Raw genomic sequence first — 144,179 nt, 5'->3', positions numbered from 1 at the left:
AAACAGGCTCCAGGCTCCGAGCCATCAGCCCAGAGCCTGACGCGGGGCTCGAACTCACGGACCGCGAGATCGTGACCTGGCTGAAGTCGGACGCTTAACCGACTGCGCCACCCAGGCGCCCCTGTCAGGATTTTTTGAATAGCTGCATATATACCTTTCACTCTGCCTTTGCTATCCCAAAGTTGGCCCTTCTGAATCCTCTCTCCCCTGTTCTGCTGCGGTCTGGTGAAAGAACTATTACATTAATAGTTAGGACTATAAATAGGAAATGAGTAAATAGGTTCAGAGAAAGGAACCAGAGACCTGTTCAGTTAGTAAATTGCATGATACAATCTATAATACATGGACTTTGGTACGTCCATTTGATTAGAGACTTCTCTCTCCCCCACTTCCAAAACTCTAGAGTATCTTGTATCTTTGTTCTGGGAAGCTTAAGGTGTGTGGACTTGTGGCCCCATATGTAAAATGCTTTTAAAGTTCGGCTTCCCATGTCAAGAGAAGGAACAATGGCCCGGCAGTGAGGCCGCCACCCCAGCACGCACCGGCCGGCTAAGCCATCGGAGCATCCCGTGGGGCCCCTGTGTGTTGGGGAAAACAGTGGCTGCCCAGGATAACGAGACCATGTCAGGCATTGTAGGCAAATATGCTTGGGCCAGCACTCCACAGTCTCACGCTGCAGTTGTGTGTTCCTAGGGAGCCCACACCATCTTAATCATGCCTGCCAGGGAAGAAATTCTCCTTTCTCTTTTTTTCCCCAAGACGTATTTCCCCTGTATCGTTTAAACATATTAAATCACTGTTAGTACGCAGAGTGGGCATCATGTTAGCATAAGATCTAATCAGAGCGAGTCTGCTGGTCTCCAAAGGCTTTATTCTTTTTGTCTCTTTCCTCTGTTTTCTTGTTAGACTGAAGAGCCTTTTCTGACATCCTCATTTGTTCTGCTGTGTAATAGCATGGGATCTTTCAGAGCTGTCGACATCTGCTGCACTCTAGAGAGCTGCAGAACCGAGCCAGCAAAGCAATAATAATTATGCCCAAATGGACTGCAAAGGATGTAAGAGATAAGAAGGAAGACCAGAAAAAAATACACTCGATGCAATGGTGTTCCAGCCTGAAGTGAGTGAATGTGTGTGCGTGTGTGTGCATGTAAATGTACAGTCGCTGAAGCCATACACCTGTATGTGCGTTGAGGACACAAATCCTTTTCCTGAGAGCAGTGGACTGGAAATCAATCTGGCTCAGGGTTCTCCAAATTCCCAATCCTTGCTCCTTCCCCCAGAAGGAAGGTGCGGCTTCCTACATTGCAGGGTAGTTTGTAGGACACTGTGGAGAGAGACCTTCTTCCTTCTGCCCCCCGCTCCACCCTTATGCGTAGCTGTGTCTTCGTCCCTGGAACTACTCTGAGGATAAATTCGGCTTGTTGGAAAGAGGCTGTACATCTTCCTGATTATCAACATGCTAGTTATTAAATACCTGGCCTGTTGGGCCTCCCCTAGGATTAAAACTAGCAAACTGGCATCTACTGGATGCTTAGTATTTGCCAGGCACTGTGTAAGCCCTTCATGTGCAGGATCATTCTTCCTTAAATAACTCTACCAGCTTGGTGTCACTGTATCCCCATCTGCAGGTGAAAAGATTAGGGCATGGAGGGTCCCCCAGCTGACAAAGAGGGGCTTCAAAAATGGACCCTGGGCCTCTCCTACCCCGGCATCGGCCTTCCTGGGTACAAAGCCATATGCCCAGAGGCCCCGCTTGTGCACCGACAGAGAGACTGGTTTTTAAGGCTGTGGTTACTCGAGAACAAAAGAACCGGTCATGCCGTTCATGTGTGACTCTTCACAAAGCAGCCAGGCCGCTCAGTGACACACTTGGTCACTTTCATGAACAACCAGTCAGTTGAACAAAGAGAACCGAAATAAAATAAACTCCCCAAACCAAGGGAGCCCAGGTTTTTTTTTTCCCTCCCCCATTGGGTTAGCTGATTATTTTGCAGAATCCGAGACTCCTACCAAGGCCAGTTGTCTTGAGGTCACTTAGGGCCCAGGAAGGGCAAGCAGGCCCCACACCTGGTCTCAGGACCCTGCTTCAGCCAGAAGCCAGCACACCTGGGATGGACCAGCCCTCAGCAACAGTGGGAGGCTCATCAGTCGAGAACATATGCTTCCTGCCTATGCCATCCGCCTCCCTCAACCCTATTCCAGCCCTGGCCCCACCATATAGCCCCACCGCTCCCACTCTGGAACTTATACCGTGATCTCCCGACATCCTTTACTTCTTCAGAAGCCTCCTTAGAAGGCCCAGGTGACTCATTTATGCTGGAGTGACCCCTCTTAGACAGATTCATTTTAACTAGAGGAAATGCTTGAATTAGACCAAAGGATTACATCTCCAGTAGTGGTATCATAGGCTTCCCCTTCTCCTAGTAAGGGAGCCAGTGGCTCTGGGGAAAGCCTCCATGGCATCTTTATCATCACGTTCTGTGAAAAAGGGAAGAGCCTTTTTCCATCTACTTCAGTGGCTCGATGAGGGTGGAGCAGAGACCAGGGTACAGAACTTCACACAGGTGTCCCACTCAAGACTTGGGAGTCGTGGGGGTCCTTCTGGGAATGCATTTCACAGACTTAACAGTGTGAAATGTGAAACTCAGCACCCAGTAACATTTTGGAGCGAAAAGAGAAAAAAACTGACCTAAACAGTTAAAAGCTTGGGCAGGAAAATGGGCAAACAGGGATTATTCTGGGGATGGACAGAAAAAAACCTCGAATGAGGGGGGAAAAAAAAAGTCACGTGCACCACAACATCTACCTGCAGCTGTGTTGCTGAAAATCCCCCAACAGGAAGCGTGAGCAGCCAGCGGGATGGAAGCTGCCAGTACAATGAAGCATCAAGGAGGGCCAGGGCTGGTTGGGGCCGTGGATGAAACTGGAGCCCATCTGGGACCAAGAAATAACCTGGCTCCTCTCTGCATGTGCCGGGCATCGGTACACATGTGGTCAGGCGCAACTGGGCCAGAATTAATACATTTTGTTAATGTTTTTATTTCTGAGAGCGAGAGAGAGAGAGAGAAAGCACGAGCATGGGAGAGGCGGGTGGGTGCAGAGGGCCCCAAAGAGGGCTCTGCGCTGATAGCAGCAAGCCAGACACAGGGCTTGAACTCAAAAACTGAGATCATGACCCTGACTGAAGTGGCACCTTCAGCCGACTGAGCCACCCAGACACCCCCAGAATTAGTATTCATAGCCCAGTGATAGTAATGGTCACACTATGTTCATCGATGGTAGCTACTAGAACCACAAGTAGCCAGCAGGTGAAATGTACTCAGCTAACCATGATTTGGGTTATAACACATCACATCGTCCTCTTGGCTTTTGGTTTTTGACGTGATGATTCTTTCACCTCCGTAAAGAGTTGTAAGCCATACAGGAACTCTAATGACAATTTAGGAATTCATAGGGTACGTGTATGATTCTGTATTGTCTTCCTGAGTCCCCGTGTTCAGTCATTTGGATCCGTAGCTGATCTTCCCTGGTGAATTGGAACAATGTGTGGAGAGCCCCCAAGGGAAGGAACTCTGAGATCTTAGGGAAGCCAGTGGACACAGGGCTCCTATAACCCTTTCTGGAAGGGGTACAGATGCGAGAGAGCTGGCCCCTGAGAGCATCTACGAAGCCAAAGGCCACTGCCTGGCTCAAGTCCATGCAGATCAGCATATCTGCATATTGTAGTTCAGTAGGGACTGCTGCTCTTGATTTAATTAATAGTTTGTTTGCATAATTTTCCTTAGGAAGGACTATTAGCACATCAAAAGGACGTTAAAAGTATCCTTGGTAATAATAAATACAAACCTAGTTTATCACTTTGTCAGTTTCAACAAACACCACTCTGATATGCTAACCTTTCCCATGGAGGCGCCCTAGTTAAGTCAACAGCCAGACAAGTGGGAGAAGGGAACATAGGCCCAGTCTGTGAACTGGTTGATGGGGAAAGCCAAAATAATTTCTGTGAGGATACATTTTTTGAATTCCCAAATACCTGAAAAACGCCAGAGGCATGTGTATGACTTTTCCTTCCTCCCTCCTCCCACTTAAAAGCTTTTGTAGAGAACCTGCTGAGCTGGTAGCATTTTTCTTTGCATCTCAAGGGAGCACTTTGTAAAAATGTTTTTAGAACACTAATTTTTATGCACCCCCCGCCCTGCCCTGCCCAGGGGAAGAAGGAAAGGTGGGTCATTTACATGAAATTAAAGATTTTTGTATAGCCCATCTCTGTCCCACCCCTGAAGAAGACAGAGGGAGAACAGCAAATGTCCTTGAAACGTCGGTAGCCATGCGAGGTTTGATTCAAGAAAGAAAATGCCTCTGAAGGCGGAAGGCAGGGAACCACAGAGAATGACCAAGCCCCTCAGTGGCTCAAGATATGCCAAAGTGCAGGTGAAACCAAACAACCTGATCATGTACACCTCTGGGTGGGACGGAGGAAGCTTCGCTCTGTGTGGCAGGTATATTCAGTAAAATCTTCCTAGCCTCTCCATGGAAACTTCGGCAGTTAAAGCCCATGGGCCACTTACAAAACCTAAAATTCAATTCTTTTAGCTAAAAAGAGAAGTTATTTATCTTAGTCATCTGTGTACTACATCCAGCCTCATTTTCTTCAACAAAAGATACTAAACATAGTCATCGCCTGGCATGTCTGAGCCTGGTCTTATTAACTGGAAACTGGAGAAAGAAGTTCAGAAATTGACAAAAGATCACCGAGGCAACTAGAATGACATCTGAAGTAGACGGGCGGTTTTGCCCTTTGCCAGCATCTGCTCCTGCTCCCCCAGGCCCTTCAGAACTCTGGCTCTGTGTGGCATTTCCATGGGCTTCCAGGAAAGAAGGTCCGAGGCCACCTCCCAACTCCACTCTCTCCAGGGGAGTCTGATCTGGTCGGGGGTGATCTCAACCTACTGCCAGCGGTTGGTTCAGAAATGAGTGTGTAATCATTTGGGCTGGTGAGGCAAAAAAAGATTTTTCTTGGAGCTTCTGGGGGAAAATATCTTTATTCTTCAGAGACTGCCTTGGGAAGCATTTCTCTGGCCATCACATGTCCCTGGATATGAGGCCATCTGCTACACATGCCCTGCTACCAGGCTGAGGCTGAAGGTGCAGGCAGAAGAGGGCAGAGCTTAAGAGAGCAGCACGAAAGAGGGCCAGGAGCCCCAAGACCCCGTCAACCCCAAAGCCTCAAGTTCCTCTAGACTTTGGTTTTGTGGCCGTACTTTATCTTAGTTTATAAGCCAGTTTGAGTTTTCTGTTGCTTGCAAGAAAGGAATCTTAACTAATACAAGTTGTCAAAAACTAGAAACTTCTAAGTAGTCCTCATGAGAAAGACAAAACCTGTTTGTTGCCTGCGTAAAAGGAAGAATGTAATATTGACTAATGGATGAAAAGAAGAGAAACTGCATCGTGATAGAACTAGGATGGCTTCCTCCACAGTGCAAAGGGTTCAACTATCAAATAATTTAGCGCCGAACCTAAGGCACTGTCATCACTCAGGATAGTTTGAATGTGACCAGGTAAAGTGGTCTAAAATCCTAGATATCTCCCAGGGCCGTACTCCACCCCAGCAGAAGACCTGTTGCAGAGCATGAAGCAGATACAACCTAGTATATAATCTAAAATCGCCCCGGTCAAGAGACTGTTCTGGAGGCTCTGACAATAATCATACAGTTCCCAGTGGAAGGGCATGGTCTGGAGGAAAGTCACTTGAACTTGGGGAAGCCAAGTCCGGTTTTGTGCAAAAATAAAAATGGAAGGCTTCACGAAATTGGAAAAGTATCCCTCCCCGTCTGAAATACACCCCCCGAGTCCCTGCTATTTGAAATTGTCAACTGGAGAATAAAGACAGAGATAAAGGATCTCAAATGCAAATTTCCATGAGAGCACTAACACAGTACTAACAGCTTGGCCACTCAAAAGTCTATCTCACTAGTTCAAGAAAGTAAGCTTTGTGACGCCACAGGTATTTTTGTCTTGTTCATTACTCTATCCCTTATAACTAAAAGGGTGTTTAACCCATAATACATGCAAAATCACCATTTGTGACTAAATGAATGACCGATAATCTGAGTCTTACCCAGAGCAAACTTTTATGGGAAAGAAGAAAATCTCCAGAGGTGGATTTATCATGAGGCTGAGGAATGTTAAGCATTAGTGCCCCTCTCTGTGCTAGGAGGAACCCTACCAATGCATTCACTTGTCATATGTTTTTGCAAAATTTGTAGAAGTCAGATATTTTAGTCTTGACAGGTCAGACTTCTGTCTCTTTCGACTCTATCTTGCTCTCCTATCAGGTGCCATCAGTCACTGCAGGCTTTTTGGGGGGGGGAGGGAAGCTAAGTCAAGTGGATTTGAAATACACTAATTTTTGTGTAGCAGGATGTATTTATGTGATTCATAGTCACTTCTGCATGTAGTATTTCTAGGCTTCCTCTTGTAAGAGTGGATTCCCACTGTAGAAACACATCTGATGTCCTAACATAAAGGCACATACAGATGTTGTATGACAATACGAGTGTGTTCTGTGACCTTAGTGGAGGCAAAGGAATGTTTGAAATGGAGCCGGAAGCTAGTCCATGGAAAATTTTTTCCAATCAATTGCAAACAAAGCGTTCCGTTTTCATTGACACCTAGTTAAAATGAGGTTTTTCTCCCATTGGGAATATACATGAGGACGCAGCGAATACTTTTGTGGTTTTGTGCCATATCATGAAATCATTTTTCAAATTTTTGCAAATGACATTAATAGAAATTATTCTGATATCTACAAATGAATTGAAACCAAACAGAATCAACCCAGATCATTCCAAAAGTAGTAAACCATTAAGAAGAAGAGATAAATTGCTAATAGAAATAATAAATAGGCTCTTAGATTATTTAATGATGCAATTAATGAAGAAAAGTGATTATGTGAACATATTTTTTTTTAATTTTTTTTTTCAACGTTTATTTATTTTTGGGATAGAGAGAGACAGAGCATGAACGGGGGAGGGGCAGAGAGAGAGGGAGACACAGAATTGGAAACAGGCTCCAGGCTCTGAGCCATCAGCCCAGAGCCTGACGCGGGGCTCGAACTCCCATTCCGCGAGATCGTGACCTGGCTGAAGTCGGACGCTTAACCGACTGCGCCACCCAGGCGCCCCTATGTGAACATATTTAAATTTCTTTATGATTTGACAAGGATAGTCATGTTGACAAAGATAACGCAACTCGTAATTACACCACTACAGTGAGGACATTGGCAACAGACTCGTTAACAGAGAGCACTGTCAATTCAAAACATCTAAGATAAGGCACAAAACAACAAAAACTAGAAATGCTCTGAAATCTTAAGACTCACATATGACAAGAAAAAGTTTCCCCAAATTGCCTATAATCCTAAACATTTATGTGATGATACCAATAATAAGACAAGAGGCTCACAAACTTTCCTAAATTATTAATAAAAGACAAATTTGATCAACCATGTACAGGAAAGATTTATACTTTCTAGATAAAAAATATAAAATCTTTGCCATACGAAGAGGTAATCCAGCATATGGAGTTCATAAAAAAATAATGAAAAATTATAAGGCGTTTTAGAAAATCAAGTAACAATATCATGGTAGAATAGTATATGTGTGTTGAGGATGGAATTCAGGAACTCTCTTAGAGTTTCTTTTCTTTAAGTTTATTTCTTTCTTTTGAGAGAGAGAGAGAGTATGTGTGTGCAAGTAGGGGAGGGGCTGAGAGAGAGAGAGAGGGAGAGAGAGAATCCCAAGCAGGCTGTACACTGTCAGCGCAGAGCCCATGCAGGGCTCAATCTCACGAACTGTGAGATCATGACCTGAGGCGAAATAAAGAGGCAGACACTTAGCCAAATGAGCCACCCAGGCACCCCTCTTAGAGTTTCTAAAGTGGAAAAAAAAACCCAAAAACAAATGAGGATCACTTCCCTGAACGATGGTATCTAGAGAAAAGAAAATTTACTTTGGACTTGAAGTGTCTTGAGTTTAAATCCCAGTCCCTCCACTTAAATAGTTGTGTGACTGTGAGACTTGATTTCTACATTTGTAAAAATAGGCAGAATATTAAGTGTCTTTTAGAGCTTTTGTGAAAATTAAATGCTACTACTAAAATTAAATGAAGCTATAAAAATTAAATGAATAGGGCTCTTCTAAAGTAAATGTGCTCAGTAGAAGGTGTTCTGTAAATGTTAGCTTCCTTCTGACTTATATAGAGCAGGATGTCAACTTATGCAAAGAATGTAAATTTGTTCTGGTCATAAATGTCAATGCATTTTCTGACAATGCCCATGAATTTGTATAGACTATATGGATTATGTTTCACCTTTTTGCCTTATCCTCAAGCTAATACCAAATAGGCATTGACATATATGGGCAATTTATGAAAGAAGAAATAAGAATGTCTGGTAATATAGCCAGAGTTGTTTAACGTACCTGGTCATCAGACATGGATGTAAACAACCAAATACCATTTAATCACTCAGATTGGCAAAAGAAGATTGATAAAAAGAACGGAAAAGGCTGCCTGCAGTTGGTAAGGGTCCAAGAGAGTGACACTCTCATAACAATGAGTGGCTGGAGTTCAAATTGGCACAGCTGTTCTGAGGCCAGTGTAAAAGTACAGTTGCCCCTGGGGGTGCCTGGGTGGCTCAGTCAGTCAAGCTTCCAACTCTTGATTTTGACTCAGATCATGATCTCACGGTTTCATGGGATCGAGCCCACATTGGGCTCTGCGCTGACAGCGTGGAGCCTGCTTGGGATTCTCTCTTTCTGTCTCTGTCTCCATCTGCCCCTCCGCCCACCAAATAAATAAACATTAACATTTTTTAAAGCCCCCTGTTTAAAAAAAGAAAAAGTACAGTTGACTGCAAAACAATTACAGGGTTTAAGGGCTCCAAGCCCCCACTTCCTGCACAGCTGAAAACTGTGTATGACTTTTGACCCCCAGAAACTAACTACTAGTAGCTAACAACTGACCAGAAGCCTTACCAATAAACTAAGGAATTGAATAACTCATCTTTTTTATGTTATTATGTGCTATATGCTGTGTTCTTACAATAAAGTAAGCTAGAGAAAATAAATGTTATTAAAATTATAAGGAAGAGAAAATTCACATTCACAGTACTCTGCAGCAAAAAATCTGTGTATAAGTTCAAACCTGTGTTGTCCAGAGTCAACTATAGACTAAAACAACAACAAACAAAACCCTTTAAAAAATGTTTATCCTGGGGGCTCCTGGGTGGCTCAGTCGGTTGAGCATCCGACTTTGACTCAGGTCATGTTCTCACAGTTTGTGAGTTCGAGCCCTGCGTCAGGCTCTATGCTAACAGCTCAGAGCCTCGAACCTGCTTTGGATTCTGTGTCTCCCTCTCTCTGTGCCCCTCCCCCACTTGTGCTCTGTCTCTCTCAAAAATAAATAAACATTAAAAAAAAATTTTTTTAATGTTTCTCCTGCATTTAAAGCTAAACATGGCCACCCAATGACCACTTCTAGTTTGCTTCCAAAAAATGTATACATACGTCCTCCAAAAGGCATGTACAGAACTGTTCATAGCAACTTTATTCATAGTAGTTTAAATGGCCATCTACAATAAACTGAATCAAATTGTGTATTCAAACAAAACACTACATAGTGATATAATGAGTGAATTACTGGGGCGCCTGGGTGACTCAGTCGGTTAAGCGTCCGACTTCGGCTCAGGTCATGATCTCGCAGTTCGTGGGTCCGAGCCCTGCTGTACTGACAGCTCAGAGCCTGGAGCCTGCTTCAGATTCTGTGTCTCCCTCTGTCTCTCTTCCTTTCCCCTGCTTGTATTTTCCCTTTCTCTCTCTCTCTCTCTCTCAGAAATAAATAAATTTTTAAAAAGTGAATTACTGCTATACCCTGTAGCATGGATGAAAATCACATACATCATGTTGAGTGGAAGAAGCCAGAAACAAAAGAAATACACACCCTGTCATTCCATTTCTGTGAAGTTCAAGAACCTGAGGTAGGTACTAATTAGGAAGGGGCATGAAGGAGCATTCTAGGGAGCCGTATATGTTTAATACATAGATCCTAGGTAGTGGGAATATAGCTGTACACACAGGTGTAAAATTCAAATAGGCATATGCTTAAGATTTATTCATTGGATGTGTATATGTTATGCTTCAACTAAAACATTTTATGAAAACAACCTTTGATTTAGCAATTAGGTTTTCATCCTAAAGGAAAACTCAGAGGAATACAAAAAAGGTTTACATGGAAGTACGATTTTTTATTTATAGTAGCAAAAATCTAGGAATCAGTTAATAAGGAAGTAGTTACATAAATTATGGTGCCTTTAAACAGTAGAATGCTGTGTCATCTTTAAATAAGATGAAACGGGGGCACCCGGGTGGTTCAATCGGTTGAGCATCTGAATTTCGGCTCAGGTCATGATCTCGCGGCCCGTGAGTTCGAGGCCCACATCGGGCTCTGTGCTGACAGCTTTAAGCCTGGAGCCTGCTTCGGAGTCTGTGTCTCCCTCTCTCTCTGCCCCTTCCCCACTTATGCTCTCTCTCTCTCTCTCTCTGTCAAAAATAAATAAACCTTAAAAAAATAAGATGAAATAGAAGAATAGCTAAAAATGTGGAAAGAAGGTCATAATATATTGTGGGAAAAGGATGGGTTAACCAAATGGTTTTTAAGGCTTAATACTATACTTGGTTAAAATATGTGAGATACATATATTTCTATGGAAATGTATATACCCATAGAGCATGCTGTTTCATATACAACCCACACACCTATCTCTAGTGAGATTATAGGTATATTTTCTTTCCTTTCTATTTTTTTAAACCATTTTCTACATTGAATTGTGTCTTTTTGTAATCTGCAAAAATTTAAAAATTTAGAAAGGGAAAGAAAAAAACCAAGAGCAAGCAAACTGTTACATACATTCTGCATTCTAGGTGTGCCTTAATGAAGGTGGTTAACCTCTCAAACCCAGTTCCTATCTGTAAAATGTGGATAACGGCACCTGTCTTACAGCATTGTTAACTGGATTGCATTAAATCATCTATATAACGTGATCTATATACAGTGGTTAGCAGTGTGTGTGATGGCCACACCGTGAGCACTTTATTATTATTTTTTTAATGTTTTTTAATTTATTTTTGACAGAGAGACAGAGCGTGAGCAGGAGAGGGGCAGAGAGACAGATGGAAACACAGAATCTGAAGCAGGCTCCAGGCTCTCAGCTGTCAGCACAGAGCCCGACGCGGGGCTCGAACTTACCAACAGTGAGATCATGACCTGAGTCGAAGCTGGCCACTTAACTGACTGAGCCACCCAGGCACCCCCACCGTAAGCACTTTATAAATACTAGCCACTGCATTCATCTGGGATGTTGGCTAAGACTCCCGAGTTACTAGCGCTGACTTCACTGTTCTTTTTACTGTGGGTCTCTATTCACATGGTTATCACGTGTTCCTTTAAAGGGTAAGCAGAACACTGCTGGCTATGGGGTGGAGGGTCCTGACGTGTCCTGTCATCTGAAAGGCCACAAGGAAACCCTGTCTGATTAGGGGCACGCATTCTGACAGCCAGGCCTCAGCACTCTTGGGTAGATGCATCACATCCCAACTGATACTGAGAGCCAGGAGCCCGAGTGGCGCCCAGGTTCCATAGCATCCTGAGCGCTACAAATCCAAGCAGAAAGTTAGGAACATGCCAATCGCTTTCTGTGGGGTTTTCTTCCTCCCGATCACTAGGGACGTGTATTGCACAGTCAGGTTTAATTTCAGTCTTTCATTGTGTGTCCTCTTTCCTTTACTCCTGCTTTCCCTGTTTTTGTTTCTATTTCCACTTTTTTTTTTTTTCCTAAACTGTTCATTTCCTGGGCTGCTTCTGTGCTTTCTTCTCCCCACACCAATTCGCCCCCACCTCGTCTCCTCTCTCCCCTCCTTCCTTTCCTTTCTCTCTCTTCCTTTGCGTCTCTCTTGAGACAGGTCTAGTGGCCTGGTTGCCATCTGCTGCCTTTTTTTTTTTTTATGAGGTTGAGATCAGATGGCATCTAATCGATCGTCATGGTCTCCATGGTTACCAGGGTGACAGAGCACTTGGGAGAGACACATTCTCCAGCCTGGGGCTGTCAGATCATTCCTGTGAGGGGGAAAGAAAATAAAACCTCTTCCATCATATTCACACATTTACATCTTTCCCAAATGCACCAAAACACAGACCCTGTTTATGTTTTACATAGCTACCTACCTAGTGGCTCCAGGCCAGGGAATGCAGAGTGAGTTTTTCTATTAAAAAAAAAAAAAAAAAAAAAACCCAGAAAACAAAAAATAAAAAAAAACAAAAAACCAAGAAGCACACAAGCACAAGGACTTCACTTCCAGTAAAGATCTTTTTTTGAACCCCAAAGTACCCCATGACCCCCATAGACCCAGAGCATCATCTTTTCTTTTTCTTTCCCCTTTTACTGTTTGGACATTAACTTAGTAATTCTAATGAGTTGTCATTCTTGCAGTAAATCGCGGAGTAGTTCTAAAATGAACAGGTGACAACTATTTGCTTTGGAGAAAGGAACAGCCACTCCCAGAACTATCTACCCACACTTGAACCTTTGATTACGATCAGTGGCGACATTTGTTGGGACTTCTTGTTTGGCCGCGAAATATTTGTAGTACAGGAAGCCATTTTCCCCAGGAAGAGCAGTCACATAGGATGAACTGTAAACAAAATAACTCTTCCTAATACAAAAAAGTGCCGGGCGTGACTGTGGTCTGAAGCGCTTTAATGCGCAAGGGCAGCCTATCCGGCAGAGATTTAGAGAGGCAGCCGGGCCTTATTATAATAGAATATGGTGGTGTTGACAGCCCAGGTCTGGTTGAAAAAGACAGGAGACACATCTTGGTACCAGGTAAGGCTATATATAACGAATGGAACACTTGCTAGATTTTTGGAGAAACTCTGAGAAAAGAAAGCAAGCAATCAGCATATCATTAAGCAATGGTAAAACACACCTTCAGCGTCAGGCACTGATGACTTGGGGCTATCGGCTATTTGACTTCCTCTCCTGGTAATATTTGATGCTTCATAGCGATTATTAGAAACTGTTTTGTTTTTAATCTTTGTCAGAAGAAAAGAAAATACCTTAAAATCATGGCACAGGTAGAGGGCCTCTGAGCAGTGATTTTTCATTTAAGGAAAAACGTCACCCCAAAGATGGGCCGTACCTCCTTCTCCTTCCTTTGTCTCTGACGTCTCCTCAGACCTCCTCCACCTCCTGTACAGTATCTTAGTAAGACTCAGATATATTCATCCGCGGTGCCTTCGGCTGTTAAGCAAATATCACACTGATATTTGAAATAGAAATGATGCCATCAATTGGAGAAGAGACTTTAATATGACGGGAAAATAATTTCTCATGAACATGAACCTTCTTATTCACTTTGCGCCTCTGCCTCTTTGCTAACGCCTGTCCCCACCCCCTTCTGGCCACTTCTTCCCGCCCTCCCCTCTTTCCTGGCCATCTCCATAGCATGGCCTCAGAACCGCTCTGACTTAAGTCCCGTCTCCTCAGAAGAGCTCCCCCCTCACCGCCTCCCCATGGCACGGAGGCCTGAACCCCTATTTTCTTATGGTCTACACCCACTCAGGACTTACCTGTGCTGCCTGTACCCTTGCTGATATGTTTGATACGTGTATCTTTTGCCTGTCATTTCAACGGTAAGCTCCAGAAGGGAGAGACCGTGTCTCCTCCTTTGGGGCTCTTCCCTGGCTTTCCAGGTAGTCAGCCCTGGCTAAATGTTTGAGAGGGGGTGGTAGCAGCCCGTTGTGCCTACGGTGGCCTAGCCGGCTTTCCTTTGTAAGGCGTTGGTTCTCAGCACGTCTTGACCTGCGCTGATGTTACTTTGCATCAGCCGGAGGCTTTCTCTACCTCCTTGTCTCCCTCGCCCATACTCTTGTGTACAGAGAAGGTGGGTTCCACCTTGGAATGAAATGAGTCATTTGTTCCCATCAGGACAACTGCCACAGCATGGTGTCAACTCACTCTTGCCTTTGGTAAATTGAGTTTGTCAGTGCTCAGCCACACAGCTGAGTGAAGTGTTGTGTGATGCGGGGCTGTCTCCTGGGAGAGAGAAACTGGCATAAACCACATCCTAATGGGATCCAGAAACAAAGAAGCGTGAATGAAGTGTTAATTGCATTCATAAAGACATTAACAAAGGAATTAAAATGGCAGAAGCTTCCGTTCCCCCACTCAAGATTCACAGAAAAACATGTTATCCAAAGAATGTTTTAACAATAATCATCAAAGTTTATTGCTTGGCCACCACAGAGATAACTCTCAATAAATATTAACTTTTCAAAGGACAAACATTTTTTGTTCATTATCTCGAGTGTATTAACTAGCAGACAGTTGATTCTATCCCACCTCCAGTTCTTTTCTTGCTCCTTGCTGCCTTTGTATGATTTAAGTTTCCAGAAAATCAAGAGGCATTTTCAATGCTGCTTCATTAGCCATAAGGAGGTCTGTTAACAGTTTGAACCTAATCAATCCTACAGTTCTTATTAGAGCAAAATGCTCATTATCTGGAAGCCTTTTTGCTTTTTGAAGTAAAATTGCAGGACTGGGGGTTTATTTTACAGTCCTTCTTGAATATCTCCAAGATCATCTGCAATGTGGGCAACCTGGGGCTCCCTCCCCCTGCCCTTTGGCAGGGCCCTCAGCTGCAGACAGCCAGGCTAAGCTGGCAAAAGGTCAGAAGGCTGCATTTGACTGAAGACGGGTCACATTGATGAAAATCATGCCTGCTTAATGAAGTCAAGGCCACGGATTTGGGGCGTTTATGGTTCTTCTCATTTCACTCAATTTCACCTTCACAGACCATACCACTAATCCCAGCCAATCATCCTGCATCTATGTGCAACCGGTGACTGAGGGATAAAAGTCAACGAATTTCATCTGGAAAACAGAGACTGTGGAAATCTCTGTCTATACAGAAGTGAAACTAAAAAGTGTGTTCACGTGATGTGCCTCATGTAATTCACACAGAAACTCTATAAGCCCCATGGAGCAGACACTCCTACCCTCATTCTGCAGGTAAGAAAAGGAAGACTCAGGTGTCTGCATGGCTCAGTTGGTTAAGCATTGGACTCTTGATTCTGGCTCCCGTCATGATCTCACGGCTCGTGGGTTTGAGCACCATGTAGGGCTCTGGGCTAAGCATGGAGCCTGCTTGGGATTCTCTCTCCGTGCTCTCTCTCCCTGCATCTCTCTCTCTCTCTCTCTCTCTCTCTCTCTCTCTCAAAATAAATAAATAAACTTAAAAAAAAATTTTTAATTAAAAAGAAAAGAAAAGGAAAACTCAAGTTCAGTCACATCCCAAGATTAGAACTCAGGTATTTCTGATCATTGACTGCTCTTTCTCTACTGCAGGAGTCTAACTGTCTCGGGATGTCATTGGATTCTCACAAGAATCCTGTGAAGTAAGACAGGCTGTATAAACAAGTAGGTTGATCTGCCAGGAGCCCTATTAATGCAGTCAGTGGAGCAGGTGGTCTCAAGCTCAAGTCCAGAATTGGGCTGAAGCCTCTGGTTACCTGAAAAGCTACAATTTTCAGTCTAGTCTAAACCATATTCATGGATAGGGGCAGATTTAAAAGTGACAAACACTAGTGTCTTGTGTGTGTAGGATCAACATGGGTCAGTCGGAGGAAGGGGGCCCAGAAGTACAGTCGGCACCTCAGGAGTGCTTACTTCCTGTCTTGAGGATCAGACCCACTGAGTCTCCGGTGCTTCTATTTCTGTTGCAGATATCGGTGGCATCTTTCACCCGACATGAGCTACGCATTACATTTCATAATATTGTAAAACCTAAAATAAAATTTTTTGGAGTCTGTGCTGTGCTGCTTTGTGTTAGCTGTGCTTAGTGTCATGTCTATCACCATATACAAAAGAGCTGGTTATCTTCAGTTCTCGTAAGAATACCTCACTACTTGATTCCATAATTTTTTTCTTCTTTTTTTCAAGTCTATTCATTTATTTTGAGGGAGAGAGGAGTTGGGAGGGGCAGAGAGAGAATCCCAAGCAGGTCGTGCGCTATCAGCACAGAGCCTGATGTGGGACTCGAACTCACAACACCAACCATGAGATCATGACCTGAGCCAAAATCAAGAGTTGGTTGCTTAACTGACTGAGCCACTCAGGTGCCCCTTGCCTCCATAATTTTCAAGTTATGACAGATTTAGCTCCAGTGTAGACATGTCACCATGTTGTTCAAGAATCTGATCCAAACAGCACTTAGAATGAATTATCTAGAGGTTATTACTATTACTTGTATTTACAATATTTATATTTTTATAATTGTTTGTACTGATTAGAGCATCTTCATGTCTCTTCTATGATGGGAGACTAGTAAATTGCAATCTCACTTATCCACGGCTAGGAGTGGGAGGCAAAGATGTATGATAAATGGGGGAAAAAAATCAAAGTAAGCAATTGGTCAGTTACATATTCAATGTAGACAGATGAGATTAAAGCTTTACTGTTTTTTTTTCATCAATAGGAGAAAGGCTGAATATTTCTCTTCTGAATTCCCTTGATCAGAATAACTTCTAGTTGCCTATACATACATGACTGAAGACATGAAGAAGTCTGATGCTGTAATTATCTACTGATATTCCAAACACCTAGGTAATCATGGGGTAAGAATCTAGTCTTCTAAGTTGTCTTCTTTTTATATTGATAGTTGGGTATTGATGAGACACAGCCTCAGATGCCACCTGAATACTGGGGACAAAAAAAATCTTTCGGATGTTTACTCATTCTGTTTATTGCAAAAATAAGACAATTAGTTCATGTCCCTAAGTTGAAATTATATCATTATCATACGGTGATCATTTATTCACCTCTAGTCATGAAAATCCAAATGGATGAAGCCATTTTATAGGGCTGTACTGTCCATTATGGTAGATGCTAGCCACATGTGGCTATTTCAATTAAAATTAATCAAAAGTAAATAAAATAAAGTCAGTTGCACATTCCAGGTGCTCCATAGCCACATGTGGCTAGTGGCTACTGTATCAGAGACTACAGATTTATAGACCATTTTTGTCACCGCAGAAAGTTCTATTGAACAGAGCTGTTCTAGAGCGGAAGGTTGGAATTCATACAGACCACAGAGTTACATCCCATATCCAATCACGTAGTCATTTGTAAAACAGTAAAGTTTCAGGGACAGTGACTTGTGGGACCAGGCTGCTGGGGCCTGGGCATCAGTGAGGGGGTAGCCTGCAGGCTTCTTTCTGAGTGTAAACAGGCCTTGTGTGTCATGGGAGAGGATGAGCCAAATCTCTGGAGGAAGGGCAGGTGCGGATGAACCATTTCCATTTTCCACTCCTGCACTCCCAGAACCTCGGGTCCAGACCTGCCGCCAAATCACACTTGCACAGAAGCCCAAACCAAAGCGCGTTTTGGATTAATTTTCTGGCGGTTATTTCTTTGCAAAATCTATCTTGTGCCTTTGATTAAGGACTTTCTTTTTGCCATGAATTTCAATGAATCTGAACGTAGCAGTATTTTCCACCAGCCATGACACTTAGCACAGGCACTGACCAAAAGAAATAAAGCTTCGGACGAGCAAGAATTATAATAGACCCTGAACAGTACAATCCAGAGCTCCTGGACTGGCCGTCTTTAAGTGAATGCCATTCACTGGCCACCATTGGCCAGTGATTCACTAGCATCACCATTGCTAGTCAGCAAGTAAACATATCCATAGACTGAAGAACGGTCTCTTCCTAAGATGGAGAAAGTGGGAACATTCTCCAGTGTTCACTGCATTAGCCCACGTTAAACTTACCAAACCTTAAAAGTACTGAAGCACCCATCACATCCTTGTCTCCATGCATCTCACTAAGACCATCTCTGCTATACGTATCAAGAGATCGAGTCGTAGTGTCTCCATAAGATTGTTCAGTCATTTGCAGCAAGCACATGGGAAATACAACATCATTATTTTATCACGTAATTCTTCAAAATGGGCTTATTGGGGGAATGTGTTCTCTTTTCTTAGTAGACTGTAAGCCCCTTGACACTGCTAATCATACATATTTGCGTCTCACAAGTACCTGATACAGTGTGAGGTGCTTAGCACCTGAATTCAGCTCCATCAATAAATAACTATTGAACAAACGAATGAATGAACGATAACAAATTGGTCCCACTGACAGCTATAGAAAAGGGGACAGGAGGCAGAGATGCAAAATTTGAGAGGAAACACAGATTGTGAGCTGATGAAAAGTGTATCACTTCAAAGCTTCCTTTGAATCTCCACAGGGATATGATGGGACAGAAAACATCTTTTTAAGGGCAACTGTGTGTTTCAGCTGTGCGTTTGCTCTATATTGTCTCTTTTACAGAATTTCTTTTCTGACATTCTGCCTAATAGTATCCTATTATCTTGTGTTGGATTGTTTTCTATTAATGGCTGAATGGCACAATAACGGAGCTGGGGGACACTGAAAATGATTGACGCAATTGAGCCCAAACCCATGCATTTCTACCCAAAACAAAGGAAAAGGAATCCTAAAACAAAAGTGACCACAGGAAAATCTTGCAATCCACCTCCTACTTCAAATCATGTCTGAAAATCAAGATCCAACCCAATCCTCAACATTTCCAAGAGAAGAGAGGCAGAGTAGTTAGTATGTGTAAGGCCATAAAGGGGAGTTTATAAAAATGTGTGTAATCTCTTTCAGGTTTTAATAATGCTGGTCACGAACAAATTTTGTGATGCAGCTTTTTAGGTCATGCATCTTTAAATCACCACGGTTCCTATTTGTCTCTTGTTCCAACTGTTTTCTGGTGTCTCTTCTTGCCGAAATGGTTTCAATTAGAGCCTGGAAAGGCTTGTTACCAAACTCTTGCACAGTGCTTGCCAACATGGGAATTGGTTTTAAATATTGCTGTTTTTCATCCAAAAAAAAATCCCCCCTTCCTGCTTTTGAGTTAGAAGAGATTATTCTCAGACAGGCGTTTAGCTGATTTTTAATGTCAAAGAAACTTAATTTGCAAACTCGTTAGAAACTCTTTAGTAAAAGCTGCCTAGTAAAACAGATGATTAATATTGGTAAGCTCCTCATTTGCATATTAATTAGTCTCCGTACTCAACTAATTAAAACTGCACTGCCTGTTTGAGGACTTTTTTCTAGACTGGTGGTCTTGTTTCTATGTACAAGCGTGTATTTTAACTAAAATCCAGGTTACTGATCATGTCTGTCCTTTTCTAATGTATTCTTTTGCCTATCTGTGACACTTAAGACTCCTTGAGAGGTCATAGAACCTTCCTAGCAGCAATTTCATTGGCCTGAAGGTCACTTTTGTCTCAGGATTTGTGTGCTTCTTCAGGTTTAGATGGGGAGAAAACAGTTGGATTATCCATGACTGGTAATAATTGAAGATTACTAAGAAAGGCACCAAATGGTGTCTCAATATATATATTTTTTTAACATTTATTATTGAGAGAGACAGAGACAGAGCATGAGCATGGGAGGGGCAGAGACAGGGGGAGACACAGAATCTGAAGCAGGCTCCAGGCTCCGAGCTGTCAGCACAGAGCCCGACGCGGGGCTCGAACCCACAAACCGTGAGATGACCTGAGCCGAAGTCGGACACCTAACCAACTGAGCCACCCAGGTGCCCCTCAATATTTGTTTTCTTAAATCTTGCTCTATAAAAGTATCTTTCCAATGTAACGTATTTTTTTTGACATTTAATCTTAACTCCTCTAATAATTTATTCTACTTTTTAATTTTTAATAAAGAATTATTAAAGTAGGGAGTGTAGGCTAATCTGTTTTAGAAAATTATGCCTGCAGAAAGCTCAGTTATTAGGACCACAAGACCTTAGTTCTTATTGGCAAGAATATTATTTCCACTGTAGACAAAACAAAACCAACAAACAAAATACTTGTGTAAATAAACAACCTTTGAGTACACTATCCTCAAATGAGAGGAGAAATTTTATTAGTCCCAATAATCAAGTGACATTGGTCAAATAGCTGAACTTCTCTCTCATCTACAACAACCAATATATATATACATATATATATATACATATATACATATATACATATATGTATATATATATGTATGCATCGAGTGTCTACATCAGGCATTTTCATATGACCCTCTGTCCTCAAACTGAGCTATATGCCACTGCTATGTTCTTCCATAGCACCCACAGTTTACTCTTCTGATAGTCTATATCTTGTAGTACTATAATCATATCTTTATTTTTTCCTGCCCCTTACTGGATGCTTCTCTATGGCAAGGCCTTTGTCTTGTTCATTGTTATATCTCCCAGTGCTTATCACAGCGTCTGTGATCTAGCCTAGGCTAATTAATAATTGCTGGATATACATAGACACAATAATAAATAAGCTATGTTTCAGTTACCTATTACTACATAACAAACAGCCCCAAAACTTAGAGACTAAAAACAATAATTTATTATTTCTTACGATTCGGTAAGTTGACAGGCTAGTTCTTCTGCTCTTTCATGCAGAGGTTGGAGGTCTCTAAGGGGTGGGCTCAGTTGGGATGGCAGGTGGCCTAGAATTCTCTCTCACCATCAAGTTGGTTCCTTGAACCACCTGACACAGTGGTAGCAGTGTCCCCATGCACAAGCCCTTATTGAATCAGGTGTGCTGACGTCTCATTGGCCAAAGCAAATCAGTGGCCAACCACAGAGTCAGTGTGGGAGGGGATTGCACAAAGGCATGAATATTTGGGAGACCCCCGAACGTAATAATCAACCACAACATGTCTCTACCTTAAGGGACTTCCTAATCAAGGGAAATGAGTGAGTATACAACTTACCGAATGTGGTAAATGATGTACCAGAGATACCAACATACTGCTAAGGACATAAGCACAGACAGTAATAGAGCCAGAAGATCTTAATTTGAATCTCTTCCCTTTTACGAACTGGTATGCAACCTTCCTTGGGTAAGCTATTTAACCTTTCAAAATATTGCCTTTATAAAAATGGATATTGGCCTGCTTGACATTTGTTGCAACCTCCTTCTCATATGGCTTCCTGATCTGCAAAGCCTTAAAAACCTAAAAACTATATGTGTTAGACTCCTTGCAGCTAAAGGTCTTAATGTGACTTGGCTGAACTAATCAGATGCACGCCATGCAAGCAGACTTGGGAATCACGGGAAAACAGCCTTGAAGGGCATCACCTGTTACTGCTGTGTATCTAGCAGCTACAGCACAACTCTGGAGCCAACGGTCCTTGTTGGAGTCATGTCCCGGATGCATGGCTTCGATGGAAGGATCTTAGAGTCTGCAGTAGGGGGAGCAGATTCTGGACTCCTGGTGCAGTGGAGGGAGCAGCTCCCATGGCAGGTTAGTTCTAGGGTGGTGTTTGGGGAAGCCATTATTCCTGGAGGTCTTATCTGAAGCTTGCTCCTTGAGATCTTTCAATACTCTTACAGGTACCGAATTCCCTTTCTGTTTCAAATAGCCAAAGGAAGTTCTGTTTTCTGCACTGAACCCTGATGGGTATAGCTCCTTCTGGGATTATTATGAAGTTTACATGAGATAGTTTATATAGTGACTGGCACTTGGTGAGTACTTAGTAAATACTAATTTTTCTTCTCTTATGATTTGTATGTACAAAAGCACGGATGAAACATCCAGATGTTTGAAACATTCTGATAACCCTCTTTCTCTGTCTCTTAGTTTTCAATTGACACGTCAACACAATCTTTAATCAAAACCCTAGAGTCATGCCATTACACAAACATAGAGATAGAGATGCAAACCAAATCCTTCTTTTACATATTCTTCTAACCAAGTCTGGTTGACTGTGTATTAAAATTAAGTACCTGGGGGTGCCGGGGTGGCTCAGCTGGTTAAGTATCCAACTCTTGATTTTGGCTCAGGTTGTGATCCCAGGGTCGTGGGATCAAGCCCTGCATGGGGCTCTATGCTGAGCACAGAGCCTGCTTAAGATTCTGTCTGTCTGTCTGTCTCTCTCTCTGTGCCTCTTTCCCTAACTTGTGCTCTCTCTCTCTCTCTCTCTCTCTCTCCGAACAACAAACAACAACAGAAAGATTTGTACTACATACTTTCTAAGGTTTCTTTCTTCCCTCAAAATCATGTGTTCTTTATGTCAATAAGCAATCAACTCCCAATTCTGATCTATACAGCAGTCCCAGTTTGTCTCAGGATGCTAGGCTTCTCTGGTGGTCTGGAATTGTGAGGGAAGAGTTGACATGTTTTGGTAGACTCACTATTTCTCAAATCTGCTAGGCCTGCCGTTCCCTTATCAATAATAATATATTTTCGTGAGCAAATGGATCATGGATCTGGGCTTCCTAAACACAAGTCCTGCCTCCCTTCCACTTTGAAGAAAGCACTACCATTGTTATCATCATTGAAAACGTTTATTGAACAATCACTATTTATCAGGCACTTTGTATTTTCTTGAACAGGTGATTTATAGCCCATTTAGCATCCACAGTGCTCTATCTACTTTTTTGATATCATGAAATGGGGCTAATAGAAGTTAAGCAAGTTGCCTAGACTCACAGAACTAGTAAGTGGCAGGGCTAGATCCTGACCAGGTTTGTTTGAACCAAAACGTTCTTTCTTAACCACTGTGTTAGATGGCCTCTCAGTTGTAATAACAACAACAACAACAATAATAATAATAGCAGTAGTAGTAGTTTTGAAAATAGCATTATTTTAGCTCACCTTTATTGAATATTTACCATATGCCAAGCACTCTACTCTTTTATTCACATTCTGAACTAATTCTCATAATTTAAAACTGAAATTTTTTATAACCTAAGTCATTTACAATCCTATTATAACCCTCATTTGATAGATGAAGAAATGGAGACTTATTAATCTTAATTGTCATGGCTAAAGTTATTCATCCTGTCACTGGTGTAGCTTGGCTGAGAGCTTAGGGAGTAGAATGTTCTTACATGTCATGCCTTATTGCCTCCTGTTTCCTGTAGCGATGGTATCGAGGGAGAAACCTTGACTCTGCCTTAATTTATACAAAGAGCAAATTGTCTACATATTTAAAGGCATATAAGTAACAAGTGCCTATGGTGCTGCCCACAACAGATTCAGCCCAAAAGGGCACCATGACTTCACGACAGCATCGCTGGGAAGCACAAACACAGAAGCTTGTGATGGCAACTATGGGAAACCACTTTGTATTTCTTTTTAAAAAATTTTTTTAATGTTTATTTATTTTTGAGACAGAGAGAGACAGAGCATGAATGGGGGAGGGGCAGAGAGAGAGGGAGACACAGAATCAGAAGCAGGCTCCAGGCTCTGAGCCATCAGCCCAGAGCCTGACGCGGGGCTCGAACTCACGAACCGTGAGATCGTGACCTGAGCTGAAGTCAGACGCTCAACCGACTGAGCCACCCAGGTGCCCCTGTATTTCTTTTTTAAACACAATTTCTAATGTTATGTAGACTGTGTGTATAAAGTTTATGTGTTTTGGGGAACGAGTATGGTCATTTAAAAATCTGAATCAATCTTATAAGTGAACTAGATGCCTACTAGAATTAATAAGGAGAGAAATTGTAAATCCAAGTAATTAATTATTAACCACCTGACAGCCAAATATAGTACCTGTGGGCAGAGAGGCCCTCTCCTTTGAGGTGGTAAAAACTAATTGCAGAAACAGAGTTGCTGAGAAGTCACACTGGGAAACATGGGGTGCACATAGCAGTTGTCGCTTTCTGTTTGTTGAGCCACATTAAAAGAAAGGTGGAGATCTAAGAAAAAAGTATTTAAAACCCATTGGGGACTTTATTCAGTAACTACACATGAAAAAGAAGAGGTGATAATGAGAGCCAAAGAGAAAGGCAGGGAGGGATGTCCACTCTGGGTTGCAGGGGGCTCTGTGATTCTTGAAGCTTTCAATCACTGAAAGATTGAAGGTCTGGCACTTAGTAGGTGCTTATTAAAATAACCAGCTAATCAATGAATGGATGGATGACTTTTTTCCCCCGAGGTTGAGAAAAGAGGAACAATGTTTGTGTTTTTAAACATTGAAAATAGTGCTTGTTATGTTTATGTCCCCCACCCCCAAATTCATATGTTGAAGCCCTAACCCCCAATGTGATGGTATTTGAAGATGTGGCCTTTGAGAGGTAATTAGGGTTAGAGGAGGTTATGAGCATGGGGCCCTGGTCTGATGGGATTAGTGCCCTTGTAAGAAGAGACACTGGAGAGCTCAGGCTTTCTCCCCAGCTGCACAAAGAAGGGGTCACATGATGACACAGCCAGAAGCAGGTGATCTGCAAGCCAGGACAAATGCTCTCATCAGGAGCTAGAAACACCATTGTCTTGATTTTTGACTTCCTAGCCTACAGAACTGTTAGAAAATGTTTAAGTACTCAGTCTGTGGTGTTTTGTTATGGCAGTCTGAACAGGCTCGGATAGTACCTAATACCCAAATCCTTATAGATCTTTAAATCTTGCCCTACTTGGGGCACCTGGGTGATTCAGCCAGTTAAGCGTCCAACTTCAGGGCAGGTCATGATTTGTTGTTCATGAGTTAGAGCCCCGCATCGGGCTCTGTGCTGACAGCTCGGAGCCTGGAGCCTGCTTCAGATTCTGTGTCTCACTCTCTCTCTGCCCCCTGCCCCCCACACTCATGCTCTGTCTCTCAAAAATAAATAAACATCAAAAAAAATTTTTTTTAAATCTTGCTCTCCTTGGGAACACATGTAATTATACCACAGTGTATATTTGGTATAGTGGTATATAACACTGGAAAACACACACACACACACACACACACACACACGTACATACACATATACATATATATATAGTATATATACACATATATAAATATTGGTCATTTTAATGTCTTATTTTTTAGCAAGTAGTTAACTTTGAATGTAAAATAACTTCCTAATTGAATGGAAATCACACCAGTCTCTGACTTGGAGGTCCACGTCTGAGGAGAAGTTGGTATTCAAATCATGCAGCCCTAACAGGGTTCTCCAGTCAATGTGACGGTACAATACCCAACATGTAGGCAGTATATCAAGTAAGAAATTCAGATTTCTGCAGGATGGGTAAGACACAAACCCACACATTGCAGCTCACTTTCTCTTTTTTTCTCTCTTTTTCTCTTCTCTTCGCATTGGGCCTTTGGGATACAAAATGGATAGAAAAGCAAACACAGGTCAGGTGGGCCCAAGATGGGAAGTGCCGAATGTGCCATGGGGCTGCCCTGATAAGAGCTTTCAGAGGAGGTTCAAAGCCCTCGGGGCCTGCTTCCTGAAGTCAAGTTTATGGGGGTTAGAGAGAATCAGGAGATATATTTCTGTCTCTCTCAGTCCTCTTCACAGTGACTACAAACCACTTGTGAACAAACCCCCAGTTATGAGAGCTCTCCCTTCACCTGTGGGAGCAGCCCGTTCCTTGGGTATACACGGTGGAGAGCTGATACCTTTTTCTAAAATGTGTTGTAAAGGTGAGTATCTACCTGGGAGCATGGTATATGAAAGAGAGCAGATTCTGGAGACTCGGGTCAGATCTAATCTGTACTACTTACTAACTGATTTAGTACATTGCTCGATCCTTCTGGGACTTTCTCCTTCTCTGTAAAATAGGGCAAGGAATTTTCTTCTCTAGCTGCTTCAGTGGGTTGATCTCAGAAACAAGTGAGGTACATTTGGGTATAAGAAATCCTTTTGTGCCATATACTATCCTACACCGGTGGGTGGCAGCCTCCGGCCCACAAGTCAGATCCACCCCACTGTTTGTTTCTGTATGACCCACAAACTAAGAGTGGTTTTTATGTTGTCAAATGGTTGAGAAGAAGAAGAATATTTTATGATGTGAAAATCATACACGATTCAAACTTCAGTGTCCATACAGATGAGCATAAGTGCGTATTATCATGGCTACTTTAACACTATGGTGTCAAAGTGGAGTATGGCCCCCCAAACCCAAATATCTACTATCTGGCCCTTTACAGGAAGAGTTTGCCAACTCCTGCTGTACACAATTCAAGGGATTATTCTCTTTTTATGAAATGGGTGCACCTTTATTTACAAGCAACCTGTCCCATCCATTGTTCAGTGGGGAGAGCTGACCCTCTCCTAGCCATAAAGTTGGGCGTGCCTGGTAGCTCCATATCATCAGGAGAAGTGATGTAATGTATAGGGCAGGCTGCAAGACCCTAAAGATACCATAGTCACGGGAGCAGATCCTCCATTGTAGGTCTTCTTCAATTCACTCCTATGGTCTTGGATGAGGAGAGGGGAAAAAGTCTTGCTTAGAGGTGACTCTACATGATACGATGACATCAGTGGGAGTGGATGGTGCAACATGACATCCCTACTCAGGAGGGCCCTGGAGGACAATCAGGAAAGAAAATCACGCCAGAAGGCAGAACTTCAAGAGGGACACTCCTCTTAAAAGGAGACATGGCTTGAGGTCAGGGTCTATTCTATTTCATAAGCAGTAGCCAGTAATATGGTTGGATGGTCAGGGACTTGGAAGGCACAAGATGGGAGGGTTGATATTGATAGCAAGAAGGTTTGGAGGAGTCCATGGTAAATCCCTGAGAATGGTCTAGAAGGGTGGCACTGTCAGTGTTCCATGTAAATGTTAATCCAAAAGTCCCTTCCAAAGAGGAAGATTTTAATCAGGTGGTCAAAATTACTTGCTCTGCAAGTTAGTCAACCTCCTCCCCCAGTTACCCGGGCTTATTCAACAGGCTCATGAATAACCAGTACTGGCTATGATGGTAGAATCAGCAATATTCCTAGGCTTAATATCGTGGACTGCCTGCCCTCCTGTCCTGCTGCTGGCTTTTGCCACTTCAGAGTGCCCAACTTGCTCTCAGTGTTCACCAATATGGGGTCCAAATATGGTACCGTATTCCCCAAAAGCCTAGCCAACACACCCCTGTTCCCCCCTGGTAACTTTGGACTCCCGTATTCAAGTGGGGAGGCAGAAATTTGTCCTCTCTAGAGTAGATATATGCTCTTGAGTTCAGAATTGTTTTCCCTGTCCACCATGATTCTGCCCCCCTTGTTATCTGTAGAAACAAAGATGCCAGACATTCTTCCATGGAATCCTACAGAGCACTGGTTCTGAGCAAGGAACTTGCTGTTCTTTGAAAAAGTAAAGCAGAGACTCACAGGATTTATTTCCCATTTCCCAGAAGCAGCTGGCCTTACAGAATAGTAATGACAACTAACATTTATAGATCTTCTTTGACTTATGTCCCAATAAACTCATTGTGAGTTGAAAATACCGGAAGTCAAAACTGCATTTAATACACCTAACCTACCAAACATCACAGCTTAGCCTAGCCTACCTTAAACGTGCTCAGAACACTTATACTAGTCTGCACTTGGGCAAAATCATCTAACACAGCTTATTTTATCGTAAAGTTTTACATCTCTCATGCAATTTATTGACTACTGTACGAAAGTGAGAAACAGAGGGCTGTATGGGACAGAATGGTGTCAGCGTATTGGTTGTTCACCCTCATGATCGCGTAGATGACTGGGAGCTGCCATGACTCAGCATCATGAGACAGGATCGTACCACATGTCCTTAGGCCAGGAAAAGATCAAAATTCACATTTCAAAATACGGTTTCTACTTTTGCACCATTGTAAAGTCAAAAAATTGTTAGGTTGAACCATCATAAATCAGGGACCACCTGGACATACCAGGCACTGTTCTAAGCACCTCACATATACCAACCCATTTAACTCTTACAACAGCCCTTTGAGGTAATCACATCATCATACTAGTGTCTAAGAATGGTGAGTAAATTGCTTCTGGTCACCTGGTTAGTAAGGGAGACACTGCGATTTGAATCCAAACAATGTAGCTGCAGAGCCTGTGCTTGTAAACACTGGTATACACAGCCTATAACAGAAGTGCGGAACAGTCCATCAAAGACTCAGTTATGGAGCCTCACTGGAAACTAAAGCAGGTGAGGTTACAGTGTGGCATTGGGAGTTAAAGTTTATTCCCTGAATTCGCAGCCAATATATGGTGCCATTTCAGCCATGGCGAGGATAAACCTATCTGGGAATCAAGAAGGTAGAAGCAGGAGTTATGCCTCACTACCATTTGTAAAATTCCGCTTATGTTCCCGATAACTTCAGGCTCCACTGATGTAGAGAACTTCGCATCCAAAGAAAGAACAGTCTGGGGGGGAAAGCAATAGTCCCACTGAATTAGAAGCTGAGACTGTCACCTAGCCATTTTAAGCTCCTCTTGCCAATGGTGAACAGGCAGGAAAGGGAGCTCTGCTGTACGTCAAGGTGCTTGAGCCCAGCTGTTTAAGGGGAACGTATCACTGTTCATTTGGCTTTAAATAGCAACTATAGCAATACTTAAAAGTGATCTAAATCATAACAACCTAAATCATGGGAAGGCTGGTGGAAGGCATCCCAGGGTGGATTCAGCTGCTCAACAATGTCATCTGAGCACCAGGCTCTTTCCAGCCTCCCACTTCTCCTTCCTCAGCTGCTTGGCAATGTCTCCCCACATGGCGCCAAGATGGCTGCCACGCAGCCTGGAGGGAGGAAATGAGTGAGGCAAAGGACCAAACAGGAGTAGGCCGAACACAGAGGATTTTTAGGGGCAGTGAAAATACTCTGTACGATTCTATCATGGTGGGTGCATGTCTTCTACATTTGCCCAAACCCATAGAATGTACAACCCTAGGAATGAGCCCTAAGGTAAACTACGGACTTTGGATGATAAGGGTGTGTCAGTGTAGGGTCATCCAGTGTGACAAATGCCCCACTCTAGTGGAGGTGTCCATAACTGGAGAAGCTATGCAGTTGTGGAGGTCCAGGGTGTATGGGGAATCTTTGTATCTTCCTCTTAATTTTTCTGTAAACGTAAAACTGCTCTTAAAAAAAAAAAAAAAAGTCTTAAAAAAAAAATCCCCAAACCAAGGGATATCAGAGAATGTATTTTTCATCTGGCCCAGCGGTTTCTAGGCCAGCAGTGCTGTGTGGCAGCGTCATGGTCCAGTGCTGTGTGGGGTACTGGCCCAGGCGCCCCCATTCAGCTGTGCAGGTGTTCCTGCTGGCTGTGGCTCCCACTTACCGCCTCCACTCGTTCCTGGTCATTTTCTGACCCCGATTCTCCAGCTTCCCCAGTGAGTCTGGGAGCCCCCAGTACCTCTTTAGTGCATCTGTTTGTTTGTTTTTTTTTTCTGCTTCTGTCTGCAAGAACTGATTTCTGTTGTGTGTAGCTAAGAAGTCTGAATGATAACACGGCTGTAAAAGGACTTCTTAAGAGTCCTTGTTACAGCCCTACGAAGGAGGTATTACTGTGCTCTCTACGCTTTGCAGATAAGAAAGCTGGTTTGGAGACAGGTCACACTTGGTACAAATGGTAAATGACCTGGGTCTGCCTGACTGAAAAGGCCTGGAGTCTCCCCGGTGTCCAAGACCATTATTTTCATTTCCTTTTGCGATGGGAGGGTCAACAACAGGTCTTACTCTACAAACCTTCATCACGCTGCTCAGCCATAATTGAGGTTAATATCAAAAGCATCTTATCCTGGAGTCTCTCCAAAGGATTTTGTTCTGGGAGGGCCATAAGGACATTGGTCACTGGCTAACGTGGAGCGAGGTCAGCGGCAGGCACTGAGTGTGGCCGCAGGCAACGTGCTCATTTTAATGGACTTCACCTGCCTAGCCCTGCACTCATTTATGAAGCTTATCCACCCACACGCCCTGTAAGAGAGACTTTCCACCTCCATCTGCCCCTGTCGCTAAAGCAGACACAGTGAATACTAATTGCCACGGCTGATGAACGATGGACAACTTGCCCAAAGGCCACCAATTTATAGACAGACCAGCCCGTGGCTTGTGCGGCCCGTCTTGAAAAGATGGGCCTTTCACATAGCTCTCCTAGGAATTAGGACTCGGGAAACTGGAAGGCTGAGTAGGTTAGCAGTCGAGCAGAAGGTGAAGGGTGCTTGATGTCCAACGGGTTAGAAAATCACACAAAAGCCGATATTCCGAGGAGGCAGAGCCTGTGCTCTAGACAACAGAGGACAGGGAAGTTGGTTGGTGGAGAGATGACAAGAGCAGACGGGCAGAGAGACCCACAGAAACTCTGAGAGAGGACAAGGAAGGGGAGAGGGGGGAAAGCAGAGATGCCAAGGGAGACCTGGCCCTGGGCTTCCGGGACTTTCTGAATTTGCCCGGAAACCTTGCTGGAGCTCTGTTGCTCACGATCACAGGATCCTGTTCGAAACGTCCATTCTCGTTCACTTTTAAAAAGGAAGCTTGCAAACCGATTTGTCTTTTGTCGTTTTGGTCTTACCCCGTTCTTCCTCCCGTGACGTAACTAATGGTTCCGAAGGCTGGAACCATGAGAGAAGGGAAATGGCAGCAAGATGTTGGGATACTCGACCGACCTCAGAACTGGACTCTGAAGGGAAGAACCTGATTATGTGGTGCTGAGACTGGGGCTTTTAAAACCCCTCTGCTCCCCTTTGTGCATAAAGGCAGAATTAATTGGGAGTATTTTTCATTTTATATGTTCTAGGAGAAGCGGAATGGAATTCTTTTCTCTCTTCCCATTTCATGACTGTCAATGAAACATATAGGTCCGTTTCCTTATAAAAGGTATCTTTTTTTTCTTCTGATTCAACAACCTGCTCTACTTAGCCTGGGGTGTTCTAAACACACACACCGGGATCCTATCTCTGTGATGCCAAGCAGGTGGTTTGATTGAGAAAAGGCAGAGTACACAGTCATTTTGCTATCAGTTACCTGAAAGACTAACATGTTCCTCTTTCACGTGAATTTGCTTCAGACCAAAAGTGTCAGCTAACAAAGACTGAGGGCCTCTCTCCTTTTCTGAGCCCACGATAATGATCCCCTGGGACAGCTCCGGAGGGGACAGAGACGCGGAGGGTAGTTTCATCTTGAGCTGTGTGGCTTTCAAAGCTTCTTCAACCAGTCTACAGACACGGGTCTCCTGGGCTCCTCCCTGTTTCCATCTCCACTTATATGCTATTGTCATACTTTGCCTCCCATAGCACAGAGTTAGCAAAGAAGGAAATGTGGTGCAGTGCTTAAGCCCATGGACTCTGGACACAGACTGCTAGGGTGAAAATCTTGCCTGTCTCAGGGAACTGGGGTGGCTCAGTCGGTTGAGCGTCCAACCTTGGCTCAGGTCATGATCTCACAGTTCATGAGTTTGAGCCCCGAGTCAGGCTCTGGGCTGACAGCTCAGAGCCTGGAGCCTGCTTCGGATCCTGTTGTCTCCCTCTCAACCTCTCTCTCTCTCTCTCTCTCTCTCTCTGCTCCTCCTCTCTGCTCTCAAAAATAAAACATTAAACAGATTAAAACAAAAAATCTTGCCTGAGCTAGCGTTTGGCTCAGACCTGTGACTTCTTCAGATGCAGCCCTACCAAACTCAGCCACTTACAAATAGATAGATCTCTCCGAACCTCAGTCTCTTCACCTGTAAGATGTGGATGATATTATTAGTTTCTATTGCTAGAGAAAGTTGACATTTGTAAAGGGTTCAGGATAGTGCCTAGTACATAGTGCACCATGTAAGTGTTTGCTAAATCAATACACAAACCTGCTCCAAGGAAAGGAGACTCCTCCCCAACAGAATAGCCAGGCTGGCAGAAACAGAGCTTGGCTTCAAAAGAACTGAATTGTGTTTCTTATTATAAAGGGATTTTTCCCCCTTGCAGGAAATTTCCATTTGCTAATTAATCTTCACTAAGCCAGTGACTATTCTAAAGTAAGAGAGTGTTTCAAATTATAGGTAACTTGTTTTTAGAAAAAAAAGGAAATTAAATACAGAAATGCACCATTTAGGTCAAGGGTAATTAATTGGCAATTTAGTGCATAGAAATCAGCAACAAGGCCAAAAAATGGAGCGCTTGAGAGAGTTGTGTCAAAACACCTGGGCAGAATCCCAGCTCTGCAACCTTTCAGCTGACCTTGGGCAAGGCCCTCTCTCTCCTAGAGCTTCAGTGTCTGCAAAATGGGGACAGTTTTTCCCAACCCACTGGGTGGTCCTGAGGATGAAGTAAGAAACACAGCACAGTGCAGGCCACAGTGGGTGGCACTTCGTGACTCAGTGGTGTTTGGGTTTAGATTTGAAAATAGTTTCTACCAAGCTGAGATGCACAACCCTTCAGGGTCCGGCCCAGGACCTATGACTTCTTTAGACACAGCCCTACCAAGCTGGGCCATCTCATTCCCCAGCCACAATCGACTGATGAGATGAGCAGCTCAAGAAGACTGTAAGGGGGAGACACGCTGACAAGTGATAAAAGAGACAGGGCTAAAAGATACAGTAAATACACAAAGAAGGAGGAGATGGCACATTTTATAAAAATGAGACAAAACAATTCCAAAGTGTAGTAGTCTGGGGTTTTTAGTGTAGGCAAAAATCGCTTTCTAGACCTGTGTCACCTCTGAGGGGCTCCACTGCACCACAGCCTGCTGTGATGACTGACAGTACATTGTCTCGAGCCTGTAGGTGTACCCAAAGATACAGAAAGGGGATCTCTGAAAGATCCCATGGGGGCTGAATGTGCCCGCACCCCAGGGCAAAGAACCCGGAGGAGGGAATCGCCATATTGTCTCAGGCTATTTGAAAATGAACCTCAAGAAGATTAGGAAAGAGGCTGTTTGACGTCCCGGCACCTCACTACAGGATCTTAAAGACTTGAAAGGCCTGATACACTTCCACTAATTGCAGAGAAGAAGAATCACTCGGAGCCTCATTAAGGTGTCCTCCTCTCTGCTGGACAGGAAATGATTTCCCCTTGAAGAGGAAAAGAAGGCCTGTAACAGAAAGGATGAGCTGAGAAGTTGGGAATCATCAGACCACGGGTCAGGTCGCTGGGTGAGACACATGGCTCGGGAGGCAGACAGCCCCTTATCACAGGTGGTTCAGTGCTCTGCTGCTGGAGCCAGATGCCTGGGTTGAATCCCAGCTCTGACTCTTACTGTTTACATGACCTCTGGCTTGATCTGACTGAACCTCTTCTGTGTAAAATAAACACCTTACTACATTGATGGGAAAACCATTGCATTAATACACATGAGGCACTGGAAAGACGCCTCACACACTGCAACCGCTTGGCCAGTGTTAGCTTTTGTCAAACACATCCCTCACATACGTTTTACTTTCCTGTACTTCTAGAAATGGATGATTGGGTTACCTCAACTCTGCTTATCAAAAACCATGTTTTGATGAACACCTTCAAACCTTCACTAAATATGCATTTATTGGGTGCCTAATATGCACCGAGCAATATTTCCTTTTGGTCACGTGCAAGAGTTTCCCAGAGACATACCCCCAGAAACGGGCTGCTTACCTGAACGTTGATCACCTGCTCACGAGTTTACATTATGCTCATAGCATACGAGGGCTTTAGTTTCCTCACACTTCTGTCAATACTCAACGTCACCAGACTTTTACTTTTTGCCAATCTGACAGGCGAAAAGTTGTATCTTGAATTTCATTTCTGTGTAAAGTGAGATTGAGTGTGTCTTCATACACTTGTTGGCTATTCCAGTGTCCTCTTCAGAAAATTGTCTATACATATATTTTGCCCATTTTCCTATTGGTTTTCCCGTTTTTAGTGTTGTTGCTGATTTGAAGTTGTTTCTGGTCTATTTTAGGTATGTAGCACTCGCCGCTATTGCACATTGGAAGTATCTTCTCCCAATTTATCACTTTTTAATTACCTTTGTTTAGATTTTCTTTATTGAACAGAAATCCTATGGTGCACTGAAGGTACCAAAGTCAGCTCAACTCCTGGCTCTATTGACCTAACCCTCCATATCTATGGCCAGTCAGAAAAAAAAAGCAGCAAACCTATTTCGGGACATAAATGCTATTTATCTCAGTCTTGACTGTGCTTTTCACACTCAATGACCAGCATTCAATCAAAAATTATAAGACATACAAATATCAAAAGATAAAAACATTATCAAGACAAAGCAACTTTGATCCTGACTCAGCGATGACCCAAATGTTCAAACTATCAGGCAGGGATCCTAAATGACTATTATTAGTATGCTTAAGGATCTAGTGGAAAAGGAAGACCAGAAGCAGGAGGGAATTTCAGCAGGGTATAAACCATAATAAAGAGTCAAAAGTCACACACATTGTCTTTCTTCTTTTGGTTATTTCCTTCAATTGTTAAGACCTTTTCTTATGTTTATTTTTCCCCTCTCTCAATATTTTTGCTCATTTTGGTTCTCTCTTGATTTGTGTTGGTAGCACGGCAAGTTGTCAACCTCTCTTCCACTTCCTTGGCATCCCTAGGGCTGAGATTGAGAGACGAAACAAAGTTTACCATCTTATCAGGAATTGGAAACCTCCCCCCAAGCCTCAGCTGTGATCTTCAAGCAGTGGGTGCTTAAAGAAAAGTAGTTTCAGTGAAAATATCAAGAAATTGCCCCAGAGGTTAGTTAAATGGAAGATCTCCTTAACTTTATGAAAAGGGTTAATTTGTTTTTTTGTGTAAGTAGAACATCTCATTCTCTGATAGGGCCGCAAAATGGAATATTGCCTACATTTAGAATAATGATACTAATAGGCAGTCAAATTAGAAAAACGAAACAAAATAAAAACAGCTCATCATCCAATGATTATTTGTCCTACAATTAGGTCCATTTTTTTCCCTCTCAGTAATATCAAAGTTGGACACTTATTATGTTCACAGCCATGTACCCTGAAATATACCCAGATTCAGATCAGATATTGTAATATTTACTGAGCTTTGGTTCTACTGCAGTTTTTACATAGCTCTTATTTCCCTTCATTCATTCACTCATGATTTTGATATCCTAGATTGACTCTTGATATATTGTAACTGCAAGATAGGCATTATTTGTCGCTAAAGAAAGACTGCCAAAGGAAATGAAGGGTTGTGCACACTGGCCAGTTTTGCTCCATCTTGTTTCATCACTGGAAATCAAGAAAATTGGATCCATGGAGACATCTTCCTCCAGGCTATTTATCCATCAGGTACTGAAGGCACAGTGCCATCAGCCTCTGAGTTTTTAAGGACTTTCAGAAATGCTTGAGACCTGAAAAAAAATGGTCTCTCCAATACCAAAAGAAAATTTTGTTTGATATGCTACAGGATGGGGTAATGGGACTCCAAAAGAAAAGTGCTCAGAACCTTTGCAAATCCTAAACCAGCCTTGAACCTTTGTAGGAATGATCTCCCACCTACTTTTTTGTTTGTCTACTTTGTTCTTTGTTTTGGTGAGTTGAGAGCCTTGGCTGATAGAGTACAATGGAGAATACCAGGGAATTCGAATGTTTAATGCTGAAAGCTATAGTGGAGACCATCTATCCAGAGTTTCAAACTGTGCCTCAGAAGCAAAGGGATGGTTGAGGCAGGGGGCTTTGGTCACCCTGCTCTTGTTTGTACCCCCATCTATTTCCATTCTTGGTTCTTACTGCTATCGGAGTAGCTCCCCCTTAGATGTGTTTAACATATTGAGATTCCCTGTAAAGCTTGTTTGGAAATGGAGTTCACTGCATATACTGTTAAAACTCATGGACCCATCAGACTTCATCATTTTACTAATGAATGCCCTGCAGCTCAGAGAATTTACATAAGTTCCCCAACTTTCCCAACCAGCTATTAAAGCCAGGTTTCCTGAATCCTGGTTCAGGACTGTTTCTTTAGGAAGAGCAAGTTTGTTCCCAGATCTGACCTGTTCTGAGAAGGTGTTACTGCTGTCTTGGGAGGCAGGTGGGGTTTGCTAGAGCCCTTGTGAGATGGTTCTGTCACCCTTCCAGTACTGTCTTTCAGGCCTAGTTACATCCTGGACATTTTATCTCATTTTTAGTACATGGGTTATTCTCCAGCTTCCACCCTTTAAGAGAAAATTCCCATTTCCCCATGGAAGAAAATCAAAACAAAGACTTACAACTCACCAGAAATCTAAGAAGCAAAAATACAACAAAAGCAGAAAACGTAAAAAAAGAGTAAAGGAGTGCATCTATAATGGTGAAGTACCACTAGAAGCCAAGTAAAGTTTTATTAGTCACCCCAAAGGCTAGTACGGTGGCCGCTAGGCACCTGTGGCTATGGAGCACTTGAACCAAGGCTGGGCCAACGTGAGATGCACTGGAGGTGTAACTCACACCCCAGAATCATGACTTACTATGAAAACATTCAAAACGAAGGTAAAAATCCCTCAATAATTATCTTATTGTTTCATGTTGAAATAATATTTTGGATGTATTAAACTATCATTAAATTTAATTTCACTTGTTCTTTTGCTTTTTTAAGGTGGCCACAGGAAAAATTGAAATTGCATATTTAAATATAACCCTTACGTCATATTTCCATCGCACCGCCCTGCTCTGAAAACACTGAACACCTGCCTATTGCGACTGAGCTGAGAAGGCTGGGGTTCTTTCTAGAAGCGCCTTCCTCCCTGCTGACCTGAGACTAGGGTCTCCTTCAAAGAGCAGCTCCAGGCTCCCGACTCAGGCTCTGAATGCAGAACAGCCTATAACCCCCAGCAGCGAATTTCTCCCTCACCGAGTTACGGGACACTGGGTCTGCTAAGATCAGAAACGTGAAAACATGTCGCTCAGCCCTTTGCTGACCAGAAATCTCTGGGTGTTTTATTTTCTGACATCTCTAAAACAAATCTTTAATCAGATAAATCTTTATTTCAGTTTAGCTTCCCTAGAGGGGCCTTTCAAAAGAGATGCCTGATGGGAAACAAAACTGCAGTTGTGTTTTTGGGTTATGATTCACTTGCTCTTCCTTATAAAAACAAAGTTTTTGTCTAAGTGGTTCTACCACTTAGAACCGAAGTTTGATTAGCATTGAAAATTGCTAGAGCCCTGAAGAATAAAAAATGTATAAAGAACCCGTTGAGTTCCCAAAACAAACCCCAAACCCAGCAAATAGAGCACCTGTTTTTTTTTTCTTAAAGAGGCAGTCCAATAGAAATTCAAAGTTGAAATGGACCCGTGGTAGGCTGAGTGATGGCCCTCAAAGACGCCATCCACACCCTAATCCCTGCAACCTGTGAATGCTGCCTTTTATCAAAAGAGAGACCTTGTAGATGTGATTAAATTAGGGATCCTGATAGAGAAAGATTATCTGTGATATAGGAAGAGGACCCTGGGTAATCCAGGTGGGCCGTAAACGTAATCACATGTGTCCTTACAAGAGGGAGGGAGAGGGAGACTTGACCACAGAAAAGGTAACATGAACAGGAAGCAGAGATTGGAATGATGTATCACAAGCCGAATATTGCGGCAGCCACTGGGAGCTGGAAGGGGCTGGGAACAGATTCTCCCCTGGAGCCTCCAAGGAGGCTGCCGACACCTTGAGTTTAGCCCCATAGATTCTTTCAGGCTTCTGGCTTCTAGGACTCAAGAGAGTAAATTGCTGTTGCCTTTCAGCCACTATACTTGTGACAGGTTGTTATAGCACCAATGGGAAATTAAAACAGGACTCCTGGGGCACCGGTGTGGCTCAGTCAGTTGAGCGTCTGACTTCAGCTCAAGTCATGAACTCATGGTTCATGAGTTCGAGCCCCATGTCAGGCTCTGTGCTGACAGCTCAGAGCCTGGAGCCTGCTTTGGATTCTGTGTCTCCCTCTCTCTCTTTGCACCTCCTCCGTTTGCTATCTCTCTCTCTCTAAAAAAAAATAAATAAACATTAACAAAAAATAAAACAGGGCTCCATGACTTCACAAAATTAACGTAGAGGTTGAATATTTTTTCCTTTCAATCACATTCAGTTTTATAGGCTTAACACCTGGAAAATAGAAATCTCTAAGGTAAAGGTTTTGGGAGAACGCAAATCAAAGGGCAAATGCTCCAAGGGGCATTTTGTCCCTCGTCTTCTCTCACCCCATTTCCCCAGCCTGGGGTTCCCCATCCCTTGCTCTCCCCCTCCCAATACCTTCCACCCCCCCCAAGTTCAGGGAACCATCCAAATGCAACCTCAGAGTTAACTTTTATGTCTGACTTGCCAAACCTCCATAGCCTTAACAAAAACATTCTGATTTTCCTTGTCAAGCCATGTATGGTATGATAGCTAATAAATATAACTAACTGTCAGCTCATGGTTTGTTATAGCTATCAGTTCTTTTATTCAAGAAATACTTACTGAGTGCCCACTTTGTCCGAGGCACTGTGCTAGACCCTTGTGGAACAACAGTGTACAAGGCACATGTACTCCCTGCCTTTACTTACAGATTAGTAAAGAACATGGGTTGAAGCAAGTAAATACAGAAATGCAATGGGGCGCCTGGGTGGCGCAGTCGGTTGGGCGTCCGACTTCAGCCAGGTCACGATCTCGCGGTCCGTGGGTTCGAGCCCCGCGTCGGGCTCTGGGCTGATGGCTCAGAGCCTGGAGCCTGTTTCCGGTTCTGTGTCTCCCTCTCTCTCTGCCCCTCCCCCGTTCATGCTCTGTCTCTCTCTGTCCCAAAAATAAATAAACGTTGAAAAAAAAAAATTAAAAAAAAAAAAAAAAGAAATGCATTAAATTACCAAATTATCAAATGCTGTGATGCAGACAGAGTGCAGCGGCAGGGAATAGCAGAGCCGGCCTCTCTTAGCCAGTGGTTCAGGACTTTACCTCACCTGGTTAAGAGCATCCCGCAGAGAGATGGCACTCGAGGATCCAGGTGGGGCAGGAGCTTAGTGTGTTCCAGAAACAGAAAGAAAACCCCTCTGGGCAGAGCACACAATGGGAGGAGAGGCGGGTTAGAGAGGCAGGGAGGGGGGTGATGACCTAGGGATTCATGGGTAATGGTAGAGTCCTTGTCGCCTTTTCTCCTAGTGAACAGCCTGGAAGTGAAAATGGCCTAGCTCAGAAATATGCCAACAGTCAAAGTTTTACCAGGAAGGACACGCTCTTTTAGATTTATCAGCATGTCCTTTACATAAGCATTTGAACACATTATCAGTTAACACTTTGGTGGGAATTAGCTTTCTGGACCACTTTCCTGCATCCAGCATTTCTTCCAGCCCCTCTGGTGCTGGAGGGTCCCCGTCTGGGGTGCAGTGTATGCCCTGGGTATCGAGGGTAGGAGACCCTGGCCCTGCCCTTGTGGAGCACAGTGGCAGTAAAGCACGACGAGGTGAAATGGCAGAGAGCAAATGAGAGTGGCTCCAGAAGTCCCCAGACCGACCTGGGAGAAGGAAGAAGGCTTCAGGGAGGAGTGGCTCTGGAGCCAGGAACTGAAGGATGAATGGGGGTTGGTCAAGTTGGGGTGTGTATGGGGGGGACCGAAGAGGCACATTCCAGGCAGAGGGAGGCCCCTGGAATTAGCACCCCAGAGGAGCTGGGAGAAGTCTAGTGTGCCAGAATGAAGGAAAGAGGCCTGGAGGGGTAACTATCAAGACAGCGCAGGGTCTGAAAGGCCCTGGTTAATGGATAGGGACTCCACATTAAGAACAAAAAGAAGCTATTAGCAGGGGAGTGAGAGTGCTACGGGGGACCTCATCAAGATAAAAAGCTTCTGCACTGCAAAGGAAACAATCAACAAAACTAAAGGCAACCGACAGAATGGGAGAAGATATTTGCAAATGACATACCGGATAAAGGGTTAGTATCCAAAGTCTATAAAGAACTTACCAAAGTCAACACCCAAAAAACAAATAATCCAGTGAAGAAATGGGCAGAGACATGAATAGACACTTTTCCAAAGAAGACATCCAGGTCACCAACAGACACATGAAAAGATGCTCAACGTCACTCATTATCAGGGAAATAGAAATCAAAACCACACTGAGATACCACCTCACACCAGTCAGAGTGGCTAAAATTAACAACTCTGGAAACAACAGATGCTGGCGAGAATGTGGAGAATGGGAACCCTCTTGCACTGTTGGTGGAAATGCAAACTGGTCCAGCCACTCTGGAAAACAGTATGGAGGTTCCTCAGTAAATTAAAAATAAAACTACCCTACGACCCAACAATAGCATTACTAGGAATTTATCCAAAGGATACAGGAGTGCTGACACATGGGGGCACATGTACCCCACTGTTTATAGCAGTGCTATCAACAATAGCCAAATTATGGAGACAGCCTAAATGTCTATCAACTGATGAATGGATAAAGAAGGTGTGGTTTATATACACAATGGAATACTACTTGACAATGGGAAAGAATGAAATCCTGCCATTTGCAACAACGTGGATGGAACTGGAGGGTATTATGCTAAGTGAAATAAGTCCATCAGAGAAAGACAGATATCATACGTTTCCACTCATATGAGGAGTTTGAGAAACTTAACAGAAGACCATGGGGGAAGGGAAGGGGAAAATATAGTTTCAAACAGAAAGGGAAGGAGGCAAACCATAAGAGACTCTTAAATACAGAGAACAAACTGAGGGTTGATGGTGGGGGGGTGGGGGGAGAGCAGACGAGAGGGGAAAATAGGTGATGGGCATTGAGGAGGGCACTTGTTGGGATGAGCACTGGGTGTTGTATTTAAGCAATGAATCATGGGAATCTACTCCCGAAGCCAAGAGCACACTGTATACACTGTATGTTAGCCAACTTGACAATAAATTATATTAAAAAGAAGAGGAAGAAGGGGAGTGATAGGATCAGGTTTGTATACCAAAAAGATCACTCCTGGTTTGGTGCAGAATAAGATTGGAGGGAAGCAAGAATTTGGGTGAGAGAATATGAAGGAGGTGATTATTGGTGTTCAGGCAAGAGATGACAGCGGCTTGGATGGTGATGATGAGGTGGTGATGAAGACTGGCTGATCACAGAGCCTGCTTAATCTTTGCATTTACACTTATTCACAATTTAGGTTAAACATCAAGTCTATATCAGTGATGTTGTCCATATGCTGGGTGTGAGTTTTGTTCCTTTGCCAAGAAGTAGAATATTATTTTGTATATACGTGAAGTTAATTTTAGTTCCAAGCTCCCATTCTTCTGGAAGCTGGAAATCTGATTTCAGGCCATTTGGGGGTCTTTCCACCTCCTTGATATTGATCTGAATTTGAGGAGGAAGGTATGCTGAGATCTTATACAAGGTGGGTGAACGGTCTGGTCTCCTTGTTCATGTTCTGCTGTGGAGTCTACTGATGTTTTTATGGTCCCATCACCCAGGCTTCTGCTGCACCCTCTTTGCTCCATCTTGAAATTTTCTCAGGTCTCCTCTTCCCTACACCATGTCTAATCTGTTCTCCAAGGGTACAGAAAATATTCTGCTTCTTCCAAAACAATCTGGCTGTGGACAACACTCTGAGGCCTGCTATATTAATATTCCACGTCTCTCTCTTCTGCTCTAGAACCACACATGGTGTGCAGGACCAACAGTTTCTTGTTGGATCTTGGGAGACAGATTCAACAGATCTCTAGTAGGAAAAAAAATGATTATATTTGATATTCATATACATCAAGGGTGAGGCTATAGGAATGACTCAGATTTTTTTTTTTTGCATGAGAAACTGGGTAGTGCCTTTTTAATGAGACAGAATGTTGGAAGAGAAGCAGGTGTGGGGCAGTGGGCTGGAATCATGGGGTCACTTTAGTACATGAGGTGTTTGTAATATTCAAGAAGAGATATTGAGGACAGGGTTGGTAATGGGGAGTCTGAAGCATGGGAAAAGTCCAGGATGAAGAAAACACACATACACATTGAGTTTCTTTCATTGTAAAATAGATGGGAGTGGAAGCCATGGCACAGCGTGAGATCCCCCGGAAAAAGAGAGAGTGCACCAAAGTCTCAAGAAGAGAGTGTCTCAAGAAGGTGGGAGTGGCTAACAGCATTAAATGCCACCACCAAGAGGTCAGGTAAGAGGAAAACTGGAAAGTATCCTTTGGATGTAAAAGTTATTAGTGTTCAGGGCACCTGGGTGGCTCGGTTGGTTGAGCATCTGACTCTTGATTTCGGCTCAGGTCTTGAGCCCAGGGTCATGGGATCAAGCCCTGTGTCAGGCTCTGTGCTGAGCGTGGAGCCCGCTTGAGATTCTCTCTCTTGGGGGAACGCCTGGGTGGCTCAGTCGGTTAAGCAGCCAACTCTTGGTTTTGGCTCAAGTCGTGATCTCACAGAGCCTGCTTGGGATTCTCTCTCTCTCCCTCTCTCTGCCCCCTTCTCTCTCTCTCTTTCTCAAAATAAATAAATAAGCATTAAAAAAAAAAAGATTCTCTCTCTTGGGGCACCTGGGTGGCACAGGGTCAAGTATCTGACTTCAGTTCAGGTCATGATCTCATGGTTCGTTCAAGTCCCGCACTGGTTTCTGTGCCAACAATGCAGAGCCTGCTTGGGATTCTCTCTCTCTCCCTCCCTCTGCTCCTCCCCTGCTCATTATCCCTCTCTCTCTCTCTCTCTCTCTCTCAAAATACATAAAAGCTTCAAAATGTCCAGCCGATGCACAAACAGATTAACGGCCCGCTAGAATAAAATCTAATACGCTTGAACTAAGACAAACTCCAGTGCTCAATAACAAACATTCACAATTTCTAGAATTCAATAAAAAACCACTATATAGGAGCAGCAGAAAATTGGGACCGATAATCAGGAAGAAGAAAAAAAAATCAAGCAATGCCAACAAACCCAGAACGGAAGAGACAACAGAACTGGCAGATTAGCAGACAAGGACTTCAAAAGTTATTATAAATATGCCCATGAGTCCAAAGGAAAACATACACGTAATGAGAAGTGGAAGATATAAAAAATGAACATATAAACAATCATATCAGGATTTCTTTTTCAGAAAACTTCCCAATCCCCCAAGCTGTAACTATCCCTGTGGCCCCTTTCTATAAAAGATGTTGTTTCATGTAAATTTCTACTTTCGTTTCCGGTATGGAAGAATTTTAGAACTGTCTTGGGGAACATACCGTATATAATGAAGGAAGTTTAAAGTGACCTTGCAGGTGCTGTGGAAGCCGGCAGACGGGCATGACTGTGACAGAGCTCCAGCGCACTTTTGCGCAGAGTTGACGTTGTTTGTGGAAAGTGTAGGACTTCCTGGTCCCTGAACACAGAGCGGGTGGCTAGGGCAGAAAGGACCACCAGGTTGCACGCATCTCAGGTGTACTTGCCTCATGGCCCATCTGAACCTGAGGTCTAACAGTTCTGAGCCTATTACCGCAGAGCTCTTGGTAATTGCTGGCCGTGTTATCTTTTTTCCTTGTTTGTTTTCCCTCCTTTTAACCATCCTTTGGGAGCTTTAAGGGCATTTTTTTTTTTTAAGGTATACCCTTAACATTAAAAGAGAGATTAACGGAAAGGAAAGCATCAATGTTCAAGAGCTCATTTGAAATACTTGTGAGTCTTTATTGTGGTTATGCTGATTCTAGGTCAAATCAGGCAATTTAGGGGAAAGGGAGAAGGGCTGAATCTTCTCTCCTAGCTCTGCATCCCCGTCAAGGAGATGTGGGCCTCTCAGGAAGATATTCATCCCGGGGCATGTGGGTGGCTCAGTCAGTGAAGTGTCCGACTCTTGGTTTCGCCCCAGGTGGTCATCTCATGGTTCATGGCATTGAGCCCTGCACTGGGCTCTGTGCTGACAGCGTGGAGCCTGCTTGGGATTCTCTCTCTCCCTCTCTCTCTGCCCCTCCCCTGCTCTCTCTCTCTGTGTCAAAAATAAGTAAACTTTAAAAAAAAAGATACTCATCCCATAAACATTGCCATCAAAGCTGAAATTTCAAATGTTCAATTTTCAATCTCTCATGTCGTCAGCCTTTTCAAGTCTGTTCTATGGTAGAGAATGGATGGGGCCCACATTACTTTGGTTCATAGATCGCTCAGTTCCTAAAACGCGAGTATCAAAGCTTCAACTTTAAAATTCTAACTGGTTGGCCATATTTTTATTTCAAATCTTTAACTGAAAACTCATTTATTTCTGTACTGCCCCATGCCGGTAAGGGAATTAGAGATCGTGTTTTTAGCTATTCCCTGGATGAGGGAAAATAGAAACCGGGGGCTCAGTTGAGTGCACCAAGCTGTCACGCTTATATCTGGTGCCAGCTGGTCACCTGTTGGCAGGGCCAGAAGAGAGCCCTGGGACTAAATCCATCCTGGCCTTCTACATCCAGCTTCAAATAGAACATTTCCATCAGAATGCCTCCTCCCTCTGCCAGCCACTCCACTGAAGAGGAAACCTCTCTGCTTAAGTGATGTCTAGTTATCAGCTTGTATTTTCATATCCCACAAATTAAAAACTAAATTAACTTTGAGGAAATATCTTTCCATTACGTGTTGTTCGAAGAGATACCCATCTCCTTGCAACAGAGCACGTTTTTATCTCACAAACATGCAGCAGGAAAAAACAGGGATAAAAATAAAAAATAAGGGGCGCCTGGGTGGCTCAGTCGGTTAAGCATTTAACTCTTGGTTTCAGCTCAGGTCATGATCTCAGTTTGTGGGATTGAGCCTTCGTCGGAAGCTTGCTTGGGATTCTCTCTCCCTCTCCCTTCCTCTCTCTGCCCTTCCCCCACTCTCTCGCATGCACACACTCTCTCTCAAAATAAATATAAACTAAAAAAATAAAAACATAAACTCAAAACAACTCAGGTATCTTTATGCAGGTATCTCTCTTATCATTTGTATCGGTTTATTTTATGCCATAGACATTTTGCTTCTAAAATCCTGCCTTCTTTCACTTATATTATTTCTTCATTTTACCCCCCATGGACAGGTCTGAGAGGAAGACAGAAGGAGAGGAAAGCTGGTCACCAGGACACTGTAATGACAATGACACATCAGTAGGGACATAGGCATTTAACAGACCAAGCTGAGAATACACCATTAACAACCCAGACAGAAGTCATCATCTTCCGTCATCAACTGAAATTAAAAAGTACCTCCAAGGGGCGCCTGGGTGGCTCAGTCGATTGTGTCCGACACTTGGTTTCAGCTCAGGTCACAATCTCACGGTTCGTGAGATCCAGCCCCGAGTTGGGCTCTGCACTGATAGCACTGTGCCTGCTTGGGTTCCCTCTCTCCCTTTCTCTCTCTGTCCTTTCCAGCTCTTACACGCGTGCGTGCACACACACACTCTCTCTCAAATAGTAAATACATGAAAACTTAAAAATAAATTACCTCCCAAAGAACCGTTTGCTGCTTTGTCTGCAAAAAGTGCCCCGAACAGTAAACCAAAGAGACACAACAGCCTTTAGTGGATTGTCAGAAGACTTCAGGAGGTGTAAATTGTAATTAGCCATATGCCAGACATTCACAGCCCAATAAGAAACATGCCTGATGGTGCAGGATCTCTGTGGCCCAGTTTTTCAGGTCAAAAGCAGAATGGCTGTTGAGGAAGGAATAATCCACAAAGGAAAACTACAACCCTATTCCATTCTTCAGCTTCCAACACAACAGATGAGAACTCTTCTGTGTGTGTGTGTGTGTGTGTGTGTGTGTGTGTGTGTGTGTGGCTGCAATCATGGGGCTGAGTTATCACATATGCCCGACTAGAGTCTCTGGCTTGGGAGACAGGCAGGGAAGGCCCTATTCAGCTAAAGCCCCAACCTTAAAATCATTGTGGGTCTAGGGGCACATTTACTCTTGTTTACAAAGGAATCAGAGTGCAAATATGTTACAAAGATAATGTTGTTCTATATTAATATTTCCACGCGAGAAAAACATTGTTTAGAGATGGGCCTATAATCCGAGAGGGGTCTCTGGTAGTTTTAAAAAACAAAAAGGCCCAAACTTTTGAGAACTTGGTTTTCATCCACTGCTCTACCAACTGTGGACTTCCGCTATGTTCCTTAATCATTTTAAACGTATTATCTAACCTCTGGTAGCCCTAATTCATCATATCTATCATGTCGGGGTTGGATTCAATGATTTGAAAAAAACAATGTTCAAAGTATGTGTATGAGTGCACCCTCATTTTCTTGAGAAAAACCATTCACTTCCATTAGATTTGCAAAAGGCCACATGACAAAAAAAAAATGGTGAAGGATGCATCTCAAGCCCTGGTAGGAGTGGAAAATGAAACCGAGAATATTCAAAATCTTGTGCTAGAATAGATAATTGACTGGAGGACCTGATTTGCTCTGTTTGGCTAAGGATTAGATACTCTTCTCAGGCAAATGAAGACTGAGGAAGAGGAGTTTATATTCTTTCAAATGCATTATGATCTTTTGGCTCAGAATAGCTGTGTGCCGGTAAACCGGGGATTCATTTCGTTCGGAAGATCATGCAGATTCTTTTTGTGAATTTGTGAATTATTGCAACTTTCCACTACGTGACTTCACTATTGGGAGATAACAAGATTTGGCTACGTTCTTTTTCTTTTTCTTTTTCTTTTTTTTAAGAGCCCGATGTGGGACTCGAACTCATGAACCATGAGATCATGACCTGAACCAACATCGGATGCTCAACTGAATGAGCCAACCAGGTGCCCTTGGCTACGTTCTTTTTAAAGCAGATAAACACAGGGACAAGAGCCCATAGGCTGAATGATAGACTGGAGAAGATGGGCTGGATTGTAAAGCTTTGTTTATGCTCTAATTGGTTCACATTGTTATGTTTGGATTTGGGGTTGATTTCACGTTCAGATAATGCAGCAAGTGTGCAACTTCCATAGTTGCCAACTCCTCCTCCACCCGTGCCATCCAGAACTGCAGCCAAGAAGGAAGTCTTCTCTGTAATGCAAGCATCCAGGGAGAGGGAGAGGCTCTGATGGTTTAATGCCTTATTCCTCACACCTACAACAATGCCCAGTAGGGAGGAGTTGCTCAAGCCAGCTTGCTGAATGAACCTAATACTTGCATTTTCAAATGGTTCAGGATTGATGACCTCTCCTGAGATTGAGTAGATCAAGTGTATCACACTTGGTTCTCTCTGAAGTCTACTTTGACTTCCTATTTTCTGAAAGCAATGTCAATTGCTGGTTTTAACTGGAAGGCCCAGTTACAGCTAGAATTCTCGATATGCAGGTTATCATCAGCTTTATGCAATACTCAACAGCAAAGATGGTTTAGACAGTTCCCATGGCCTCCAGATTTTAATCCTGGGCAACTTGGAAGCATCTGTCTGGTAGAGGGTAAATTTTCATCCATCCTACAGAATGCAGTCCCAGTGTATCCACCCCACGCATAAAGCAAATTCATCATTTTGGTCTGTATTCCCTTGATGAATAACTCCCATGGAAGGAATAGTAGCAACCACAGGCACAACAATATGGACATTTCCATTAAAATTGAGCACTCAAGAATGAATTTGTTGAATTCAATGAATGTCCTACTATCTAAACTTGATGCCTCTTGGGACAGCATGGAAACTTCGGCTCTTAGCAAGCAAAACACTCTACTACCTAAATTCAAACATACTTAATGGCTAATTTCCCTCATATTTCATATCCCTCTTCCATAACCTTCTTAATTTTAGACCTCACTCTATTCATCCTCTTTTGTTTTATTGCTAAGGTTTAAGACATGGGAATGGTCAATTTCTCCACATTAATTTAGATTTATTTTAGTATATGTTTGTCACTGACTCACGGATGGTTTTTGAACGAGAGTTGTTAGTTTGGGAGAGTTGTTAGTTTAGTCAACCGATGGAGACATGTCCTTTTCACTGCCAATTCCATTTTCTTTTTGCTTCTCTTCCCTCGGCCCTCGTGCTCCTTCCTCCCAGGAGGAAGGCTTCCTTGTGATCTGGTTATTCCCAACGTATTTGCTGTGTTTCTATCAACTTAATGTTGACAGAGGTAGTTGTACTTTGGCTATCTTTATTAAAGTTTGTTGCTGTGAAATACTAAAAATGAAGGGTTAGCACAGCATGAAGGTTTATGCAAAAGGAAAAATGTTCTTCAGATTTTTCAAAAAGATGGTAATTCTTGGTACATTTAGGTGGGTCTGCAACACTGATTGCCAAGGATCTGAAGCAACACTTGACATATGTGAAGTCTGTTATCTTGCACACCAAATTTCAGTAACCTTCTGGGACATCAGATTACCAATAAAGTAGAAGACATGATACAGTGGTTAGGTGTGCAGCTTTCAAAATAATAATGTTAAAAAAAAGGTTATAATGATCAAGTCTATTTGCTTCAAAGCTTTATCTAATTTACAGATAAAGTTTACCCTTTTTCTTCTCAGATCCCAAACAGTATGTATTTGATAGACACCGTATTCTAAACATTATTTTAATTTTTTATTATTTAAAAAACAACAACAACAACAACCCAAGATGCTCATTACTCCTGAGTGATAAAAGAAAGATCCAGGTTCTATAAAATTATGGGAGGAAAGGGCTTAAGAAAAAGAAAAATGAGAAAAGAATAGTCCGATGGGGAAAATATGCTCTCAAAATGGAACTCTTTGCTAAGAGCCACAGATGCAATACCTTGAGCCTCAGGAGAGCTTTAATTAGGCCAGCTCTTTCTTCAGCGCATGCTCAGAAGCTCTGGCGCTGACTGTAAATTAGGGCAAGAAAATCCAGCAGGGACCTGGGTGGGTTAAGGGGGAAGGGCAGGATCTTAAAGGGGCAACGACTATTTAAAAGAGCAATGCTGGTCAGCCCCACCATTCCTATTATAAGCCCTGCAACCCACCACTACCAACCTACTCCACCTTCTGTGTTCCCTATCTCAGTTAATAGCATCTCCATTTTTCCAGTCATCAAGGCCAGAACCATAGGAGTCATTCGTGACTTCTTTCTCTTTTGCCTGTGCAAAATGCAGTCGCTATCAATTTTTGAAATTTTACTTTAAATTTGACTTGACTTCTCCATCTATATTATTACTCTTCTGGTTTAAGCCCTCAGTCTTGCCTGGGCCCTTACAACTGGTGTTACATGCTTTTAATACTTCTACCAAATCATCTGTTAAAAATCACACTACTCCAGCTTAAAACACTTCAGTGGTTCCCATCACCCGTAGGAAAAAGTTCAAGCTGCTTAGCACTGCATACCTGGCCTTTATCAACCCATCAGATCTCATTTCTGACAACCCCCAGGTTGTACTTTCTTTTCTCATAATAGCCGACTGCTTTTAGCATAAATATCTAATAGAAGAAAAATTAATATATAAACTTTAAGGGAGTAAGATGAAATAACCCTCTTTCTACTTGACACATTATTTAGCTATCATATAAATATTAATTTATAATTTTTTCATTCTTATACATGATGATGTCAAAGAAAAACTTCCAAAAGTTAAAAATATAACCCTCTTACCAATAGAGAATGAACCTGTGTCAAAGATTTTATTTTAATTGGTGAAAGGACCAGTACTGTGGTAATAAAGCTCGTTCTAAGAGCAGTTGAGGAACTTGTAATTCCCAGAAAAAAAAAAAAAGAACATTAAAATAGAATTTCTAAATTTGATATAAAACAAGCTAATGTTTTATAGGATAATTAAATAATGGATTATCTTTTCTATTGAACATAATCATTTACACCTATCCCTAACAAAAATCTACAAATTTACATGTAAACACGTAGTCTCTGGACTCTAATTCATAGTAAATACAAAGTTAGACACAAGTCAGTTCTTTTACAGAATTAAATAATCCTAGGGTGGGCCTGTTAAACAACGCTTCATTACCACATTGAAAGGACACACACAGTTCTCTTCTTGCTTTCTTATTATTTCCAAGTGCAGGATAATTTTTCTTAACAATGGAATGTTTTTATTAAACTACTTCACATGAATCTTCCCCATCCATGTTTTAGCACCACAGCAATAACTTCTTGAGTCACCTAAAAAAGTTTTCCAGCATATGTAACATCTTTATGTTCTCCTATGTTTTCTCAGATAAAGCTTTCTTAGAATTATTGGAGAGAAAAAAAAAATTTCCTTTTACCATTCTAGATTCTCTGGCTGGTCTAATAATTAGAGAGATTAACAGGAGAAAAACATTTAATTTCACACCTACAGGGAATATGAATATGAGATCCAAGGACAAGCGAGGCAACTGGGGCTTATATGCTATCCTGAACTAAGGAATGGGATCGGGGCTGGGGCTTCAAAGGGGTGAAGGGTGATTCATAGGACAACATGAAGAGGAGTTGTTTGGTAATTAGATGTTTGTCCTACATTATAGATAAGTCTTTCAGATAAAAAATTATCTCTTGGGGCACCTGGGTGGCTCAGTCGGTTAAGCACCCGACTTTGGCTCAGGTCATGATCTCACAATCTGTGAGTTTGAGCCCTGTGTAGGTCTCTGTGCTGACAGCACAAAGTCTGGAGCCTGCTTTGAGTTCTGTGTCTCCCTCTCTCTGCTGCTCCCCTGCTCATGCTCTCTCTCTCTCTCTCAAAAATGAATAAACAGTAAAAAAAAAAAAAAAAAAAAAGAATGAATGAAAAAAATTATCTCTTAGTAACCAGGTCTCCTATCTAAATTCTTTTAGGTAGTTTAAAGGAGGGGAAAATTTTTCTTGAGTCTGCTGTGCCTTTATTGCCTTCAGCTAAAATAGTCAACATGTGGGGCGCCTGGGTGGCGCAGTCGGTTAAGCGTCCGACTTCAGCCAGGTCATGATCTCGCCGTCCGTGAGTTCGAGCCCCGCATCAGGCTCTGGGCTGATGGCTCAGAGCCTGGAGCCTGTTTCCGATTCTGTGTCTCCCTCTCTCTCTGCCCCTCCCCCGTTCATGCTCTGTCTCTCTCTGTCCCAAAAATAAATAAAAACGTTGAAAAAAATTAAAAAAAACAAAATAAAAAAATAAAATAAAATAAAATAGTCAACATGCCAGAGTGACACATTTTAGGGAGACTTGCTCTGAACTCCTTCAGAATCTTGTGTAGGTTCCTATGAGTTTGAAAAGAAAATAGGCATGTTAAATAACTATAAACATTGTAGAACAGTATATAGTTATGAGGATGTTAAAAAATGTAAGTGTAACTACCAAATTAATAATAATAATATAATAACGCAATCTGTAGGTCTCTAAAATAGCAAAAAGAGAGAAAGGCAGGATGAAAATGGCTTTCAGACTCCAACAGATGGCCAAGAAGAAAAAAAAAAAAAAAAAGAAGATGGTGAACAGAAAACACTAAATGAAATGGTAGAAAAAAATTCCAAATATATCACTCACAATAAATATAAATGGATTTAACTCACATGTTAAAAGACAAAGACTATCAAAGTGGATGGACACAAAATCCTCCCTCCATAAACATTTCTAAAACATAGTAAAAACAAAAGGATGAAGATAAAAAGACTACAAGGAAAATAATATTTAAAAACCCTGATGTTGCAATATTAATATCAAACAAAATAAAAATTAAGACAAAAGCATTAAAAAGAGGAAAGAGCTATTTTATCACAAGAGAAATGATTCAATTGGTCCTTTTATGTACCTACAGAAATAAAAAGAGAACTTGATAAAAACTCAAAAACAATAAACATTTTGGAAGATTTTGACATGTTTATTAAAAGTGGATATATCCAGTAGTAATACACATTACTTGAATACAATTAACATGATTGATCTAATATATAGAGAATCTTGCACCCAAGCAAATGGAGACTATTTTCAGTACATTCAGTCCATTTTTCTAAAATGACCACATTCCTGGTCACAAGAAACCTCAAACAATTTCCAAGATTTAATATCATCTTGGTTCACAAAGTATTTAAATTAGTAATCAACAATAAAAGGATGGTTTAAAAATAGCAATAACCTTTACTTGGAAACTGAAAAAAAAAGAAAAGAAGGGAGAAAGCATTAACAAATAACTTAGTGGTTTGAAGAGTATATTACAATATCATGGAATATTCAGAACTAAAGACAACAGAAACCACATCATGACAAAACTTATAGGACAGAGCAAAGAGAAATGCATAGCCTGAAATGTAATTATTCTTTAAAAAGTAACATTAGGGGAATCTGGGTTTCTCAGTCAGTTAAGCCACCTACTCTTGGTTTTGGCTCAGAACATTATCTCATGGTTCAGTTCGTGAGATCGAGCCCCCTGTCAGGCTCTGATTGCACAGGGCTTGCTTGGGATTCTCTCTCTCCCTCTGTCTCAAAATAAATAAATAAATATTAAAAAGAAAAGTAAAATTTAAAGCAAATAAGCTAAACTTTCAAGTCATGTAGCTAAAAAAGAAATACAGAGTAACAAAAGTAAGTAAGGGTGAAAAGAATTCACATAATCCACAAAATAGAAAACAAAGAAACACAGAAAGAAAAACCACAAAATAAAAACTGGTTCTTTAAAAAAAGAATAGAGAAAAATTTTTAAAAAGTAAAGAATAGAGAAACTCCAGCATGATGGATAAGAATGAGCAATAAAAATAAACAATATTAAGAATGAAAAACAGAGCATCAATACAACAAGAGCATGAGTTTATAAAACCCTATGAGAACAAGATGAACAAGTTAATTACAAAACAAACAAACAAAAATCTCGATTAAAATAGAAGCATTTTTTAAATAATACAAGTAATTTAAGAACACAAAGCCATAAAAATATATCTGATATTTCTATGTATCTCTGTAATACGGGGGTTCGCCCCGGCAAGACAAGCCAATCCAGATGGTTTAAAGGAGAGTTATACCAAACATTTCCAACTCATTTTTTTAAGCTGCTATGATCTTAATGCCAAATGCAAACAGGGACAGTAGGAAGAAAAGAAGACTTAGGCCTATCGCACTCTTTTAGATGTGAAAGCCTAGGTAAAACATTAGCTGGTCACCTCTTCTGTTCACAATGTATTGAGGGTCATGGCCTGGACCAGGGAATACTAGGCAGCTGTTAAAACCAACCTCAGGAGATGCAGGAATGAGGGGACTTAAGGTGGGCGACCCCTCTCTCCGCCCTGCCTCTTCTTCCTCCACCTTTCCCGCCTGGCAAGTGCTGCTTATTCTACAAACACGTTGGCATCCATCACCTCCAGTCTCACAGCTTAACCTTGGCTCTTTATTTCCTTTGTACCTTGTGCGTATTTCTATTTGCAAATGAGTCTCCCGGCTTTGCAAGAATGTGTTTACGTGTGACCCCCACAGCGCTAGCGCAGCGTTGGATCAGAAAGAAAGGCCGGCCAGCCCTCTTCTCCGAAGGCTCTGGCACGCCCCCAGCCCCCCGATTTATACAAAAGGACAAACAATGCCGAGCCGCCACCAGGTCGCCCGGTAATCGCGCCCCCGCCCCAAGCAGGGCCGGGGATCCGACTGGCAGCCGTTTCCGTGTTTCTCCATCGCCGCGGATGTCTCAGCCCGCGCCCACTTCCTCTTCCCTCGCCCCGCGAGCTGCGCGCACGCCAGCCCCTCTCCGACCCAGATCCCCGACGCGCAGCCCCGCGCCCCGCGCCCCCGCGTCCGCCCCCTCCCGGCCCCGCCCCGCCCGCGCACGCGCGCCGCCCCCGCGCCGGCTCTGGCTCTGCCCCCGCCCCCGCCCCACCCCTTCTCTCCCCTCCCCGGCCCCCGCTCCCGCTCCGCGCCACCGGGCCGAGCCGGGGCCGCCGGGCCGGGGCCGCCATGGAGGTGGAGGAGGCGTTTCAGGCTGTGGGGGAGATGGGCATCTACCAGATGTACTTGTGCTTCCTGCTGGCCGTGCTGCTGCAGGTGAGTCCCCCTCCACCCCCAGCGCCCCGCTGCCCCGCCTCCCGCGGATCCCCCGAGGGGCTCGGCCGGTCGCCCAGGCTCTGCAAACCCCGGGGGAGGGGGGGCACACGAGCCCCCTGCCCCCGTCCCGCGCGAGGGCCGGCCTGGGCCCCAGCACCAGGTCGCCGTCAGGCCTGGTCTTTGGTGCCCGCCCCAGCCTCAGAGCCTGCCCCCTGGGGCTGTTCCGCCAGGCCCACCCACCTGCCACCTCCAGTGGGAGAGGGAGTGGAGGGGGTGGTACTTTATCCGCCGATGAGCTGGTTAATCGTAGCGGATGCCGGGTTCTGCGGTTACCTGGGACAACGTCGTGAACCGTGAACGCGTGACGGAATTGTTACTCACCTGCGGCTCTGTCACCTTGGAATCTAGAACACGCAGTGAGCCCCGGTCGCCGCTGACGCTGACGAAGGTCCGACCTAGAGCGGCCTCCTTCAGTTCTGGGTGTCCACTTACCATCTTTTCCTGGATTCCAGGGGGCTTTCTGTTCCAGGTGCTTTCCGTGCATGGGGTTTATTTCTCCCCCGTTCAGGTTCTGCTGGGTCATTCTGCCCAGAGGCCAGCCTCGGGCTGAGACTACTATAAATTGAATAATGTCATCTACAATATGTATAAGATTCAGTTATAAAGTAGAATCATTACTTCACTGTACAAAATTCTCCCACACTGCTTGCTCACCCCAGCCCAAAAATGTGGGTTTAGTATGCTCAAGGTCGCTATAGATACACTTTGCCAGGCAAGAGTTACTCTTCCTTTGCCAGCCTAAATGGCCCATTTAATGACATCAGTTACCTCTCCCAATATTCTAAAGGCGTTTCATTCACAAATTCTTGATTAGTATCTACTGTGAGCCCTCATTTTACTACTCCTTCATTCAGCACATATTTAATGATGCCTACTATTTGCTTAGCAGGGGCTACCGTGGTGGGCAAATCAAAGCCCCTTTCCCCCCAAAAGACCCCATTCTAGTGGGAGGGGGGGTTGGGTGAGGCAGGCAGACAGTTCAATAAGTACAGTTAGTGTGCGATGATTATCCCGAGGAAAGTACAGGGAAGTCGTGAGTATAACCACCAGTTGCTTGAAACTGGCATAAGGCAACTGCTCAACAGGAAGGTAGGGGGTGGGGGAGGGTAAGAGTTGCCTTACTGATTCTGTTTTCCATTAAAATGTTTGCAAGTTCAGTTGTTTTTATCTCCAGCCAGAAGAGCTGTTCAAAGGATGGACTGATAGATGATGTCAGTCCTTTTTTTAGCAAAGCAAGTTTTCAGTTCACAAATATTCAGGATTCTGGAGTTCTTTAAGTTCGGTGTTTCAGCTTTAACTGTAATTTTCCTGTGGGGAAAAAGTACTTCCTAAATCACAAAACAGTATTTAATACAGAGAGTATTTCATTGTACCCATGATGCCTGATGTTCATTTATAATACTTTTTCTTTGAGAAAATTCTTTCCTCTTCTAACCAAGAATTCCAGGAATATAATTCCTTTTCTGAACAATCCCATCCCCCCATGCTTATACTCCACCTGCTGTCATTATCTTGTTACAGGCCTAGCTAGGTGTCTGCCTATTTAGAATAAGTTTGTCTTGAGGGAGTGCAGCACTAAAAAGGCCACTGTTCTGGGGCCCCTAGGTGGCTCAGTCAGTTAAGTGTCCCACTCTTGATTTTGGCTCAGGTCATGATCTCATGGTTCGTGGGTTCGAGCCCTTTGTCAGGCTCTGTGCTGATATGGAGGAATCTGCTTGGGATTCTCTCTCTCTCTCTCTCTCCTCTCTCTCTCTCTCTCTCTCTCTCCTCTCTCTCTGCCCCTCTCCTGCTTGCATGCTCTCTCTAAATAAATAAATAAATAAATAAATAAATAAATAAATAAAAACTTAAAAAAAAAAGGGCCACGGTTCTGGGTTCGAGACCTATTGTTTTTCTCATTTACTTTTCTTTATGGTTGGCCCAGTTGGTTTGCGTTTAGTACCAAAGAGCTCTAAGCCTGTGACCATGATTGTTCACTGATCCCTGCCTGACATGTGGTCAGTATTTGCCATTGAAGAACAGGGTCTTACGAGTATTGGGAGTGAGTGACTGTTTATCTTGTAGGTGTGGACTGGGAGGCACCCTGTAGCTGTGTCTGTCCCAACAATGCCTCAGTCCAGGCAGAAGTGAATCCTTCATAGTGGTACATATTCATGAGTATTCAACTGCCCCATTGATATACATGATAAAGGTGGTCTTAGGGTCACCCAAAGCTATCTTGGATATGAAAGTGGACATCACCAAAGACTTCTCTACCAAGTCACTTGTTGGAGATGGTTTTGGTTTGGGATGGCCTGTGGAGTGGGAATACTAGGAACCCCATTACACAATTATAATATGATGCTTTCATCATCTTGTGAAAGTTGCTTCTTCTAGTAGAGGAAGAAAGTAGGAAGCCCTTTTCAGAGATGGCTTAAATGGGAAGTTGATGTTTGCTTCAAAAATCAAAGCCCTGGGCACCTGGGTGACTCAGTCAGTTAAGTGTCTGACTCTTGATTTTGGCCCAGGCTCAGGTCAGGATCTCACAGTTCGTGGGTTCGAGCCCCACGTCAGGCTCCACACCAACAGTGCAGAGCCTGCTTGAGATTCTGTCTCTCTCCCTGCTCCTTCTCTCAAAAATAAACTCAAAAGAAAAAAAAAAAGAAAAGAAAAGAAACCAGAGCCCTGGGGTGCCAGGCTGTCTTAGTCAGTGGAGTGTATGACTTTTGATCTTGGTGTTGGGAGTTTGAGCCCATGTTGGGTATAGAGATTACTTTAAAAAATCTTAAAGAGCACTGGGTGTTGTATGGAAACCAATTTGACAATAAACTTCATATATTGAAAAAAAAAACAAAAAAAACAAAAAAATTTTAAAAAAATAAATAAAAAATCTTAAAAACAAAACCAAAAACAACAACAACAAAAACCCTCAAAAAAACCAAAGCCCTGGTCTACTGTTGCCCAAGGAACATGCAGACCCACCTGCAGAGCAGCGCTAGCAGAAAGAGAGCCCTGTACACAGTAGGTGGGACTCCCAGAGAGAGGGACAGCCAGACAGGGAGCCACTGCTGAAGCAAGAGCCTTTTCTGCATCTGCAGTGTGGCTAATGACCAACCCCAGTCGAGAAACACAGAACTAGAAGGGACAGAGATGGCAAATTCAGATCTTTTTGCATTTTCTTCTATCGGGGTTTTATTATTATTATTATTATTATTATTGTTAATGGTTTTAACCCCCTTTACTTCGAACATCCAAGTTCAAACTAAAAGGACAAAAGCACATCACAAAGCCAACTCAGAAGGTCTTTAGGTTAACCGTTTTTGTGGATTGTGGATACCATCAGGTAGCGTGTTGCAAGTTACCTCAATATCCGCTTGCCTTTAGCAAGGTGACTTCTGGCCACAAGCTTTGCAAACACAACCTTTAGAATCTCTACAGTGGTCACCTTTCAGGTACATAAAGGATTGATGCAGATTTTGTAGATCTCCCTTCTTATGCTGATGAAAATGCCCCTGACAAGAGTGATAGGCGGTTTGAAAGTAGATAAGCAGAAAGCTAGAGGAAAAGGGATTGCCACAGGTAAAAATCATTGTCTCGTGAACGCGCGGCAATGTTTACAATTTTGTAGTTAGAAAAACTCTTACTGTCCAAATATAGGTGCCCTCCCTTGGACAAGAGCTATCTGTGGTATTTAAATGTGAATAATTCTGTGTGCTTTATTTCTGTTTCTATTTTCTGGTAGTGATTCAGAGCCGATGCTGTCATTGTCATTTGTGTTTGCGTACGTGTGTGTTTGTTTGCCAGGCTGTCTGGAGGAAGAAGGTTGGAATACAGTTCTTTGTTTTGAGCCCTTTAGACACAAAGTGAAAATGGAACCCACTTCTTTGTGTTCTAAGCCGTCTAGTCCAGCTTCTTCATTTTCCCGGGGATCATGCGTCACAGATTGTAGTATAATTTGCACAGGATTTAAAACATCCATGAGCCAACAGGAACATGTAACCTGTAACAGGCATTAGTTTCGCCAGCAAAAGTGTGATGTCATCGTGGACCTCAGCTTGAGGTACAGTCTTCCGGTGTTCTGGAACGCATTATTTTAATGTAAACTCTTAATAACCCCAATCTTATTTATCAACCCTGGGGTTACCAGTGCCTTCAGATCATTCATGCAATAAACATCCTTTCATGGTGTTTTAGAAAGCAGAATGACTGACCAGGTATTGTGCAGAAGAGGAAACTGTGATAGTCAACACAGGAAAAGATGTTTACCTTCAGTGGTCACCTGGGACGGGCATATTAAAATGACTATGAAATATCATTTCACACTGAATAGATGAGCAGACATTAAATAGTCTAACAGTACAGGTGTGCTGAAAAAGAGGCGCGGGAACTGTGTCGTTCAGAGAATAATTTGGCACGGTCTAGTAAAATTGAAACCCAGCTTTAGATTCCTAGGTGTACGTCCTCCAACATTTCTTGAACACGTGCATGAAGATATGGCTCAGATGTTTACTGCAGCACTGTTTGTAATAATAAATATTAGTAACCACCTTAGTGACTCCCAAAAAGGGACCAGGTAATCAAAATGTGGCATAAATTTGATGGGCTATAACAGGTTGGCGTGAATGAACCAGATCGATAAACAACTACAGGAATGAATTTCTAAAACACGGTGTTACATGAAAAAAATAACAAGTGTGATATATACAATATGACACAAAAGTCTTACTAAAAATTGTAAAAATATCGGGGATCCTGGGTGACTCAGTCAGTGGGTTGAGCGCCTCACTCTTGATTTTGGCTCAGGTCATGGACCCAGGGTCGTGGGATCGAGCCCTTCGCTTAGTACAGAGCCTGCCTCAGATTCTCAGTCTCTCTCCCTCTGCCCCTTTCCCCTACTTGCATGCACGCTCTCTCTCTCTCTCTCTCTCTCTCTCTCTCTAAAATAAAATCTGAAAAAATTGTCAAAATATAGGAAACTGTACCGTATTTGGTTTATCAGTGTATATGGACAATGTAGCAGTATCAACATATGGGGTAGAAGGCTCCACACCCAATCCATCAGATTGGTTACCTCCAGGGAAGGAAGGAGGGGTGGGGGTGAGGGGGGTACAGAAGAGATTTGCTCTGTATTCATAATACCGTATTTTAAAAATCTGAAGCAAATATAATACAATGTAGCTTGTTAATTGGGATGGTGGGTTCCTGAACTTTATTTTGTTTTGCTTCTCTGTGTTAAATTAAAAAAAAAAAAAAAAAGAAGAGTGTGGCATAGAAAAGATCGGCATACTGAGAAGCAAAGGCTACATACAGTTCACTTCGTGAGAGTAACCGTCCACCCTTCCCTTTAACCAGTTAGCGCTGTCAACTGTGGTCTATGAATTTCACACTTAAGAGAATGAGGTAGAGAGAGTTTTGTTCAGGGTGCGCTCTTGAACTTTGTGTAGAACACTGTCACAGGGAATGTCTCCTACGTGCTTGCATTTGCCTCCCGGTCCTAATCTCCCCAGGAGATTCATGGAAAGCCTTCTTTTGATGAGGTATCGCTGAGGTGGTTCCGACCCCTCAACCTTAAGCAAGTAGTGAAGTTCGTAGGGTAGACATTAGTGAAGACCTCACTGTGTTGGCCATTGAGACCAGCCCTTGTGCCTCAGGAGAGTCTCACCACCACCAGGGGTTCAGCCGTGATGACAACACCCGGCATGAGAGCCACTCTATCATGACTCCAGAACACGTGAACATCTACCAGGTTCTCTGTTAGTTTGGGCAAGTTTTACGCCGCCCTTACCCTCAGATTTAGTTGTGTCTGCCCTCAGACGGTGGCCGCGAGTTTGGGTGATAATCCGGGGAACCTTTGCTGGTGGAATATTCCATCACTTTAGGTAAGTAGGGCGCTTCCTAAAGAGACCATTGCTACACTTGCCCCCTAGTATGTCCTCAGGAAAGCTGTTGTCTGTAGACAGACACTGCCCCCTGGCGTAAAGCAGGTGAAGTTGCAAATCAGCCAGACCAGATTTCCATCCGGGGAGGTTATGGAAATACAGGGAGTTTCTGGGAGGTTTAGGGAGCCCCTTTGAGCCTTGGGCATCTGAAGAATTGGGATGTGCCTTAGAAAGTAACTGGCTCAACACCCCCACAGCACCCACATCTCTAGCAGCATGCCTGCTGGGGCCACATACAGCACAGCTACTCAGCATGTGCCCTGACAGAGAAGGTATTACCTTAATAAGACACACACACACACACACACACACACACACACACACACACACACGTCATTAAAAATGTGAAGATAGACAATGTGTGGCAGAGAGAACGCTAGACTCTCTGAATGCCGTGTTGAATGCTGTGACCCTCTGCTCTGAGATGGCTGAGAGAGCTTCAGTAGGGGACCCCTCAGTCGTTTGTGTACTCTGGGAAGTGGCTGGATCACGAAAGTGTCATTCATTTGTTTTGCAAGTTCAGGATTTCTTCAAGTTGCCCAATGCCCAGCAGTTAGTTGGCGTTGTGTCAATGTCACCTTGAGGTTTTCGGAACACGAGCTTGGCCCTTCACCACGGTCAAAGCCTGCCTTATAAGGGAGAGCTGGCCAACCCCAAGATACGCACAACTCAGGAAGCTCATCTCTGACTCCCTTAACCAACTGTTCAGGCAGAAATTAACATCTGCATTTAGGGGAGTTGTATGAGGCTCAACAAGGAGTATATGGGGATTGTAGCAAAAAGAGAAAACGTAGAAAAGAGAAAAGGGAAAGAATCACCAGAACTTGGACCACTCAGACATGAAACACACTCACATGTTGGTGGATTGTCTTCCAGACTTTTAGTTATACAAACATGTACATTTGCCTTTTTTGCATAAGTTTGTATCTTAACCTCAATTTTTGTCTGTCAGCAATATCGTGCACGCCTTGCTGCAGTCATAAATGAACAACCACATATTTTATAATGGCTGTAGCAGTGTAGCAATGTGTGGCTGTACCAGAACTTGCTTATTCCATTATCTCTTGTTGCCAACATAGGCTGGTTGGTTCCTCTCTTTCGGAGTTCTGAAACCCATGCTTTGGGCCATTGTCCGGCTCTGGTCTGCACTTCTCCCGGTTGGCTGTTGACCACTCTTCCTAAGCTCAAATTTCTCCTGACTCCATTGCTCACACTCTCTCCAGATGTTCTTTGGTCCCACTTTATGGATGGAATAGAAGTACAAACTTCCTAAACATCTCCTTTCTTTTGCTTCGAAATTAACGTTTACCCTTACCTGTCGTTACATCTCTTCAGAGTGTCCAAGAGGAAGACAGCTCAACCTTCCTTCCAGGGACATCCTCTCACCTTTGTTCTTGATTCTTTGTTACTCTCTCAGTCGTTTCTAATCTTCCATCTTTCTGCATTCTCTCATGTCCCAAAGGGTACCCTGCATGGTAGATCTAAGTGGTCTGTGGAAATTATATTGAATAGCATTAGCTTATAAAGTGAGAGAGTTATTCCCTTTTCAGTTCTTCCTTAATCTTTCTTTAATTAGAATTTTTAAATGTTTATTTTTGAGAGAGAGAGAGACAGAGCACGAGCAGGGGAGAGGCAGAGAGAGAGAGGGAGACACAGAATCCGAAGCAGGCTCCAGGCTCCGAGCCGTCAGCACAGAACCCGACGCAGGGCTCGAACCCACGGACTGCGAGATCATGACCTGAGCCATAGTTGGACCCTCAACCGACTGAGCCACCCAGGCGCCCTGATCTTTCTTTCATCTAAGAAGACAATCTCATTTGGTGCTAGCACTTCTCAAAACTTTTGCAACTATTTCTGTTTTAGCAAAGGAAATGAACTAGAAGTAAGAATTAAAGAAGGCTCAGACTTCAGACTTGGGCAGAAAACCTTACCTAGTTGAAATTTAATAACATTATTCTTTTTTTATGGTGGTGGTCATTTTATTTTCAAAGAAACATTTCACATGAAAAACAGAGACTAATGTCACAAACATAGCTGTGCCTACTTCTAGATTTGACAAGTGCTAATATTGTGCCATATTTGCTGAAGGTGGTGTGAGTTGTAGTTCAACCCGAGAGGCAGAAAGCAGAACTCCTGGGATGGGGACACGTGTGTGTGTGTGTGTGTGTGTGTGTGTGTGTGTGTGTGTGGTATGTATTCATATGTGTATGATTATACACATAGTCAGTGAATAATTTGTCACAGAGATTTGACCACGCACAATTGCGAGAGTTGGTTAAGCCGTCCCTGTAAGGCTGTTGTCTTTGTGTCTGATGTTGGAGCTTGAAGTCTGCAGGGAAGGCAGTCTGGAAGGGAAAGTATGGTCTGGAAGCCATCCGAATTGACGGGAATCTGTGCTGTTCTCACTGCCTCCAACCTTGATGAAGCAACTGCCTTTCATCTTGGAAAACACATACTTGGCCCGGGAGTCAGAGATGCTGAGGGAGGGTCCAGGGGAACGTGGATCCATTGCAGGCCCAGCTGTTGTGCTCTACCAGCAGAGCGAGCCAGCAAAGAAGTGGCAAAGAAAGGCGAAAAACACCTTTCCCAGCCTTCTGAGCATAAAAAAACAAGATGGCCGCTCCTTTGCTTTCACCCTCTCTCCCCAAATCCTGCTTGAAAATATCTCTTGTGGCCCGTCTTAAGTAAAAACACACTAGCCAACACTTGGCATTATGACATGGTGTTTATTTTGATAGTTCCATCTGTCTGGTCATATCTCTATTGATACAAAATTTTATTTCTTTGCAAATTCACTTAAGTTAAAAATTTTGAACTGAATTTTCAAAGGACATATCTGATAAAGGGTTAGTATCCAAAATATATAAAGAACTTATAAAAGTTCAACACCCCCAAAATGAATAATCCAATTAAAAAATAGGCAGAAGACATGAATAGACATTTTTCCAAAGAAGACTATACAGATGGTCAACACACATATGAAAAGATGCTCAGCATCACTCATCATCAGGGAAATACAACTCAAAACTACATGAGATATCACCTTACACCTGTCAGAATGACTAAAGTCAGCAACATAAGAAACAACAGGTGTTGGCAAGGATGTGAAGAAAAAGGAACCCTCTTGCACTGTTGATGGGAATGCAGACTGGTGCAGCCACTGTGGAAAACAGTGTGGAGGTTCCTCGAGAAGTTAAAAATAGAACTAGCCTATGATCCAGCAATCGTACTACTAGGTATTTACTCAAAGAATACAAAAATACTAATTCGAAGGGATACATGCACCCCGATGTTTACAGCAGCATTATTGTGGGAACAGCCCAAGTGTCCATCAATGGATGAATGGATAAAGATGTGGCATATATATACAATGCAATATTATTCAGCCACAAAAAAGAATGAGATCTTGTCATCTGTGATGATGTGGTTGGAGCTAGAGAGCACAATGCTAAGTGAAATTAAGTCAGAGAAAGACAAATACCATGTAATTTCACTCATGTGAAATTTAAGAAACAAAACAAGCAAAGGGGAAAGAAAAGAGCGAGAGGCAAACCATAAAACAAACTCTTAACCCTAGAGAACACACTGACGGTTACCGGAGGGGAGGGGAGGGGGGTGAGTGAAATATACGGTGGGGACTAAGGAGCGCACTTGCTGTGGTGAGTACTGGCTGTTGGAAGGAAGTCTTGACTCACTATATTGTACACCCGAAATTAATATTACACTGTATGTTAACTGGAATTGAAATAAAAGCTTAAAGAAGCATCTTGAATCAATTTAAAAGAAGACCGTTAGGGGCTCCTGGGTGACTCAGTCCGTTCAGCATCTGACTCTTGATTTTGGCTCAGGTCATGATTCCAGGGTTGGGGAATCGAGCCCCGTGTCAGGCTCCATGCTGAGTGTGGAGCCTGCTTGGGATTCTCTCTCTCTCTCCCTCTCTCTGTCTCTCTAAAAGAAAAAAAAAAAAAAAAGAAGACTATTAAGTAAATAGAAAACAAAAAACGGCACATAAAATTCTTGCAGGGAGCACACAGGTGACCGAAGTTTGGGAAAAGCTGAGCTATCCTGTAATATTTCTTCAAAGAACACTAAAAATATGTGGTTTACCTTCTCGACTCTGATTGGCCTGTTTTTTTGCCCCAAAAGTTCCTTCCTCTGAATTTGGTTTTGATTAAACCCCTACTAGGTTTTCTCTACCTAGTTTCTGGTGTCATATTTGCAACTTTTTCCTTATTCCCCAGTTAGATTTCCCATCTACTTTCTCTGTGCTCTCATCACCTCATTTCCGCCGTGGCTAATACTGCATTTGTGGAAATCTGCCTTGTGTTTGTAGCTTTCGGTAGGTTTGTTGTCCTCACTTGAATGTATTTGCCTAGAAGGAAGTGATTATTTTTTAGCCATCCTTGTTATCATCTGAGGCCCATAATATAATGTGTTGCAAAGTGTTGGAGCTCACTAAAATTTTTTAAGAATTAAACTGAAGTCACAGAAGGAAGGTAGTCAGGTGGGGGTATTTCCATTTTATTTGGGAGGAAGGGAGGGAAACAGATGCAGGTTAAATCACTGTTTACCCAAATACTTAATTTATCCAAAGTCTTAATTAGTGGATGGAACAAAGATTAGGTCCTGGAATGACTGGTTTTTTATCTTGATCATCATCTTTTCTTTTTCTTTTCTTTTTCTACACCATTTTGCAAGGAATTAGTTAAAATGTATCCTAGGCTGTTAGTTATAGAGTGGTATGTTGGGTTTACTTGGAAGCATATAGAAATCGAAGTTAGCATTTCTTTCGTTCAGGAGAAGACAGATCATTAACAAATTAGAATTTCACGATATCTGCACTGTTAGATACAAAATAATATTTCCCCAGTAAATAGTGCAGCCATTGACTGCTTTGGAGATTAACAAAGGAGCCATCAGCGTGGTCTGCAGTGGTTTGTTGAAGACTTGAGAAGGGCTGAGCTTGTGCTGAACTTGGGAGCTTGGGTTTAGAGAGAAGTGGGAAGGTCATTTCAGATGGAAAACAGTAAAATTGGGGGAAAAAAAGTGTAGAAGACGGAACAACTTTTAGGCTTACTACACAGAGTGTGGCCCAGACTAGCAGCATTGAGATCAGGAGAGCTTGCTAGAAATGTGGAACTCAGGTCTTTCCCAGGCTACAGGACCAGACCCTGCACTTTAAAGTCTGGGAGGCACTGATAGATGCCGTTTGTATGGGGCTGTAGAGTTTACTGCTGGCTAAAGAAAACATCCCATTTGACCCTCAGAATAAGTTAGATATGAATGAATTAGATGAAGATGGTTACTACCAGTGTCCAGTCTCGCTGAAAAGAAAACCTGAAGTTTGGAGAGGTTTTGATTTGCTGAAAGGTTCCTAGAGTTGAGTTTCCAACTCAGGTATACAGATTCCTTCCTCTTTTCACACCACACCATGAGAAGTCATGCAATGGGGAGCTGAGCACGCCAGTACAGAAAGGGTGAATGTGGATTAGGTAGCAGGTGGCCCATACAGTGGGGATCTGGAACGTTAAGACATTTATCACTGATCCATTGATATGTTTTGGCCGGCAGAATGTCATGAGGAGTGTCTCAGGAAGACCGATCTGGTGGCATTATGTGGATGAATTAGAGTTGAAAGAAACAGGACTTCGAGACACCAGTTATTCAGGGCATGATATTAAATATTTTCAATTTTAAAAAAAACAGGTGGTATCTGTAAGTCACCCGACATTGATTGAAGATCCAGTTTGTGCTGGGCACTGGGCATCTGGGCGTGCTGTCATGATATGCTTGCCCACGTAATGCTTTGGTTGAGTCAGTCAGTAACGGAGTACGAAGTGCAGAAAAGACTACAGTAATGACAACAACAAAGTCATCTTCAATTTCTCCCATGAGGTGATCCTGTTCTCATCCTGGTTTTGCTATTAGTGTTATACGTGATCTTGAACGAGTCACTTAATTGCCCATTTTACCTACTTTAAGACCTAAACATCATACTTCCCATGACTTCACAGCACAAGATATTGTGATGAGATCATTTATGGGGGACGGTTTGGTTTCCGGAGTGGTATAAAAGCTTATAATGCTGTCGATATAAAATCACTTTTAAAACCTTCACTTTTTGCAACTTCAGAAATTTCAGTCCCCTGGTGCATTGTAGTCACCTAATTATAATGACACTGAAAGGGGAAGAAAAAGTGCAGCCATCTGTGACACTTGTTTTCCTTCCCTGGAGGGGGCGTTGGAGAAGGTAATGGCCTCTCTGCGGTGTTGTTGACCCCACTTGGAAGGAGCGTGGATGGTGGTTTCTGATTGTGGCTTTAAGACCCAGCCGCTGATGGGTGTGATCATTCGACAAGAATCCCTGGGCATGGCAGTTATAGGGTAATACAGACAAGATTGAGAGACTCTTTGGACTCTGGCGGAGAGAAGCAGGAGTTCTGGGCTGCACGTGTCTGACCCGTCTGGTGACATAACGCCATGGCTCTGTGTGTGCAGTTGAGGTCCCTGGGTGTACATGTGTGTGTGCACGCATGGCGTGCACACTGGAAACGCTGCGAGGGGTGGGAGGAGGGCAGAGGAGATGAGAAGGTGAAAGCGTTCATCGGGCTTCAGGTTGCTGGGAATAATACTGATTAACACAGATCATACTGATTAACTGGGTTTCACTGCTCCCCTCTGTGAATTAGCGTGTGTATGAGCACCACCTCTGTTTCTGAACTGTTTTCTTTTTAAAAATTTTTAATTGTTTAATTGTAATTCCAGGATAGTTAACATACAGTGTCTTTATCCATTCATCTGGACACTGGGGCCACCTCCATAGTTTGGCTATTGTAAATGAATGCTGCAGTAAACACTGGGGTGCATGTAGTTTCTGAACTGCTTTCCACACATCGTAGCTTCTGCTGAGAATGGGAGTGTCCACGAAAAAGCACACTTCAGAGTAGAGGATCCTTTGAGCATTTCCTCTCTTACCTAGAACATTGCTTACCTTAGAAGAGTCCAGATAAAAATATGATGTATTAACATATTTTCAACAAGCACCTAGAATAGGGCTTGGCACGTAATTAGAATTTAGAGAAGCATTTGCTGCTGTTATTAGCATTCTATCCCAGTCATTTATTCATTCATTCACTTGCTGAGTGTGGGCTTCATGTGTCCAGGCCCTGAGTTGTTTGGTGTGGAAGCCCAGGAGTGGATCACACAGAGATCCTGCCCTCAGGGACAGAATATTCTGGTAGGAAAAATAAGATGAGCAAGTACATAAATGGGATGGCGTGAAGAAAATGATCTGTCTCTTACTAAGAAAGGTCTAGATGGAGCTTTTGGGGGTGAACAGAAGCAGGAGAGGGCTTCCGGTGGGTTCGAAAGGAAGGTGAGGTGGGGGGGTGGGGCGGTGGGAAGTGGTACCTGAGTCGCATCCCAGAGGATGGAAAAGGTTCAGAGACGCTGCTGAACCAGGTGAAGTGCTTTCCATGTAAAGCAAGTGGGAGGCACAAAAGCAGAAAATAGCATATTTAAGAGAGAAAATAGGGGCGCCTGGGTGGCGCAGTCGGTTAAGCGTCCGACTTCAGCCAGGTCACGATCTCGCGGTCCGTGAGTTCGAGCCCCGCGTCGGGCTCTGGGCTGATGGCTCAGAGCCTGGAGCCTGTTTCCGGTTCTGTGTCTCCCTCTCTCTCTGCCCCTCCCCCATTCATGCTCTGTCTCTCTCTGTCTCAAAAATAAATAAACGTTGAAAAAAAAAAAAAGAGAGAAAATATAACTAGTTTGCTTTGCCCGATTGACGGCTCTGTTTTGAACATGTGTTTTGCTTCATCTCCAGAGTTCACGTGCCCCATATTTTTTCATTTCTTTGCCCTTCAATTAAGATCAGCAGATTATAATAAGGAGGGGCAGTTACTAACACGATGCAAGCGGCTTTGTAATTATAGCTGCTGCCAAATGTGTAATCTATCTGTTCTTGTAATTATTAAGGTTTTTATTTTTACAGACTGATTGCCTCCTGGTCTAAAACTTCCCTAATAGTATGCAAATAGGGGCCAGGAAGCAATATAAATCTAGAAACATGATATCTTCTGCCTTCTACAATAAATCACCCATGCAGACTGACCTGTGGTGGCTGGGTACCTCTCGGGAGGCCCACCGTCATTTGCCTCAAAACAGATTGGGGCTGCCTCATATCCTCGCAGCCTCACAGAGAGTGCAAAAATCACACCCTGCGTTTTACGTTAGCTTTCTCTTATGACACACACAATGTCATGACTTCCTTTCTCTTTCCTTGACGCTAATTCCATCATTTACTTGTGATAAATTACTCTGCCTTTGGCATTTTAGCTTATCCACTTAACAGCTGAATATGCCCCTACACCGTGGTGTGGAAGGAGCTCGGGGTTCACTGATGGATGGAGCCGAAGCTGTTGGCAAATCTCCTCCTTTTCGTGCCTCAGTCAGCACATCCGTCCAGTGGGGGTGTTACTATATGCTGTAGCGAAATCACAGCTTCGTACTTTGTAAAATGCTTATTGTGTTTAAAGGTATTTTAAGATACCAGGTTCTAAATTAATGGGGATCAGTTCTTAAAATAAGATTTCTTTCTTAGTGAGACAGTTCTCACTGGAACAGACTGATTCTGTGTTTTCCGAATTCATTTGAAGCTTGAAATAATCAACCGGCAATGAGAACTAATATAAATGGAAATTCATAGCATATAAAGGCTGCATAGGGCTCAACAGCTTGTAAACCCGATTGTGAATAGCTGTAAGGCCCAGAACAATCAGAGACAAATGGCATATGTGCTCAATAATTATTTCTTGAATGAATGAGGGAATTTTTTTTTTAGGGGAACAACTATGTTTAGATTAAATAATGATTAAGTAGAGCTAAGGGTTATAAAGTGAGTATTTATTATGGGATTTTGAATTTCTTTACAGCTTATGAAAGTTGTCTATTATGTTATAATATAGTATCTACTTGGGAGCCTGGGTGGGTCAGTTGGTTAAGTATCTGACTTTGGCTCTGGTCATGATCTCACGGTCTGGGAGTTCAAGGCCCCTTGGAATGAGCTCCACTTCCCTCTCTCTCTCTCTCTCTCTCTCTCTCTGCCCCTCGCTTACTTGTGCCTCTCTCTCTCTTAAAATAAAATAAAATAAAATAAAATAAAATAAAATAAAATAAAATAAAATAAAATAAAATAAAATAAAATAAAATAAAATGAAGTAAAATAAAATAAAATAGTGCCTACTCATGTACATATTTTGCTTACCTGCTTTAATAAAGTATTTTCATTTGTGTTCTCTGTATATATGTGTTATCTATCTATACTACTCTCTATATATATTCTCTTCCTATATATACTTTTTATATATACTCTCTATATGCACTCTATAAATGTTCTCTCTGTATATACACACTATATAGATTCTTTGTCTCTGTGTGTATATATATATATACACTCTATATGAATATGCTCTCTCTATATTCTTTTACTATGTATGTATATTCTCTCTCTGAGAGAGAGAGAATATATGTGTGCTGTTTTCTGAGACATTTAACTGTGCCACAAAAGGTTTTGTTTAGATGGTGAATCCAAGGCCAAGATACTCTTGGAGCCTGGTGCCTGCTTATCTGAACTGAGAGTGTAGTGTTTCAGAGCCGTAATGTCCCCTGCCCATCCCCACCTTCACCAGTGTCATACTGTCATCTGTGTGCAGGGTCCTGAGCATCAGATGTGTCTCAAATGTAGAGGAGACCCCCTCCCCCCCCCCCCCAGAAAAAGCCTAAGGTGCTTTACAAGTGGGATTGCTGATGATCCTGTTGGTAGTAGATCGGGAAGCTTCCTTTCCAAGTTTCTCTCCTTTGCTTCTGATGTGTCTGGTTTTGTGTAGCTCACGAAAACACAAAAGCAAGAAACTGATCTTGCGGGGCTTGTGAGCCTACTGATCGCGAGCTCAACACTGATGGGTTTGTATGTTTGCTCCTTCAGCTCTACGTGGCCACGGAGGCCATCCTCATCGCACTGGTGGGGGCCACGCCGTCCTACCACTGGGACCTGGCAGAGCTCCTGCCCAACCAGAGCCACGGCAACCGGTCGGCGGGTGACGACCACGCCTTGGGGGACTGGCTGCTGACTGCCAATGGCAGCGAGGTCCGGAAGCACGTGCACTTCAGCAGCACTTTCACCTCCATCGCCTCGGAGGTAACACCAGCGGTGGCCGTCGGGAAAACAAGATCACGATCGCTGGGTGAACGTTTCTCCTGGTCCAGATGGAACCATTTTTCTGTCTTGTTTTTTTAAATGTCAGCCACCTCTTCAAATAGCTGTTGGGTACATTGGAGAGTTTAAAGGAGAATGTCGTATGGAAACACATTCTCTTTCCTTCTTGCTACAAACAGGAAAAGCATGAGCCTTACCAGACTGGTTAGATGAAGTACGATGTGCACTCCGGAAGAGCCACATTCCAATTACAGTGTCCTTTTATTTTTATTTATTTATTTATTTATTTTTTAAAGTTTATTTACATTTGAGAGAGACAGAGACAGAATGCGAGTGGGTTAGGGGCAGAGAGAAAGGGAGGCACAGAATCCGAAGCAGGCTCCAGGGCTCCGAGCTGTTGGCACAGAGCCCGACGCGGGGCTCGAACCCACGAGCTGTGAGATCATGACCTGAGCTGAAGTCGGACTACAGTGTCCTTTTAAAAAGTGAATTAAAACTCTCATTTCTTTTTCTTATGTACACAAAAATTAGCCGAGTCAAGAGACAGAAATGTGGTGACTGTCTACAACACCCACAGTTCGTGTGGATTCAGTCCAGTCCTGTGTGTAGACCACATGGGGCCCCTTGACTGTACAATATAGAATACAGGTGGGACTGCCTCGTGTGTGCAGGAAGCCTTACTTTGAAGGGGGCTTTGTGGCCAAGATAGTTCTGGTAAGGATGGCACCTTCTGGGCCAGCCCCAGGTAAATAAACCAAGGATGGATAGTCTGGTGAAGGAAACCCTGGCGTAAGAGGGGCACGGCTCGCGCTCAGCCGGAAAGCACGTGTACTGGTTGTTAAAAAGTTGACATACTCAGTCCTTTGCCTGCTCCCCACAAGCTATCCATTTGCCCACCACCACCCTGGCCTAGCCCTTGTCCCGGTGATCTCGTAACCATAGGGTTAATGCCTGGTGGGCATTGCCAGCTCCCGGTGCTGACTGTCATGCCAGTTAGCTGCCCCCAGATCCATTTGGCTGCCCCCCTGCAGGGCTACCAGAGTGCTTGCCAGCTGCCCTGCCTGCATCCCCTGCCCAACCTCCCGTGTGTGTGTGTGTGTGTGTGTGTGTGCGCGCGCACCATGGCATCAGCCAGTCTTACCTGTTGCTGACTGTTTTGATTATCACCCTTTGGGCAGGACGTGCCAAAAACAGAAGAGACACGAAGGGGCTATTTGCTTGGCCTTCCCTTAAGAGTTTCCATTTGAAGTCATGATTACTGGATTAACATTCCGAGCTCCTGCCAGGTAGTATATTTTCTATGACAACAATCCAGTCACGTCACCCCTCACTCAAAACCTCCCGTGATTCTCCCACTGCACACAGGAAACAGTGAAACCCACTTAGGGCGTTACATTCAAGGCCCTTTACCCTCCGCAGCTGTGGCCCGGATGTACTTTTCCAGCCCCACCTGCACTTCCCTCTGCCTCCATTCTTTCCCACCCAAGCCCTGAGTGCCTGAGGCCTACCTGTTACCTCGGTAGGTAACTGACCTCGGAATGCCCTAACCTCACCCTTGTATCCACCTGGTGAAATCCTAACCTTACCCTCTACTGCTCACCTTGACTGTTGCCTTCCCTGCGATGTCCTTTCCAGTCCACCCCCCAGAAGAAGCAAATACGCTTGTTTCCGCTGCGGTAACATTTTGTGTGCACTTACGTCACCCACGGTAGCTTGCGGTTCAACTCTGTTTCTTTAGAAGTCATTTGAGGTCAGAAACCATATTTTGGTCATCTTTGTACCTCTGTGGCCTACTAGCAACAATGACCGTCAGCACAAGTGCTAACTGAGTACCACGACTGCTAACCTATTGAAATAGCAAGTAGCACTGTGGAATGATGACTAACTATATGCTAGGTGTTGTGATATGCGCCCTGAACTCATTAACCTTCAGAATAATTTATGAGGTCAACGTTATTTTCCCCATTTTACAGGTGAAGAAATCGAGGCATCTTGAGGTCAGGTCAGCTTAGAGGGTCAGAGCTAGATTTGAAGCCAAGTTTGTCTTAACTGAGAGGCCTATGCTCTTAATTACTCTACTTTTTGGAAGCCTATCCCGTACAAATTGGTATGCACATCTCTTAGTTCTTTGATAGGTAACGGTAGCCAAAGAACTTAAAAACATTTTTTTTAATTTGGAAATAATTTCAAACTGGCAAATTTCAAGACTCATACAGAGAATAAATACCCTTATATCCTTTAATTTCACCTATCATTACTATCTCCGTTTTTTTCCAAGCCTTTTGAAAGTTCCATATACCACACTGTTGTTCTTTTATGCCCAAATACTTCTGCGTGTACTTCCTAAAAAGTAAAGGAATTTTCTTACATAACCACAGGACAATTACTAACTTCAAGACATTTATCATTGGGGCACCCGGGTGGCCCAGTCCGTTAAGCATCCGACTTTGGCTCAGGTCATGGTCTCAAAGTTCATGAGTTAGAGCCTGCATCAGACTCTGTGCTGACAGAATTCTGTTCTGCTTCAGATTCTGTGTCTCCCTCTCTCTCTGCCCTCCCCCGCTCATGCTCTGTCTCTCTGGCTCTCTTCTCTCTCTCTCAAAAATAAATAAACATTAAAATATTTAAAAAAAAAAGAAGTTTAACATTGATTCTATATTTTAATCTACCATCCATACCCAATTTTGTCACTTGACCCAGTACTGTTCTTGCTAGCACTGGTTTCCCCCTCTTGTACTCAGTTCCGTTTTAGGGTCACATGTTAATACTTAGTTGTCATGGCTCTTAGGGTCTTTTCACCTTCAGCCTTTTCCTTTTATGACATTGATAGTTTTGAAGAAGACATACCTCCCCTCTTTTTAAAAATAAGAATGTTCTCCATTTTGAGTCTGTCTGATGATTTCTCATTAAGGTTACGCATCCAAAGTCAGAATAGTAATAAGTAATAAGTAATATGCCCTTCTGGGTCACATACGCTATCCATCTGTCCCTTTTTGGTGATAATTTTGATCAGCCACTCCAGGTATTGCTTGACTTTTCCCCTGTCCAGTGAACATTCTTTTCATTTCCAGGAATTTGTAGTCTATGGAGAATCACTTCAAGATTATGCAAATGTACTCTTATCAGAACCCCCCACTCCAAATTAAGCATCTTTTCATGATGCTTTTGTAAACCAAGCTAAGACTATGATGGTTGCAAAATGATGATTTCTTTACTCTAGCACTTCCTCCATATTTACCAGTTGGCATTCTGCCCCCCCCCCTGTTTTTTTGAAGTATAGTTGACCTATAACATTATATTACTTTTAGGAGTACAACATAATGATTCAATGTTTGTATGCATTGCAAAATGATCACCACGGTAGGTCTGGTTAACATCCATCACCATCCATAGTTACAAAATTTGTTCTTGTGAGGAGAACTTTTAAGATGTATTCTTTTAGCATCTGTACATTATTATTATCTGTTGTCACCAGGCTGCTCATTACATCCCCAGGACTTACGTATTTTATAACCTGAAGTTTGTACCTTTTGAACCCCTTTACCTATTTTACCCACCCCCTCTACCCCCTCCCTCTGGCAATCACCAGTCTGTTCTCTATATCTATAAGCTTTTTTTTTTTTTTAAGATTTCCATGGCATTCCATTTTTAGCTGGAAGCAAAACCCTTTCTTTTCCCTTGTCCATCTGTATGCCTGCCTGTCTGTCCCTATCTCTCTATCTCTCTATCTCTCTATCTCTTTTTCTTTCTCTATCTCTATCTCTATCTCTATCTATGTATCTACCTATATATCTATCATTAGTATGTACCTATTGGTCCCTATTCTTAATTATTTATAATTTTTTACCATCTTTAATTATTTTGGTGCTCAAATTATCCCCAGTTTACCAGTAGGAATCTCTTCAAGCTGGCTCTTGTGTCCTTTTTAAAATATTTATTTATTCATTTATTTACTCATTCATTCATTCATTCATTCAATTATTTGTTTTAAAGAGTGTGCAAGTGGGAGAGAGGGGCAGAGGGGGAGAGAGAGAATCTCAAGCAGGCTCCACGCTCAGCACGGAGCCCAACACAGGGCTCTATCCCACAACCGTGAGATCATGACCTGAGCCGAAATGAAGAGTCAGACGCTTAACTGACTAAGCCACCCAGGCACCCCTCTAATTTTTCTTAGTTTTTATTTTGAATATGTATTGAATTTTGTCAAATAGAGCAATTTGCAATGTTTGACATCAATTGCAGTGATTATGTGGGTTTTTTTTTCACCTTCTACTATGGTGGGTTGTCCTGATTGACTTTCAAATATTGAACCAGCTTTGCATCTCTTGATGGCATATTCTCTGTATATATTGCTGAATTCTGTTTGCTGATATTTTGTTAAGAATTTTTGCTTCTGTATTTATGAGAGATATTGATCTGTTGTTTTCTTTTTTTGGACCTTTGTCTGGTTTTGGTATCAGGGTGCCTTCATAAAATGAATTGGGAAGTATTCCATTCTTTTCTGTTTTCTGGAAGTGATTGGGTAGAATTGGTATTAGTTCTTTAAATATTTGGTAGAACTTTCCAGTAATATCATCTGGGCTTTTTTTTTTTTTTTTAGATTTCTTTTTTGGGAGTTTTAAAATTATGAATTCAATTTTCTTAAAGGTTATGTAGCTGTTTAAATGATTTATTTTGTATTGTGAGTTGTGGCAATTTGTGCTTTTCAAGGACTTGGTCCATTTCATCGAAGTTGTCAGATTTACGTGTGTAGAGTCGTTCATTGTATAACTTTATTATTCTTTTGATGTTTGCAGAGTCTGAAATGAAATCCCCTCTTCTATTACCCGATCTTGGTAATTTGTGTCTTCTGTCCTATTTAATTACTTGTCAGTCATACAAGCTTGTCAGTTTTACTGATTGTTTTAAAGAACCAGCATTTTGTTCATTGATTTTTCCCTGTTATTTTTCTATTTTTAATTGTATTGATTTCTGTTCTTACCTTTATTATTTCCTTTCTTGTGCTTGCTTTGAGTTTCTTTTTCTCTTTTTCTTTTTAAGGTTATAGAGTTGGTAGCCTAGATTTTTAATGAGTCTTCTTCTTTACAAATATAAGTATTTTAGTGCTATAAATTTTCCTCTCATGACTGTTTTAGCTGTGTCCCACAAATTTTGGTATGTTGTATTTTTATTTTCATTTAGCTCACTGTATTTTTTTTCCTCCTTAAGACTTCCTCTTTGACGCAATGGTTACTTAGAAGTCTCTTGTTTAGTTACCTAGTGTTTGGAGATTTTCCTGTTAGCTTTCTGTTTTTGCTTTCTAGTTTGATTCCATTATGGTCAGAGGCAGTGTGATTTCAACTTTTTAAACATTTGTTACAGTTTCCTTTATGATTCAGCATGTGGTCTCTTTTGGTATATGTTCCACTGGCACTTGAACAAACTGCTGCTGTTATGTGGAGTGTTTTATAAATATTGTTTAGATCCTGTTGGTCAATGGTATTGTTGATTTCTTCTATATCCTTGCTGATTTTCCGCCCAGTTGTTCTATATTGTTGAGAGAAGAGTATTTATGTCTTCAATTATTATTGTAGATTTGTTGAATTCTCCTTTCACTGCTCCTAGTTTTTCCTTCATATATTTTTTTAGCTCTGTTGAGTCTATACATATGGATGATTGCTATGTCTTCTTGATGGACTTTTTCTTTTTATCATTTTATAATGTACCTTTATGTCCCTGGTAATTTTCTGTGTTCTGAAATGTGGTTTGATACTAATCTAGCCACTCTTGCTTTCTTCGATTAGTTTTATTAGCATGATATGTATTTTTCCACTTTACTTTCAACTTGTCTGTATGTATGAAATTAGTTTCTTGTAGACAGCACATAATTGGGTCAGGTTTTTAAACCCACAGTGTCAATCTCTGTCTTTATTTATATTTTTTATATAATTTACATTTAATATAATTATTTATACGATAGAACTTACCTCTTCTAACTTATTATTTTTTATTGTTTTCTGTTGTTGGCTTTTTTTCTTTGATTTTTCCAGTCTTTCTGTAGGTTATTTGAACACTTTTAGAATTTATTTTGACTTATCTATGGTATTTTTTATAGCTTTTTTAGTGATTGCTCTTGACATTGCCTTATATTTACATAACTTATCACAGTCTATTGATGTCATGTCACCAGTTTGAGTGACATACAGAAATTCTACTTCACTGTACATTCCTTTGCCCTCTCCGGTTTATTTATATAATTGTTCTAAATATTTTTCCCACATACTTTTAGAACCACATTACATAGTGTTATCATTTTTGCTTCAACCATCAAACGTAATTTAGAAAACTCAAGAGAAGGAAAGTCTAACATATTTACCCCAGTTTTTTCTTACAGTGCTCTTTTTTACTTCTTGATGTTCCACGATCCCCTTTTTATGTTTTCTTCCTTTTTAGAGAACTTCCATTAGCCATTGTCTTAGGGTAATTGTGATGCTGGCACATTCTCTTAGTTTTCCTTCATCACTTATTTTCACTGGTAATAAAATTCTTGGTGGACAGTTGATTTCCTTCAGCATTAGAAACTCCTGTGCCACTTCCTTCAGGCTTCATGGTTTCTGATGAGAAATATGGTGGTATTTGAATTGCTTTTTCTTTTTTTTTTTTTTTTCCCTACAGGGAATTTCCCTCTTGCTACTTTCAAGATTTTTTTTAGTGTTTTAGTTGCTAGTGTTTAGAAGTCAGATTATGATGTTTCTTGGTGTGAATTTCTTCAGGTTTATCCTGTTGGGGATTTACTGAGCTTCTTGGATCTGTAGGTGTATGGCTCTTGACAAATTGGGAAATTATAAGCTGTTATTTATTCAAGTACTCTGTTTTAACACTTTTTTCAGTGATAATTCATTTTTGAGAGAATGAGAGAGCATGAGCGAGCATGAGCGGGGGAGGGGCAGATAGAGAGGGAGACACAGAATCGGAAGTAGGCTTCAGGCTCTGAGCTGTCAGCACAGAGTCGGACACGGGGCTCGAACCCACGGACCGTGAGATCATGACCAGGGCCTAAGTCAGACGCTTAACTGACTGAGCCAGCCAGGTGCCCCTCTTTATTTATTTATTTATGTATGTATGTATGTATGTATGTATGTATGTATGTATTTATGTATTTATGTATTTATGTATTTATGTATTTATATTTATTTTTAATTTTAAGCTTATCCTCTTCCCCTTTTCCTTCCAGAACTCCAATGACAGAAATATTAGGGGTTTTTTTTGCTCTAGCCCCATAGGTCTCTGAAGCCTTGTTCATTTTCTTCTGTCTAGTTTATCTTTGTTTTCATATTGGAGATTTTCCTTTACTCCATTTTTACCTGTATTGATTCTTCCCTCTGTCTCTTTCATTCTGCTGTTAAACCCACTCATTGCGGTTTTTTAGTTCTAAGCTTTCCATTTTGTTCTTTTTTAGTATATTCTCTTTATTCGGTGAGACTTTCTGTATTTCCGCTGGGTCTATTTTGTCATCTGTTTCAAGCATGTTTGTAAGTGCTCCTGGAAGCATTGTTCTGATGGCCGCTTTCACATCTTTGTCAGATAGTTCTAACATCTCTGCCATCTCAGTAGTTGGGTTTTTTGTTTGTTTGTTTGTTTTCATTCTACTTTGAGATTTTCCTGGTTGCTGGTATCACAAATTATTTTTGTTTGAAACCAGCAGTTAGGGGGATTATGTTAAGAGATTCTGGGCCTTAAGTAAATCTTCCGTTTTAGCAGACTTTCTCGGACACAGCTCTGGCCCAGGAAGAGGGGAGAGGGGCCTCATTACTGTCACATAGTGGTGGAAATCCCATCTCCCCGTGAGGTCGCACCGCCACCAGTGGTGGTGGCGGTGGTATGGAGGGTTCCTACTGCAGGTGGCAGGAATGATCGTGCTGGCTCACCTGTTTGTCTTTTTCTGACACACCCAAGTGGAGTAAGGTGGGGTCACTTATTACTACCCAGCCTGGGGGAAGGGTTAGTTTCCCCACTTAGCCTTCGCTGTGGATGGGGTTGGGGCCATAGTTGGTTTTTGTTTCTCATGGTGGTGATTGGCCAGAATAAAACGGTTATAAACTAACAATGTTCTGTCTTTCTGGGCTGCCCCTTTCCCAGGCCTTTGGCTGGAGAAAGTAGGTTTTGTTTGGGGCTTCTTTTGTAATTTTCTTGGCATTTCTAAGTTGCTGTCTTCTTCAGTCCCCAGTCTTGGGCATGTGAGGCAAAGAGAAACCCAGGGAACTCACCACTGGCTCATTCCTTGGGTCCCAGGGTCTTGGCTGGTCTTCCCTCCGTCTTTCAGAGTTCTTTTATGTTTGCGTTATACCCGATGCCCAGGGGTCTTAGTGGTATCTACTGGGAGAAACAAGGAAAAGTACATTTATCCCATTTTTCTGGAGCTGAAAATCCTCCTGTGTCCTTCTGATGTGCCCATCATTTGGGGGGGGGGTGGGGGAGTTGAAAAAATTTTGGCATAACAAGATATTTCAGGTTCATCTTTTATCCCCACCCCCACCCCAACTGTGGAATTAGTCATTTCTCCAAAAAGCCCTTGTTCTGTTTATAAACAGAACAGTCCTCATAGGATTTTGCGGTGGGTGAGAGCCATAAGTCTGCCCTCCAACAAATCCATTACCATATTACACTGAAAGTGGATCTCGGACCAGATTCTGCCCCATATAGAAGCATTTATCAACTTAATTCTTATTATCAGAGAAGCACAAAATAAAATATGTTACAGGCTTGAGAAGTCATAGCTTTGTGGTTCTGTCGGTACTCTACAGTTTGCATATCAGGTCACTACAGAAAAACTCCAGTTTTCCATAGTGAGAGTACTGACACTTCCCCTCCCTGTCAGCATCAAGCAAGCAGAACCATCCAGAATTCATATTGTCTCAGGACCAAGGAGGGAGTTGAGCCGAGGGCATCACCCCTTTATAAAGAATACAGAACACACTGGATTATCCCACAAATTCAGGGAAGGGTAGTGAATGTCTCTAAAATATATTGACCTAATTTATATAACTTGGGTGTCTCTAATTTCACCAGAGGTAACCTGTTTTTTGGGATCATATCATTGCTAGTCAACAGGCCACTGCTTTAATCAAGAAGAAGCAAAGGAACCATTGCTGATAGAGACAGTGATTAAAGTCCTTGCAGGACCTCGCTCTGGAGAATGGGCCCACTGACCACCACTGGCCAGTACAGCCTCCACTAGAATAATCTTGGTACCAAATGGGAGCTTGGCCTAAGTATGTACTTCATACTTTAAAGTAAATTAAATACCATAGCAACACCGTGCTTCAGCACAGACACTCAGCACATTTCAATGGAATTGAATTAAATTAATACTAATGAAATCTATAATTAGGAGCCCTTTCAGATATTATCAGAGGGACCCCATTATTAGCAAATATTCCTTGGGCAACTACTACTCACCTGATGCTAGATAAGGCCTTGATATGGGCCAAGGAAGGAGAGTGCCGTCAGAAACTACGCTCCAGGCCAGCAGGATTGGGCGCCCTGGTCACCAGCGTACCTCCCGTGCTGGTGCCCAGTGGCTCACCCCCTTCACAGTGCTCGACTGGAGGCTGAATAGGGAAAGAAGGGAGTCCCAGGGGCTACTACTCCCAAGATAAAGAGTTGGTAGATGCAGGAGAAATGGGATTAAATAGCTTTCCCAGCAAGTGCTGATGATGTTTAAAGCAGCTCTGAAAAAAAAAAGGATGATGGGCTAAGATGGCTTCACCTTACCTGCCTGTCATGTCCCCTTCTAACGACCACTGGGGCACATCTGTGAATCACTGTCTCTCTTGTCATCTGGCTTCATCAGACCGGAACTGTGTGCCTGTCTCCCTCCCCCCCAACACCCCTCTCTCTTGCTCTCTCTTTTCTCTCCTTATTTTTTCCCAGTCTCTGTCATTTTGTCTCTCTGTACCTGTTTCTCTCTATCCCCACCTCTCTCCATCTCTGCCTTTCTCGTTATTTACCTCCCATTTCTTCCTCTCTGCCTTTTTCTGTGTCTCTATCTCACTGTCTCTGTCTTGCCTTTCTCTTTCTGTGACGTTTCTCTCATTCTCTCTGCATGTATTTCCCTGTTTTTCTCTTTGTCTTTCACTCCTCCTTCCCCACCCAGTCTCCCTCCTTCCTGTTACTCACCTGTCCTTTCTCATTCCTGAGATGCATGTATTTGGCTGTATATGCTGCTATCCATCTTGATTATTATGTCTTCTCATTATAGATTTATAGATGCCTGCTACTTTCCTCCCGTCATAGAGAGGCACACATGAGGTTCCCGTCCCATCAGGAGGTCAGTTATCTACCTCAGAGGTATTCTGCACAAATATTCTCTGCACAGACAGTGATCCTTGGTCTCCAGCAGGTGCCCCAAGATGTGTCCAGAATGGCGGGTGGCGGTGGGGCTGTCCAGCTGCACAGTTGGAGATATTGCTGCACTGCTGCTCTGTGGGCACCTCCAGGGGGTGGACGGGTTATCCCGCATGGGGACGGGTTATCTTTGGGGCATCCCAGATGCTAAACCGGCTGCTTCCGGCCTGAGTGGGTTCATGATGCTTTGCAAGGACGGCCGTGGCCTGCCCACTCTGCTGATGGAGGAGTGCAGGTGGCATTGCTGGCCGCATAACGAGACAGAGGTCCTCCACGGTCCTCACGGAATCCTCTGCTGCAGTGAGACCATTCCACGCAAAGAGTTTGTGGGTGCAGATGAGTTTTATAAGGTTCGGTGGGTAGAGGAGAGTGAAGAGGAAGGTAACTGTGACTACTTTATTTTGCTCTTATGGGAGAGGCTCTCTCTCTCAGAGACCTTCCCCATGTGCTGCTTTGTTAGTCCTGGCCGTAGCGCTACCCTATAGACGAAACAACTGGTGGGCAGAAAGTTGAAGGAATTTGCCCTAAATCACGTATTTAATAAGTCACCGGTCTGGGTTCGATGAGCCCATATTCTTTCCACTACTCCAGTGATTTTCAGGCTTGTTTTTTCTCAACAGACAGAAGCCTTTAGGTTTAACGTCTTCTCAGTTGGCATTTCAGGATTTAAAATAGCTAGGTACTTTGCTGCTGTCAGTGAAGAGAAGCGAGATCAAGGGCTTCCATACCCCCATGGCCCCCAGCCGCCCTCCACAGCCCCAGAAGCACTTCCATGCGGAACAGAGGGAGGAGCTTGGCTCTGCCTGGGAAGAGTGGCTGGAGGTATGGGGTCGGTGGGTTGGTGGGAATGAAGGTCAGCCAGGTGACTGTGGGACGATGGCGCATGGTGGATACATGTTGGGTGGAAAGCTAAGCAAAATAAATCCTCACCGAGCCCGGGCTGCCCGTCACCTGCTTGGATTTGCCTCTGAGAGAGTGAATTCTAAGGAAGAAGGGCAGACAGTCATAGCGTTTACATTGTGGCTCGCAAATTAAAAATATCAGAATTCGTGAGCTCAGAGTAGCTGGTGACTCACTCAGTGTCACACTGTAAATGGAGGAGCCGGGCCACAGATTCCTGTGGCCCTTCCACTGTGGCATATGACTGAGGTAGAAGGTAAGAGGGAGGGGGCGCCTGGCTGGCTCAGTCAGTTAAGCTTCCGACTTTAGCTCAGGGCATGATCTCACGGTTTGTGAGTTCGAGCCCCATGTCAGGCTTTGTGCTGACAGCTCAGAGCCTGCATCCTGCTTCAGACTCTGTGTCTCCCTCTTTCTGCCCCTCCCCTGCTCATGCTCTGTCTCTCTCTGTCTCTCAAAAATAAATAAAATGTTAAAAAAAAAAAAGGGAGGAGGGGGTCAGCCCACCTGCAAATCTTTCATGAGTTTGCTGTCCCCAAGGTGATCATACAACTCTCAGGATGTTTGTAAACATCTCATGAGGAACCTGGCCAGCGGTTCCCCCCCTCCACCAAAAAACATAAAACAATAAATCACACAAGTACTGTCAAAGTAGTAACGATTCAGTTAAGCCTCAGTAATTGTCAAGCCCAAATAAACTTACTCGTTTCCTGATATAACAAAAAATAGCGAAGGAGAATTAAGTCAAACGAGCGACAGTCTCCCTGCTCCTCGGGGGTCCACCTGCATCTAGACTCAGCGGCCGGCTGCCCTCGTGTGGATGGTACCACACACCTCTCTCCTCCGGCTATATTCAGGCGGACCTGAGAGGACACTCTCTGCTTTGCATTTTTAGTGCAGATCTCATGTTTTCCCTTTTATTTTGAGGTGCAAATAGAGTGTGCAGGCTGCATGCCCTCCTGCCCACCGCTTGGGCCGTGGGCGTCTCGTGTGAATTCCCACACTCTCCTTCCGCCCCGGACATCGGAGCCCTGTGTGGGTGGCGTTCCAAGTCCCGGGGGTGGTTCGAAGAGGGTGCTATGGGCAGCTTCCAGGTTTCTTGCCGCTGCTACCAAAATGACAAGAGTCAGCAGAGAAGCAGCAGCAGAGGGAAGAACAGAGAGAACTAGGCTGATGGAGCAGCCGGGGCCACTAGTGGAGGGCAGGATGGCGACCGCAGCCGCACCCTCGCCAGCACCCCTTTAGGAGCTGCTGGTCTCTGCGCCCCCAGATGAGGTCATCTTTATTTCAGTGGATGCGGTCCCCAAGCACACCTTGCACTGACTGTCAGCATGCAGTCCATTTTAATGGCCTCTGTAGGCTTTCCTACAGTTGCTCCTCCAAATCTCCAGGGGGGTAGCATTGAAACTGGCACCTGAACTTACCCAGTAGTGACTTACCCAGTAAGTGACTTACCCAGTAGTTGGTAAATACCCTTAAGATGCAGGTTTGTGGTATATAGATGCTGTATGGTTCTGATGGAAATTATTTGGTGTAAAATAACCAAATTTGGTATTTGGTTAAAAAAAAACAAGCATAAAGCCTGTTCACCTCTCACCTAATCCCCCTGAAAATAAATACCAGGATGGAGCCTGTAGAGCTCTATCGTTTCAGGAGACGGTATTCAAAATACGTACTTTAAAACTCCCACCCGGTACCTTATTCCATTCAGGTCAGGGCTTACAGAAGTTATTCATGGAAGGTTTGGGGAAGGGTGAATAAAAGGTTACGTAGATGTGATTAACTTGGTATTAATGCAGAAAAGAACCCCTCTAATCTAGGAGCTTTGACTATTTCACAATGAGCTAATAGGCATTGGGGTGAATTTATGTAGCAAATTGCTGTCTGCTGTATTCAAATTATTCCCTGAGCTCTGACTCATTCAGAAAGTACCAAATATCACAGAGACACACAATTATCATGCTTAATTAATGTTTGCAACCGAAAAGAGTAAGGTTGAAATCTTTAATATCATTGTAGATATCGAAGAACTGAAATTGACTGATTATTATCTTGAGATTAATATATTTTCCCCAAGCCATACCCTCGGGTCAAAGGACCGAGTATTAAAACTATTTGAAAAATTCACTACAATAATTGCTTTAGGGGCTAATTTTTTTTTTTTAATGTCTTGTTTCCTTATGCCTGCACTACTGATTGTTATAGCCTGCACACTTCACCCATTAAGTGGTAATTCAGAGTGACAACTACATTGAAATGAAGCAAGTTAGTTAATCACCATGAAACTGTTCCTGAAATACCCTGGCCAAGTACTCCCAAATCACTGGAGGCCTCTGTTACCGCATTTTCTACTGAAGTGAGATTTTCCTGCACGAGGCTGTAAATATTTTTATGGGACATACAGGACGGCGGAGGGCTGAAATTTGGTTGGACTTGGTAGCAGAGAATCCAGAATCTTCTACGGAGCCACCGTAACCAGCACTGTGCAGAGCCCTGAGGGATGTCCTGCAGGCGTGTCAGGGAAGCTGCTGACAAGCCGAGAGTCTGGGTAGGGCTACGGCACTTCTAATATGACTTGATTTTCCCTAAAGCGGGACTTCCAGTGACAAACAGCTCTGTCAGAAAACAGAAAACACATGCCCAGTCTTGTCTGCCCATTCTGGCTAGCCTGCCAGGACTGCTGGGAGTAGAAGGTAGGCTGTGCCACGGTTGGGGGGGGGGGTCTGTTCCCCCTCTGGGGAAGTCCGAGTCGGGGCTCGTGGTGGACACCAAGCTTGTGAACAAGTTCACCTTTCCAAGAGACACAGAAGCCAGGCAAGGGGCTTGGACGTGACTCTGAGACCTGCCACGGCCCCTGCCTGGCTTGCGGGTTCACTGATGGTCTGTGGGTTGTTCATGGCAGCATTCTTCCCCCCCCGCAGACCCTCCACGCTTCTCTCAGTGCAGGTATTTGTGGACCGCTCACAGTGCTCACCCAAAGCAGGCTTTGGGAAGCGTGTTTCAATGGAACAGACTTTGCCTTTCTAGGCAGAAAACTGCCATCATTTGGGAATTTTTTTTTCCTCCATAGTTTTCTTTCTCATTAATGTAGAGGCTAACGATAAAGCCAAAGTATTCTCTGTGTCCTATAGGAGACCCCTCTGATTCCAGATCTCCCTCTCCCTTCCTGTCACGAGAGCGCCACTCAGTGGCCCCTGGGTGACTGGTAAGGCCGTTCCTGCCCTGCCTGTCCATAAAGGCACAACTCAATCCTTGAAGTCGTGACATCGAGATATTGTATATGAAGATGCCTGTAACCCACATCATTCACTCTTGTTGCATGAATAATTCAGCATATATTTAATTAGTGCTGGTCCTGACAGGTAAGCACTTAGACGCAAATAGGGCTGTAAGAAGCTCACGGCATCCTACGCGAGAGACAAGGAAATGTGTAATTCACCAAACATCATACTTGAAGCCAAAGTAGGGAGGGAGATGGACCCACTCGGTGGACCAGGCAGGGCCGTGAAGGGTGAACAGGAGCCCACCAGGGACGAGGGGGGCTGGGGTGAGCGGGGGAGGGCTGTACTGGGAGGGGGCAATCAGTTCCTGGAGGTGCCAGGCTTCACGCAAAGTCGAGTGATGAACGTTTGTTTCCCTGTGGGGAGCCGTGCCCTCCATGGGCCCTGCAGGGCAGTGGCTCTGTATTATTCACATGTGAGTGAGGGATTATTCGTTTTCACCGCTGAGGGCCAAGACGAGGACAGGCACGCACAGCCTCCTTAGGGAAGGGAAATGACCCCCTGCTTGGAAGAGCTTAGGCTAAAGGATTTTTGTTTACATAATGTGTTGTCCCTTCCATTAGAGTTGTCTATGGCTACAGCATGTTTCTCAACCCTCATTCCGTGGAATGTCACCCTACAATAGAAGGGGGAGGAGCGGGCAGTTCAGATCATAGGAAAAAAAACCAAAGCAGAGACAAGACAAATTTGTGCATTGACAGAGCCGGTGAGAAGTTGCCCAGGGCCGAGGCTGGGTGTGTGACTCAGTTCTCAGAGTTAAGAGGGTCTCTTCTTGCTTATTCGTCTCCTGATAGCCCTGACCGATTTTTGGAAGCATCTTATAATGTGTTCTAGTGCTGTACGGAGGGGTGAGGTAGCATGGGGCTGTTCAGCAGAGGGAAAAAGCAAGCTAGCGAAAAAGCTCCTTTGTGTCATGTGGGTATATGAGGATGTCAAAGAGTACATGATAAAAGTTCATTTAAAAATACAGAAATTGGGGGGCACCTGGGTGGCTCTGTCGGTTGAGCGTCTGACTCTTGGTTTTGGCTCAGGTCATGAATCTCACAGTTCATGAGTTTGAGCACCGCATCAGGCTCTAGGCTGCCAGCGTGGAGCCTGCTTGGGAGTCTCTCTCTCCCTCTCTCTCTGCCCCTCCCCTGCTTGCGCATGCGCTCTCTCCTCTCTCTCTCACCCAAAATAAATAAAAAATAAACTTAAAAAATGTATAGAAATTTGGGGGCACCTGGCTGGCTTGATCAGTGGTGCATGCAACTTTTGATCTTGGAGTTTGGGGTTCGAGCCCCACATTGGGTATAGAGATTACTTAAAAAGTGTAAAATATTTTAAAAATATACAGACATTTTAAGTATTTGTATTTAAAACATGCACCATGGAATGAGATAAATCCCTCCCCTGCCCACCCTCAAAAACACTTTGGAAGTTGATTGATTTATTTTTTTTAAGATTTATTTATTTTTGAGAGAGAGCCCAAGCAGTGTAAGGGTAGAGAGAGAGGGTGGGGGGACAGAAGATCTGAAGCAGCCTCTGTGCTTACAGCAGTGAGCTCAACATGGGGCTCGAACTCACAAGCCTTGAGATCATGACCTGAGCTGAAGTCAGACGCTTAACCGGCTGAGCCACCCAGGTGCCCCTGGAGGTTGATTTTTAAGTATGTTATTCTGTTCTCCTCACTCTGAGCCTTCTCATGTTCCTCACACCCGTGGGTCGTGTGACCTTAACTTCATATCTGACACAGGACCTTCCTTTTCTCCCTTTGCCCTCTCCTTTCCAGGAGCCCCTGATTCTGTTACCCTGAGCCACAAAAACCTACATGTTTCTAGTGTTGGTTCTAATATCGTTGATTTTTTTTTCATAGCTTCCTGGATGGAACACATGCTAAGGGTTAAGAAATAGAAACTCTTTCCCTGGTATATGGGAATTTCTGTGCTTGGGATTTAACACACTTAAATATAGTGTTATTTCATTGATTTAGCCCCACAGTTGTCCTAGTTAACTAATTCGAGTATAGAGTACTCAAAGAAGGAGGTTTTGAGACCGATGTCAGCATCAGGTACAGTCCCCAAGGCTTACTCTAGTGTGATCATGTTTGAGCTGCAGCTGCATCATCTGTCAAATGGGAATAATTAAGAATAATAATAATAAATACGTAATTCTAAAAGGTGGTTGTTGGGATAAGGGGAGAGTATTATGCAAAAGTTGGTTAGTTGTTAATTATCTGGTTATAAGGTGCTGTGCCTTTCCATTTGATATATCTTTGATACGCAGTTGTCATTACTTGGACATTAATTTTACTTTTAGGATTGTATAAGCATGCAGTCCATTTCGAAGCAATAATTAATTTTTTTAGATTATCCTATTTCTGCCATGTCAGAAAAAAGGACTGAATTGACTTGTGACATTTCCAGAAAGCTTAAGGTCTGATGATTTCAAGGGAGATGCTAAAAATACATTTTGTTACTTCTTTTAAAACTCATCTTCTCTCTAGGCATGCCTGGGTGGCTCAGTTGGTTGAGTGTCCAGCTCTTGATTTCGGCTCAGGTCATGATCTCACCGTTCGTGAGTTTGAGCCCCACGTCGGGCTCCACGCTGGGCATGGAGGCTGCTTGGGATTCTCTCTCTCCCTTTTCCTTTCCCCCTCCTCACTATGTAAAGTAAAAAAATTTTTAAAAAGTCATCTTCCAGCTTCACTCAATCTGTGATTGATCTCCTGGTGTCATATAATAGCTGTTTATGGATGGCTCAACCCAAATCTCTGTTTCCATCTTGAATCCATTTTCTTCTCTGAGGCCCCCACCCCATCCTGGCTGGCTTGGATCACCATAATGACCTTTGATGGGTCTATTCCAATCTCTGTGTTACAGCTAAAACACCTTTTCTTGACACACATAATACTTACCCTTTACAGGAAGTGACATCTTATTCTAAGCCTCTAAGCAATAAGAATCCAGATATTAAAAATCTTCCTGGATCTTTCCCTGCTACCCAGTCAATAGTCAACACTCTTCACTTCTATTTTCTTGCCTTTTTTTCATTCTTAAGAGCTGGATGGCTCTGCATGGCACCTGGCTCTGTACCACGCCAGTATTCACCATATTTATGTTCCTTTCGCCTTTTATGTCTGAGGCACCTGCTGCTGGTGTCTGATTTTCCCTCCGGGCTACTTTCTTTAGATGGGTGAATGATTTTGCCCACATTTTTAGTGCTAGCCCCCTCAAATCCTTTTTGAAAATACAGTATAATAAATGCCCAGCTGATGAACTCAATGATTTTGGTAAGCATATGAACAAAAATACAGATGTTGGTTATAAGACGGAAATGGATTTATCTAGGTCATCCTGAAAGACTGAAAATATCTTGTCTTTCTCTTCTTTCAGAAGATTTCCAGGTTTTTCAACTTGTGAGTGGTTTTTCAGTTTGAAATGAATTGTACAAAAAAGAACATTCTAGCTTTGGAATTTGACTTGTCGCTTAAAATAATGAGAGTCATCCCTCCAGTACTCTCTAGCCAGTTAAGGATTTGAGTGACTTATACATTTATACATGTATGCCTCATAAAAAACACACTCTTTGAGAATATAATGGTTACCATATTTAGGTTTATTATAGTTTAGTTTGCAATGACCTGGTGATATCCTGGTTTGGATTTTACCTTGGTTTAAGTATTGGCCAAAGGGATAAGAAAACATGCTAGCAATTGAGTCGAGTCTGGTGAGTGACCTCTTTCCAAAACCTTACACCAGTACAATCTTCTTGAATACTATAGGGATCACGGTCCTAGTGTGTCTTGTCTGAGCTTTGACAAAACAGAACTCTTTAGATCACATAGTAGGTATGTGATAAATAAAGTATATTTGAAAAGTTTTAAAAGTTGGAAACAAAACAAACCAAAATCTCATGTGTTAGGGAGTGGTGCATATGGAAAGCTGGTTGTAAACACATTGTCCTAAGTCCCTGAATTGACATTTCTAAATCAACCATGCCCAGTTTACCTAGATCTGTCAAGGAGTTTTCCTGGGTTTCAGTTTTGTATGCTTTAATTTGCTTTTTTTTTTTTTTAATTTTTTAATTTTTTTTTTTTACATTGGTTTATTTTGAGAGAGAGAGACAGAGCACAAGCATGGGAGGGGCAGAAAAAGAAACAGAGAGAGACACAGAAAAAAACCCAAGCAGGCTCCATGGTGTCGGCGCAGAGCCCAATGTGGGGCTCGATCCCACAAACCGTGAGATCATGACCTGAGCTGAAACCAACAGCTGGATGCTCAGCCGACTAGGCCACCCAGGCACCCATAATTTGCTTTTTTTTTTTTTTATATAATTTGACAATGCCTTTAGGTTTTTTTTTTTATCCATTCCTGAACGTATTACAGGAGAACTAAGGAAGTGCATTACCCCAGCCAGCATTGACATGAAGAAGAATTACTGGAAATTACTTTCACACATGAAACTGAGAATCAGAATTTGGAATTTGCTGGTCACGCATCTTGTGGGCTACTTCATCCTAAAACTGTCATCCAAGCTGACAGCTTTCCAGTTGTTGGAAGAATGGTTATTATGGCCTTCTTGGTGGATTTGAGTTCTACAAATGTGATCAACAGAACAGTTGATTATTGAGAAGGCAGATTAGCCACTTCTTAATTAAGCACAAAACAGATCAGTATGAGCTTGAACACCTTGGTCAAAGAAACAGACTAGTAAAAATCGAAGTATGGGATAATCAGGACCAAAGGTGAAGACCACATTTTAAAGGCATAAAAACACCAAAGCAAATACCAACAACTTAAAAAATATAAAAAGAAGTTGTTTGAACTTCAGGATATTAAAAATCAATACAATGAGGTCTTGTTTATTGGCCATTGTAGAAGGGATATCCCTGTGACAAATATGGTCCTTTCTTTTCTAGGCCAACAGGGTATGTAATATTGGATTTCTTTTTCAACCTAGAAAAATGCCACCATAGACATTCCTCATGAATTGAAAATTCTACAGTAGAACTATCTGTAATCCAAAATAACTAATTTGTTTTACAAAATAGAGCTTATCCTTCAGCTTCCAGAACTCTTTCATGTGAACTTTACAATATATTTTACCCTTTACAGATCTTTAAATCAGAGCTTCTTACTATGATTGAATCTCTTTTGCTGACTCAGGCCATACTGAGTCACTCTACAGTTACTGTAGAGTGTGGTGACTGGGGTCTTAAAGAGCTTCAAGAATGTTTGGAGCAGGGTACTGGGGGAAGTGAGTTGGAAGAGAAGGGGGTAGAAGGAGAGTGAGTAAGATGTTCAAAGTCAAGGTTTTAGAGGTGATACAGCTATTAAAGATGACTAGGTCTAGGATGGGGGTTCTTAACCTGATTGCCTAGGAGAATCATCTGGAGAACTTAAAAAATATGCCAATGCCTGGGCCCTACCCCAGTGTTCTCAGGGACCTAGGCTCCTTCAGCTTTTGACTTCACCATCCTTAATTTGTGGCCCTCTTCATCATGGCCTCAGATAGAGCCCCAGCTTCCCTATGGACATTCTGAGTAGTGGGATAGAAAGGAAGAAGGGGCAAAGGGTAAATCACCCATCTCCTAAGACAAAGTCCTGGAAGTTGCCACATGGTGCTTCTGTTTGCATTCATTGTGCAGAACTTGATAACGTGTCATACCTAATTGTGAGAGAGGTTGGGACATTAGTCTTCAATCTGGGTAGCCATATGCCCAGTAAACATGCTATTACTATGGAACAGAGGGAAAGTGGCTACTGTTCAAAACAAGCTAGCATCTCTGTCAGCTCTAGAAGGGTAGTGGATTACGCCATCTGGTAATGTGATCTTCAGGTGAGTTGATGATTTTGAAGTTTGGTCATCTTCTCCCATCCCAGGCTCTCAGGTCCATGGGTGGAAAAGGAAAAGCAGGCTCCAGTTGAGAGGGATCCGGTTCACTGAGTGATTTCTGCAGGGGACCACCAAGCTTCAGTCAGGGCAAGAATGGGAAGTACAGGGAGGTTAATGACGTAGGGGATTTTTCTGGTCAGGGCATTTATTTCTCTACCCACAATCCCCTATGCCTGCTTTTCTCCTTAAACAGCATATATTCCAGTATTATACTAATCACTCTTTTGTGAATCCCCACAGCGCCCTGGTGCCTCTCTCTCTTTGTAATTCTCCTGAGAAGTCCCCGACTCTGTGTAAGCTTAACTCCCAACATCCTCCTCACAAAATTGGTAACTACACAGCTCAAGTGTATATTCACCATGGCGTGGCAGTCTCCTGCAACATTTCCCTTGAAAGGGTCACGTCCCTTTCCTCAGAGGAGCCCGTCATAGTCCTCCTGAAACTTGAAATGCCCCCTTCCCCCACTTCTACTCTCCTTCGGCTAGTGGCCTCACTTGATATTTCACTGAAAAAGAAATGAAGCAATCAGGCAGGGGTTTCTTCACTGCCTGCTTCTGAGTCCACATTCTGCCTTTCCTCTCTGGCTCCCTTTACCGCGACATCTCCCGGCTTCTGTGAACGGTTAACCTCTCCGCTCTGTACCCTCAAGCCCATCCCTTCCTGCTTTTCCAGATATTTTTCTTCTGCAGGGATATCTTCTCTGCTGACTCACTGTCATCAGGATGCACCCATGTTAAAAGAAAACAAGCCAATAATCTGTCCCACATACCTGTCCCCACACTGTCCCATTTCTTGCTTCCTCTTCACAGCCAAAACTTCTGGAAACCATTCTGTACAGAACTGCTGCCAGCAATTCCTCGTCCTTCTCCAGTGTGGCTTCCATTCACTCTTCACCGCAATTGCTATTTTGAAGTGTCCATTTGTTTCTAAATATAACTGCATGTCCCTGTGCTTATCTCACCTGACCTCTAAAGCAGCATTCCACGCGCTTGACCACCCCTTCCTCCCCACATCCAATTTCCTCTTGTAGCGTTTCCGACACCACATTCCACCCTGTTTTCTTGCTACGTCTCTGAGTCCTACTTGTGAGTTTGCTATAATGGGCATTCTTCTCCTCGGCCTCTGAACATGGGGGTGTCCTGGGCCCCAGTCCTGAGCCTCTTCCCTCTCTATAGGTTCTCAAACCCTCATAACCTCTCCCTGGAGCTCCAGACTCATGTCCAGATTTCTGCTCGGCATCGCCACTTGGATGTTTTATGGGCATCCCAACCTCAGCAAGCCAAACAGAGTTCTTTCTTTCCCGCCACATACCTGGTCCCCGCTTGCCACCTTCTCCACCTCCATAAAGGTCATCCACAGAGTGGCCAAAGGTAACGACTTAGGTGAAGCCCTTGATTCTCCGTCCCCCACCCTGTGTCATCCATCAGGAAGGCCTGCCACTTCTGCCTTCGGAATCCGTCACGAGTCCTTGTAATTCTCCATCCCCATCGCTTCTGCCCTCATCCAGGCCACCATGGTCTCCTGAGCTAATGCACTAGCCTCCCCACTCCCACTTTGCTCTGTTGTAATGCATTCTCTAAGAGTGATCCTTGGAAACAGAATTCCAGTAATCCAACACCTTCCCTTTGCACTAGAGTAATCCGGCTCCTTCCGTGGCCCAGGGCCCTGTGTGGTCTGACACCCATGCACCTGTCTGGCCTCATCATAGCACTTGCTGGAGGCGCACTGCTGGACCTTCACCTTAGGGTAGGGGCACTTCTTCTCATGTTCCCTGAACGGCTTTCCAGAGTGGTCACTTCTCATCATTCAGGTCCAAACATCACCACCCTAGAGAAGCCTTCCCTGATTACCTGATTTGAAGAGCTGCCCTCCTAGTCTGTCCCTGTGTGTTTATTCCACTGGCACTGACCGTCCATTTGGGAAGGGACCATGTCCAGCGTACTCACATCTGTGTTCCCAGTGTTTAGTGTAGTTGTCAACCTTCAGTAGAAACTAATCAAATATTTGTTGAATACCCGAGTGGAAACCTGTCTAGAACATATCACAGATATTTGTCACACTGCTTCCTTCCCTCTTATTTGAATCATGACTGCCACCAGGAGCAGTAATTCCTGATTGCTTTTTCTAAAAGCAGTGACACCCTAGTCTGCGATTTCTCATCCACAAGAGCCTGGGAAAACCAGTTCACTAACCTCGTTAAGAACTGCATCTGAAGAACCGGGGAATTCAGAAGTCGAGTCCAGCATTAGTGAGGAGGAGTTACCCTTGTTTATTTTCCAGGGAATATTATTGTCATCACTGCTATGAATTTTGTTATTGTTGCTGCACAGAGATGATGTCCAGAAGCTGTGTGGTCAAGAACTTCACCATCGCCATACAAGAAGAGAGAAGTCAGATGTGCTCTGAGCCTTGAGGACTGCTTGTCAGAGCGTGGGAAGGGAGGTCCAAGAGGCAAAGGGACAGCCGAGGGGGGCTGCTTCTTGCGTGTTGGGGCTCTTCCTAAGCCTGTCTTCGGGGACTCCAGGAGAGGGGGCGGCGAAGGGGAGAGAGAAGCATTTCCTGCTTCTCTGTCTCTGTGATGCAGGTTCACTTTTACCTCTATAACCAAACATCACCTTACACAGCAGCCGACAGGGTTTCATATAATAGCATTTTAAGCAGGGGTGATTGCCTTCTCTTTAAGTTCATAAGTTTCCCTAGACCACAAGATAATAGTACTCAAGGTTTGTTTTTTTTTTATTGTGGTAAAATAACATAAAATGTTAACACTTCAGCCGTTTTGAGGGTGCAGTGGTGTTAAGTATACACATGTCATGCAACCGTCACCACCGTCCATCTCGAGAACTTTTCTATCATTCCAAACTGAAAACCTGTTCCCATTAAACAGTAACTCCCCATTCGCCCGGCCCCTGGCAACCCTTATTTGACTTTCCGTCTCTGGCTTTGACTACTCCAGGTGAAGGAAAAACCTTCCCCCTGTGCCTCCTTTACTGTCAACTACTTCACCATGGACCCTTCTGGCCGCCAGATGCGTGAGGTAGGGTTTGTGGGGGCAGGTGAGGCAGGTTCCCACGTCACACAGCTCCGCCTCACCGGCTGGATGTCCTACAACTCGACTCAGGTCTGACACCATCCACCTGGAGGTAGCATCAGATTCCACTGATTCCCACTGATTCCACAAGGCTCACCCTGCCGCCACCTTCAGACGCCAGATGCGAGTCTGCTTCGTTTCCTGGGCTTCTGGTCCACCGGAAATCAGAGGTCCCTGCAATGTCCTCCTCGGGAGAGATTAATTGGCCAGAGCGGCTCACGGAACTCAGGAAGACATCTTACCAGATCACTGGTTTATTCCAAGGGATATAACTCGGGAACAGCCTGATGGAAGAGATGCCCGGGACAAGGTAGTGGGAAGGGGCGCAGGCTCCTGTGCCCTCCCAGGGCACCACTCTCCCAGCTCCTCCACGTGTTCACCAGCTGAGAAGCTTTTCGAACCCCTGTCCCTTTGGGTTTTTGGGGAGGTGTCATTATGTAGGCGTAACTGATTAAATTATTGGCCATCGGCAATTCCAGTCCCTCACCCCCTCCCGGAGGCGGGGGTGGGAGATAGGGGAGGGTTCCCCTGGCTACGAGCCCCCAACCAGGAGCTTTCCAAAAGTGATCTTATTAAACTCAGGTGTGGTTGAAAGAGGCTGTTAAAACAACAAAGGACACCCATTTCTCCTTTATTGCTCTGAAATTATTTCAGGAACTGGGAACAAAACTACTAAATATTTCTGTAGGAAATTACAAGGGTTTTTAGGAACTGTGTGCTAGGAATAGGGGACGAAGACCAAATATATGTTTCTTACTATAAATCACAATATTACAGGCATAAATAAGTTCTTACAATATTTGTCTTTTTTTTTTTTTTTTTTTTTTTTTTTTTTTTTTTTTTTGCTTATTTCACTTAGCATAAGGTTAAGGTTCATCTCTGTCGTAGCTTGTCAAAATCTCCTTCCCTTTTAAGGTTGCATAATGTTCTATTGTATGGGGGCACCTGGGTGGCTCAGTAGGTTAAGCATCCAACTCCTGATTTCAGCTCAGGTCAAGATCTCTCAGTTCTTGAGTTTGAGCCCCAAATTGGGCTCCATGCTGGCAGTGCGGAACCTGCTTAAGATTCTCTCTTCCTCTCTCTCTGCCCCTCCCACATGCACATGTTCTGTCTCTCAAAATAAACAAATAAACTTAAAAAAAAAAAAGGGCTTAAGAAGAGGGACGTAGCCACCAAATGCATATATAAAAGTAGCCCTCATACCGTATTCAGTGTTGTGATAAGATGTGTATACAGTATTGTGGCAGCACATTATAATAATGAATTCTAGCGTTTCTGATGACAAAATCTTGGATATTATCCAAGGTAGATGACCTACCAAATCCTGGCTAGTAATGAGTCATGCAGTAGACAATTTCCAGTGTTCAAGTTTTGGTTGTACGTCTGTTGTGTTTTTTTTTCTTCTTTTTTTTAATAGCTAACTCCGTCCATCCGTCTTTTCTGTGATCTCAGTGTCCCTTTTGTTTTTTCTTCCCCTAGTGGTTTTTAATTGCCAACAGATCGTACAAAGTCAGCGCAGCAAGCTCTTTCTTCTTCAGTGGTGTGTTCGTGGGAGTTATCTCTTTTGGTCAGCTTTCAGATCGCTTCGGGAGGAAAAAAGTCTATCTCACAGGTAACGTGTTAGACTGTTCATGAACTGACTAGGAGGACTTATTTCCTGAAGGTTCTCAGGGAAATAACAAGGGGACTCTTTCCTTAAGGTTCTCAGGAAATTGCCATGTGGATACAGAACTGATTTTTATTACACTGGCAGGAGGCCACACCGCAGCCAGAGTTGCTTCTGGCAAAGCGTGTTAAAAGGACCAGCAGCATACCTGAGGAAGGCCATGTATTTGCAGTTAAGCTTTTCAGAGATGATGGTGCTTTCGGCACCTCCTGAATTCTAATTTATACCATGGTTCTAAGGAGAACAGAGATGGAACCAGCGTGCTGGATCCATTTCCTTATATCTTGTGTGTCGGTTCAGTTCAACTGTGTTGTGTAAGACTCGGTGGAGTTCTCTTGACAAGCTGAGTCTGAGGTGGGATTTTTCCATTTCCAGCGTTATTGTGAATAACAATGGTGCGTGATGGACAGATATCCACTTGTAACGAAGAAAGAAAAACTTCGGTTTTTCTTTACAGTTTCCTTTTACAGTTTTAAAAGAGCACGGCTCAGAAAATTTAAGCTTACAAAGATTTATCTTTCCAAATGTAATGAGTATAATTTGTTACTTTGCTCAAATGCTGTCTTGTGTCTGGATTGTTGACCGCTGTTCCTCTTATTCTAGGTTTTGCTCTTGACATCTTATTTGCCGTTGCAAATGGGTTTTCCCCCTCCTATGAGTTCTTTGCAATAACTCGCTTCCTGGTGGGTGTGATGAACGGAGGAATGTCACTGGTGGCCTTTGTCCTGCTGAACGAATGTGTGGGCACCGCCTACTGGGCGCTCGCAGGTACTGCTTCACTCCGTGTACATAACGCAGATAGTGAGCTGCCCCAGAAAACCCTGTTGGGTACCAGTTTAACCCCAGAGTCCAAAAATGCACTTGGACTTGGGACTATCTAACCATTAGATTTGTGTTCCAGAGTTTGTTCTGTATGACCTTGAATGAGTCATTGTATTCATATTGCTCTGTAGAAAGTCTCCCCTGGGGCCGGAGCTTGCCTCCTATCCTCACAGATTGTCTCCAGATAGTTCTGAGAGGGTCTGTTTCCTCAGAAGGGCGTTAACTGTTTTCACCTTAAACTGAAAAATGGCGCAGACATAGATCCTAGACACGCCTCCCCCGGCACCTTCTTACTGTATTTTATTAAATACTGATTCCGTGGGCCGGGGAGAGACACGCTGGAGGGACCAGATGACATAGGCCCCGCGCTAGGCCAAATGAGAAATTTGTTTGTATTCAAAGTGCAGTGAGAAGTCAGCGGGCGAATGAAATAGTGGAGCGGTAGGATCACATAGGATACAGGAAGACGCCTCTGGCAGAGGTGTGGAGAATGGACTGTTGAGGGACAAGAGGAGGAATTGAGGGGTCATTCGGGAGGTGGTTGTGGTTGGCCCGCGAAACGTGATGCAGGCATAGACAGGTGCGGGGAGAGGAGCAGCGAGGAGGTCCATTTGAGCTGGATTTTGGTGGGACAATGACTTGCTGAAGGATCGGAGTGGGGAAAGAAAGGAATCGGGGGGACCTCGTGGCTTTGCTTGAAAACTGGGTGGTTCGCTGGCACCCTTTACAAAAAAATGAAGTCTCACCTGCCAAAATTTGGCTTTTACTGGTTCAAACGGAGCAAAAATAGCAGGCTTGAAAATTACTTAAACAGAAAAGAAATCTGAAAACTGGGATAAATATTTAACGGCCCACAAACAGTTATAAAACCACCAGTATGGTACTCCAGAATTACAAGATGCAAAAATGGTGATTGGAAGTGTTCATTTTTTTTCATTAATTTTTTTAACCAAATACCTAGAGCCTTACCACACCTACATCTCCACACCTTATCTCCATTGTCATTTCCAGGCATACACGTGCAGCTTCTTGCTGGACATTAGATATGAATGTCAGTTGGACCCTCAAATAAAAATACTGCTTTCTTTCGCCTGCATTTTCCATCTTCCAGCACCTCTGTGCATGGTCATCACAGTCTTTAAGGCCATTAAACTAGACCCCTTGGAATCATTTCCTCTTGTCCATCATACCCAATTGATACCAACTCTTACCGATCGTAAGTAATGGAGACTCAACTCTGCTGAACATCTGCATATAAAGGGAAATTATTTGGATAATATACCCAAGCCAGGCCTCAGAGATGCCTGGAACCAGGAAGTCAGATGCTCCTCGTCTCTGCCCCCCATCCTCCCTGAGAAGCTTCTGCTGTACAGTCACGGATGGGACCCTATAGCTCTCAGGTTTCACCACCAAGTACAGTATTTAAAATCCTGGGTAAGACCCTATAGCTCTCAGGTTTCACCACCAAGTACAGTATTTAAAATCAGTGAAGCATGCGACTCCAGGTCTTGAGGTTGTGAGTTCAAGCCCCACGTCGGGTGTAGAGCCTACTTAAAAAATAATCCTGGGTAAGAGCTCGACTGGCCCAGCAGGGGTCACTGCAGTGAGGGGGACCAGGATGGTCAGCCCCCACTTGAACCACAGGGATGAAGTAAAGAGAGGTCCGCTCTCCAGAAGAGGGAAGGAATATTCTTGGAATTAGACACAGTGCTAGGTAGACAATATTTTGTAGCAGATACTCCCCACAGGAGGCTTCCAGATGGCTTTGTTTGGGGCGGGGGGGGGGGTGTTAATAGATGTCAAGGGCTATACCTGTGTCACAGCAGGATAGTATAGCTAACATTTGCATAGCGTGCATTATTCCATCTGAAGCTAACAACTACTCTTTGAGGTAGGTAGTATTATTTCTGTTTTACCGATGAGGAAAGTGAGGCTCAGAGACGTTTAGTGATTTGCCCAAGGTCGCACAACAGCAAGTGGCAGAACTGGGGTCTGAACTCAGCCCCTCTAAAACAGTCCCATTTTGTGGGCTGTCTTCCTTTCACCTACCTTGTTGTCCGTGGATACCAAGTGCTCGGAGCTGTTCTGAGCAAGGACAGAAAGTCTTACTCTTGCAAGCCAGGTGCTGTCTGATACACTGTAATGAACCTGTAATAGCTATTGATTATCTTAAGTTTCCAGGGAAATCATGGCGTCCCCACTCCCTTACTTATCTGACCACATGCTCAGAACACGCTGAAGGTGCTGTGTCGGCTCTCCCTTCTTCCCCCCTTTCCTCACCAGGGCACAGAGCCTACAAGTCATCATTGCTAGAAAATGAAAGCCTGTGGGCAAGAATCCAAGTAAACATTTCTTTTATGGGATCGTCGTAGAGAAGTCTTGTAACAAGATCGCTCCATTGCTGTGGATTGCCCCCAGAAGCCTGCTTCTCCCCAGAAGGGCGGAGAGAGAGGATTGGTATAGCATCACAGGCTCTGTAGTCAGGCAGATCGGGGTATGGTCTCAGGCATGCTGTGCACAGCTCCGTGCCCTAGCAGTGGCATCCAACCTCTCTGTGCTGCTTCCTCTTTGTGCATGGTCCACAATGCCACCTGCTTTGTAGGACAATGTATGTAATACATTTATTAATACACGATAAATAGTAGCTATTACCGCTACCGATGGTGATGGTAGTAATTATAAAAAGTGTGTCCGAGGTATAAATTCACAAGTATATTGAGCAAAGCTAGTGGGCCTACTTCCCGTCTCAGCATTTATTTCAAAAAACGTAGGATTTTTTTTTTTTTAATAATCCCATGGTTGATTTTTTTCCATCAGGGTGCTGGCGAAAATCCATGTGTCATGGAGACAGACAAGAAACAAATAGAAAATGTCATATATCTGGTGATAATAAATGAAGTAGGGAAGGGCAGTTGGGAGAGCTGAGGAGTAGCCTGTGATTTAAAATAAGGATTTGAGGCACAGCCCTGTGATAAGATGAAGTCCCACTGCTGCAATCATCTCATGACCTAAAAACCTTACCACCATCCAGGAAAACATCGTCTAAGCTTCAGCACATGCTCAGGCAGATGTCAACACAGCCTTCAATGCAGAAGGCATTTGGACAAACCCTTACAAGTCATCTTGACCACATGTCATTCATATTTTTCACCTGTCCTTCCTCTTTTTCCACTAACTTGCTGGCCTCTCTTCCACTTTTATCATCTGATACTCAATATTTGCGTAGGATTTTCTTTCCTGTTGATGTCTCCCAAGGAAGGCATTGGCTTGTGACTTGGGTTGGAGAAGGTGACGGGGAGGGTGCCGTCTCCAGTAACAGGCGTCTCTTCCCTGAATTAGGATCGATCGGTGGCCTCTTCTTCGCGGTTGGCATCGCCCAGTATGCCCTGTTGGGATACTTCATCCGCTCCTGGAGGACCCTCGCCGTTCTGGTTAACCTGCAGGGAACAGTGGTCTTCCTCCTATCTTTGTAAGTAGTTTTTCCTCTAAGAGGTTTAATACGCAGAAGGAATGTCTTAAGAGGATGCGGGTCAATGAGTGGCGTTATTCCCTTTCAGGAGTTTACCTGAACTGACTTTGGTGAAGAGCTAAATTCCACAAGTGCTCCAAAGCTTGGCAGATGCTGGGAGGAGAGATGCTTAATTAATTCAGAATGCAGGTATCCCTTATTTGAAGTAACCTCTCCGTAGACCATATTTGAACCTTCGAGTTGTTGACCCAGGGTACCCATTTCTTTTTTAACCTAATGCCTCAAGCGTAAAGATCTTCAGGCTGGATCAGATCACGTGCTAGGTGTATGGCCCAGGTACGATACCACAGGACACTCCATCCGTATCCAATGCGTAGTGGCACCTCTTTATCCTGCGCGTGACTGTTATCTCAGGGCCTCTAAACGTGGGCGCGGGCAGATTCTCACATATGGCAGAAACCCGTAGGGTGGATGGGCTCAATGCCTGGTCAGGGCAGGGCGCTCCAAACAACTTGCCCAAATGCTCCACTGTGGTGCTCTAAATGCAGGAGGTGAGCCACCAACGTAGAGCTATCTTATCAGTGCTTTTTCCCCACAGCAGACACTTTATTGTTTATTATATAATGTATATCACATAATATAGAATACAGGAATGTTATTTATTAACATTTTTCCCCAAATAGAGTCCGGTAACAATAAAACAGATATTTCAGAGACATTTACAGAGTTCTCCGTAAAATTAACATTAAATGCTGACCATCTTGCTGGCGCTAAGGAACCCAGTTTTGCCTGTAAATACCGTCCTGCATTCGGATCTTTAGTCGCAAAGTAATACTTGGTTCATCTCTTATTTCATCAGTTTAATGATGTGCTTAAGAAGTTCGAGTTTTTAATTTTACTTCACTAGAAGTTGCAATGTGCTTGTGAAAAGCTGTCTCCTGAGGTTTCAGACCTCTGATTTGAACCATTAAAATCTTTGGAATAAATGAAACTTTCAGCCGGCGGTCCCAGCTTCTATGCCGTAAAATGAGGGATAACTGTAGTAGAATTTTCCTTCAGATACATCTTTAACGTAGTAGTTCTTTCTTCAAGTTCTACTAATTGAGATTTGGTGAGGGTTGAGCTGCAATCTGTTTCTGTATTCCCTTTGAAATAAGAGAATTAAGCGCAAAAATGAATATAACAGTGGGGCGTCTGGCTGGCTCAGTCGGAAGAGTGTTTATGGCCCAGCGCTAGGTGGGGACATCTACTCACTGGGAAATGAATTCAGGTCAGGAAAAAATAGGAAACGGAGAGAAAAGAGCATGTAAAACTGAAATAGGCCTGGAATGCGAGCCTTCCCACAGTCGGCCTCCAGCTGATCTGCCCTGATTTTCTCCCACCCTGTTTCCCATACCCTGTGTTCCAGACACAGCCGGCTGCATGGAGTTTCCAGCACTCACCTGGCGCTGGCCTGCTTCCCTACCTCCTACTCACTGCTGCACCTGCCCCTTCAACACCCTTCTCTCCATTTCTTCCTGTTTAACTCCTAGCCTTCTGGAGTGCTCAAATTGCCACCCCCTCCAAACTTCTGATCACACCTCTAGCTGCAAGTCATTTGCTTCTGAATTCTGCAGCACTAAACCCATGCCCTTCGAGTGGGGTTCTTATTTCCACCTCGTGCTGGTGTGGAGCCCGTCTCTCTGTACCAGGAGCTCCCTGACGGTTGCAGGCTCTCGGCTTGGCTACATGTCCCCCAGCAGCAAAGCCCAGGGCCTTCCCCACAGAAGATCCCTCGTATCCGTTGGGCAGGTGTTGGCACAAAAACATCTGGAATCAGCCTTCAGAATTAGCTGTCAGCCACATACAAAAATGTCACATTATTTTAGGGTCATGCCTTGTGTTTTTTCCTAGAAACATTATCGCTTAGTTTAAAAAATTCCTCGTTTTCACAGTACTTGGATTTGAGCAGCTTTACTTAAAAAAATCACACTCCCATAATTTACAAAGATTTTCCATCTTCTAAGAGATTCACAGGACATGTTTCCAGCAGAGGCAACATTGTTAAATTAGCACCGTGGCTTCTGAAGTTGGCCCCAGCACTACTGAGAGGGCAGTGTGTTCAAAGACTGCTTTTTCTTTCAAAACACCTCTTGCTGTTTGATATGAAAAATCTGCATGTGTCAGAATTTACATTCCCAAGTCCATCCATTAGCAGATAGGTGAGCCTCTGTATAAGAAAGCTCATTGCCTTCCCCAAATGTGGGAACATGTCTGGTCCTCAGTTTGTGCCCGAGATACGTGCTTTCCCAAGTAGAAATACTTGATTAACTCAAATTTCCAAAGCCTCAATATCTCTCACGTCTCATCTTTAACCATGATTTATAAACATTTTTTTAATTTTTAATGTTTATTTATTTTTTATTTATTTATTTATTATAATTATTTTATTTATTTATTATAAATATTTTATTTATTTATTATAATTATTATTATATATTCTTATTTATGTATTTATTTCTTGAAAGAGAGAGACAGAAACAGAGCATGAGCAGGGGAGGGGCAAAGAGAGAGGGAGACACAGAATCTGAAGCAGGCTCCAGGCTGTCAGCACAGAGCCCGACATGGGGCTTGAACCCACAGACCGTGAGATCGTGACCTGAGCCAGAGTCAGATGGTTAACCAACTGAGCCACTCAGGCGCCCCGATTTATAAACATTTTAACGATAATTAACGCTTATCAACAATTCTGGAAACAATGGAATTTAAGGAGAAGGGAAACATGACCTAAATTACCCAAAGATAATGACTGTTAGTATTTTGGCTATTTCCTTGTCTTTTTTTTTTTTTTTTCTTACCTCCCAGTTCTCCTCATTTTTGATTTTTATTGTGATAGACTTCTGGTAGCTCACTTATCTCTCCCAGGTGTACTGTCTACATTAATCACAATAGGCTTCATTTATGCTCTTTTTTATTTGCATTTAGACTCAGCTGGCGTTTATGTGGTACCTTGTAAGCGGCCTTGTGGATAGGGTCAGTCGGTCCACTTGATGATCGGCAGACCTAACTTCCAAGAGAACGATATTTTACTCGATCATCCACCTTGTGTATTAGTAATAATAACCAGAGGGCAATAAAGAAGGAAATAAAGGATGGCCTACGTTCCTGCTTTTGTTGACAGTCAGATCTGCATGGATATTCTCTGTCCAGCAGCAAAGCTCTGGGAGAATTCGTGCCTTTCTGTTTCCTCTGAGCACCTACTACACAGCTCAATACAAAATCGAAAGTGCTCGGGGCGCCTGGGTGGCGCAGTCGGTTAAGCGTCCGACTTCAGCCAGGTCACGATCTCGCGGTCAGGGAGTTCGAGCCCCGCGTCAGGCTCTGGGCTGATGGCTCAGAGCCTGGAGCCTGTTTCCGATTCTGTGTCTCCCTCTCTCTCTGCCCCTCCCCCGTTCATGCTCTGTCTCTCTCTGTCCCAAGAATAAATAAAAACGTTGAAAAAAAAAAATTAAAAAAACAAAATCGAAAGTGCTCAACAAATGGTTATCGACCGACTGGCTGTCCGTGAAGTTCCAAATTCTGTGGGTTTTGTTGCCACTTCACTGCCCTTACAGAAGGGCATGAAGAATTCCAAAAGGCACCTTGAATAGCCACGTTTCCTTAGAGAAGTTTCATTTTAGGCAAATAATGTCACATTAGGTCAAAAGGCACTGGCTGCTATATTTATTAAATGCGTGTCTGTGTTCCTATCACAGTTTGGCCTTTCACAAGTCCTCGGTCCTCTAGAAGTGTGCACACGGCTGTGAGAGGAGACACATCATAGTTAAGTCTTGGAACTATTGGAAAATACCAGTGGTGACATCACTGACATTCAGTATTCAATAGAAAAGAATTGTTGTTATGTAACTGAAAGTTAACCAGGAGATGACTTTTATTCTTTAAGATCTTGTGGGGGGGGGGCAGGAAATATCCTGAGGACATATTAAAGCAAGTGTATCAGCTAATTCGAGTATTTTGAAGGTGGAAATGCTCAAAAGTAGCTGAGATGGGATAAACCCTGTTTAATTTTCATGTAGAATCTTAAAATAATCTCTGCCTTCTTAATAACATATCACTATGTTAAAAACACTTTTTAAAAATTTATTTTTTTCTGATAAGACGAGAAATATTTTTATCTTGTGAAGCTTTGTCAGAACTTAAACACCTGTTCACTCTGTGGTACTGTTCTAACTCATGGCTATGATTTAGAGCTCTCTCTCCGACCTGTGCTTTATGAAAAATTTGAATTTTTCAGTATTCTAGGCTTAACTTGCCATTTATCTATTAAAATTTATTCAAAAGGAAATGCATACTGCTTACTTTTTTTTTTTTCTGCTGTTTTGGAAGTGTGTTCTTGGTTTCCATTCGTAAAGCAGACCACTGTTTAACACTGGCACACTGTTGAAGGGGACCCCCCCCCCATGTCATTGGGAGAGTTGGTTTTAAACCTCATGTGGAATCCGGTTGTGGTGAGGAAATCTACATGCTCCTTCCTGTGCCCGTGTACCTATATGAATATACAGCCTTTAATGACGTCTCTTTCAGATTCATTCCTGAATCACCTCGTTGGTTATACTCCCAGGGTCGGCTGAGTGAGGCTGAAGCGGCTCTGTACCTCATTGCCAAGAGGAACCACAAGCTCAAGTGTACGTTCTCACTAACACATCCGGCCAGCAGGAGCTACAGGGAGACCGGAAGTTTCCTGGATCTCTTCCGTTACCGGATCCTCTTGGGGCACACGCTGACCCTGATGTTCATCTGGTAATTATATCTAGGGGGTGTTGTCTTGATCTTCAACTCAGGGTGCTAGAGGTCTGTTGATGACGTCCTTCTACAGGGCGACAGAAAACGTAATCTGATTTGTCAGCCTGACGTTTTCATGAAAACAAGTTTTGTGTCTTGATGCCTGCGTCGTGCTCACCTCTGCTTTTGCAGCACCCTCCCTGTCCAGGAGGAACCGATGGGGCCTGACAGCAGGTCCATTGAACTTGAATAAACAGACAGCAGAAACACATCTGTGCTTCTGAGCTATTTAATGTAAATATTTAAGAACCGCCCTCCCCCACCTCTAAAAAAAAGGAAAGTAAGAAAGCATATTAGAAACAGAAGAGTTTCTAAATAGGAGTTTAAAATACCAACTTTGGTTTGGCATCGAGTGGTCAGATAGCACATTCTGTGGCATTCCCGCTCACTCACTCACTCACGGGGGTGGGCGGTGTTGTTCCTTGCCCTGATGGGATCCTGGGAGTGTGAAATGACGGACCTGAAGCCACTTGAATAGCTCATTCCTACCTGCCTCTCAGAATGCTCTCGGCATCCATGTAAATTGCATCGAACGACTGAAGATGGTCCCATTTGCAGAATGACGTGGGAAGGGGTCAAGTGGATGGCAGTACTTGCGTACTGTATAGACATACCACGTTTTACTATGCTTCTCAGATGCCGCGTTTTTTACGGTGGAAGGCGTGTGCCAGCGCTGCGGCAAGCGACTCTGTTGGTACCGTTTTCCAACGGTATTTGTTTGCTTCACGGCTCTGTGTCGAACTTTGTCATTATTGTTACATTTGCCATGGTGATCTGTGATCAGTGCTCTTCAGTGTTACTACTGTGATGTTTTGGGGCACCACGAACCATACCCATAGAAGAGAGTAAACCTAATAAATGTTGTGTGTGTTCCGACTCCACTGACTGGCCGTTCCCCCATCTCTCTTCTTTGGGACCCCTCTCCTCCTGGAAACATGACAATACTGGGATTAGGCCAGTTAATAACCCTACAGTGGTCTCCAGGTGTCCAAATGAAAAGAAGAATCACACACCTCTCACTTTAAGTCAAAAGCTAGAAATGACGCAGCTTTGAGGAAGGCAGGTTGAAAGCCAAGGTAAGCCAAAAGCTAGGCTTCTCGTGCTGACCAGTTAGCCACACTGTGAACGAAGGAAAAGTTCTGGAAGGAAGTGAGAAGAGCCACTCCAGTGAACACATGAATGATAAAGCAAAACAGCCTGATTGCTGATACGGAGAAAGTTTGAGTGGTCTGGAGAGATGATCAGAGCAGCCACAACGTTCCCTTAAGCCAAAGCCTGGTACAGAGCAACACCCTCTCTCCCATTCTATGAAGGCTGGGAGGTGAGGAAGCTGCAGAAGGAAAGTCTGAAGCTAGCAGAGGTTAGATCATGAGGTTTAAGGAAAGAAGCCATCTCCACAGTATAAAAGTGCACAGTGAAGCAGCCAGCAGGTGCTGGTGTAGAAGCTCCAGCAAGTTCTCCAGAAGATCCAGCTAAGACCATTCATGAAGGTGGCTACACTACCCACTAGATTTCCACGTAGATGAAACAGGCTTTGTTTGGAAGAAGATGCCATGTAGGACTTTTATGGCTAGAGAGGAGAAGTCAATGCCTGGCTTCAAAGGGCAGGCTGACTCTTGCTAGAGGCTAATGCAGTTGGTGACTTTAAGTGGAAGCCAGTGCTCAGTGACCATTCTGAAAATTCTAGGGCCCTGAAGAACTATGCTAAATCTGGGGGTGCCTGGGTGGCTCCGTCGGTTAAGTGTCTGACTCTTGATTTCAGCTCAGGCCATGAACTTGCGGTTTGTGAGTTCGAGCCCTGCATCGGGCTCCTCACTGACAGGGTGGAGCCTGCTTGGAATTCTCTCTCTCTCCCTCTCTCTTTGCCCCTCCTCTGCTCACACACTCTCTCTCTCTTGCTCTCAAAATAAATAAATAAACTAAAAAAAAAAAGAATTATGCTAAATCTATTCTGCCTGTGCTCTGTAAATGTAATAACCAAGCATGGATGATAGCACATCTGTTTGCAGTATGGTTTACTAAATTTTTAAGCCCGCCATTGAGACCTACTGCTCAGAAAAAAAGATTCTGGGGTGCCTGGGTGGCCCAGTTGGTTGGGAGTTGAGCTCTTGATTTCGGCTTGGGTCATGAACTCATGGTTCGTGAGATCGAGCCCCATGTGGGGCTCTTAGCTGACAGTATGGAGCCTGCTTGAGATTCTCTCTCCCCCCCCCCTCTCTGCCCCTCCCCCACTGTCACACACATGCTCGCTCTCTCTTTCTCTCTCTCAATATAAATAAGTAAACCTTAAAAATGATTTTAAAAAAGATTCTTTTCAAAATATTACTGCTAATTGATAACACACCTCGTCCACCCAAGAGCTCAGATGGAGATGTGCAATGAGATTGATGTTGGTTTCATGCCTGCTAATACAACCTTCTCCAGCCCATGGATCCAGGAGTAATTTCAACTTTCAGTAATTTCGATCTTATTTAAGACATACATTTCGTAAGGATATCGGTGCCATCGATAGTGATGCCTCTGATGGATCTGGGCAAAATAAATGGAAAACCTCCTGGAAAGGATTCACTATTCCTAGATGCCATTGTGAACATATGTGATTCATGGGAAGAGGTCACGATATCAACATTAACAGGAATTTGGAATATATTGAGTCCAGTCCTCATGGATGATTTTGAGGGGTTCCAGATTTCGGTGGAGGAAGTAGCTGTGGATGTGGCGGAAACAGCAAGTGAACTAGAATTTGAAGTGGAGCCTGAAGATGGGACTGAATGGCTGCAATCTCATGATCAAACCTGAACGGATGAGGAGCTGCTTGTGATGGATGAGCAAAGACAGTGGTTTCTTGAGATGGAATCTGCTCCTGGTGAAGATGCTGTGCGGACTGTCAAAATGACGACAAAGGATTTAGAATGCTCCAGAAACTTAGTTGATAAAGCAGCAGCAGGGTTTGAGAAGTTAGATTCCAATTTTGACAGAAGTTCTACCGTGGGCAAAATGCTGTCAAATTGCATCACATGCTGTAGAGAAATTGTTTGTGAAAGAAAGAGTCAATCAAGGTGGCAGACTTCACTGCTGTCTTAAGAAATGGCCACAGCCACCCAACCTTCGGCAGCCACCACCTCGATCAGTCAGCAGCCATCCACATCGAGGCAGGACCCTCTGCCGGCAGAAACATGATGATCTGCTAAAAGTTCAGATGATGGTTAGCATTTTTTAGCAACAAAATATTTTTAATTAGGTAGGTGCATTGCTTTTTAAGGCATAATGCTTTTGCACACGTAGTGGACTACATTATAGTGTCAACATAACTTTTACACGCACTGGGAAACAAAAAAGTTTATTTGACTTGCTTTACTGCGATCATCGCTTTATGGCTATTACAGTGTTCTGGAACGTAACCCGCAATATCTCCTCGGTATGCCTGCAGCCTCTGCTAGGGTGCCATCGATGTTATTTGGTCCAGTATTGGGTGTGAGCATCATATTTACTGGCCTAAAAGGACTGCTGTGCTGTGGTTGGTACGTATTTGCCTTGAAGGCTGTGCGGAGACCTACATTTTCATGTGGGGATTCAGGAGAATTGTTTTATTTTATTTTCTATTCTTTTTTTAAATCTTTATTTTTGAGAGAGAGCGCACCAACTGGGGATGGGCAGAGAGAGAGAGGGGAGGGGCAGAGAGAGCGGGAGACAGAGGATCCAAGCAGGAGCTGCGCTGACAGCAGAGAGCCTGATGTGGGGCTCGAACCCACCAACCATGAGATCATGACCTGAGCTGAAGTCCGCCGCTAAACCGACTGAGCCACCCAGCCTCCCCAAGGAGAATAATTTTATATGAAAGTGATCTTAGGTACACAGCTGTAAAGAACAGCAGATTGAGAACAAGAAGGTGTGAATATATTTTTCCATATCGTGATTCTCCCTGGCTGCCACCTGTGTGATCAGGTCACACCCACTGCCACCTTCCCCACAGACCCAGCACAGTGCTGGAATATCGCAGATGCATAATAAGTGTTCACCAGGGGACCCAAGCTTGGAGGCGTGGAGATTAAGGGAACCATTAAAAGCCAAACCTGACAACCCAGCACAGGAGCAACTAATTTGAGGCTCTGCCGAGTGCAAACACTTAGAAAATATGTGCTGGCGCTTAGGGCTCCGTAAAACTCAGCATTTGCATGTCATATAGACAGTCAAACCCTCTGCCTTCTTCTTGAGGATAATTTACTTCTTGTTTTAAGGTTGTTTGTTCTTTCGAGGCATGTTAACTTCTGGAGTCTGGCCTTCAGGGGATAAAAAACAGATGAACAAACCAACAAAGTAGACATGGAGCCAGGGAGAGCGTCCCTGTTTATTTTATACATTTTTTTAATGTTTATTTATTTTTGACAGAGAGAGAGAGATTGTGAGTGGGGGAGGGGCAGAGAGAGAGAGAGACAGAATCCAAAGCAGGCTCCAGGCTCTGAGCCGTCAGCACAGAGCCCGTCGCGGGGCTCGAACTCACAGACCGTGAGATCATGAACTGAGCCGAAGTCGGACGCTCAACCGACTGAGCCACCCAGGCACCCCGTCCCCGTTTATTTTGTATCTTACACAGCCACAGGAGTTCTTCTCAAATAAACCTCTTCCCCTTGGGCTCCGAATGCTAAAATATGCCATAACAGAAGCAGAGTCATTCCACATACTGCTGTTCTTTCTGAAGATGCCATAAAATTCCGAATTCTTTTCTGTGGATCTGTCATTGAAGAAAGCCCTTCCCCGGGAGTAAAATCACACCTCTGTGTTTCACATCTGTTCTTCTGGTTACTCCCCACAGTGGTTCCTTTTTCAACAGTTCTTTGATGCCCTAAATATACCGTTAAATATTATGCAAGCATTTTAAAGTTTCCTTGGGCCCATAAAAAGGGTCAAGATGATTTTAATAGCTGTAATTGTGCATCCCAATGACCAACTTGCCATTAAGGAAGCTCCCAAGCATAGTGCCCGCCTTGGGACCATAGGCCCTCCTTGCCCGTGCTCTCCCCATTCTCCCTCCCCACGAGAGGGCACCAGATGCCTCGTGAGTCCTGAACTGGGCTTTATTTGAGCCTGACTTGCTGCCATCACAACTGGGTTTAAACACGTATGTGTGTTTCCATGGTGGGAATTGCTTCACTGGGATATCTATTTTATTTATTTATTATTATTAGTTTCTAATGTTTATTTTTGAGAGGGAGGGAGACAGAGAGAGAGAGAGAGAATACAAGTGGGGAGGGGCAGAGAGCCCAGGGTGGGGGGCACAGACCCTGAAGCAGGCTCCAGGCTCTGAGCTGTCAGCACGGAGCCTGACGCGGGGCTCGAACCCACCAACCTCGAGATCATGACCGAAGCCGGATGCTTAACTGACTGAGCCGCCCAGGCGCCCCTGGGATTTCTATTTTAAGTGCAGAGTAAACACACTGATAGATACACCTGTCAGAGGAGCGTTTCTACCGCAGGTACAAAGGATTTTAAAAATACTTTAGAAAACTGCCTGGGTTTAAGTTTGTTTAGCTTACTGCTTACAGACAGGGTTCTGGGGGGCAGGGAACACAGACAACTCAGTGACCCCTTGCATCCTCACTCATGATGTCCTGGCTCCGACACTGCTCATCATCCTTAGAACACGAGTGACAGCTCTCCCAGTGAGAGGTAATGGGAAGTAGCTGGCACCCCTGGCTCATTTGACAGGAAGGGATGACCCACCAAGCAGTCGAGCTCCAGGGTCCCCTCTTCCCATCCCCCACACGTCTCCTGTCCACTGCAGCCCCTTCTTAATAGCCCAGGGCGCTTGGCCCACTTTGCTGTTTTGGCAGAGATGGAAAGAAGGCTTTCCCTTTCCTTTTTGATCTCATCATGCCACAGCTCATCGGATTTGTTCTAAGGAAAATTAAAGGGAAGCAAATGGAAACGTCCTCGGAATAAACACCTGTCAAAGTGAATTGCAAAATGTAAAAACTGATGTGCTCCCAAAACCTGTAGTACATTTAATAGAAACGTATGGTTAGGAAACATATTCATCAACTACTAAGCCTAGTTTCAGGGTTTTGTTTTTGTATGTTCTGTTCTGTTTTATTTTTAATAATGCAGTTTCCTAGGCACACAAGTTTGTATTATTTCCTTCACTCTGTCTGAGAAATCCTCAACCTGGGGCTTCAGGATGGTACTTTGCTTTGCTTATTTAAAGCCTCTAGGCTTGGGGCGCCTCAGTGGCTCAGTCGGGCGTCCGGCTTCGGCACAGGTCATGATCTTGTGGTTCCTGAGTTCGAGCCCAGCATCAGCGCTCTGCTGTCAGCATGGAGCCCGCTTTGGACCCTCTGTCTCCCTCTCTCTGCCCCTTCCCTGCTTGTGCATGCTCTGACTCAAAAATAAATAAACACTAAAGCTCCTGGGTTCCTCGGTTCCCAGACCTTGAGAGGTTGTTTCAGTGCCTGCCACCCAAGAGGCTCTCCCTATGTATTGCAGTAACGGCATGCAGAAATAAACTAGTGGCTTTTTAAAGCGTCCTTCCTCTGCTGTCCCCTGGTCTTCCCTTTCCTGTCTGGGTGTCTACAGCACATACGCCTGCTGAATGTCGGGCGGGGTCAAGAACCTGGTCAGGGGGGTGCAGTGCCAGTCATTTCTGGCCTATACAGGTCACCACCACCGACTCCATTCGCTTCTCAGTACATGTTCTCAACACCATCCTCTCTTGGCTTTCCCCCCGGGAGTTCTTCTCTAGAGTCATTTTGACCCAGCAGTCACCTACGGCAAGGGTTCCGGTAACTGCTGGATTAAAGTAAGAATCGTCCTTGTCTTCTATTAAATGCAGATATGCTTGATGAAAGGTCAGCGTGTTTGCTCTTTCAGCAGCTGACCACTCATTTGCTTTAGAGAGCATCCAAGTGCAGCGCAGATAATTTCCAAGGCCCCTTACATTTGTATTTTTTCCTAGTAAAAATTTCGACCGGGATAGGAAGGTCAGTGGGAATGTCAGGCTCACTGCTTACGACACGTGGCATTACACTGAACCAGTGATCGAATCTTCCCCGGCAGATTCTTAATGTACTTGTTCTGTTGTCCTTCTTGTCTTTTACCCCCAACTGCAGGTTCGTGTGCAGCTTGGTGTATTATGGCCTCACTCTGAGTGCAGGTGATCTCGGCGGAAATATTTATGCCAACCTGGCCCTGTCTGGCCTCATAGAGATTCCTTCTTACCCTATCTGCATCTACTTGATTAACCAAAAATGGTGAGTATAGACGAGTATGAAGCGGACTACGTAGAATACGTACATACACATGCTCTTGTATCCATAAATACTTAAAGATTTTTGTCTTTGTCCACAGCTAGTATCTGTTAAGCACGCGATGGTGATTTATTCTCAGACCAAATGCAGTTAGAATTCATTTTTTAGGGTGGCATTTCTTGGGTTTCACGTTTGTGAGTTTTTACGTAGGTGTTCAATCCAAATGCACTACCGCCAGAAGGTTTTTAAGTAGCCTGTGTGTCATTTGTTAGCCCCAACAGATAGGAGTATTGGCTCTGTGTAGATAGAACTCCATGGACCCAGCCCCTGTCACATGCACATTCCTTCACAAGGCATAGAACTGGAGGGCCTGGAAAGACTTTTCTTCCCTCTTAAGACCCACTCGACTTTGTTGAGGGGAGGAATACACCCTGCTTTTGCTTCTCATTGTCAGTGGGCAGTTTTACAAGGCCCTTTCAAAACTCTTTGACAAAGTACCTTTTCCTCAGTTTCCTGGGGTCACTTCTGTTCCTGAGCGCCTGACCAGGCAGAAACCATCACTCAAAGCAAAACAGCATTCCTTGGTGATGTTGTCATGAATGGCATGCTTAGCGCCTTCCAAAGGCCAAGTTTGGATTCTGTTCAGTGGAACCCTTTCTCTGGGGGCGGTCCCAGTTGTCTCTGCCGACCTCTCTGTTAGTGACCAAGCTTGCGGTCAGTGCTGGTCCAAGAGCCGAGTCAGGCTGCAAATTCAGAAATCCGTCCCCAACACCTCCAGTGTGCCAGATGCCCCTCCTCTATGCTGTCACAGCTGCCCATGCGCACCTCCGAGGACGACTGAAGGTTTAGAAGGGTGCCATCCACGGGAGTTCCCTGTGTGGCTTTGCCTCCCCACTGCCTGCCTAGCATGGTGCCTGTCTGCTGACGGGTGTTCAGTACTGGTGTTACATGAAGCACAGTGTGACCTGGGGACCCATGTCCTGTCCTGTCTCCCAGCCACTGCCACTGAATTCAAATCTGGTCCTAGCCACATGTTAGTTTTACGGCTTTAACAAGCTCAGTAAGCTGTACTTACCCTCAAACTAGGGATTATAAAATTCCCTGGCAAAATTGTCAGAAAAGTTACAGGTGCTACCAAAGGTCCTGCAGGGGACCTAGCGGGTCATAGGCTCCTCGTGAAGGGAGGCTTGTCACTGCCAGTGTCTTTCGCCCAAGCCTCAAGCTCTTCTTTGAAAATGATTTCCCTTCATAAAGTGTGCCATAAATTTCACTTGATTCTGACGTACTAACAAGAAATTATTTTCAGTTTGCATTTTTAAGAGAGAGGGGCTTGTTTTACAGTGTTGAAAATTTGAAGTGCTTGGGGCGCCCGGGTGGCTCAGTCGGTTAAGCTTCCGACTTCGGTCATGATCTCGCGGTTTGTGAGTTCGAGCCCCGCATCTGGCTCTGTGCTGACACCTCAGAGCAGCCTGGAGCCTGCTTTGGATTCTGTGTCTCCCTCTCTCTCTGCCCTTCCCCTGCTTATGCTCTGTCTCTCTGTCTCTCAAAAATGGATCAATGTTAAAAAAAATTTTTTTTAAATAAAATAAAATCTGAAGTACTCAAGATTTCAGTACCGAGGAAAGGAAGTGAGTTGGGAGACTCCATTCTCCATGTTTTATTTATTTTCATTCTCTGGAAGACGGAGGGCACAGCACATGCCTTATAGGTTTATTTTGAGGACTAAGTAAAATGCTCGACAGAAAGCAGTCAGAACCATCCAGAACAGAGCGAACCCTCAGGAACAGAGCAATTCTGTTCTTCTCCTACACACGTCGTTTGATGCTGCCATCCAGCTAGTTCTTGGCGTTGTGATGGTCACATATTCTATGTCCTGGTCAGTCGCATTTGCCACCCATTCCTTAATCAAAGACGAACGTATATAATGCCACTGGGGACTTTTCAGGAGGGAGGTTCAGGAGAAGCCGCAGATGCGTTTACAAGATCCCCAAGAGAAATGTGTCATTTCTTTCCATTGTTTAGGTGTGGCCGGAAGCGGACCTTAGCAGCATTTCTGTGCCTAGGAGGACTGGCTTGTCTTATTGTGATGTTCCTTCCAGAAAAGAAAGGTAAGCCTTTCAGATTTCTACATAAGGGTTCTGAACGGCGCTTTTATTACAATGAATCCCAATATCGTGGAGAGATTACCATATGCCATGCTTCATTTCTATGATTGCATATTATTTAGCGATTGTGTGGAGCATAATGGGCCAGAATCTTGCCCGTTGCCTAAACTGTTCTCTGGGTGAATAATGTGCTTAGAGGTGCGCTATTAATTCTTGCGGGCGATTAAGCCACCATCTGGGGCGTCTGGGCTGCAACGCTGGTATTAAGAGTTGCTTATTTGCTGATGGGGAGGACCATGTAGTTCTGCAGAGAGAAACTCCATCCAGGGTTACAGATTGCACTCCCCGTTCCAGCCAATCACAGATCAGAGGTCAGAGACGCTGGTTCTCAACGGCACCCTCAGCACCTCCATCCATACTCCCAGGGCACCCTGATGATAACAGCGGCAACAATATGAGTAGTGTTCACTGTTGGTGACGCCTGACATCTTCTCATTCTTATATAAAGTGTGAACAAAACAGCTTTAGGAAACTTTGGCATTTTTCTATATTTGTGGCTGTGCAAACATAGCTGCAAGAAAAGGGTCCCTTTGGCATCCTGATTTCTTTCCCTTTATAGAAAGTGTATAAGAGTGATGGTTCTCAACCTTTTTTTTTTTTTTTCTTGCACTAACACATGTGAGGCCTACTAGCTAAAACGTCAAAAAACTGATTTGGGTAGTGATTTTCTTTTCTTTTTAAAAAAAAAATTTTTTTTAACGTTTTATTTATTTTTGAGAGACAGAGCGCAAGCTGGGGAGGGGCAGAGAGAGGGAGACACAGAATCCGAAGCAGGCTCCAGGCTCCGAGCTGTCAGCCCGGAGCCCGACGCGGGGCTCGAACTCATGAACCGTGAGATCATGACCTGAGCTGAAGTTGGACGTTTAACCGACTGAGCCACCCAGGCGCCCCATGGGCAGTCATTTTCAACAATGAGGAGCGGGCCGTAACAAACCCGGTGCTGCTGGGGGCATACGGTACAGCAAAAGCCCTGTTTGGGGGGCTTTTGGATCTTAATGGGGCCCCATCCTGGAGCTTTTACTTCAGGTGGGAATCATTGTGAGGCGGTTTCACAGCTACTGGAGTTTGACAGCTACTAGAAAGGCAGCTGGAGAATGTCTTTCCTGACAGCAAATCACGTATGAAACGCATCTTTGGCCATTGCTTCTCCTCAAGGTTCAGTTGCACCAGTGCCCCACTGCAGACCCCAAAGCCTCGTGTTCTAGTTCTGGAACCCTCCAGGACACCTGCTATGCTGCCAGTTGCCACCTCAAGTTCTGTGCCTCGAATCCAGAGGGCAGTTTGTTCATGACTGGATTTGACCCAGTTATTTGACCCAGCCTTAGAGTGATTTTCATGGAATCGCAGAAACTAGAGAAGTGAGTAAGTTTGCTTGTTTTTTATTGTCTAAGGAAACTGTTACCTTTGCTAGTGCCGGGAAAGGGAGACCGTCCTCAGCTCCTGCCCTGCCGTGGGCTCGTAGAATTAAGTGCCCGGTTCTGTTGGTCTGGGACAGACAGTAGTGGTTTCAAACCATCATATTGTGGCTTTAGATTCAGCTTTTGTTTTTCATAGACACCTTGGAAATTCAGTTGCTTTCTATCTCTAAAAGTCCATTGTTCTATCTGTCACCTTGGAGAGAAAAATGTTTCCTTGTTGCTCTAAGCACACCTGTCACCTCTCACACTTCTGCCAGCCAGGCCAGTTTATGTCCTTCCCCCTCTCACCTATCTGTGCACTCCAGGGAACCCCCACCCCGACACTCTGCACGGGTCCCTTTCTACAGAAACCCAAGTGAAAGCAGGTGTGTGGTCTCCATCCAGACCCACCCCACTCTCTGCTCACTTCAGGGCCGTTATGAGAGAAAAAGCTCAGTGGGGCGGGCGCCTGGGTGGCTCAGTCGGTTAAGCGTCCAACTTTGGCTCAGGTCATGATCTCACAGTTAGTGGGTTTGAGCCCTGTGTCGGGCTCTGTGCCGCTGACAGCTCGGAGCCTGGAGCCTGCTTCAGATTCTGTGTCTCCCTCTCTCTCTGCCACTTCCCCACTCATGCTGCATGCTGTCTCTCTCTCTCTCTCTCTCTCCCTCTCTCTCTCTCTCTCTCTAAAGTAAATAAATAAATAAACATTAAACAAATTTAAAAAAAAGAGAGAGAGAGGAAAAGCTTAAGCCCTTTGTTGATTGTGCCCCTTGGTGGACTGTGAATAAGAAACAGCATAGCAGGGAATCTTTCAGACCCCAGGAAAGCGCCTCACCAACATGGTACCTCTGTTATCCTTAGAAAAGTGGACGTCTACTCTATTTTTTGAAGATTTCCAGGGGAAAAAAAATCTCACACTGTCCCTTAGAAAATTGTTTCTATTTTTAATAGCCATTAGAGTGGGCCTCTTCTGTCACAACTGAGTCCATTTCTTTTCATTTTATTCATCACTAGGGCGAGAGGACAGGTGGCCACCCCCTTCTTTTGCATAATCCTTCCTGTGTTTGCCAGGAGTCATCTTAACTATTCCTGAACCTTCTCTTCTTTGAGCTGAAAACATTTGTTCTCTAAACGTTCTTTGAACCTTTCCTGTTTACTTCTTAAAATATTTCGATGGCCCTCTTGTAAATCTCAGTGTTTTCAAAGTGCTCAGCCTTAAGCTGCCTGTTCCAGAAGTTCTGATAAATGTATATTAAGAAAGACACCAGGTAGTTTGAAAAATTTTATTAGCATCTTGTCAGAACTTTTTGTACCCATTTTCCCCTCAATTTTTCCTGCCAAACATATATTCCCTCTCTTCTTCCAGCCAATTTAGGTGTCCCAGTACCTGCCAACTGTTTTTTAGTACCTGAGTATGATTGTGGTTCTCTGTGTCTGAGGCACAGACAGACGGACAGGCACACCCCTAGAAGAAACAGCCAATAAACTAGAAAACAGATTGTTTGGCGTCCCTCGGCCTGTGGTTTATAATTATTAGGCAAAGTGTCCTGCCCAGTGCATGTTTGCACGTTGGGTGGCCTCCAAGTAAATGTTCTCCCTGGGGGTAGTGTTACCAGGTGGGTACTAATGCATTTTACCTGACTTCTATCTTTGCTTAAAGGATCCTAATTAAACCTACAATACTATCATTTATTAAGGGTTAACTGTATACTGGGTTCTCTTCATCTAGAGAAGATATCAGGTATTACCCCCATTTTATAAGGAAGCTAAAGTTCAGATAGGTCAAGCAACTTACCTAGGTTTGCACAGCAGGTAAGCAGCACACCTAGGATTCAGATTTCAGATCTTTCTGATTCTAAAATCAGTGCTTTGGGGGAATGCTGATTTACCATCTTGGAGTTTTACAGCCAACGTATTCATTGCACATGGTGAGACTTTTGTCTCAGAGAATTAACACTGCCTAATTAGAGTCAGTTCTTAACTCTTCAGCAGACAGGTCTGATGGGAATTGGCCAGGGTTCAAGAACCTGCATTGTCAGACTGACTGACACTGGGCTCTTATTGGCAAGGAGGTTGGTTCCTGGCAGTTACGGTCCTGCCAGAGTCTGAATACTAGGAAGTCACAGCACACGACCAGATAAACAAGTTTCATAGTTGAAACATTTCAAGGTGCTCCACTCTGAGCACCTCTCTATCTCATTTCTTTTATCTATCTTGATCTGCCCATTCTATTCACTTGACTTCTCTTGTGCTGGCCACGTACAGGACACAATTCATAAACAAGACCTAGTCCCTAGGCCCTAAGAGCTTACAGTCTGGTGAGAAAGATGAGTGATTAGAGAGAAGTAACAACAGTAAAGTCAGAAGGTGCCATGTGAGAATCGACATGGCAAAACACTATGGGGACTTCAACTTTGGACTATGATAGGAATGGAGACCAGCTATCCTCCTGTGTTAAATAGCCATAAAACCAGACAAATATAAAAAACTCTGATTTTCAGACACTGGACAGCAGGCTGTCCAGGAAAGACAGTGATCCCCGAGGGGAAGGAAACAAAGTGCTCCCCAAGACTGACCTAATCCAGGGTGTCCAAGTCATGGTGCAGGGACAGGGAGCCCAGCACTGAACTGAGAAGACAGTATTAAAACCTGGGGAGGCCACGATTTCTAGAATTTGCTAGAAAAATGACTGAAGAGGAGTAAGATACACAGAGGATGAACTCCAGAGATCTGCAGAAGGGGCCTCTGAGTCTTAGGCTGCTTCCTGATTTGTGCAGGAGTTTGAGGAAACCACTGAGGCCAGAGAGAGGACCACGAGGAAGCAGCATTTGGAATAATTCTTGGAATCCAAGGCCATGCCTAGTTTGTGTTCTTTTCAGCCAGATGTGCAGCACTGAGTAGAGACCTCCTGGGTCAAAGTAGCCCTACGCTATAGGCCTTCTCTGCATGTCCTCAAAGTGCTTTAAAAATCTTAGAAGGATCAAATGATTCAAAGTAACAGCATCCCCCCCACACAAAAAAAAAGCCTCCCCCAAAAAACAAAGAAGAAAAACAAAGTAACAGCATCCCAGAACAAAGAGCAGTCAAAGAAGACAGTAAAATCCAGCACCGTCATATCCACAGTGTGTGGCATCCAGCCAAAACTACCAGGCAGGATAATACCACCTATAACCAGGAAACATATCAATAGAAACAAAACCAGAAATGACCCAGATGATAGAATGAGGAGACAAGAACTTGAAAACAGCTATTATCAAGATGTTCCACGCATTTAAGAAGATAGAGGAAAGCATGATCACCATGAATAGAGAAATAGAGGATAAAAAAAAAAAGACATCGTGTGACATCTAGAAATGAAGCATATGTTGTATGAAAAACAAATCCAGTGAATGAGATTAACCACAGAAGATCAGTGAAAAAGACATATCGAAAGAAACCATGCAGAATGAAGCAGAAAAAAATAATTGAATGAAGAGTTAACAAGGTACCAATGAGTTATAGGGCAACACAAAGCCTAACGTGTATTTGTAATTGGAGTCGAAGAAGGAGGAAGTAAAGAAAACATTATTTGCAGAAATGGCGGTCAGATACTTTCCTCATTTGATGAAAGCTATAAACACGTAACGAGAAAGCATGTTCATCAAGAAGATGTAATAGTCCTGATTGTGTATGCATCTAATAACAGATTCAGAATACAGGAAGCGAAATTGGATAGAACTGAAAGAATAAATAGACAAATCCAAAATCATAGTTGGATATTTCACCATCCCTCTCTCAACCACTGATAGAAAACTCAGACAGAAAATGCCGAAGGATATGGAGACTTGAACATGACCCAACTGTCATTTGTCGAACACTGTACCCAAATACAGCAGAACAGGCATTCCATCAGAAAAGCGCATGGAACGTTAACCGAGAAGGGTCACATTTGGGCCGTAAAACAAGTTTCAAAAATTGAAAAGGATTGAAATCTTCCCAAAATAGTTATTTTTAAAAAATTTTTGAGAGAGGAAACACAAGTTGGGGAGGGGCAGAGGGGGGGGGGGGGAGAGAGAGAGAGAGAGAGAGAGAGAGAGAGAAAATGAGAGAGAAAATCCCAAGCAGGCTCTGCATTGTCAGCACAAAGCATGATGTGGGGCTTGAACTCATGAACCATGAGATCATGACCTGAGCTGAAATCAACAGTCAGACACTTAGCTGACTGAGCCACCCTGGTGCTCCCCCAAAATAGTTATTTGATGAGAATGGAATTAAGCTAGAAATCAGTAACCAGAAGATATCAGGGAAATCCTCAGATATTTGGATTTTAAAAGACATTCTTGTAAAAACGGGTCAAAGAAGAAAGGAAATTGCAAAGGAAATTAGAAAATATTTTTAATTAAACAAAAATTATAATGTATCAAAGTTTGTGGGATGCAGTAAAGCAGGGCTTAGAGAAAAATTTAGTTGAAAAGTTTTCAAATTAATGATCTAAGGTTCTTTCTTAAGCAAATAATAAAAAAAAAGTAATGACAGGAGCACCTGGGTGGCTCAGTCGGTTGAGCGTCCGAATTCAGCTCAGGTCATGATCTCATGGTCCCTGCTGACAGCTCAGAGCCTGGAGCCTGCTTCGGATTCTGTGTCTCCCTCTCTCTCTGCCCCTCCCCTGCTTGCACTCTCTCTCTCAAAAATAAACATTAAAAAAGTTTTTTTAATGACAAATTAAGCACAATGCAAAGAGAAGAAAGGAACTAATAAGAACAAATATCAATGAAATAAAAACTGAAAAATACTAGAGAAAAATCAATGAAACCAAAAGCTGGTTGTTGAGATATATAAAGTCAGTAAACCTCCAGCCAAAGAGAGAAGACACACATCAGCAGTATCAAGAATGAAAGAGGGGAACCTGTAGAACCTGTTGGCATCTATAAGGAATATTGTACACATTTTTATGCCAGTAAATCCAGCTTAGGCAAAATGGATCCATTCTTTCAAAGATACAAACTACCAAATCCTACTCAAAAAAGCAGATAACCTGAATAGACCTCTATCTATTAAAGAAATTTAATTTGTAGGTAAAAACATTCCTGTAAGAGAATTCCAGGCAGAATTCCAGGAAGAAATAATACTAATCCTGTATATTCTTCCAGAAAATACAGAAAGGAGGAATACTCCCCCAACCTCATTTTTGAGGCCAGCAGTTATCCTGATATAAAACCAAAGACCTTGCAAGAAAACTGCAGGTCAGTATCGATGACAAAAATCCTCAACTAAATATTAGCAAATTGAATCCAGCAATGCTCAAAAAGGGTAATACATCGTGACCAAGCAGGGTTTATGCTCTCAGTGCAGGGTTATTTTGACATTCAAAATCTAATCAGTGTTATTCACCATCTTCAAAAGCTGAAAGAAAAAAAAATCATATGATCATTTCAATACAAGTAGAAAAAGCACTTGTCAGAATTCAATATCCATTCATTACAAAAACCATCAACCAACTGGAAGTAGTTGATCAAGGTCATTGGGGGAAACCTACAGCCAACATCTCATTTAATGGTGAAAAGCTAAGTACTTGTTCCCTAAGATCAGGACAAAGGCAAGGATGTCCATTCTTATCACTTCTATGGAACATTGTACTGAAATTACTAATGAATACGATAAGCCAATAAAGAGAAATTAAAGGGATCCAAATTAGAAAAGAAGAAGTAAAACTGTCTTTATTCACAAGGGTACATGGTCGTCTCCATAGAAAATCCTAGGAAATATTAAAATCTACTAAAATTAATGAGTTTCAGAGTCATGTGACACCCTTTTATTTCTATCTATTAGCAACAAACCATTTAAAATGACAGAGGGGTGCCTGGCTGGCTCAGTTTGTAGAGCATGCGACTCTTGATCTCAGGGTCGTGAGTTTGAGTCCCACTTTGGGTATAGAGATTACTTAATTCAATAAACAAACTTAGAAAAAATAAAATTGAAAGAAAATACCATTTATAATAAATTAAAAATATGATGTATTTAGGGATAAGTTTTACAAAATATGTTTCAGACCTGTAGAAAACTATAAAATATAAAATGTTGATGAGAGAAATCAAAGCAGAGACTACATAAATGAATTGGTGGTAATAATAATAATAAAAATAAATGAAGAGATTACCATACTACTAAAGGTCCGAAGATGTTGTTTAAGTTGTCTGTTCTTCCCAAATCACACTGTCTTCAGCACGGTCAATCCCAATAAAGTTTCCAGCAGACTTCTTTTTGTGGACAGATGTCGACAAATTAATACCAAAATTTTTATAGAGATGTAAAGGATCTCGAATATCCAAACTGAGTTTTATCAAGAAAAATAAAGTTGGAAGACTTACCCTACCTGATTTTAAAACTTCCTACAAAGTTACATGAATCAGGACAGTATGATATTGGCAGATAGGAATGGATATATAGATAATAGAACAGAATTTAGTATGAAATAAACCCATGCATATGGTCAGGTGACTTTTATTTTGTTTTTTGAGGGGCCTGAGGTTTTGATCACCCTTTAAAAATGTTTTATCCAATTATAACGTTACAAAGAGAAAAATGCATCTGGTTAATTGATTTTTGGCAACGATGACGAGTTAGTTCAGTGAGGAAAAGCTAATCTTTTTACCACTTGGTGCTGGAATAATTGGATATCCATGTGCAAAAAATTTGACTTCAACTTGCATGTCACATCATATGCAGTAATTAACTCAAAATGGATGAGAGACTTAAATGCAAAGGCTAAAACCATACAACTTCTATAAGAGAACGTAGAGGCTGACCGTATCAAACACTGACCATGATACGGGAGAACCAGAACTCTTATATACTGCTGATAGAAATGTAAAATGGTAGCGACACTTTGAAAAACATTAGCAGCTTATTTCAAAGGGAAATACACCCTTGCTATATGACTCACCTTTTCTGAGGGGAAGCAGAAACACAGATTTGCACAAAGACTTTGATGCAAATGTTCGTAGTAGGTTTATTAATAATAGCCCCCAAACTGGAAGGAGCCCAATACCCACCAGCTGAAGAAGGGATAGACAAATTGTGGTATATTCATACAGTGAAATATTACTCAAAACATTAAAAGGACTGAACTGTAACCTACTGATACATACAACAACATGGATAAATGTCAAAAGCATTAATGGTAACTAAAAGAAGCCAGACACAAAAGTCCTCAAACTGACTCATTTCATTCATGTGAAATTTTAGAAATTTCTAACTTAGAAATTTAGAAAAAACTGTAGTGACAGATCTTTATGCATATACGGTATTTTTCTTTAAAAAAGGGGAAGCAAATGAATTGTGGGTTTTTGCCCGCAATTATGTATCATAGTAGAGGGCATACCATTGTCTTAAAGAATTTTAACATATATGCGAACCATCCCAAATTTGCCATATTCAGCCAGTGAATGAAGTTGACGATTAAGCTTAATTTTTACTATTTGGGGTCAGTGAAATATGAGTAAAACATTCTTTTTGTTCTGATGACCTCATATGGACTCTAAGAAAACTTCCAGACAGCTAGTCTCAAAAATGATGGTCGTATAACTGCATCATTGGAAAAAACTTACAACGTCTTGAATTCAGTGCTTTGAAGGATACACGTGTTTTAAGAATTACCTTTTTTTCCCCCAAAGATAATTGAGTTTAATTTTCCTTTTTAAATCACTCTTTTTTCAAAGCAGTTACTTTGGATATTCACTGGTAATAGGCAGTAATATTTGATTTTATTTGCAGATCAAGGTCAAGAATCAAAGGATTTAGCCCAGTGGCTAAAAAGAACTACTAAATATTGATTCAGGATGACCAAGAGTCTAGAAGCTCCCCAAAAAGGAGCCTCAAAAAGGATAAGAGGGGTGCCTGCGTGGCTCAGTCCGTTAAGCATCTGACTCTTGATTTCGACTCAGGTCATGATCTCACAATTTGTGAGTTTGAGCCCCATGCCGGGCTCTGCGCTGACAGCCTGGAGCCTGCTTGGGATTCTCTCTCCCTCTCTCTCTCTCTTAAAACAAAAAAATATACTTTAAAAAAAAGATAAGAAATAATTTTCTTTTTTTAAATTTAAATTCAAGTTAGTTGGGGCGCCTGGGTGGCTCAGTCGGTTAAGCGTCCGACTTCGGCTCAGGTCACGATCTCACGGTCCATGAGTTCGAGCCCCGCGTTGGGCTCTGGGCTGATGGCTTAGAGCCTGGAGCCTGCTTCCGATTCTGTGTCTTCCTCTCTCTCTGTCCCTCCCCCGTTCATGCTCTGTCTCTCTCTGTCTCAAAAATAAATAAACGTTAAAAAAAAAATTAAAAAAAAAATAAAATAAAATAAATTCAAGTTAGTTAACATACAGTATAGTCTTAGCATCAGGAAGAGAACTCAGTGATTCATCTCTTACGTAGGACACCCGGTGCTCATCCCCAAAAGTGCCCTCTTTAATGCCCATCACCCATTTAACCCATCCCCCACCCACCTCCCCTCCAGCAGCCCTCAATTTGTTCTCTGTATTTAAGGGTCTCTCTCTTTTTTTTTAAATATGAAATTTATTGTCAAATTGGTTTCCATACAACACCCAGTGCTCATCCCAACAGGTGTCCTCTTCAATGCCCATCACCCACTTTCCCCTCCCTCTCACCCCCCATCAACCCTCAGTTTATTTTTAGTTTTTAAGAGTCTCTTATGGTTTGCCTCCCTCCCTTTCTAACTTTTTTTCCCCTTCCCCTCCCCCATGGTCTTCTGTTAAGTTTCTCAGGATCCACATAAGAGTGAAAACATATGGTATCTGTCTTTCTCTGTATGACTTATCTCACTTAGCATCACACTCTCCAGTTCCATCCACATTGCTACAAAAGGCCATATTTCATTCTTTCTCATTGCCAAGTAGTATTCCATTATATATATAAACTACATCTTCTTTATCCATTCATCAGTTGATGGACATTTAAGCTCTTTCCATAACTTGGCTATTGTTGAAAGTGCTGTATAAAAATTGGGGTACAATTGCCCCTGTGCATCAGCACTCTTGTATCCCTTGGGTAAATTTGTATTTAAGGGTCTCTTAAGGTTTGCCTCCTTCTCTGTTTTTATCTTATTTTTCCTTCCCATCCCCTATGTTCTTCTATTGAGTTTCTCAAATTCCACATATGAGTGAAATCATGTGATATCTGTCTTTAGCTGACTTATTTCCCTTAGCATAATACACTCTAGTTCTATCCACATTGTTGTAAATGGCAAGATTCCATTCTTTTTCATCGCTAAGTAGTATTCCATTGTATATATAAACCACATCTTCTCTATCCATTCTTCAGTCAGTGGACATTTGGGCTCTTTCCATAATTTGACTATTGTTGATAGCACTGCTATAAACGTTGGGGTGCATGCACCCCTTTGAATCAGCATTTTTGTATTCTTTGGATAAATACCTAGTAGTGCAATCGTTGGATCATAGGGCAGTTCTATTTTTAATTTTTTGAGGACCCTCCATACTGTTTTCCAGAGTGGCTGCACAAGTTTGTATTCCCACCAACAGTGCAAAAGAGATCCTCTTTCTCCGCATCCTCACCAACATCTGTTGTTGCCTGAGTTGTTCATGTTAGCCATTCTGACAGGTGTGAGGTAGTATCTCATTGTGGTTTGATTTGTATTTCCCTGATGGTGAGTGACGTTGAGCATCTCTTCATGTCTGTTAGCCATCTGGATGTCTTCTTGGGAGAAGTGTCTGTTCAGGTCTTCTGTCCATTTCTTCACTGGATTATTTGGTTTTTGGGTGTTGAGTTTCATAAGTTCTTTATAGATTTCAGATACCAACCCTTCATTAGGTAAGGAATTTTCTAATAAACAGAGCTGTCTGAAATTGACATGGGCTTCCTTGGGTGAAAGTGAATTCTCCCCAGATTCAAGTGGTGACTGCAAACTCCATTGGCAGGGATGTACAAGAAAAGTTTCAAGCATCTGATGAGGTGTTGGGCTTCTGTGAGCACTCTGTGGGTGTGCGGCTGGAGCCAGGCTCCACAAATGGGTTACAGCTGGAAGTGTCCTGAGCTTCATGCAAAAGACTTCTTCCAGCTTTGGATCCTGCGGGTGTGTAGATAAAAGTCTAACATGGTGTGCCATTAGAATTCAATTTTCAGGGGCGCCTGGGTGGCTCAGTCGGTTAAGTGTCCGACTTCAGCTCAGGTCACAATGTCGCGGTCTGTGAGTTCAAGCCCTGCGTCGGGCTCTGGGCTGATGGCTCGGAGCCTGGAGCCTGCTTCCGATTCTGTGTCTCCCTCTCTCTGCCCCTCCCCCGTTCATGCTCTCTCTCTGTCTCAAAAATAAATAAACATTAAAAAAAATTTAAGAAAAAAAAAGAATTCAATTTTCAGGATGGTAATCCCCTAACCTGTTGTTAAAGATGTTAGAGTGTCACTATACAGTTCCGAAAGACGCCATCCTGTATGGATTGAAAATAGTCCCAGAGATCATTTGCAGTAAAGCAAATGTGCACATTTCTGTTGGCTTCAAGGCCACTGAATACCTTTTCTTGACATGCTAAGTTTTCTGGAAAATAATTGAAGAATTGTCCTTATTATTGGTTTAATCGATGAGATTGTTGATCTCAAGTGCAGACGTATTTCTCGGGGAAAATGCTGAACGGCATAGTTCTTTTTCCAGAAGCACCTCATGGCCTAAAATAATATATTCAGTCCTTAAGAGAGCTAGTGTGTTCTTCCAAATAGCCTGGCAGAAGAGGAGAAAGCCCCAGATGGTCGGGTTTGGCAATGCCTGGGCCACTGTGTTCAGGATGCTGTCTTTAAAGTAGATGAGGATTTATTTCATAGTCAAGCAAGGAAGGCGAAGCATACTTTAGGATGGCATGTTTAAATAACCCCCTCCTTAGAAATTGAAAGAACCTGAACACAGATTCTTCTCACTAAATTAATTCCTATTGTAGTCCTTCTGCTTCGTTGTTCCACAGATACGCAGTGGGCACTGCTGAGTATTGTACTGTGGAAGACGGTATGCCGTGAGGGGCACAGATACAACCAGATACCAGCCTTAGCCTGAAGTAACTCGAAATATTTGGGGCAGGCAAGATGGAAAAGTAAGCAACTGCAGAAGCGTGTCTGAAGCATGCCATTTAATGGATCAGGACATAAGGACAGCGGAGGTCAAAGGAAGGAAAGGATATTGCTTTTGAGTTATTTAAGGGTGGAGTGGTTTCTATGAGTCCTGCAGGCTGTCCCAAGGAAGGGGACAGGTGTGTTCCATTTGGCAGAAATGTCAGGGGCAATGAGAGGCAATTACTTTGGTGATTAGGACTTCACTGTTGACCTTTAAGAGTAGGACTTTCAGCAGAGGATGTTATTAGAAGTCAGAGCGCAGTGAGCTACAGGGCAGATGCATACACGGCAACAGTGAGTTGCTCGCTCATTGAAGATGTTTGCTAGGGAAGGGGGAAAGGACAGCAGAGTCAATGAGATTTTTTTTTTCTTAGAAGGAGAAATTGTTATTTTGAAAGCAGAGACTAGTGGGTTATGGAGAGGTTAAATATGTTTGAAAGGGAATAATTACATTGCAAGATCCCAGGGAGAATAATGTTAATAAAGGAAAGGAGCATGAGATAATTGATAGTATCTAAAAAAAATTTTTTTAGTGTGTATTTTTTTGAGAGAGAGACAGAGCACCAGCGGGGGAGGGGCAGAAAGAGAGGGAGACACAGAATCCAAAGCAGGCTCCAGGCTGACAGCACAGAGCCTGACACGGGGCTTGAACTCACAAACTGTGAGATCATGACCTGAGCCGAAGTTGGATGCTTAAGTGACTGAGCCACCCAGGCACAAAAAATTACTATTTTTTTAAGTTTATTTATTTTGAGAGAGACAGAGATAGCACAAGTTGGGGACCGGCAGCGAGAGACGGGGGGAGAGAATCTAAAGCAGGCTCTGCACTGTCAGCACAGAGCCCCGTGCGGGGCTCGAACCCACAAAGTCACAAGATCATGACCTGAGCCAAAACCAACAGTTGCAGGCTTAACCGACTGAGCCACCCAGATGCCCTGATAGTATTTTTGATAGGGAAAGGAACTGCCATAAAATGTATTTTTGTATTTTATATAAAAACATTGCAGTAAGAAACTGAAATGTCATTAGTGGTTAGTGATTCAAGTAAGAAGTTGGGAAAGAAGAAAGATTAAAAGTAGTTCCATATTTAGAGGCTCGTTCTTTAACGTTTATTTATTTTTGAGACAGAGAGAGACAGAGCATGAACAGGGGAGGGGCAGAGAGAGAGGGAGACACAGAATCTGAAACAGGCTCCGGGCTCTGAGCGGTGAGCACAGAGCCCGACGCGGGGCTCGAACTCCCTGACCGCGAGATCGTGACCTGGCTGAAGTCGGACGCTTAACCGACTGCGCCACCCAGGCGCCCCGAGGCTCGTTCTTTAAAGAACATTAATATTTGATACCTTCTGGTTGTAATTTATTGGGATTATTCCTTCTTGTCCAATGGAACACCAGGAAATACAAACTGCAGAGAGGAGATTTTCTGGACCTTGCCTCTGTCTGTCTCAAATCTGTCAGACTTACTCCATGTGTGCCAAGGCTTGTCATGCTACCCACCATTTCCCGTCACTGGTTGTTGAACAAGGCTGGGAAGGAGAGGCGAGTAGCCCCCGTGGTGGATGAGACTTAACAATCCCCACGAAGCCTGCTTTTAGTAAAGAAGAATTCCAAGAGCTCTGCCATTGAGGAGTGAGCAAGTTCAGTCGCCCATGATGACTGCCATTATGGACGACTTCACAGGGATAGCCAAGACGCTGAAAAGATTTGTGTGTGTGTGTGTGTGTGTGTGTGTGTGTGTGTGTGTGTGTTGTGTGTGCTTACTGAACCTTCTGAGTGTGTATTCAGTTTTACCACCTCCTCACTGTTTGAGATCCATATTAATGCCTCTGGCTTAGTTCATAATTGTGTCATTTAAAGGAATTTTTCTCCCAGAAGGACCTCACAAGTGTTAACCCTTGTCCTCCTCAGACACGGGTGTGTTTGCAGTGGTGAACAGCCATTCCTTGTCTCTGCTCGGGAAGCTGACGATCAGTGCTGCCTTTAACGTGGTCTACATCTACACGTCTGAGCTGTACCCCACAGTCATCAGGTGTGCCTCACACATCCCGCATGTTTCGCTGTAGATGCTCACAGCAACAGAGGTGTGGTTCTCTTTCCACCGGGAGCACAGTGAGTGGGGGCCAGCAACAAGTCAGCGAGCAGCCACAAGCCCAGAAGCTGTCTGTGTAGACCACACTTTGCCCGCTTGGCCGGGGAAGGCGGAGATGTGTTTTGGGCCGAACTCCCTTGTGTAAATCGTGAGAGAAGTACTCTACGTTAAGCACATCCCATCACCCAAATGGGGCTCGGTTGCCATTTTTATTTCAGTGGACTTGATCGATTCAGTCACCCAGCCTCTGTCAGGCACAGACGGACAAGAGGACTGCGTCCGTGTTCTCTCAGAACCTACATTTTAACACAAAATATACACATCTGTAAAAAGATAATTCCAGGGGCACCTGGGTGGCTCAGTTAGTTGAGCGTCCGGCTCTTGATTCCCACTCGGTCATGCTCTCACAGTTCATGGGTTTGAGCCCCATGTCGGGCTCCATGCTGACAGTGCAGAGCCTGCTTGGGATTCTCTCTCTGCCCCTCCCTTGCTCGCACTCTCTCTCTCTCTGTCTCTCTGTTCTTCTCTCTTTCTCTTAAAATCAATAAATAAACTTAAAAAAAGATAATTCCATCCAGTAATAAGTGAACAGGAGGTTTACATATTGATTGTTAAGTGTGGTTTCTAACAAGTAGGGCATGCTTATATCAAAAACAACATATTCGATCTGAAGTTTCCCCTTCTAAAAGAAGTCTGAAAACAAAAAATTAAACCCAAATTTGAAGGGCAGGGACCCAGCTTAGTCTTCTCAGAATTGCCTCTGTGAACCCAGCGGGTATTCCCTAGGTCAGCCCTTCCCCAGTCCTTCTGAGGAGCGTTCCAAGTGTTTCCCACATGCATCAGACTTCCTGGTTCTTTCTGCCTATTAATATCAGCTCCCTTTTCCTCCAGTTTTTCCCAGACTGCATGTGATTGACTAGTCATTTCCTAATTATTCCTCTGACCTGTTTTCTCTGCCTGCTGGCTATGAAACTAGGATGATCATTTTGTCCAAACTGGGACACTCTGGAGAGCAGATATGGGTGGGTGGGGGGAGCAGTGGATGGCCACCTTGCCTGTTCCCTCGGTCCCATGCCCTACCCCCGTTTGCATGTCCGTACTCCTCACAAACGTAATGTTCCTCGTTCCTATTTATATGCCTGACTCTTTAATCGCCAGTTAGTTGACTTTAACTAAATGGGCAAACTTCTCAGATCATAAAACCCTAGGTCTCCATGGCTATATTAATTCATAGCCATGAGAACATTTGACACAAAACCCATGAGAACATTTGGCAAGAAATATTCACATGGTCATTTCTGTACTATTCTCTATAGTAACCGCACTGTCCAGTATGGTAGTTACTAGCCTCATGTGGCTATTTAAATTTAAATCAGTTAAAGTGAAATAAATTAAAAATCCAGTTCCTCGGGGTGCCTGGGTGGCCCAGTCAGTTAAGCATCCGACTTCAGCTCAGGTCATGATCTCATGGCTCATGAGTGTGAGCCCCACATCAAGCTCCATGCTGACAGCTCAGAGCCTGGAGCCTGCTTCAGATTCTGTGTTTCCCTCTCTGTCTGCCCCATCCCTGCTCGCACTCTGTCTCTCTCTCTCAAAAATAAACATTAAAAAAAAAATCCAGTTCCTCATTCTCACTAGCCACGTTTCAAGTGCTCACAGCCGCAGGCATCTAGCAGCTTCCATACTGGACAGCGCAATTATAGAACATTTCCAGCATCTTGGAATGTTCCGATAGGGAGCACTGCTCTACAGGAGCCTGTGCTTCCTCCACTGTGGGATTCATGATTATAGGTCCACTAAGCCATGGCATCTTTAAATTCTGCCCCCCACCCAGAACTTACTGACTTTCCCCCCTTTTTGTATTCCTTTCAGGAACGTTGGGCTTGGAACTTGTTCTATGTTCTCCCGAGTTGGTGGGATTATTGCTCCCTTCGTCCCCTCACTGGTTGGTTTGTACCTCCTAGTTTTGTTTTTCTCGATCCTCTGCTTTGGAAATGCTTATGCTTTTGAGTAGAAAGGGGTAAGGAACAGTTGCCACTTACGATCAGCCTGACCTGAGTGTGAACCTTGTACCTTCTAGATTAAGGACCCTTTTAGGTGACGGATCCCTCGGGGCAGATGGACTCGCACCAGAGGCTCTGACTGTTTGCTTCTCTGTATTTACTGGAGGGTTAGCTAATGCCAGCTTGCCCCTTCCCGTCTCCATTCGTAGGTTAGTCACTTAGCGAATATTTTTTAAGCTTCGGCTGTGGACTGGGCTCTGTGCTGAGCACTTCAGCACACATCGTCTCATGTACTATTCACAGCCACCGTGTGAGGCAGCATTATCGTTACCCTCTAATAAAGATGAGAAATGCAGCAGAAGCAGATTAACTTGCCCGATGGCACACCACTTAGAATAAGAAAACTAGGGGCGCCTGGGGGGCTCAGTCGGCTAAGCGTCCGACTTCGGTTCAGGTCACGATCTCACGGTTCGTGAGTTCGAGTCCTGTGTCGGGCTCTGTGCTGACAGCTCTGAGCCTGGAGCCCACTTCACAGTCTGTCTCCCTCTCTTCCCGCCCCTCCCCCACTCGCACTCTGTCTCTCTCTCTCAAAAATAAATAACCGTGAAAAAATTTCTTAAGAAGAAAATTAGAAGAGGAAATATGCCTAGCAGTGTGTCTATTAAGAGTTTCTAGCGTTTTCTAAAGTTCATGGTCAAAAGATAGACTAAACGGCAGTTCTGAAGATTCTTCCTGAACTTGACATGTTCAGGTTCTGTGACAGAATCCGTGGAGCCCTACGCATGTCTGTGCTTGGTCTGACCTGTGGCCTTGCCAGCCAGGACTCGGCAAAGGCTGACTAGATTGGGTGTGCGGATAGCTGTCACTCGGGCAACTTTTCTTAGCACTTCTTAGCAATGCTGGCGGGCCAGGTCCACGGACCCAGCGGGGTTCCCGCAGGACCAGCCCAGAGGGCCCTTGCCTTCACTCAGGATAGAAGTCCAACACAAGCCAGCAGGAGGTGAAAGCAGCATTTACTGAAGATACAGAGAGAGCAGGTACCCACAGAGTGAGTGTCCGAGAGACTCAGAAAGGAAAGGAGAGAGTCTCGTCGTTGTTCAGGGTCAGGGTTTTTCTTGAGGACGGGGCTCTGGGGGTACGTGTCCTCTCAGGCAGCCAGGAACCGGTTGGATCAAGGATGAGGGGCCAGGTGTTACACCTTGGAGCCAGGGGATCTTGGCCATGAACTCTCTACCCCAGGGGTCTGGAATACGTGTGCGATAGCTTCCTCTGATCATTCTCACTTGCCCCTTCCTTAGATGTTATCTGTTCTAGAGAAATCATTAACTCCTTGTCCCTTACAAGGACATATGCTGTTTACATTACAAGGCATGTGTAAAGTGGGGTGAGGGTACAGGTCCTAGGAAGACTAGAAACAGGTAAAGCAGCAAAGCCATGAAACAGCTTTCTCTCTCCCAGGGTCCCTTCGGTTTCCCTGTCTCACTAGTACAGGAGGATGTCTTGGAAAAGCCTTTCCTTTCTTTCTTTTTCGGAGTTCATTTCCTTCTCATGAGTATCTCTTTCCGTGTTTCATGCTTAATTTTACGTTACAAGACCATCCTCTCATACGGATTTGCTCCATTCTGCAAAATGTGTCTGACATCAGGTGCTTGTCTCTAAAGATCTCCGACTTTGGATGGCCCTCCTAGAACGTTAGAAAACCCAGCACTCTGTCTCTACTGATCCCTGCTCAGTTGAGAAGAGATCAAAGTGTTCTGTCTCCCTTGATTCCACAACACACCCACAGTGTTGGACGTGTGTTTCCATGTGGGTGGCAGAGGTGAGATTCTCCCCTCCCCGCTCCCCATCACCTCCATTCCCCCCTGCCCTCTTCTCGATCATCTCCATCGTCTCTTTACTTCTGAAAAATCAGGAACTTATTAAATCCGAGAGGAGATCCTAACTAGTAGTGGTCTCATCCACAGAGTTTGGAAGCCCAAATGAAAAGATGATAATACCATTCTTGTGCAGGAATTTAAGAATGTTAATCAACTCAGAAAGGCCCAGAGCAGCATCCCAAAGATAGTTTTCTGTGTTATCTTTGAACCTGTGTGTGCCTAAAAATTTTTTTTAACGTTTATTCATTTTTGAGAGACAGAGACAGAGCACACGTGAGGGAGGGGTAGAGAGAGAGGGAGACACAGAATCAGAAGCAGGCTCCAAGCTCCGAGCTGCCAGCACAGAGCCCGACGCAGGGCTCGAACTCACAAACCGTGAGATCATGACCTGAGCCGAAGTCGGAAGCTTAACCGACTGAGCCACCTGGGTGCCCCGAACCTGTTTGTGTTTAAAGAAACTATGCAAATATTCCCGAGAATGTCTTTTGGATCTCTGAAGCAATGCTTGAATTACCGTGCTCGGTTCAGGTAGTTTCCAAACCACACAGGTGTGCTAGGTTCTTCAGGCTTCTCTTTTTCTTTTCGGGGTGTTTACACCCTTAACCCCTGTCTTCCTGGTTACGGTGCCGAATGAATGAGCGAGCATACGTGGGATTGTTTGGCCGATTCCAAGGTTGAGAACGTCAAAGTTCATCGGGCGCGAGTATCTGGGGAGTCTCCTAAGTGAAAAGTATGTGGAGATCCCCGTGTTATAAGCGAGTCACCTGGAGCAAAAGCAGTACCCACCCCACTCCTTCTGATCCCCATACCTCTGCTGCCTTTTTATGTTCTCGCTCTCCCTTCTGTGTGGCCGAGCAACCACTCGGTGATTTTCCAGGGTATCTCTCGTTGGGGAACAAGTGGCTGACGGTACATTCTAGTGGGGAGGCGCGAGTTGGGTAGTAAATGTGGCCGCTCCTCGGTCATAAGACTACTGATGTCATGTGCTGGGAAACGAATACTGAGTTTTTGTATGTTTTTTGTTCTACTCTCTGCCCCCACAGAAATATGTGCAGTGGTCCTTACCCTTCATTGTCTTCGGAGCCACCGGCCTGACTTCGGGCCTCCTGAGTTTATTATTGCCAGAAACCCTTAACAGCCCATTGCTAGAGACATTTTCTGACCTTCAGGTGTATTCATATCGGAGGCTGGGGGAGGAGGCGTTATCTTTACAGACCTTGGATCCCCCACAGGTATGGTGGTAGTTTTTTTTTTTTTTAACGTTTATTTATTTTTGAGACAGAGAGAGACAGAGCATGAACGGGGGAGGGGCAGAGAGAGAGGGAGACACAGAATCCGAAGCAGGCTCCAGGCTCTGAGCCATCAGCCCAGAGCCCGACGCGGGGCTCGAACTCACGGACCGCGAGATCGCGACCTGAGCTGAAGTCGGACGCTTAACCGACTGAGCCCACCCAGGCACCCCAGCAGTTGATTTTTTGAGAGAAATAAAGATGGCTCGTGATTCATTCACTTTCTTAGAACACTTTAGGGCCAATTCTTAGGGGAAATAGATGTCATAAAAATGCATCTGTCTGTCGAATGGCAAATAATAATTTGGTCCTTGCTCTCCTTTCCTATTTCAGTCTTCAGACAAGGAGAATACTTTAGGGAGTGAGAGTGAGGAAGAGGAGGAGTTTTTTGATGCGGATGAAGAAACACAGATGATTAAGTGAAGAGCCCCCGAGCCTCCGTCACAAGCAGATGATCTCCTTGCCTCTGGTCAAGGCAGGCTTTTCTGGGAAACTTCAGAGAGTTGTCGAAATACAGGCTTGAACATACATGGAAGGTACTCCTTATGGGCTCATTGTTTTCAGGCACCAGGGAAGATGGAGAAGACATTGCATGAGAGAAACATCACCATATCAGGGGAACAGTCGTCCAGAATTCACGTTCAGTTCAGAACCTTGACATCTGGCCAGGTAGCTCAAATCCACATGCCGGAGGGGAAAGCTAATTTGTTTCTGGAAGTCTGATCGTGTTGCTTATCTTTCCTCCTGACCTAAAGGCAGACATGTAAAATTTCTTCTCACCACACTAGTGGGATAAGAGAAACCACCCTTCACATCTCATCTTAATACCATATCTGACGCCTCCCCCTTACCATTTGTGCCTCACTCACCAGGAATCTCTTGAGGCAGATTGGCATTAGCATTTCACTTTGGTGCGAGAGGAAAAGCACTGAGAGGTGACTGTGTGTGGCCTGAGGCCTCCAGCTTTACCCTAACTGATGAGACCTGGGTCCTCAGCTTGGTTCCCAGGCTAATGGTTGGCTTGAACTCCTTGTGCCGTTGGTCCCACAGACAATCCACTCGGAAAAGCCAACTGTATTGAAGGGATTCTCTCAGAGCCAAAGGCGTGGCTGCAGCTGCTTGTTCACTCCCTTTGACACTCAACTTGGGTTATTTCTTCAGTTACGATTTGTGTGCACCTCCAGGAAAATTTCCATCTCAGATTCTAGTACCAGCAATAACTTCAGAACTGTGTCAGTAAGTGAGGAAGCTTTTTAAAATGGAGGGCAGTTAAAAAATGACATGTTGAGGGGCGCCTGGGTGGCTCAGTCGGTTGGGCGGCCGACTTAGGCTCAGGTCACGATCTCGCGGTCCGTGAGTTCGAGCCCCGCGTCGGGCTCTGGGCTGATGGCTCAGAGCCTGGAGCCTGCTTCGGATTCTGTGTCTCCCTCTCTCTCTGCCCCTCCCCCGTTCATGCTCTGTCTCTCTCTGTCTCAAAAATAAATAAAACGTTAAAAAAAAATTAAAAAAAAAATGACATGTTGAGGGGCGCCTGGGTGACTCAGGCAGTTAAGCGTCCGACTTTGGATCAGGTCATAATCTCTTGGTCCGTGGGTTCTGTGCTAACAGCTCTGAGCTTGGATCCTGCTTCAGATTCTGTGTCTCCCTCCCCCACTCATGCTCTCTCTCTCTCTCTCTCTCTCAAAAAGAAATAAACATTAAAAAATTTTTTAAAAAGTGACATGTTGAGCACTTGGATGTTAGGGGGGAAAAGGTGCTTTTTTAAAAAAATTTTTTATGTTCATTTATTTTTGAGACACAGAGAGAGCATGAGCAGGGAAAGGACAGAGAGAGAGGGAGACACAGAATCGGAGCAAGTTTCAGGCTCTGAGCTGTCAGCACAGAGCCCGATGCAGGGCTCGAACCCACAAACCCGTGAGATTGTGACCTGAGCCAAAGTTGGATGCTTAACTGACTGAGTCACCCAGGTGCCCCAAAAGGTGCCATTTTTTACAAGGAAGAGAAGAACGTGACCTTTCACAATTTTGTGTTCTATTTTGGGCATTGTGCCACGAGGCACTTGGGTAACATTTAAGAGCTTGAACACTTCTAGTCCCAGATCAGTCTCTGCCTGTTTAGTCAGAGTGGAAAGCAAGTAATTTCATAGGAAATGGTTTTCTGCGAAGCACCACCAACTTTCAAACAAATCGGTCGCACTTAGTTTTCTAAACTCATATGCTTAAAATCTGTTTCCCTAGAAACTTGAGTGCTCTCTCAAATAGGAGTGGTACTAACCTAGAGTCAACAGGCTTGCGCAGCATTGCTTTTGGTCACTTTCCCAACAAGGAGTATTTCTGTTTCTTCAGAATTTCTCTTTCTACTAGCTCTTGGAGAGAAGGGAATTGCATTGGAAGTAAAGAGAAGACGTCATTGTGACTGCTTCTGGAAATCTTGGGGGCATCCCCCCCCCAGTTGGCTCTGACACTCCCCTGTCCTCTTCCACATTAACCTCATGGTTTGCACTATATTAGCCTCCGCCTTTGTGTTCAGGTATTCTTCTGTCCTTTATGCCCTTGATCATGTTTTAAGTTCTTCATAAATAAGGGCCATCTTTACTGCTGTTTGTTCCTCTCTGCCGTGCCCAGAAGAATATGGGCCCTAGACCCAGTGAGGACGTGATAAATGTTACTGTTCCTAGCCATCAAGAAAACCGTGGAATTCTTTGCAGTATCATTTTTATAAATCCCAGATCAGGCAAATCTGACCCAAACCCCCAAACTGTGGAACCCTGCTTGTCTTTCTCTGGCAAATGGAGACCCTGCCCACCACCAGGAGAGGAAGAGAGAAAGAACTTACAAGGACACTTAGAAGCTCTTTTTAATGGTCAGGCGTTAAAAATAAAACAACGATCTAGCATATATGTGCTCTTTGGTCAGTTAGCACGGCCTTTGCATTACAAGAGGAATACATCCCGTTATAGAAAATTTGGAAACTAGAAGGTAAAAAAAAAAAAAATCTGTCACTCGTAGGCCCAACGCCCAGAGGCAACCAGTGTGGTGGCTTTGTTCTAACTGAAGACCAGTTGGGAACCCATCTCTCGGTTGGCACTGGGGTTCCCTCTGCCTCTGGCTAAATAGAGGAGGATTCTATTAGCCCCATCCCTGGGTATCGTCTTTTCCCAGCTATGGGGTGGAAGAACGGAAGGAGGACACACAGTTTGAACACATGTTACTTAAACAGGCCGGGCAGGTGATCAGCTGCTCGTGTCAGCTAATTAGGTAGTCATTTCTTTCTAGATGGTCTTCTGGGGAAGTTTAATAATTACTGGGTGATCACTGTACTGCCTTTTATAAAATCAGATTTTGTTTCCTTTTGGTATTAACTGTACATGTGTGTATTCGCATTGATTAAATGATCAGAAAGCTAATTTACAGGTAACATATTTTGTTTGTGCAGGTGATTTGTAAAAAGCATCCTTTTAATGTTTTTATTGCATTCAAAATTAAATTTCTTTTCTCCTCACAAGCAGCTAGAGAAATGTAAGACGCCTAAAGGTCAAAGGTCTTATAACAGCTGGTTCGGAACCTTGGTACCACACTGATATGTTAAAAGATACTGCGCTGTAGTTTCCTGATTTGGTGAGTGAAAACCACTGCCCGTTGAAAATGCAGTATTTGTCATTTGGCTGCTTTCGAGCAATATGGACATTCTTTAGTATTTAAAAATGAGCAAATAGGGGCGCCTGGGTGGCTCAGTCAGTTAAGCGTCTGAGTTCAGCTCAGGTCATGATCTCCTGGTTGATGGGTTCGAGCCCTAAATTGGGCTCTGTGCTGACAGTTCAGAGCCCGGAGCCTGCTTCCGATTCTGTGTCTCTCTCTCTCTCTGCCCCTCCCCCACTCGTGCTCTGTCTGTCTCTCAAAAATAAATAAACATTAAAAAAAATTTTTAAAGGAGCAAATAAACACGATACAACAAAAAAGCACATGAACGTGTCTGGGGCACTGCTTACATGAATATAATCTGGGCAGGTGTTTTTGTGGAGGTCAAGTTGATGAAGATACTGTTAGTAGATTTATATTCTCAACAAAAACATGGAAATAATTGTCACTAGTATATCAGAATTAAAATATAGCTCTCCAGTAGGACTTAGTCCTCTGTTATAAATTCTTATTAGATTATTGGTTCTGAAATTAGAACAGTATCTATAAAGGATTTTTTAAAAATAAAGTGCAGGTATTTAGGCTTCCTATTAATTTAATAAAGAATCACAAAGCATAGGTCTATTTTGTTGTTAGAGAATGACTCAGGATGTATAGTAGCATCTTTGACAAACTGGGAAAATACAGAATCTGCTGGAAATTACAGGTGGTATATGTAGCAGGGGCTGTAGCAAGAGAGTCATGGCCCAATAGCTAGGGCACAACAGGTAACTATAAAAATATTTTTAGAGAGAAAAATGCAAAGATAATACAGTGTTGGAAAATTCATTTGTGTCACATATTAAAGGAGAAAGAACTTAATGATTACCTCAATATATATGTAAATATTATTTGGCAAAATTCACCTGTTCAAAATAAAAGGTATTAGCAGATGATGAATCAAAGGAAACTTCCTTAGCAAACTAAGGGATATTGTAGAAGACGTGATGAATTAGCACACAGTGTCTCTATACCTTCCTGGGACCTTGGCCTCCAAACTTTCTTGATCATGACCCACAATAAGAAATGTTTTCTTTTTTTATTTTTATATATATTTTCTTTCTTCCTCTTATTCTTACTTTCTCTTTCTCTTATCCCTTATTTATCTGTTTAAAATATTTTTTTTACTTTCAACCTTTTATTTGGTAGCATTTTTTTTGGTATTTTAATTTAATTTTTTAAGTTTACATCCAAGTTAGTTAGCATATAGTACAACAATGATTTCAGGAGTAGATTCCTTAATGCCCCTTCCCTGTTTAACCATCCCCCCTCCCACAACCCCTCCAGCAACCCTCTGTTTGTTCTCCATATTTAAGAGTCTCTTCTGTTTTGTCCTCTGTTTTTATATTATTTTTGTTTCCCTTCCCTTGTGTTCATCTGTTTTGTCTCTTAAAGTCCTCACGTGAGTGAAGTCATGATTTTTGTCTTTCTCTGACTAATTTCACTTAGCCTAATACCCTCCAGTTCCATCCACGGAGTTGCAAATGGCAAGATTTCATTCTTTTTGATTGCCGAGTAATACTCCATTGTATATATATACCACGCCTTTATCCATTCATCCATCGATGGACATTTGGCTATTGTTGATAGTGCTGCTATAAACATTGAGGTGAATGTGTCCCTTCGAAACAGCACACCTGTATTCCATGGATAAATGCCTACTAGTGCAGTTGCTGGGCGTAGGGTAGTTCCAGTTTTAATTTTTTGAGGAACCTCCATATTGTTTTCCAGAGTTGCTGCACCAGTTTGCATTTCCACCAGTAGTGCAAAAGAGATGATCTTTCTCCGCATCCTCGCCAACATCTGCCGTTGCCTGAGTTGTCAATGTTAGCCATTCTGACAGGTGTGAGGTGGTATCTCATTGTGGTTTTGATTTGTATTTCCCTGATGGTGAGTGATGAGCATTTTTCCATGTGTCTATTAGCCACCTGGATGTCTTCTTTGGAGAAGTGTCTATTCATGTCTTTTGCCCATTTCTTCACTGCATTATTTGTTTTTTGGGTGTGGAGTTGGATAAATTCTTTCTAGATATTGGATACTAACCCTTTATCTGATATGTCATTTGCAAATATCTTCTCCCATTCCATTGCTTGCCTTTTAGTTTTGCTGAGTACTTCCCTTGCTGTGCAGAAACTTTTTATTTTGATGAAGTCCCAATAGTTCATTTTTGCTTTTGTTTCCCTTGCCTCTAGAGACGTGTTGAGTAAGAAGTTGCTGCAGTCAAGGTCAAAGAGGTTTTTGCCTGCTTTCTCCTCGAGGATTTTGAAGGCTTCCTGTCTTACATTTAGGTCTTTCATCCATTTTGGGTTGATTTTTGTGTATGGTATAAGAAAGTGGTCCAGGTTCATTTTTCTGCATGTCGCTGTCCAATTTCCCCAGCACCACTTGCTGAAGAGATTGTCTTTATTCCATTGGATATTTTTTCCTGCTTTGTCAAAGATTAGTTGGCCATACATTTGAGGGCCCATTTCTGAGTACTGTATTCTGTTCTATTGAGCTATGTGTCAGTTTTTGTGTCAGTGCCATACTGTCTTGATGATAACAGTTTTGTAGTACAACTTTGAAGTCCGGAATTGTGATGCCTCCTGCTTTGGCTTACTTTTTCAAGATTGCTTTGGTTATTTGGGGTCTTTTCTGGTTCCATACAATTTTTAGGATTGTTTGTTCTAGCTCTGTGAAGAATGTGGGTGTTACTTTGATAGGGATTTCATTGAATATGTAGATTGCTTTGGGTAGTATTGACATTTTAACAATATTTGTTCTTCCTATCCAGGAGCATGGAATATTTTTCCTTTTTGTGTGTGTGTTTTCTTCAATTTCTTTCATAAGCTTTCTATAGTTTTCAGTGTATAGATTTTTCACCTCTTTGGTGAGATTTATTCCTAGGTATTTTTTGGGTTTTGGGGCAATTGTAAATGGGATCAATTCCTTGATTTCTCTTTCCGTTGCTTCATTATTGGTGTGTAGGAATGCAACCAATTTCTGTGCATTGATTTTATATCCTGCCACTTTGCTGAATTCATGGATCAGTTCTAGCAGTTTTTTGGTGTAATTTTTTGGGTTTTCCATATAGAGTATCATGTCATCTGCAAAGAGTGAAAGTTTGAACTCCTCCTGGCCAATTTAGATGCCTTTTATTTCCTTGTGTTGTCTGATTACAGAGACTAAGACTTCCAATACCATGTTAAATAACAGTGGTGAGAATGGACATCCCTATCTTGTTCCTGACCTTAGGGGAGAGCTCTCAGTTTTTCCCCATAGAGGATAATATTAGTGTTAGGTCTTTCATATATGGCTTTTATGATCTCGAGGTATGCTCCTTCTATCCCTACTTTCTTGACGGTTTTTATCAAGAAAGGATTCTGTATTTTTTCAAATGCTTTCTCTGCATCTATTGAGGGGATCATGTTGTTCTTCTCCTTTCTTTTATTGATGTGATGAATCACACTGATTGTTTTGTGGATATTGAAACTGCCCTGCATCCCAGGTATAAATCCCACTTGGTCGTGATGAATAATTTTTTTAATGTATTGTTGGATCTGGTTGGCTAATATCTTGTTGAGGATTTTTGCATCCATTTTCATCAGGGAAATTGGCCTATAGCTCTCCTTTTTAGTGGGGTCTTTGTCTGGTTTTGGAATCAAGGTAATGCTGGCTTAATAGAAAGAATTTGGAAATTTTCCTTCCATTTCTATTTTTTGGAATGGCTTCAAGAGAATAGGTGTTAACTCTTCTGTAAATGTTTGGTAGAATTCCCCCTGGAAAGCCATCTGGCCCTGGACTCTTGTTTTTTGGGAGATTTTTGATTACTAATTTGATTTCTTTACTTTTGGTTATGGGTCTGTTGAAATTGTCTATTCCTGTTTCAGTTTTTGTAATTTATGTTTCCAGGAATTTGTCCACTTCTTCCAGATTGCCCATTTTATTGGCGTATAATTGCTCATGATATTCTCTTATTATTTTTATTTCTGCTGTGTTGGCTGTGATCTCTCCTCTTTCATTCTTGATTTTATTTATTTGGATCCTTTCCTTTTTCTTTTTGATCAAACTGGCTAGTGGTTTGTCAATTTTGTTAATTCTTTCAAAGAACCAGCTTCTGGTTTCATTGATTTGTTCTACTGGTTTTTTTGTTTTTTGTGTTTTGGTTTCGATAGTATTGATTTCTGCTCTAATCTTTATTATTTCCTGTCTTCTGCTGGTTTGGGGTTTTATTTGCTGTTCTTTTTCCAGCACTTTAAGGTGTAAAGTTAGGTTATACATCTGAGACCTTTCTTCCTTCTTTAGGAAGGCCTGGATTGCTATACACTTTCCTCTTATGACTGCCTTTGCTGCATCCCAGAGGTTTTGGGCTGTGGTGTTATCATTTTCATTGGCTTCCATGTACTTTTTAATTTCCTCTTTAACTTCTTGGTTAGCCCATTCATTCTTTAGTAGGATGCTCTTTAGTCTCCAAGTATTTGTTATCTTTACAAATTTTTTCTTGTAGTTGATTTCAAGTTTCATAGCGTTGTGGTCTGAAAATACGCACGGTATGATCTCGATATTTTTTTTTAATTTTTTTTAACATTTATTCATTTTTGAGACAGAGAGAGAGCATGAACGGGGGAAGGTCATAGAGAGAGGGAGACACAGAATCTGAAACAGGCTCCAGGCTCTGAGCTGTCAGCACAGAGCCCGACACAGGGCTCTAACTCACAGACCGTGAGATCATGACCTGAGCCGAAGTCGGACGCCCAACCGACTGAGCCACCCAGGCACCCCTGATCTCGATATTTTTGTACTTGTTGAAGGCTGATTTGTGTCCCAGTATATGATCTGTTCTGGAGAATGTTCCATGTGCACTGGAGAAGACTGTATATTCTACTGCTTTAGGATGAAATGTTCTGAATCTGTTAAGCCCATCTGGTCCAGTGCATCATTCAAAGCCATTGTTTCCTTGTTAATTTTCTGTTAGATGGTCTGTCCATTGCTGTAAGTGGGGTGTTGAAGTCCCCTACTATTATGATATTATTATCAATGAGTTCTTTATGTTTGTGATTAATTGATTTATATATTTGGGTGTTCCACATTTGAAGCATAAATGTTTACAATTGCTAGGTCTTCTTGGTAGATAGACCCCTTAATTATGATATAATGCCCTTCTTCATCTCTTGTTACAGTTTTTATTTTAAAGTCTAGATTGTCTGATATAAGTATGTCACTCTGGCTTTCTTTTGTTGACCATTAGCATGGTAGATGGTTCTCCATCCCCTTACATTCAATCTGAAGGTGTCTTTAGGTCTCAAGTGGGTGTCTTGTAAACAGCATATAGATGGATCTTGTTTCTTATCCATTCTGTTACCCTATGTCTTTTGATTGGAGCATTGAGCCCATTGACGTTTAGAATGAGTACTGAAAGATATGAATTTATTGCCATTATGTTTCTCATAGAGTTGGAGTTTCTGGTGGTGTTCTCTGGTCCTTTCTAGTCTTTGTTGCTTTTGGTATTTATTTATTTATTTATTTAGTCAGTTAGTCAGTCTTTTCTCCCCTCAGAGAGTCCCCCTTAAAATTTCTTGCAGGGCTGGTTTAGTGGTCACAAACTCCTTTAAGTTTTGATTTTCTGGGAAACTTTTAATCTCTGCTTCTATTTTGAATGACAGCTTTGCTGGATAAAGAATTCTTGGCTGCATATTTTTCTGATTCAGCACACTGAATATATCCTGCCACTCCTTTCTGGCCTGCCAAGTTTCTGTGGATAGGTCTGCTGCAAACCTGATTTGTCTTCTCTTGTAGGTTAAGGACTTTTTTCTCTTGCTGCTTTCATGATTCTTTCCTTGCCTGAGTATTTTGTGAATTTGAGTATGATATGCCTTGTTGTTGGCCGGTTTTTGTTGAATCTTATGGGAGTCCTCTGTGCTTCTTGGATTTTGATGTCTGTGTCTTTCCCCAGGGTAGGAAAGTTTTCTGCTATGATTTGCTCACATAATCCTTCTACCCCTTTTTCTCTCTCTTGTCTTTGGGGAACCCTATGATTCTGATGTTTTTTCCTTTTTAATGAGTCACTGATTTCTCTAATTCTTAAATCATGCTCTTTTGCCTTAGTCTCCCTCTTTTTTTTCTGGTTCATTATTCTCCATAAGTTTGTCCTCTATATCACTGATTCACTGCTCTGCCTCATCCATCCTTGCCAGGGCAAGGCATCCATTAGAGATTGCATCTCAGTTATAGCGTTTTTTATTTCATCCTAACTAGCTTTTACTTCTTTTATCTCTGCAGAAAGGGATTCTAATCTATTTTTGACCCCAGCTAGTATTCTTATTATTGGGATTCAGAATTCTGGTTCAGACATCTTGCTTGTATCTGTGTTTATTAAGTCCCTGGCTGTCATTTCTTCCTGCTCTTTCTTTTGGGGTGAATTCCTTTGTTTCATCGTTTTGAAGGAAGAAAAGAAATTAATAAGGTAAAAATATTAAAAGCAACACACACACACACACACACACAATCAATCAATAAAGGAAGCTAGATCCTAGGTGTGTTTTGGTCTGGTTGTTGAAAGGAGCTTGACAGATTAGAGAAACGGGGGGCGGGGGGGGCGGGGGGAAGGAAAACTGAAAATTTGATAAAATGAATAAATAGAATAAAATGAAATGATGGAAGTAAAATAGAACTTGAAAATTTACAAAAAAGTAAAAAAATAGAAAAAAATAAAAATATTTTTAATAAAAATTGAAAATAAAACTAAATTTTTTCTCTTTCTGAATTCAAGAGAAAGAAAAGAAATTGAACAGACTGAAATACGATTGAAATTACACCATTTTCCCCTAGAAGTCAAACTATGAAGCACTTTATAGTCCATAAACTAAGCAGGCGGAGAGATTTGTCATGTTTCTGAAGAGTGAGGTTGGCCCAGTTGGGCGGGGCTCAGTGTAATGGCTCCGTTCTCCACTAGATGGCGCTGCTTAGCTTACCAGGGTGGATTGTTGTGGCGCGTGTAGGTGCGTATATGCGCATGCGTGGGAGGGGCAAAAATGGCGTCACCCAGCTACCCCATCTCTCGTCGCGCACCCATCCTTTGTCTCTGGCTTGCGGCAGCTCCCTGCTTTTATACCCTGTGTGACCAAGCCATCAGGGTGCCAGGCGGCACTTCCCTCCTGAGTTTTATCTCAAATGAGACTGTGTTTCCTGACCCCTCACTTCCGAGCGACCGCGGCTCTGACCCACTCTGCCCCTCTGCGGGAGGCTCTCACCGAGCACCGGCGGGGTGCCACCGCCCCCAGGAACGTTGGCGGGACTGTGCTGCTGACGCC

General features: G+C 43.3%; 1 protein-coding gene across 3 annotated transcripts; it reads left to right on the top strand.

The window, feature by feature from the left end:
- The first annotated feature begins 53,424 nt into the window (after positions 1–53,424).
- SLC22A15 (solute carrier family 22 member 15) lies at positions 53,425–134,557 on the top strand. 3 transcript variants are annotated; one of them, XM_047083645.1, is made up of 12 exons: positions 53,428–53,550; positions 69,511–69,723; positions 94,753–94,885; positions 95,543–95,707; positions 99,101–99,230; positions 103,794–104,009; positions 111,155–111,295; positions 113,315–113,400; positions 127,864–127,984; positions 129,917–129,989; positions 132,968–133,156; positions 133,547–134,557. In XM_047083645.1, exons 1-12 carry the CDS (start codon positions 53,464–53,466, stop codon positions 133,634–133,636), a joined length of 1,644 nt encoding a protein of 547 aa, XP_046939601.1. In that variant the 5' UTR covers positions 53,428–53,463; the 3' UTR covers positions 133,637–134,557. The 3 variants fall into 3 exon arrangements, with proteins under 3 accessions (XP_046939602.1, XP_046939603.1, XP_046939601.1); XM_047083646.1 differs by lacking the exon at positions 133,547–134,557 and having other exon boundaries at positions 53,425–53,550; positions 129,917–129,993; positions 132,968–133,150; XM_047083647.1 differs by lacking the exons at positions 129,917–129,989; positions 133,547–134,557 and having other exon boundaries at positions 53,425–53,550; positions 132,968–133,115.
- The last annotated feature ends 9,622 nt before the right edge of the window (positions 134,558–144,179 follow it).

The sequence above is a fragment of the Lynx rufus genome, unplaced genomic scaffold (genome assembly GCF_022079265.1).
Source record: "Lynx rufus isolate CCGP_SWC_20201006 ecotype Redwood Valley unplaced genomic scaffold, mLynRuf1.p SCAF_2, whole genome shotgun sequence".
Classification (NCBI taxonomy): Eukaryota; Metazoa; Chordata; class Mammalia; order Carnivora; family Felidae; genus Lynx; species Lynx rufus.
Note: the sequence above shows the minus strand (reverse complement) of the source record. Positions and strands in the feature narration are given on the sequence as shown.

What these genes read in the sequence shown, in the direction of transcription:
- SLC22A15 (XM_047083645.1), top strand. Translation starts at nt 53,464, where the DNA reads ATGGAGGTGGAGGAGGCGTTTCAGGCTGTGGGGGAGATGGGCATCTAC. An exon ending in TCACCTCCATCGCCTCGGAG is followed by an intron (nt 69,724 to 94,752) that starts GTAACACCAGCG and finishes TTCTTCCCCTAG; the next exon opens with TGGTTTTTAATTGCCAACAG. An exon ending in CTGACCCTGATGTTCATCTG is followed by an intron (nt 104,010 to 111,154) that starts GTAATTATATCT and finishes CCCCAACTGCAG; the next exon opens with GTTCGTGTGCAGCTTGGTGT.